Source organism: Cibotium barometz, chromosome 30 (genome assembly GCF_041138505.1).
Source record: "Cibotium barometz isolate CiBa-2024 chromosome 30, ASM4113850v1, whole genome shotgun sequence".
NCBI classification, from domain to species: Eukaryota; Viridiplantae; Streptophyta; class Polypodiopsida; order Cyatheales; family Cibotiaceae; genus Cibotium; species Cibotium barometz.
The window spans coordinates 40123479-40267657 of record NC_141075.1 but is presented as its reverse complement, the minus strand read 5'-3'; the positions used below and the strand labels follow the sequence as shown (position 1 = coordinate 40267657).

The following is a 144179-nucleotide window of genomic DNA, read 5'->3' as shown; positions in this document are numbered from 1 at the left end:
AAATTGTACCCAATTTAGCATCAAGGGGGGGTGTTGAAATGAGTGTTGCTAGAGTGCCAAGTCACCTAGCCAAGTTCTCCCACATGAGCTATCATAGCTTTGTTGTATTCTCCTCATATAAAAGAGGACCATTTCAAGTAATGCAAAATGTAGCAAGCTCTCAAGCCTCTATGAGTACAAGTCTCAATCTTGTAGCCTAATTGAGCTTGAGTCTTAAGCTAAATTAGCTTAGTTCATTCATTATGTTTGTTATTATTTATCACCCACCCATGCTTAGCTTAGCACTAATCACATGTTAATTAGATAGTTGATTGTCAGTATAGGGAGCTTGATCCATGAATTTCAACACGTCATGTTGTTGTGTAGAGGGAAGATCTTCCGTCGGGAAAAGGGAGATGGTGCTCAGAGAGGATCTTGCCCTGCCTTGGAAAAGGGAGAGGAGTGTTGACTCCATGAGTACCTTCAAAGTTGGCCATGCACGTCGTATGTGCCACTAGTAGTCGGAGGACCCAATGGGTAGGAGTGTGGTCACGAGAGGTTGGAGGTAATAGTGGGAGGAGTTGCTCTTGGTGGAGTGTGGAGGACCTAGCTTCCTTTCCATAGGTTGCCCACTACTACTCAGTTTACCATCCCGGTGAATTTCATAGAAAAAATAGGTGGTTCTCTGGCAAGCTGTTAGACCCCAAGCAAAACATCCGGCAGGTAGGCTCCAAGTATACCTCATACAACTATCTTCCCAAGAAAACCTTCTAGAGAGATGCAAATAAGAAAATTGATTCAACTGAGCTCTTGGGAAACTTCATCTAGCAAGCTAGCTTTGTTTGTATTACCACTAGAGTTGCATACATCCAGCAAGCGATCTCTATCTGTATTACAAGTGTCGTCACCCGGGCAAAGCATCCAACACCAAGGTTATACTCTTACACCAATATAAGCACAAACTAACTAAACAATAATCACTGGCCACTTCGTCCGAGGAGAAAAACTTCCAACACAAAGTCCAGGCATATAAAGATACAAAATGAAATGTGGCCATGGCTAGTACATGCATGTAGGCAAACAAAAAAATAAAAAATACTGAAGACAAAATCAACCATCCTAAGTGGTGTGGGATAAGGCCTCGGTCCCAAGCCCTGCAAAATTGGTCTCATGCTCCATACTAATTGTAAGATTCCTCCCTCTAGCTTTTGAGGTGTGCAAGTGTAAGAACCTCTCCTTCTGATCTTATAATTATTCCCCTCTCTGAAATAAAAGAAAGATCCTATTTTACCCTGTTTTGGCCTGGAGAGAGAAAATGTCTAGAGGGAGGTAATTCAAAATTGAGATATTTGGGATATAAAAATCCTCCTAGTGTCTAAAATGATTTCCCCTAAAACAGAAATTCAAAAAGAACTTTCCAATGTGCAATTGGAATTAATTGAAAATAGGTATAAAAAAAAGGACCTTAGCCTAAGGGTCCAGATTTTCATAAATTTTTGGATTATCCATGGTCCAATTAAGGTTCCTATGGACCAATAAGATTAATCCAAATGTAAGGAGGAGATAAATTGAAGAATAAAAGAAACCCCCCCCCCCCCCAAAAAAAATGAGTAAATGCTCACATAAGATGAAGAGTGGACTAAGGACCAAAGAAAACAATTAAAAACTGAATTTTGACACCTCAGTGTGGGGATCTCCCCTCATGAGGTAGGCACCTTTTTTCTCATCATTACCCCAATTTTAAATCAATAAAATGAGATATTTCATCTCTCCTCTCTCCTAGTTCAAAAGTAGATCCAAAAAGTAAGGTGAACTGACTCAAAAAAGATCAAAAATTGACCAAACTGATCTGGAAAATTCTAGAATCAGTTTGCTTAGTTAGAGACTCACTTTTTCCTATAAATAGAAGCCTCCACCTTTGTAAAAGCTTAATGGTGTTTATGCTCTGTTACTCTACTCCTGTCCTGAGCCATCTACATTGAATTTTTTAATAATTCAATTGTTTTTGGCCTAATCTCCTCTCCAAAGTGAATTGGTGGCCACTCTTGCTTCAAACAAGAGTAGAACCCTCAATCCCTCAAGCCAAAGGAGAGCTTACAAGCTCTATGTAAGTTAATTTTCTTACTTATTTATAAATTTTAAATCTATGGTTTCTTGATTTTTATGTTTTGCTGTCAATTAAATTAAATTCAAATGCTATGTCTTGATGAAAAGGCCACCCCCTTCTCTTCTTTACATTCCAACCTTTCTTAATCCTAGAAAGATTAACTAAGAGATTAATTAAACTCTTCTTATTGTTTACTCTCTTGAATTTTAGAAAATTGTGTAGATTAGAGTTCTATGAATCTAATTTGGGTTAATTTAAGTTAAAATAGAATGATAAAAATGAAAAATGGTTAGCCATACAAAGGAGGTTATGTTATTCCAAAAGAGTAATTCCCACCATTCTTGCATCTAAAAGAAATATTCTAATTACTCCATGTACATATTCACCTATGAATATGCATGGATATCACTGATATTAATTATTAAATTTGATTTTTATGCATGGAAAGATGCATAAAGGAATTTTTTTTATTACAAAAGTGTTATTCTCATTAAATTTAATTTCTATGCATAGAAAGATGCAGAATGGAAATTTTTTTATTATAAAAGTGTTATTTTCTCATTAAATTTGATATAGAAAGATGCATAAGAAAAAAAATTTATTATAAAAGTGTTATTCTCATTAAATTTGATTTTTATGCATAGAAAGATGCATAAAGGATTTTTTTTATTATAAAGGTGTTATTCTCATTAAATTTGATTTTTATGCATAGAAAGATGCATAAAGGAATTTTTTTGATTACAAAAGTGTTATTCTCATAAAATTTGATTTTTATGCATAGAAAGATGCATAAAGGAATTTTTTATTATAAAAGTGTTATTCTCATTAAATTTGATTTTTATGCATAGAAAGATGCATAAAGAAAATTTTTTATTACAAAAGTGGTATCCTCATTAAATTTGATTTTTATGCATAGAAAGATGCATAAAGGAATTTTTTTATTACAAAAGTGTTATTCTCATTAAAATTAATTTTTATGCATAGAAAGATGCATAAAGGAAATTTTTTAATTATAAAAGCGTTATTCTTATAAAAATTAGTTTTTATGCATAAAGAAATTCAGTAAAATAGTAACTGAATTATCAAACCTTTTCGAGAAAGGTACATCAGGAAAAATCTTATCCGACTCGAATCTTGAATCAGACTATGACTAAGACCAAACTCTTTTGTCAGTTTTGAGGAAAGAAGGTGTGACCAGTTTAGAAAAATACACTCAAAACTCTCGCTAAATCTGAAACTAAGTTTGAGACCCTTCAAATTGATCTCTGGATCAAGGTTATAGAATTCAAGGAATTCTAGTATGAAATTCAGAATTTCGATCAAGAAGTTTTGGTGATACTGATTCAAGAAATACTCCTTGTATTCAAAAGAAAATCAAACTGAAAACTGCATAGAAATGAGATGTGATGTGAATAGATGTGATGAGATGCGATGAGGTGCGATGTGAATCAGATAGATGTGAATGAATGGATGAGATGTAATGTGATGTGAATTGGGATGTGGCGGCATGTGAATCAGGATAGATGTGAATGAATGAATGGATGAGATGTAAAGTGATGTGAAACGAGATGTGAATGAATGAGATGTGATGTCATGGGAATCGAGATGTAAATGAATGATATGGGATGTGAAGAATGGATGTGCATGTGTATGTGAAGAGAATGGATGTAGATGTGTATGTGAAGAGAATGGATGTAGATGTGTATGTGAAGAATGGACGTGAATGTGTATGTGAAGAATGGATGTGCATGTGTATGTGAAGAATGGATGTGGATGTATATGTGAAAGAATGGATGTGGATGTGTATGTGAAAGAATGCGATGTGATGTAAAGAGATGTGATGTGACATGAATATATGTGGATGTGAAGTGATAGATATGAATGTATGGATAGATGTGAGTAGTCGTACATGTGAACGATTGGATGGATGTGGATGAATGAGATGAGATGTGTATGAATGAGATATGATGTGGATAGAAGTGATGTGATATAATGTGGGTAGAATGTATGTGATGGGATGGTTATGAGAATGAATGTGGTGGATATGAATGAATGAATGTGATGTGATGGATGTAAATGGATGTGATGTAAATGAATGTGATGGACGTGAATAGATGCGATGTGATGTGAATTGGGATGTGAATGAATGAGATGTGATGTCATGTGAATCGGGATGTGAATGAATGAGATGTGATGTAAATTGGGATAGATGTGATATGTGATGTGAATGAAAATGATGTGATGAGATGTGGATATGGGTAGATGCAAGTGGATGAGATCTGATGCGGATAAATGAGAACAGATGTGATGAGATGGAAAATGATGTGATGAGAATGAGAATACATATGAAATAAATGAGGATTGATGTGGAACAATGTGGAAAGACGAGAGTTCGTTATAGAAATTGTATTTATGACCTGTTTTTAAATGACTGTTTTATGTCAAAAATGTTGGGGAAGCATTTTGACTGTCTTATGAATGAGGTCGTAGAGACGTATCTGATAAAGTTGCAACAACTGACGGAGAGTCAACGGAGGACGTCTCGTGTAGCAAGGTCGACCGAGGTCTTGACCAATCTCAGTTCGATTTAAATGGTGAGCTTGCGGTACGGTGGATGAGGGACCAAGGAAGTGGCCTATGAGTGAAGCGCTAGGTGACCTGCGAAGGATCCTAGAGGGTGTTGACCATATGGTGCTCGGGCTCTGGGTCACTAAAGATATCCACACGTGCATCAGGGAAGATATTGGAATAAGGAGTAAGAGTTGTTTTCTGAATTCAGGCATGGATCTGGTTGATTGACCTTGCTGGTCCTCAAAACGGATGAGTCCATGGCTCTTTTATATGGATCTGTTGGTTGATCTTGCTGATCTTTAGTGGAGATTCCATTTTGATTTTTATAAGTGAAAATATTGCCAGTTACTATGAGCTAGGAACTATCGAAAATACCCCTGAGTGGACGTGGTGAGCGTTCTGGTTGCCAATGATGCCATAGGTACACCGATGAAGGAAAAATTAGAAATTAGGATTCAACCAGATATTTTGGAGGATTATGATCAGTGATACTATAGTTTCATTAAATGGTTGTTTTAAAGACAGCTTAATCTGTAAAAAAGGCAATTTCATATTGGGTGTGTAAGTGGTGTGTCTAGTTTTAAGTTTGTATGAATATCCAGCTAGGGGGCCTGGGAACTCTTTTCCCTGGTACCCGGGATAAAACCTAACCAAATTCTTAAATGGATCCCATCACTACAGTGGTTGGGGGCGGTTGGCTAACCCACGAGACTGGATGGGGATAGGCTGGACTGATGGATTCCTAAAATGAGACTCAATTCTGTTATGGTACGATAGATGAAGTAAATCTCGCATAAAAATTGTTCTATGGAAAAGAATCAATGGTTGTGCCTCTCAATGAGAAAAAAAGTGTTGGTCTCTATGATCCAAGTGCAATCTTTTCCTTGATCTGACTATGGGACTTACGGGTTCAATCAGATCAGTTCAGTTAGTTAAGGCTTTTGACTACATTAGAGTAAAAATATCCTGGAGAAATTGCCCGTGTTTTTCGGGTGAGGGAAGTTTTTCTAGGTTCGATCTTGGAAGAACCGAGGGATTAGTCTCTTGTCTGGATATACGTGGGGGCGAGGCCCCGAGTGAGGGACCCTGCCCCACGCAAGAAGTGCTGCTTCCACTGCTAGCACCCCAGAATTCGTTGCGCGGTGGGGACAGGGATCTTTTACAAATTGCCTACATCTTGGAGTCATGCTAGTGCTAGGTCTCCACCAAATGGAGAGCAGAATCAATGTAGTTTAAGGAACAGGTTCAAGAAGCAAGAAGCACACATACCCTTTTCTAAAGTGCTTTCTATGTGCCAAAACGGTCTACATAATCTACTCTGCTTGTGCCCCTAGTAGATGAAAGCAACCTAAACAAGCCTTTGCTTTCACCAATCCCATGAAGCTATACTTCTACTCCCATGGCCTTACAGTTACCTTGATTCTGCCCAAATGGAGAGCAGAATCAATGTGGTTTAAGGAACAGGTTCAAGAAGCAAGAAGCACACATACCCTTTTCTAAAGTGCTTTCTATGTGCCAAAACGGTCTACATAATCTACTCTGCTTGTGCCCCTAGTAGATGAAAGCAACCTAAACAAGCCTTTGCTTTCACCAATCCCATGAAGCTATACTTCTACTCCCATGGCCTTACAGTTACCTTGCTCAAATCCTTGTCCTTATCCTTTCCACTCTCCACTTGTTACTTGTCCTCTTCTTGACCTCCCTCCCCTTGTCGCTCTACCTCTTTGGGCCGGGCTCGTGTCAGTTGTTCAATGTTGCGGCAACAACAGAAAGGGCAAGCCGGAACAGGAGAGTTTTACATGGTTGGGTTGGGTTTATTATGATAGCACAAGGCCAATGTGCAGCCAGCACACATTTGGTGCCCACAGTCTTGCATTTTGATTGTGCAGGCATGTTCAAAACAAATGTAGCACAACTCGTTCTCCTCTTCATCATCCTCTATTTCATTTGGTGATTCCCGATAGCTAATCTGTATCAGCTACTTTTCTCTCATTAATAGAAAAGATCCACTTCTCCCAAGCATCATTAGCATAAGGCAACCTTCAATAAAACTTCCTCCCAATGTAAATTACTAACCTTGGCTTGGGTAGACCCCTCACCTACCTTTGAAGGTATGGTGGTTGGAGGAATGACCAAGGTAGGGGCCGCTTTCTTCTCCATGGGTGGTGTTTGAACGAATTCTTCCATGGCCTCCTTATAAGTTTGTTCCACAATGGATGGGTGGACTACACCATCCGAGGGAGAAGTTGGTGCCTTTGGGGCTCCTTGGGACTGGGTAACTACCGGTACTCCAATAGTGACTACCGCCACTGTTGGAGTGTCACTGGGAGATGGCACCACTACTTCAACCATATTGACCAGTGGGGTTTTAGGGCAATCCCGGGTGTAATGGTCTCGGTTCTCCCGACAATGTAGGCATGGGGGTGAGCCTTTAGTATAGTGCATTGAGCTTGCATAACCGCTCCCCCACAATGGTAGCATATAAGGGGTCGGGTGGGGTTGTTGGGAGGACGATGATTGGGGAACCTTTGGTTAAGTCATGCCCCATACATGTTGTTAGTGGCAGGAGAGGTACTAGAGGAGCTGCCGCATAGACCACCGGGGGGTGGGTTTTGATAAGCTTGGAGTGTTTGTGGGACTGGCATGAATGGAAGGTACGATAGATAGGTTGGGAGAGTGCCTGCTTGATATATGGGATTTGCATAGAGAGGGGGTTGTATGTTAGTGTTGCTCCGAGATGAGGGGTATTGGTGTATGCTACCATGGCTACTTGAGCTCCCTGCTACTACTGAGATGATGTGGCCTGGGGCAGTTGAGGGGTTGGGATACATAAGTAGCCACGGGGGACGCAAGTGTATGTGGGGAAGCTAAGTAGGAGGGGCCAATGGTGATAGGGTTAGGTTTGGTTGGTGGTTAGCGACTTGGGCAGAAGTTGAAGCACTACTGGTTGGGGTCACCATGTAGTCTTCAGTAAAGGGATTATGCGAGGTGGCACCTTGTTTAAGTTGTTGTTTCATAAGTCAAAGTCCCTCGAGGTAGTAACACTCCTTATCCTCATGGCCCGCCTTTGAGCAAAATGAGCAATATTTCTTGGTGGGACAATCACTTGGAAGATGGCCTTCAGAACTACATATCGGGCTCCATGGACTCGCGTCTTGGGATCCTTGGCCTTGAGTTGCTCGATCTCCTTCCTCAGCGCGCTGCCACGGCCACGTCCTCTTGCTATGACCTTTTGAAATCTTCAAGCTCCTTCTTGAGCTTGCTATGACCTTTTGAAATCTTCAAGCTCCTTCTTGAGCTTGGCGAGCTCGTCGAGGGAAGTGGATGTAGAAGCTACTGCCGAGGCTAGAGGAACCGTGGAGGAGCCAAAGACATGCCAGGGATAAGTGTGGAGACCAAGAGGTACTACATTCCACCATAAGGTGATCATTCTCTAGTTGTGTAGCTCTATCTTGGAAGTCTTGCAGGGTGCCTTGAGGTGGAAAGATCTCTCTGATCTTCATCGCCATTTGAATAGGGAGTGCGTGAAGCACCCACTATTGTAGCATGTAGTTTCCTAGATATTGGGGTAGCCGAGTGACCAAAACTTTAGCTCGTGTGACAAGTTGGGCCACTGACTCCCCTGCCTTCATGGAGAGTTGGTTGAGCTCTTAAGTAATGAGGTCAAAGTAGTTCCTAGGCCAAAAGGTAGCCAAGAATTGTAGCTTGAGGGTGACCCAATTTGGGAAGTGGTTGGCAGGGAAATGATTGTACCACCGGTTTGCACTTTCTTCCAACATTGTTGGGAACAAGACCAAGCACATAGTGAGGAACCACCGCACATGGTCTTCCGCATCTTCAGTGATGGTACCTTTGAAGGTTGGTAGTTTAACTTGCATGCGGTTAAGGACATTAGCCAATGGCTCCGGTCCTAGTGGAGCTACTCACATAGGGTTAGAAGAGGAAGATGATGAGGGAAGAGTAAGGGAATGAGGAAGAACCCTACAATGACTAATTCGAAGAGAAGAATGAAGGGGTGAATTGCCTCCAGAAGCTCTAGTCTTCAGGGGCATATACAACACTCCTCTTACCACTCCTCTTACCACGATCACAAATCACCAAAAAGAAAAAGGAAAATTTTTTAGACTATCCTTGACCTCTAGGAGTGTCACGTAGGCTGTAATGCCTGTGACCGACGGCAGACCGGATGGCCATGTCCGGGGTTCAGTGGGAGAGGACGCCCATGCGGAGTCATGGGCGGCCAGGCTAGTGTGGACGGCAGGCCACACACTATATAGCCTGGGGGATGAGGGGCAATCCTCATTCTTCCTCTACGGCTGGGTGGTGAGCCAGAGGCCGTCCCCTCTCGTGGTAACGCCCGTAGCGGCGTTACGGATATCTAACACTGGTATCAGAGCATGGTTTGAAGGGATCGTGAGAGTCCGCGCGTGAACGGGGGACCAGAGCCCACTCGATGGTTTTCATCCACAATCTCCTCACCCTTATCTCCACAAGGGAATGTGTGGAGGAAGGAGGGCCAAGACTTTTGAAGGGAAGAACTCTTTCTCTCTCTCTCTCATTCTCTCTCCCCGTCACACACAAGGAGCAGCATCGCAGGCATTTTCTCGTGGATCGGAGCATCCCGGAAGCGTCCTTGTAGAGGCTCGCAATGCAACAACAATTCGACAGGCGACCGTAAAGGGGGGTGACTATTATTCTCTCTCCACCATTGCTCATTTTTATTAGCGTTTTTTTTAGTAATTTCCGAGTTCTCGCATTATTTTTTTGCAAGAATTAAAAATGTCTGCTAGGCGTAGTGTGTCCCCACCGCCTTCTACTTCTCTAGGTTTTTCCAGTCTCTTGTCCTCGGTCGCGGGTTTGACCCCGACCGAATTGTCAGGCCGTACACGCCCGACCGTTGTTCGGTCCGGAGCGCGCTTATCGATCACTCGTGATCCGCCAGCGCCCTCCTCGTCTATTGACCCCGTCTTAGGACCCAGCGAGCCCGCAGCGGCCGCATTGGCTGATGACCCCTTTCTGGCCGATGAGCCAGAGGACATGAACACTGACGTCGCCGAGGGGATCGAGGAGGACCTCTTGGATTATGACGACGATGACTATGACCTATTGGACCCTGCTGATGTCCTGACAGAGACGGAGATCTCTAGTGGACTGTTTAAATATCTTAATGCCAAATTGAACACTATGGGTAAAGTCCAGGCTGATTTAGTCACGATGCTACAAAGCATCTCCACACGGTTAGATGCACTGACAGCCGCCTCGGCTAATACTCCGACTCCTCGTGGTAGCCGAGCTCCTGCGGCAAGGGTGAGCGTAGCCTCGCCAGTGGTTGCAGGAGTACAGGCCGATGCGCCTGCGGGGCCGTCCGTAGCGACAGCTTCGTCGTTGTTAAAAGACTTAAAGCCGCCTAGTTTTGGTGGCGAGGAAAAGGAGAGAAACAAGGACTCAGTCAATATGTTTCTAGCGAAGTGGTCAGATTTGCACGCGCTGCGACAGCAGCCTAGCCGTATACAGCCCGTAGAGGCTAGCCTCTCTTTAACCGGCAAAGCGTACAAGTGGTGGATGAGTCTGACAACTCGCCCTGCCACTTGGACGGAATTTGAAACAATGTTTCGAAAAGAATTTTTGCCTGTTAATGAGGCAGAGAGAAGCTGGGAGTTATGGGACAAGTGCTCGATGGAGAACAAATCCCTAACTCAGTACATCTCGAACTACAGGGAGATAGTACTCAAGTTAAAGGGAATCGATGCATTCCAGACATTGCGAGGCTTTAAGAGAGGCCTCAAAGATGATTACCTTGAGTACGTAGAACCCCTACAGCCTAAAGACTTAGCAGAGGCAATTCAATATGCACAGATATTCGATGACATCAAGCGCCGTAGTGCGCGTGGTGGTTCTAGCAGGGCCGAGGGTAGTGAAAAGAGGAGGTCAGGCCTCAAAAGAAAAGGGTTCCGCAGTGACAAACAAGGGGATAGGACGGACCAAGAAGGACAGGGTGGTCATTGGTCTAAAAAACCGCGACCATCCAGAAAAAAAAGAGACCCCGAAAACCAAAAGAAAGAGCAATATATTAAAGCGCGAAAGGAAAATCGCTGCTTTAATTGCAATGAAGTAGGACACACGAAGGCTGAGTGTCCAAAGCCTAAAGCAAGCACGAGTGGCAACGAGCCCAAAAAAGATGGTAAATCTTCTAGGCAGTTGCATACAGTGCAGAGACTCCCTCTCAGTTCCGCAGAGTTCAGAGAGGTGTTAGTGTGTCATTGTGATGAGCATCACGCTTGTTCAGTGACACCAGCGATGTGGCAGCCTACTGTAGGTCCGCATGACATGGTGCGCATGTATGGCACCATAGGTGGCCGTAGAGTCACAGTTTTTATTGATGATGGAGCTAGTCACAACTTCTTGAACTACTCGTTAGTCAAGAAATTGGGATTGACTGAGACCCAGAGTGATCATGAGTATACTATTGGCCTAGCCAACGGATATGACAAAACGGTATTCCAATACCGTAGTATTGGGGGTCCCATTATCTATGCAGGACTATGAGGCACCGCTTGACTTTCAGGTCATGCACTTAGCCAGAGCAGACGTATATCTAGGCAAGGAGTGGCTGTATGGCTTGGGCCCTAGTCTAGCTCGGAATTACTTACATAATACGCTATGTTTTGAGCATGGAGGTAGAGTCATCACCCTGCAAGGCGACCGTACTGTCCCTGCCACACCACTTATTTCCTCCATGGAGCTGTGTACAGCGGTCCGCAGAGACCAGATAGCAGAGGTATATGCTTGTTACCCTCTTTTGAATTCTGTTTTCGTAGATGAAACAATAAATGATGTTTGCGTAGACAAACAAGAAAAACAAAATAACCTTGGACGAGACCCACTGTTTGAAAACCCTGTTTGGCATGCATGTGATTCAAACAAGAAAAAATCCAAGGTGAATGAGACATTAAAGAAAAAGTACGTAGATACTTTAACGAATTGATTAGAGGAATTTCAGGATGTTTTTCCTGATGATTTACCAGATGGTTTACCACCATCTAGAGAAGTAGACCATGGCATCGAAGTTATGCCAGGATCAAAACCTATAAGCAAACCTGCTTATAGATTAAGCCACTCCGAGGCACAGGAGGTGGAAAAACAATTAATGGAATATTTGAACACAGGCTTTATTCGGCCTAGTTCAAGTCCGTGGGCATCGCCTATTCTTCTGGTAAAGAAGAAAGACGGATCTATGCGGATGTGCATAGACTATAGGGCTCTTAATCAGATAACGATTAAGAACAAGTATCCGATGCCACGCATGGATGAGTTGTTTGATCAACTCTATGGATCGAGATACTTCACAAAAATAGACCTGAGATCTGGGTATCATCAGGTTAGAATTAAACAAGAAGATGTTGCAAAGACAGCATTTAGGACCCGTTTCGGGCATTTTGAGTTTTTGGTTATGCCATTTGGGCTAACCAATGCTCCAGCAACGTTTATGACGCTGAAGGACAGTATTTTACGTCCATATCTGGGAAAATTCGTAGTAGTTTTCCTAGATGATATTCTTGTGTACAGTAAGACACAAAAAGAACACATAGAGCATTTGCGTCTAGTGTTCGAGTTGTTGCGAGAGCACAAACTATTTGCAAAGAAGAGCAAATGTGAATTTCACTATCTTGGCCATATTATATCCGCCGATGGTACGCGGATGGAGCCAGAAAAAGTAGAGGCTATTCTTAAATGGCCAGCGCCAAAGAATCTCGAGGAACTGCAGATTTTTCTTGGCATGTCGGGGTTCTACCGACAGTATGTGAAGGACTACGCGAAGATCGCAGTCCCGTTGACTGACCAGTTACGGTCAAAAACAAAAAACATTAGTTGGGGGGACGCCCAACAGAAGAGCTTTGATAAGCTCAAGGTGACCATAGCAGCTGCACCTGTTTTGACAATTGTCGATCCGAATGAGCCGTTTGTTTTGGAAACAGACGCTAGTAATGAGGCCATTGGGGCCGTACTTATGCAAAAGGGACGCCCAATTGCATTTGAGAGTAAAAAGTTAGATCGTGCGCAGCGTAACTACTCGGCTTACGAGCAAGAGTTACTAGCGATAGTTCATGCACTGAAAAAGTGGAGACACTATTTATATGGTGCCACTTTTGAGGTCCGAACGGACCATGAAAGTCTGAAATGGCTTTCAAGTCAAAATGAACTGAAGGGTAGAAAAGCTCGGTGGGCGGAGATTCTACAGGAGTTTGACCTTCAGATACGTTACCAGAAAGGTAAGTATAACGTGGTGGCAGATGCACTTAGTCGCATGCCACAGATTAATGAACTTAGTTTCACAGTCTTCAAGAATGATTTCTTGGAGTCCCTACGTGGTTTATGTGAGCACGATCCATCTTTTACAGAGGTCTGGCGCGCTATACGCGTATTAAGAAGATTGGGGACGTAGCATATAAACTTGAGTTACCGGAGAGTTCTCAAGTCCATCCTGTCTTCCATGTCAGTAAACTGAAGAAATCAGTTCACGGGTTAGAGAACGCAGTTTCTCCAGAGATTTTGGTGGACTTGATAGAGCCACCAAAGATACCACATGAACCTGAAAAGATTCTACAGTATCGTGATAGACAAACCCGACATAAAGTGTACCAGGAGGTACTTGTTAAATGGACAGATAGGGATGAGGAGGTAGCAACCTGGGAACGTCGTAGTGCAATTTCCAAAAGGTTTCCCCAGTTTGTTTTCGAGGACGAAAACTCTTCTTAAGGGGGGGTAATGTCACGTAGGCTGTAATGCCTGTGACCGACGGCGGCAGACCGGATGGCCATGTCCGGGGTTCAGTGGGAGAGGACGCCCATGCGGAGTCATGGGCGGCCAGGCTAGTGTGGATGGCAGGCCACACACTATATAGCCTGGGGGATGAGGGGCAATCCTCATTCTTCCTCTACGACTGGGTGGTGAGCCAAAGGCCGTCCCCTCTCGTGGTAATGCCCGTAGCGGCGTTACGGATATCTAACAAGGAGAGTCCTACTATGATTGCCAAATTTTGTTTTAGTTGTGGATGACTCTGCCGATTCGCTAGGAAACGCACGGACTACCTACACAAACACTATGGTTAGGGAAAAGGGAGTGTGGAGCCTCTTAGAGGGAACCAAGGATGGGTTGGCCTCTCTAGCTAGACATGTAAGACCTATTCTCCACACCATCTACCGTGCTCTCCAACCACCTCCTAGCACCACAGTATCCCCACAGGCCACTCACTCACACCACACCCACCACTGACCCCACTCACTCACCTCACACGGAGTCATTAAGGGTGTAAGAATCACAGTTTGCTCCATTGAAGTGGAAGTTGACATGTATATTGGAGGCCATGACGTATTGCCATGAATGCAAATCAAAAATGGGGAACATGAATGCTTGTCTTAAATCCAGAAGGGTTGAAGGGGTCCTCTAGCAAGAAGGTCACATATGACTTGAACAAAGGTAAGGAAATTGATTTGAGATATGAAACCATTGTAGATAAAGTGAGTAGTGAGTACTCCACCACAGAGACTGAGTAGTGAGTACTCCACCATAGAGACTGAGGAAGAAACATCAAGCACTGAGGATACAAGCTTGTTTGATGTTATGGGCCTAGTATTTTAGAACAAGGAAGCCAACGAGGAGCTAAGGACATCACACCAAACAAATATAGGGATAGAGGAGAGGTTGAGGCAAATGCTGGCTAGCAGATTTAACGCCAGAAGAATAAGAAAGCTACCTTGACATGCTCAAGAGGTATCCTAATCTTTTCATTTTTGATTACTCTCAAATCACTGGGGTAGAGATAATTGAGCATCATATTGAATTGAAGACAAAATCAAAGCCTGTTGTCCAAAAATTGAGAAGATTAGGGGTAGTACAAAGAGAGGCTTTGTTAACAAAGGTGAATAGACTTTTAAAAGCAGGGTTCATTTATCCCGTGGACAATTATGAGTGGGTGTCCCTTGTGGTAGTCACTCCCACAAAGAATGGTGAGTGGAGGGTATGTGTTGATTATAAACCCCTCAATGCAACCACAAAGAGGGATCACTTCCCTCTACCATTCTAAGATGAATTGAGATATTTTTTGATATAAAAATCCTCCTAGTGTCTAAAATGGTTTCCCCTAAAATAGAAATTCAAAAAAAACTTTCCAATGTGCATTTGAAATTAATTGAAAATGTGTATAAAGGACCTTAGCCTAAGGATCAAGATTTTCAAAAATTTCTAGATTATGGTCCAATTAAGGTTCCTATGGACCAATTGGATTAATCCAAGTGTAGGGATGAGATAAATCCAAAGAATAAAAGAAAATACCCAAAAATGAGTAAATGCTCACATAAGATGAAGAGTTGACTAAGTACAAGGTTTATTAGTTAAAAACTATGAGATATTACTAAAAAAATGAGATATTTTGGTATAATGATACATTTTTGACACCTTGGTAAGGAGGGGGGAGAGTTTAAGGAGGCGCCTATTTCACACATGTGAATGAGTTTCTAAATCAAAAATATTAAGATATTTTTCTCTCTCCTCTCTCCTAGATCAAACCAAATCAAAAAGGGAGCCAAACTGATCCAAATCTTGTCCAAATTCAGCCAAACTGAAGCTGAAAAATTCTAGAACTTAGTTGGACTCAGTCAGTGGCTTCCCTCACCTATAAATAGACCCTCATTCTTTTGTATTCTCATCTGTGAACTTTACCATGCCAGTATTACATTAAAATAATGATATTTTCTATTATCCCTTAAAAATCCTCTACTTTTGGAGAGAGTGGAGCTTCTCTCTCTCTTCAACCATCCTTGGAGCTTTCCTCTCAACACACTAACCAATTGATTGGTTGGGGGATTCTTCTAAGATAGAGAAGCAAGCAAAATCAAGAGGTAAGGTGTAATTTCATGGTTTTTCTCTACTATTCTCAATGTTTTCACTTCTCAACCCCTCTCAAGCTTGAGAAGTTCCTAATTAAGTGTTTATAATGCAAATCAAGCTTTTCTTAAGAGTTGTAATGAATAATTCAGAAAAGTTTATCTTTATGCTTAATTTAGGATGTTTTTTTTATGTTTATCTCTCTCTCCCCAAAAAAATTGGTCATTCTTATGACCAATTCTCTTTTCAAATGATGCTTCTTGTTGATAAATTCTCAATTCACAGATCAAACTCTAGGCTTGTGAAGCTAGATGTTAAGAAAGTGGCTTTTTATACTTTTATGCTTCTAAAATTATGATAATCTTATGATTTAAATCCATAAATTGGATTTAAGTTTAGAAGATAGTTATACTATCATAATTGTATTACTAAGTTTATTCTTTTCAAAAATATTAAAAATTATCAGTAATAACAGCGGAGCTATGGCAAAAAATTTAAGAAATTGATACATAATTCATTCTTATGTATAACGTGAAAAGAGGAATTCCTACCATATTCTAGGATTGGTCATCCTATGCTAAAAGAATGATTTTCATCACATTCAATGGAAAACTACTTTTTAAGATTTATGCATAATTAAATAATTAAGAAAAGAGAAAATTATGGTAATTTTATTTAAATGATAAAAGAGAAATTTCCATGACATTTGGAATTCAATAATTTAAATGGGAAAAGTGAAATTCTTAGCATATTGGAATTAATGGATATTTTATTTAAATTTAAAGATAAATTTTAGATAAATTTTATGCATGAGAAAATTTAAATGATAAAAGAGAAATTTCCATAACATTTGGAATTCAATAATTTAAATGGGAAAAGTGGAATTCTTACCATATTGGATAATGGATATTTTTATTAAAGAAATGAGGAATTTTAGATAAATTTATTTAATGATAAAAGAGGAATTCCCATGACATTTGGAATGCAATTAATTAAATGCAAAAAGAGGAATTTCCATGATAATTGAGATCCAAGAAATTAAATGAAAAAAGAGAATTTTTTAGTATAATTTAATTTGTGAATATTTATCAAAAGTAGAATTTTGAGTATTATTGGGAAATATGGGTAGAATTGATTTTTGTAAATCCCATGAATTCTTTTATTCAAAAGAAGAATATTGAACATATTTAGATTGAGAAATTTGAGAAAGAATATGAAAATAGCCGTCTCAAGAAAAAGAACCTTTACCTAGGCCAAGCAATTCAGAGAAATTTAGAAAAAGTCCCATCGTCGATATTGAAGTAAAAAAAGCTACTAAATGGGAATGAGATGTGATATGGATGTAAATGGGATGTGATAGGATGTGATGTGATGTAAATGGATGTGGATGTGGATGTGATGTGATGTGATAAGATGTGATGTGGATGTAAATGGATGTGGATGTGGATGTAAATGGATGTGGATGTGGATGTGGATGTGGATGTGGATGTGATAAGATGTGGATGTGGATGTAAATGGATGTGGATGTGGATGTGATAAGATGTGATGTGATGTGAATGGATGTGGATGTGGATGCGATAAGATGTGACGTAATGTAAATGGATGTGGATGCAGATGTGAATCGAGATGTGATGTGAAATGGATGTGATGTGATGTGATGTGAATCGAGATAGATGTGAATGGATGAGATGTGATGTGAAATGGAGATAGATGTGAATGGATGAGATGTGATGTGAAATGGATGTGATGTGAATCGAGATGTGATGTGAAATGGATGTGATATGATGTGATGTGATGTGAATCGGGATAGATGTAAAGAGATGAGATGTGATTTGAAATGGATGTGATGTGATTTGATGTAATGTGGATCGGGGTAGATATGAATCGATGAGATGTGAATGAATGTAATGTGATGAGATGTGGACATGGGTAGATACGAATGGATGTGATGTGATAAGGATAAGTGTGGATAGATGTGATGAGATGGAATATGATGTGATTGGATGTGATTGGATAAAGGACTATAGGAATACATATGATTGGACGTGGATTAAGAAATGTAGATTGATGTGAAACAATGTGGAAAGACGAGAGTTTGTTATAGAAACTGTATTTATGACCTGTTTTTAAATGACTGTTTTATGTTAAGAATGTTGAGGAAGCATTTTGACCATCTTGTGAATGAGGTCGTGGGGACCTAAGTGATAAAGTTGCAGCAGCTGACATAGAGTTAATGGAGGACGTGTTGCGTAGCAAGGTCCGCCAAGGTCTTGACCAGCCTCGGTGGACAAGGGACCAAGGAAGCGGCCTATGAGAGTGAAGCGCTAGGTGACCTGCACGAAGGATCCTAGAGGGTGCTGACCATACGGTGCTCGAGCTTTGGGTCGCCGAAGATACCCACACGTGCGTCGAGGAAGAAAATGGAACAAGGTGTTAGAGTTGTTTTCTGAACTCGGGCATGGATCTGGTTGATTGACCTTGCTAGTCTTCAACGGATGAGTCCATGGCTCTTTTATATGGATCTGTTGGTTGATCTTGCTAATCTTCAACGGAGAGTCCATCTAGATTTTTATAAGTGAATATATTTTCGGGTACTATGAGCTAGGAACTATTAAAAAGGCCCCTGAGTGAACACGTGGTGAGTGTTCTGGTTGCCAATGATGCCATAGGTACACCGATGAAGGAATGATTGGAAATTAGAATTCAGCCAGATATTTTGGAGGATTATGATCAGTGATACTATGGTTTCAATAAAAGATTGTTTTAAAGATAGCTGAATCTGTGAAACAAGCAATTTCATATTGGGTGTGTAAGTGGTGTGACTATCTTGAAGTTTGCATGAAGCACCAGCTAGGGGGCCTGGGAACTCTTTTCCCTAGTACCCGGGACAAAACATGACCAAATTTTCTAAATGGATCCTATCACTACAATGGTTGGGCGGTTGGCTAACCCATGGGGCTGGATGGGGTTAGGCTGGACTGATGGATCCCTAAAATAAGACTCAATTCTATTATGGTATGATAGATGAAGTAAATCCCGGATAGTCCTTTATCTATGGAAAAGAATCAATGGCTGTGCCTCTCGAGATGAGGAAAAAAGCGTTGGTCTCTATGATCCAAGTGCAAGTCTCTTCCTTGATCTGACCATGTGACTTACCGGTTCGGTCGGATCAGTTTGGTTAGATAAGGCTCTTGACTACGTTAGAGTAAAAATATCCTGGAGGAATCGCCCGTGCTTTCTAGGCGAGGAAAGTTTTCCCGGGTTCGATTTTGGAAGAACCGAGGGATTAGTCTCTTGTCTGAATATCCATGGACGAGGCCCCGAGTGAGAGGCTCTGCCCTACGTAAGAAGTGCTACTTCTGCTGCTAGCACCCCTGAATTCATTGCACGGAGTGGGCAGGGATCTTTCAGCTGGTATCAGAGCGAATTGGCTAAAGGGGATCAACCGAGAAGCCAAAAATGTCAAAATTTTATGAAGTAGCAGTAAAAGGTTATAATTATGTGATGAAATTCATACGAATTGATATTCAGAATGAAGATTCATAAATAGGTAATTGGGTCTTCAGATGGAAGTACCATAATTGTATGGAATCCCTGACTTGCTTGAGGCCTAGACATGATGGTATTTAGCTTATAATTCCAAGGACCGTGACTACCCTTATATACCGAGGGTATAACTGCAGCTCTTTACTGGCAGTATATACGAGTAAATCTAAGACCTTGAAATTATAAGCAAAAATGCTATCCAGATGATGAATTCGAATGCTGGTTGATGTGATTTTAGAATTCTGGTTGAGAATTGATGAGTTGATTTGGATTCTGATTGAAAGATAATGATTCTTGAATTCTAGCTGAAAGAAGATAAGTTTAACAAAGCCACAATGAGGATGAATGGGACGAATCCCAGTGAAGATGATAGTAACTGGAATGATGATTGTGACTTCAGCAAATCACTATGAGATTAGTGTATTGTACTGACAGATTGCTAATGTTGACCTTGACCCAGTGACTCTAATTAAGGGATGACAAATGAGAACATGCATAACTGAAATTTCCGTGGAGGGATGTTCAGATGGAATTTTTGGTCTAATGGACCATTATTGTGTTAAGAATATGAATGAATTATTCTCTGATAATGAGTTCTGTATGTTCTTCTATTAGAAGGGATCTTTGATTCTGGGGGGGGACTGACCAATCTAAAGAACCCCAAAATCAGTTGGATCTAAAGTCGGATTTGAATTATAAATAAAGGGACTTAACAAGAATTTTCGTATTGATAGGATCATGGAATGAGGTCATCGTGGTAGGAATGATAACCCCCAACTCGATGAGAAAGAGCTCGACTTGGATGTTCGTAAAACTTTTCATAGATCGCAGCTTGGACCTTTCAAGGCTGAAGGGAAAAACTTGGACGAGGCTGTGGAGCGAAGCAATGGAAGAGCACTTCGATGTCATCGGGTACAATGAGAAGAGTAAAATGGCTCTTGCAAGGCTTAAGATAGTAGAAACAGCCAAAGTAGCATGGAGAAACCACTGCGAGACAAACCGTCTGGATCGGAACACTCAGACATGGAATGATCTCAAAATTTACCTAAGGAAGAGATTCTGTCCTCCTGGATTTTTGGAAACCAAGATGAACGAGTTCTTAGAGTTAACCCAAGGGAGCAGAACTATTGAAGTTTATCACCAAGTGTTCGCTCTCCTCCTTAAGTACTCGTCGCCACTGCTGGATAAAGAACAGCTGATGGCCAAGTTCATTCGAGGACTGAACGAACCTTTGAATATCCTAGTGAAGAATGCCAAGCCAGTTTCCATGGCCGAAGTAGTATATTAAAATCCTCCTAGTGTCTAAAATAGTTTCCCCTAAAACAAAAATTCAAAAAGAACTTTCCAATGTGCATTTGAAATTAATTGAAAATGTGTATAAAGTACCTTAACCTAAGAGTCAAGATTTTCAAAAAATTTTGGATTATGGTCCAATTAAGATTTCTATGGACCAATTAGATTAATCCAAGTGTGGCCATGAGATTAATCCAAAGAATAAAAGAAAATACCTAAAAAAAAGTAAATGCTCACATAAGATGAAGAGTTGACTAAGTACAAGGTTTATTAGTTAAAAACTATAAGATATTACTAAAAAAATGAGATATTTTGGTATAATGATACATTTTTGATACCTTGGTAAGGAGAGGCAGAGACTTTAAGGAGGTGCTTATTTCACACATATGAATGAGTTTTTAAATAAAAAATATTAAGATATTTTTATCTTTCCTCTCTCCTAGATCAAACCAAATCCAAAAGGGAGCCAAACTGATCCAAATCTTGTCCAAATTCAGCCAAACTAAAGCTGGAAAATTCTAGAACTTAGTTGGACTCAGTTAGTGGTCTCACTCGCCTATAAATAGACCCTCATTCTTTTGTATTCTGATCTGAACTACACCATGCTAGTATTACATTAAAATAATGATATTTTCTATTATCCCTTAAAAATCCTCTACTTTTGGAGAGAGTGGAGCTTCTCTCTCTCTTCAACCATCCTTGGAGCTTTCCTCTCAACACACTAACTAATTGATTGGTTGGGGGCTTCTTCTAAGATAGAGAAGTAAGCAAAATCAAGAGGTAAGGTGTAATTTCATGGTTTTTCTCTACTATTCTCAATTTTTTCACTTTTCAACTCCTCTCAAGCTTAAGAAGTTTCTAATTAAGTGTTTACAATGCAAATCAAGCTTTTCTTAAGAGTTGTAATGAATAATTCAGAAAAGTTTATCTTTATGCTTAATTTAGGATATTTTTTTTTATGTATATCTCTCTCTCCCCAAAAGAATGGTCATTCCTATAACCAATTCTCTATTCAAATGATGCTTCTTGTTGATAAATTCTCAATTCACAAATCAAACTCCAGGCTTGTGAAGTTAGAGGTTAAGAAAGTGGCTTTTTATACTTTTATGCTTCTAAAATTATGATAATGTTATGATTTAAATCCATAAATTGGATTTAAGTTTAGAAGATAGTTATACTATCATAATTGTATTACTAAGTTTATTCTTTTCAAAAATATTAAAAATTATCAGTAATAATAGTGGAGCTATGGCAAAATTATCAGTAATAATAGCAGAGCTATGGTAAAAATTTTAAATAATTGATACATAATTTATTCTTATGTATAACATGAAAAGAGGACTTCCTACCATATTCTAGGATTGGTTATCCTATGCTAAAAGAATGATTTTTATCACATTCAATGGAAAACTAATTTTTAAGGTTTATGCATAATTAAATAATTAAGAAAAAAGAAAATTATGGTAATTTTATTTAAATAATAAAAGAGAAATTCCCATGACATTTGGAATTCAATCATTTAAATGGAAAAAGTGGAATTCTTAGCATATTGGAATTAATGGATATTTTATTTAAATTTAAAGAGAAATTTTAGATAAATTTATTTTATGCATGAGAAAATTTAAATGATAAAAGAGGAATTCCCATGACATTTGGAATTCAATCATTTAAATGGAAAAAGTGAAATTCTAAGCATATTGGATAATGGATATTTTTATTAAAGAAAAGAAGAATTTTAGATAAATTTATTTTATGATAAAAGAGGAATTCCCATGACATTTGGAATGCAATTAATTAAATGCAAAAAGAAGAATCCCCATGATAATTGAGATCCAAGAAATTAAATGAAAAAAGGAAAATTTTTAGTATAATTCAATTTATGAATATTTATCAAAAGTGGAATTTTGAGTATTATTGGGAAATATGGATAGAATTGATTTTTGTAATTCCCATGAATTCTTTTATTCAAAAGAAGAATATTGAACATATTTCACTTGAGAAATTTGAGAAAGAATATGAAAATAGCCGTCTCGAGAAAAAGAACCGTTACCTAGGCCAAGCAATTGGTAAAAATTTAGAAAAAGTCCCATCATCGGTATCGAAGTAGAAAAAGCTACTAAATGGGAATGAGATGTGATAGGATGTGAATGGATGTGATAAGATGTGAATGGGATGTGAATGGATGTGATAAGATGTGAATGGGATGTGATAGGATGTGATGTGATGTAAATGGATGTGGATGTGATAAGATGTGATGTGATGTAAATGGATGTGGATGTGGATGCGATGAGATGTGACGTAATGTAAATGGATGTGGATGCGGATGTGAATCGAGATGTGATGTGAAATGGATGTGATGTGATGTGATGTGAATCGAGATGTGATGTGAATCGGGATAGATGTGAATGGATGAGATGTGATGTGATGTGAAATGGATGTGATATGATATGATGTAATGTGGATTGGGGTAGATATGAATGGATGAGATGTGGACATGGGTAGATGTGAATGGATGTGATGTGATAAGGATAAATGTGGATAGATGTGATGAGATGGAAAGAAACTGTATTTATGACCTGTTTTTAAATGATTGTTTTATGTCAAGAATATTGAGGAAGCATTTTGACCGTCTTGCAAATGAGGTCGTGGAGACCTAAGTGATAAAGTTGCAATAGCTGTGACAGAGAGTTAATGGAGGACGTCTCGCGTAGCAAGGTCAGCCAAGGTCTTGACCAACCTCAGTTCGATTTAAATGGTGAGCTTTTGGTAGGGTGGATAAGGGACCAAGAAAGCGGCCTATGAGTGAAGCGCTAGGTGACCTGCGCGAAGGATCCTAGAGGAAGCTGACCATACAGTGCTCGGACTCTGGGTCGCTGAAGATACCCACCATGCATGCGTCGAGGAAGAAAATGGAACAAGGTGTTAGTTGTTTTTTTGAACTCGGGCATGGATCTGGTTGATTGACCTTGCTAGTCTTCAACGGATGAGTCCATGGCTCTTTTATATGGATCTGTTGGTTGATCTTACTGATCTTCAATGGAGGGATTTTTATAAGTGAATATATTTTCGGGTACTATGAGCTAGGAACTATTGAAAAGGTCCCTGAGTGAACAGGTGGTGAGCGTTCTGGTTGCCAATGATGCCATAGGTACACTGATGAAGGAATGATTGGAAATTAGAATTCAACCAGATATTTTGGAGGATTATGATTAGTGATACTATGGTTTCATTAAAAGATTGTTTTAAAGACAGCTGAATGTGTGTGTAAGTGGTGTGACTATCTTGAAGTTTGCATGAAATAGGCAATTTTATATTGGGTGTGTAAGTGGTGTGACTATCTTGAAGTTTGCATGAAGCACCGGCTAGGGGGCCTGGGAACTCTTTTTCCTGGTACCCGGGACAAAACATAACCAAATTCCTAAATGGATCCTATCCTTATAGTGGTTGGCCCATGGGACTGGATGGGGTTAGGCTGGACTGATGGATCCCTAAAATGAGACTCAATTCTGTCATGGTACGATAGATGAAGTAAATCCCCGATAGTCCTTGTTCTATGGAAAAGAATCAACGGCGGCTGTGCCTCTTGATGAGGAAAAAAGCGTTGGTCTCTATGATCCAAGTGGAAGTCTCTTCCTTGATCTGACCATGTGACTTACGGGTTCGGTCGGATCAGTTTGGTTAGATAAGGCTCTTGACTACGTTAGAGTAAAAATATCTTGGAGGAATCGCCCGTGCTTTCTGGGCAAGGGAAGTTTTTCCGGGTTCAGTTTTGGGAGAACCGAGGGATTAGTCTCTTGTCCAGATATCCGTGGTGGTGGGCGAGTGAGATGCTCTGCCCTACACAAGAAGTGCTACTTCCACTGCTAGCACCCCCGAATTCGTTGCACAGAGCAGGCAGGGATCTTTCACCTACAAAAAGAAGACCAATTTGGCAAGAGGAGGATTTATCATTTTAAATCCCAAACAAGAGGTTGTTTCCCAACATGTAAGTAAAGTTTTATCTGATGTCCACACAAACAATGAGGCAGAATATACCACACTCAAGTTGGGATTGGAAGCTTGTTTAGAGCAAGGGATTAGGGGATGCCATGCCTTTAGTTAGACAAATTCAAGGTACCTGGGCTTGTAAGAATGCTAATCTTTTGATCTGGTTGAAGCAAGTTAAGTGTTTAATGAGAGAGTTTGATGCTGTGAAAATCGAGCATGTGCCGAGGAATAAGAACAAGGGTGCAGATGCCCTAGCTAACCCCAGCAGTTAGATAATTGTGCAATAAAACCTCAAGAGCCTAAGTTTCAAGGCAAAGAGTATCTTCAGGACATCACTCAGTTCCTACTCACAGGAGAACCTCCAGGCCATCTCACCAAAGTACAAAGACACAGGTTACGGAGTGCTTTATCTTATCAATTGATTGGAGAAGATTTGTACCACAAAGGGAACGACTCGATAATGAGGAGGGTTCCCTTATCAGATGAAATAGGTCACATACTCCAATCTTGCCATGATGGAGTGTGTGGTGGGCACTTTGCACAAGAAATTACTAGCAGAAAGATCCTCTTGATAGGATACACTTGGCCTAGTTTACACAAGGATGTCACACTGGTGCAAGACTTGTAAGGCCCAGGTATGACACCAAATTTCAAATGGGATGGTCCTTTCATTATCCAGCATAAATTTGCCAATGGTAGTTATTACAGATTGCAAGATCTATCTGGAAAAGTACACAAAACTAGAGTGAATGGCAAGAGGTTGAAGCCATATTTCCAGAGGGTAGAGCCATCATTTAGAAGCCTCTCTAATTCAGCAATATCAAGAGGAAGATCTAGATGACAAGAAAGAGGATCAATTCAACACATTTGATCCAAGAGAGTATACCTCCTCATTTGATCCAAGAGAGTATACCTCCTCATTTGCCTACCTTTTCAATTCACCATTAGACGTATAAATACCTCTAATGAAGGGGGAGGGCTAAATATGAGCCAAGAGAGTATACCTCCTCATTTGATCCAAGAGAGTATACCTCCTCATTTGCCTACCTTTTCAATTCACCATTAGACGTATAAATACGGGGAGGGCTAAATATGAGCCATATTTATTTGAAACCACTATTTGTACCCACATATTTGTAAATTCACCCTTTCACACACTAGTTTGCACTTTTTCCAAAACAATCACATTCTTGCACACCCTCTAGATCACTGCTTAGCACCATCCCTAGAAATCACTTCTTAAAAAATGTTAAAAAACCTCACACATTACATGCACTAGCTCATTTACGTTATCCATTCACTTTTTTATTTTTAAAGGGCTTGAGAGTAGATGCACAACCTATCATAATATATTTCAAACCACTACCGCATTTTCATCATCTTCATGGGAGCACCTTGTCATTTTGAGGATTTATCCAAGGCAATTCTTCTTCATCATTTCTTGGACCCCATCTTGCATTTATTTAATTATATGAGCATTGTTCACATTTAAAAACTATAGCCTATTCCAAATGTAAAAATTCCTATTAATATTTTCTTATATATATATCTTGGTCATATGTAAGCCATGTAGGATTTTTTTTTAGATTTCACCATATAAGGTGAGTAATAAGCCTAGTAGAATAGGTTTGGCAATCCAAGTCAAGGAGGGTGGGAATAATGGTTTAAATTATTTTGAATTGGGATAGTATTATAATCCACAAAGAGGGCCCAAAGACTTGGCATTTATTGGAATTTTCCACATGTGCACAAGTCTTACATCACCAAAGGAGAGGAGGTGAGCATTATGCCTAAATACTTCAAGATTCAATTTGATATTATATACATATATGTACGCTTTTTCTTCCTAAGATGGCTTGGCAAAAAAAGTCTTGGAGACATGGGAGACCCACCAAAAGGACTTTTTTCAGGGTATACATTTTTAAATTCAATTTTTGACCATCTTCCACTCAAAATTTGGGGATGAGACTTTTCATTTCATACTATGTATGAACCAAAAAGTCAAATTTACAGAGCAAACGGCAAACTTCAATTTTGGTTTTGGAAGCTCCCCAATCCAAGCTACGTAGAAAAAGTTACAGTCAAAACAGTGGAGCCAAAACAGTGGGGACTGCAAAAGTTATGGACAGTTTACCCAAACCTCTTCCTCACTCATTCTCTTACCCAAAATTACATTCACCACTTTGTAATGATTTCACCCCAAACCTATTTAAAATAGCCTTTGAAAATCTTGGCTTAAAAGAAAATTATAATCATATCTTTTGAATTTTTCTCCACCATCTTGGACCTAGAAACAGTTGAGACCTAGTCCAATTACGACCTTCATTGAACCATTTTCACACCACTTAAATCCTTGCTAAGGGAGTCCCTCTCTACCTATAAAAGGGGGCATCTATCACCATCAAAGAACAAGTTTTCTCTTAGTCCTCAAGCTCATGCTAGCCTCTTCTTTCCCCATCACACATACATACCTTCACACTAGTCTTTGGTTTTCCTCTCTATGCTCACCGCATCATGTGGCTCTTGCCAACATCACCCTAGGTGTGTGAAATCCATGTGTGATTAAGCCACTCTCTCTCTCTCCATGTAATTTGAGAACTAATAAGTAATCTTTGGTCTATTCCATATGTTTCAAGCCTCAGTTTCCATTAATGGGTTATGTATTTATGACATGGATGCTTCTTTTTTTGTTCTTCCATTGAGTTTGTTTAGGATCAAGAGCTCTCTTCTTTTTTTGTTCTTCCATTGAGTTGGTTTAGGATCAAGAGCTCTCTTCTTTTTTGTTCTTCCATTGAGTTAGTTTAGGATCAAGAGATCTCTTCTTTTTTGTCTTTGTGAGTGTGTTTTTTTTGGGAGGTGATAGAGGCCACCTTTCAAGAAAATCACCCTCAACGAGAGGTTGGAGGTGATAGTGGGAGGAGTTGCTCTTGGTGGAGGAGTGTGGAGAACCTGGCTTCCTATCCCACTTTCTCCTCTCTAGCCCCCCTTTCCTCTTTCTCTCTCTCCCACTCTCTCTCTCTCACTCACTTCATCTTACTCCGATCTCTCTCTCCCCCCTTCCACCCACCCTCACCCTCTCTCTCTCTCTCTCTCTCTCTCTCTCTCTCCCCCTCCCTCCCTCCCTCTCCCACTATCCCACCCTTCCTTTCACTCTCTCTCCCCCCCTCCTTCCCTCCCATCCTCCCTACCCTTCTCTCTTTCTCCCCTTCTTTCCTCCCTCCCTTCCACCCTCCTCTCACTCTCTCTCCTATTATCTCATATTTCTCTCTCCCCTCGGTCACCTCTCTCTCTCTCTCTCTCTCCCCTCCCTCCCTCCCTCTCTCACCTCATCTTCCACCCTCCCTCCCTCCCTCCCTCTCTCACCTCATCTCCCACCCTCCCTCCCTCCCATCCATCCTCTCTCTCTCTCTCTCTCTCTCTCTCCCCCCCCATCCCCCTCCCTCTATGTCTCTCCCACTCCCATCTCTCTCTCTCTCTCTCTCTCTCTCTCTCCCCCCCCTACCCTCCCTCCCTCTCACCTCATATCTCTCTCTCTCTCTCTCTCTCTCTCTCTCCCTACCCTTTCTCTCTCTTACCTCATCTTGCACCCTACCCTCCCTCTCACCTCATCTCTCTCTCTCTCTCTCTCTCTCTCTCTCTCTCTCCCCCCCCCTACCCTCTCTCTCTCTCTCTCTCTCTCTCTCTCTCTCTCTCTCTCTCTCCCTACCCTTTCTCTCTCTTACCTCATCTTGCACCCTAACTCCTCTCTCTCTCTCTCTCTCTCTCTCTCTCTCTCTCTCTCTCTCTCTCATATCTCATCTTACTCTCTCTCTCTCTCTCCCCCCCCTCACTCCCTCTATGTATCTCTCATCTCACCTTTCTCTTGGTCTCTCTCCCCCCACCTTGTCAAGGGTGTCTCTCTCTTCCTCCCTCTCCTTGCATCTCTCTCTCTCTCTCTCTCTCTCTCTCTCTCTCTCTCTCTCTCTCTCTCTCTCTCTTACTATGTTTACTTTTCCTATCTCTAGAGTGGCCTCTTCTACCTATTTATACATTTGATTCATGTTGTTGTTGGTGCCTATGATTTCTGTTTCCAAAAAATAGCATCCACCTTGGCCTCTAGATGATAATTTGTTTGTGCCTCTACCTATATCTGAGTAAAAGGCCTACTCATTTGAATTTTCGAAGGATAAACCTCTCCCAATATTCATCAATCAGTTCCTAAAAATCAAGAAAGTTATCTTAGACTCTGATGGAGGTCTAAAACTAGTTGTATTCCTTGCCAAGACCATTCAAGGTCACTAAAACCATATTATCATCATCTACTAGTGATCCAATTGAAGCAAGGGCATTTGCAAGCCCTTTAACCTTCACCGAGTAATCATTTATACTGAGATTTCTTGTGGTCACATTATGTAGCTCCTGCTTTAGACCACATCTTCTAGCTTGGGTGTTTATGGTGTACATCTTCACCAAGGTGTCCCAAGCCTCCTTAGGCATTTGTGCATTCTGTATTACATAATCATAGAATCTCACACTGATAGACAACTAGTAAAGCTACCTTTGTGGCTTCTTTATGCCATGCTTTATATGCCTGCACTTGCTGATGCATGGGATTTTCTTCACTTATCTTTGACTCCTTTTCATCACGTAGTAAGCTCCCAATATTTTTTTTCCATAAGGAAATTGATCATTCCTAACTTCACCAATCTTTGGCTCCTTTTCATCACTTGTGATGATGAACTCCCAATTTCATAAGAAAATTGGTCATTCTGACTTGGAAGTTATTCTTGTCTAATGTTTTACTCACAATCTAGGATAGACTCTCAGACATGATTACCTGCAACAATTTACCACATGATGCTTTCCAAAAACTTTTGGATTGCAATCTCCAACACTATAGTAGTTTAAACCTATTATACAACAACTATATGTGACCTAGTTACATTCATATACATACATCCACCAATACTTGTAACACTTAGATTCTCTACATAGACTGTCATACATCCACCAATACTTGTAACACTTAGATTCTCTACATAGACTTCCTTGCAACCAAATTTCTGTTATAGCTTTGCACCGAACCAAAATTGGGCATACACAGTCAAAACCAAGTGCTTGCCTTGTGAAAAACTTATAGAGCTAAAATGAGGCCTAAATGTGCTTGAATCGCATCAAAACATTTAAAAACTTAGTTAATTGCACATAATATTGTCTTATATCTTTACCCAAGAGGATGCCTCAATATGAGATAATGACTTCCCTATCTTTCACAGTAGCTACCAAAGTTATTTCTCAAAGATCAAAGAGGGAAAGAGATGAAAATACCCTTACCCATGTACTTTGTTACTTGCCTTGTCACTTGCCTTGTTCTTGCCTCTTGCTTGTCTCCTTGGCTCTCACGTGAATAGGAGATCTAGAACCATAAAGAGAATGTAGGGAAGAGGGAGAGCTTGTGACCCTTGCAAGCATGCACACACATACACACAAGCGAGAGCAAGACACAAAAGAAATGGATAGTTGAATTTTTTTATATCTTCTTCTCTACAACTATTAACAAAAAGAGATAAGAGTACATACTATAAGGGAAAGTACTCTCCTACTATAACATACAATGGTTAATCCATAGTGTGAACCTGACTATATGAGCTAGGACTATAACTATGCCATACTCTAATAATCCAAATATGGCTATCACACAACCTGACTATAACTATGCCATACTCTAATAATCCAAATATGGCTATCACACAACCTATCATCCACTAGCATCATATCAATCATCTCGCCCACCATTATGCCAGTGTCATAAGTGTGGAAGCTATCACCCAGGTGGATCGTGAATGTCCACAACACTAGTAACTGAGCTCAATATCTCAATATCTCAATAGCTCTTAGTTGGACTGTTGTAAAAGCCATTTACAACTAAGTATGCATTTATCTTCTCATACGATACTCTTGGAGAGCCTGCTTAAGGCCATATATAGCTTTTCTTAACCTATATACTTTAGACTCTTGTCCCTTCTTAACAAGAATAGAGGTTAAGATACATAAAACACCTCATGAAAATCACCATTCAAGAAAAGGCAGTCTTGATATCCAACTTATGTAGATTCCAACCATGATATGCTTCTAATGTAATAAGGCACCTAATCGTAGTCATACGAGACGTGAGTGCAAAGATCTCATCATACTCTATGCCCTTCTCCTAAGCATAACCCTTTGCAACAAGTCGTGAGTTATAGCAGTCATGCTACCATCAGCTTTATGCTTAAGCTTATAAACCCACATTGTACTAATGACATTTTTACTATAACGTAAATCTACTAACTACCAAGTGTCATCATTTTTTTAGGATTGTTTAGTCATCCTGCATGGCTTGCATCCAATTATTATTTTTTAGGATTAAGTTTTAATCATCATTACATCCAATGATCATTTTCTTATACTTTCTCAAAAGAAATAGGTTTCTCTTCATTGCATATACTAGCAATGAGAGCATGATCGATGTAATAAAGCATAAGCTAAGGTCCAAAACATGTAAATAATGGACCATGGGCAAGGCTACTAAAAATAGGTCCTTGGGTTCATTGTAGGGATTTTTCGGTCATTCATATCTTGGAAACTTACATGTACTCTTGGCTCCTTTCTTGGAGATGGCCTTTCATGGTCTAGGGCTCATGGCAAGCTTGATAGTCATCCTCATGGTGAGAGATTAAATCACTTAGGCCTTATGCACATACCTCCTTTGCTACATGTGCATATGGATTTCTTCTATTTTCATCATAATCACATGTATTTCTCTATGTGTTTGATGCCCATCAAATGGATGCTAGATTTGGACTTTATGTGTTGATTTCTTGATCTTTGGTCTAGATCATTTCAATTGGTATCAGAGCTTTGATTTTGATCCACTTTCTTGAAATTTCTTGAAAATCTTTTGAGTTTTCTTAATTTTCTTCATTTTCTTGATGAAGAAGATAGAAGATGGTGAGATTGCATGAATTTTGCTTCATCTAGAATTTTTTCTAAGGTTTTTGGGAATGATTTGGGTACTGGACCAATTTCTTGAGCCAAATCTGAGCACAGGTCCAAATTTTAAAAGGTTGTGGACCAAATTTGAACTAAGTGGGAGTGATTAGTGATAATTTTTTTATAATCACGTTTTTACTTTCTCTTCCACTTTTCTTCAAGCTTCCCATGGCTAGGGTTCATCACACAGTACCTGTTTCCATACATAACCTTGGGCCTTTGGTCGGAGACATTTTTCATATTTTTGAAGTTTGGATTTTCTAATTTTTCTCCCTCTTCCCATGAGTCAAGAAACCCTAAAAATGGTGATCTCTAGCTTCTATAGGGGTTCAAGATCTATCATACTCCTCATATAATAGCATTAGAGCCTAATCTCGAGTCTAGTTTGTGTGATTTGCATCTCCAAGGATCCCTAGAAGCTAGCTGCAATTTTTGCCTATGGGGAAGTTTCTTTTGCTTCCATCAAATGCTTGGTGCAAGGTTTGAAGTCTACCATGGTTTAGCAATGGTATTTGGAGGTCAATAGAGGCATTCTTGGGTGAATTCCATGATGATTTTGAAGTTCTTGGAGCTTTCTTGAAGAGGGCCAAAATAGAGATTAGGCTTCACAAATCTACACAAGGAAGAGGCTTTTCTTTATCAACACACAAGTTGGAGGCTTTATGGTAATCATCGATCAATTGCTACACATTTTCTTGCATTAGTTGGTGGATTTCTTGAGTTTCTTGAATCCATTATCAAGATTTAGGGATTTCTTTGAAGAAACCTTAATCTAATGGATTAAGCCTTGATTACATGCTAATCAACTTGCCAAGAAAATCATGGAAGCCACATTATGGTTATTGGATTGGCTTGATTGAATGCATTATGGAAAAAAGTGATTTCAATGAGTAATGGATGCATTATGATGGATATGGGTCATACTTATGCTCAATTTGGATACCTTTCTTTGTATTCTGAAGCCCATGGTGAGGGGCTTTGTATCAGAATCATTTGAGAAAAGCGAACGCCTATTGGATCTATGAGTTGTAATGATTGGTATGTTTCTATAAATTCCATTGGTATGTGTCTCACACTCTCATCCATGATTTTTCCATTGATTCTTGCACTATTAGAAAGCTAGTTATGTAGTGAGGGTATCTAGACCAGCAGGGGAGAATCCGGTGTGCCATGATTACCTTAGAAAAGTGGTACATCAGAGGATTAGGTAAACAAAGTGAAGACATGGCCTCAACTCTTACCATTGGATTTCAAACTTTAGTAAGGGAATGAGAAGGCGCTCTGGGAGATCGACAAGTAAAAGCTGTCCATCGACACTCAAACTTCAACGATATATGGAATGCAAGAGGTCATATTGGTCAACACTATGTGATGCATATGCATTGGGACAATGAATTGATTTTGCAATGGAATTGATGCCAAATGCATGGTCAATGATGCCTTGATGTGATAAGTGCATTGGCAAATGCAAAGGATATTGTGGGAATGCCATTTTGATTGTTTGAGAATTTGAAAATTTTGTCCATAAAATAAAGGAGACTATGGAAAAATTTTCTCTAAAAATTTTGATGCATGGAGTGAATTGGTGGCACACAATTGATGAATAGAGTTGCTTTTGATAGTCACTACACATGGGGGAGAGCAAGAGGCAATGCATTGCAAGTTGGAGTGCAATATGAGCCCAATGGAACCACTTTTGACAATTCTTACATAGGCACTAAACCCTAATTCAGTCAAACCACATTAGGACTTAAGTTTAGGTGTTTACATAAGCTCATATTACTCCCTTAGACCTACACCACAAGACTTTAACCTCTCCATTTCAACGTCGTTTTTGGTTAGTCAAACCTAGGTAGTTGACTTTGACCAAAAAAAGTCAAAATAGAGAATACCTACACTTTGACTTTGGTCAACAAACCCTCTTAGGCATAGTTAGTACTCATCATCAAGCTCACATACCAAGTTTCATCCAAATCTGGTTAGTTTGGAGTATTTTATAGCCTAATTTCCATTTCCATCCTATATAAAGAACCCTAAAATAGAGGATATCAAGGCACCTCATATTGATTAGATCTTTGCATGATTGGATAGGGCATCTCATAAGCTTTCTATCAAGAATTATATCTCTCCAATCTGATATCCCTACCCCAAGTTATAGCCAATTTTCCAAAAATAGTAATTTTTCATGGCACCCAAGCCCAAAGGAAGGCTGAGGAAGAATGCATTGAGTTCTGAGGATATAGAGAGTTAAGAGATGGTGGAACATGGTAACATGGAGGTATCAAAGAAGACTTTTGGGCAACCTTCAAGAGAGGGTGAAGAAGAAGTGAATGTTGGAAGTACCTCCAAGCATACCCCCCAACCCTCACAATCATCTCAAATGACACTCTTATCCAAATATCGATGGAAATGAATGCAAAATTTGACAATATGGCTACAGGAATTGGATTGGTGGAAGAAAAGTTAGCCCAACCAATGGGTCAACTTAAGCTTGATGTGATGGTCATAGTGGTCATCAAAGAGATCAACAACCTTTTCATGGAGCCTCTTTTGAAGACCAAAGAGAAGGCAAGCAACATATGCAAGAGGCTTTTACAAGGGCTACCCACCATGAGAATCCTACAAAGAATTCCAAAAGTGAATTCATGGTGGTAAAGGCTAGAAGACCTCTCATAAGGGAAATGAGGCCTACATCTTTCCAAGCCGGTCCCTCTCAACTACATATGGGAAGCAACATACATCTTGGTCTACACATTTGGAACCAAACCTTAGAGAACCTAGAAGAGTATCTTCACATCCCAAGGAAAATCAATCTTCTATGTTTGAAGAGGAGTTGTATGTTGATGGTGATGTAGTTGAGCATGATTGGGAGCACATGTCATTCACCGAAAGGCAAACAAAAGCTCATGATACATGGATGGAAATGCCTAACTTTATCAAGAGGGAGTACAAGGATTTTGCACAATTCTTGGGATCATATGTGTAAATACAAGGGTACAAACCCTCTAATCATCTCATGAGAATGCATCATCTACCACTTCTAAGGATGTTAAGGATAAGGTTTCGATCCTAAAATTCAAGGGTGAAGGATCAATCCTACATGAATTGGAGGAATGGACGAACAAAATGGAGACATATTTTCAGCTATATCCAAAGAATGAGCGGGAAAAAGTGCAGTTTGTATCCTTATATTTGGAAGATTATACCCATCAATGGTAGAGGTTACATTGGATTGTGGGGTTTCTCTCTCTCTCTCTCTCTCTCTCTCTCTCTCTCTCTCTCACAAAAAAGATGATCTCACTCCACTTCCTTAGAAGCCTCCACCATGAAGTTCACCGATGTCGTTCTTTCTCCACCACTGGGTTTGCTGTAGTAGTCTCTTGCCATGTGTCCTGGCTTCCCACAGTTGTGGCAAGTGAAGGTCCTTCCTCCTACTTTGCCTCTTCCTCGTCCTCATCCTCGAGAGACTGCTTGAGTGCCAAATAATTTATTGAGTTCATCCCATGCATCTTTTGCCCATTGGATCCCTGTGATGTGATGAATGATTTCATCATTTAAATTGAGTGCAATAAGTCCTAATGCTTTCTCATTCCTACTCTTCCACTCATTTTTCCCACTCACCTCTGGGCATTCATCTCTTCCCTCAACTAGCCCCCACAGATTTTTCCTCATGAGCAAATACATGGTTTTTATTTGCCATGTATAAAACTGCTCCCCATTAAATTTGGCTATCTCTTGTGCTGTGCTCATGGTGATGATGTGAAAGGGGTCTTACCTCTTGATCCAATTTCAAGATTCAAGGGCAGTGTCTACCCTTTTACAACTCAATCTGGTATTTAGGTGATGATTACAACAGATTTATCAACATAAATTTACCACCACCAAGGGTAACAAATTTGTACTGAATGGTTGGAGTATCAAACCATCTCCGAATTGTAATCTAAAGTTATAGGAATCTATATCACATACCCAATGGTTAATTTAACCCTCAATTGCACCAAAATATGGTGATTAGTGTTGATTAATCACTGATCAGCTAAATAATCCTCTCTTTTGTGTGCAGAAAATAGAGTATGCGGGGAGTCCAGATCTGGGGCCTTAGAGTTCAAATGAGCTCAACCCCTTTCAAAGCCATCAATAGTAGTTAGTCTAGTAGAGGATTAAGCCAAGAAACACAAGATTTGACAAAACATTAAATGCTTAATCTCTGTTTTACCAAAGTCACCTGTAGATTTGATGGAGAGCTTGGATCTCACTATAGGCCTGATGAAATCAAAAACTATCTTCACCAGCTTGTAGAGCACCCTTGAAAACCTCTAGGGCCAAGACGAATTAGACCCATTATATCTGTGGAAGGCAAGATCTCAATTTTGCTTTAGAAAAAAAGGTGCCTGAGAAATCGCGGTTTGCAGTAGCAGAGCAGGCAGCCGCCGCCGCCGACGATTTGACGAATTGATTAGTTGGGCTCGTGCGTGGGTTCACTCCACTTCTTTTTCTTGATTCTCTCCACCTCTTCCCAGAATATCTCCACACATCCTAAATCTTCTCATGCTACCCTTTATTCTCTCCCAGTAGATACTTCTCACCTTTTCACAGTTTCTCTCTCATTTACAGATTCTCTTTTATAGCCTCTTGCTACTAAGGGCTTGTTCCCGCACACACCCTATTCACTTGTATATTTCAACAACATATGCATTGGAGATGAAATTTCATCTCCAACAAGGGCTACCATAACAATCCCACACAAATGCATATTGGAGATGAAGATTCATGGACTTCCTTATATTTGGAGAGCATATTTTGGGCCTTCACCACTTCCCCTTGATTTCATTTGAGGCTATGTTGAATTGTAGATATCTCGTATGATTTTGAGGATAAAATCTTTTGGAAGGGATGGTTTGTAATGAAGCATAAGCTAAGGTCCAAAACATGTAAATAATGGGCCATAGGCAAGGCTACTATAAATAGGGCCTTGGGTTCATTGTATGGATATTTTGTTCATTCATATCTTGGAAACTTACATGTACTCTTGGCTCCTTTCTTGGAGATACCATAATAATGTCTCCATTACTTTGGTCATAAATTGTACATATGTTATCAACAAATCTTACCCCTAGGCCTACCGAGCAATGGTAGAGAGACTGACATCAAGTTCTTTTTAATTCCTGGCACAAACAAGATTTTTGAGAGAGTGATTATGCCATCATTTACCAGCATGATGAGAACAATCTTACCAAATTCTTTTAGGAGATATGAGGAGTTGTGGATCAAGGTTATAGAATTCGAGGAATTTTGGTATGAAATTTAGAATGCCGATCAAGAAGTTTTGGGGATACTGATTCAAGAAATACTCCTTGTATTCAAAAGAAAATCAAACTGAAAACTTGCATAGAAACCCTATTTTCTTAGAGGACTGTCTTATGCCAGAATGCTGGAGGGAGCATTCGGTATATGTTTTTCTAAGGGAAGTTCGGTTGCAACAGCTGGCGGGGAGTGTTCAAAGGACATCTCACACGGCAAAGCCTACCTAGGTCTTGATTAGCCTCGGTATGGTTGAAAAATGGTGCACTTTCGATACGATGGATGAGGGCCGATGAAGCGGTTCCTGAGTGAAGTGCCAGGACACCTAAGGAGGATCCTGGAGGGTTCTGACCAGGCGATGCACGGGCTCGTGGTGCCTAGGACACCCATGCATATGTCGTGGAAGATATGTATGATGGACGAAATGATTATTGTAATCTGTTACTGGATCTCGTTGTTGCTGACCAGCTGGTCTCAACGGAGAGTCTAGAGTGATGCTGTTTTTTGAGAAACAAGGGACTGGATGGAATTTTTGAGTTATGACATTTGTAGCCAATAACTGTTGTCAATGGATTATTTTATATGTTAAAGTTTTAAAGAGGAGTGTGTACGTATATGTATTCGAAAGCAAAAGTTAAGAAAGGCATTCAATTATGGGTGGGTGAGTTATTGTCTGGTTCTACCGATTCCAGTGGTTGGGTGGTGACTAACCCATGGGCCGGATGGGGTTTTAATAATTAAATTGAAATAATAGGAATACGCTTAGATTTCAAGTAGTTAAATAAAAACCTGAAGAATTTCTCAAATGAGTAGATCAACAGTTGTGCCTGATTTCGGTTAGGAAAAAAGGATTGATTTCTGCAAGTTAAGTTAGTAATAGTTTTTCTTCTATCTGGTTTAATCAGGTGAAGGATAGTTTAGTCTCTTAACCCCGTTAGAAAATTCGTTAAGAAATTCAAAAAGGTGGAATCGTCCCTGTTTTCTGGGCAAGGAAAATTTTCCTGGTTTTGGTTTCGAAATGACCACCAGATTCGTCTCATGTCTGGACATTCGAGGGGGGCGAGGCCCAAGTGGGAAACCCTACCCCCCCGCGCAAGAGAAAGCTACTTTCACTACTAGCAACAACCGAGAATCCGGTGCACTCACAACAGAAATCGGTATAAAAAGGCATTGGCTCAGCGATCTTCGGCGGTAACTTTAGCTTCGCAGGTTTCCACTTTAGCTACGGTGGTAGCTTCGGTTTTGTAGGCTTCAACTTTAGCTTTGGTGGTAATTTCATCTTCGTAGGTAGCAATTGGGGTGTCTCCTGGGCTTCATACCTTTGACCTATGGTGCGAAGAGTAGCCTAGATAGTAGCACCTATGGTGTCGGGCAGGTTGCTTCTTCTTAGAGCTGCTTGCTTGCTTGCTTGCTTGCTTGCTAGCTTAATCACCACCTTCTTAGAGCTGCTTGCTTGCTAGCTAGCTTAATCACCACCATAAGTTAAGAAGTCGATAACCTATAGATAACATTTACATGCACTTAGCCAAGGTTCTCATACCATTGTCCAAGAGAGCACACTTTAAGTGTGTGTGTACACACTAAGAGTGTGTGTACACACACTATTACAGAAGGATAAAGAAAGTACGATGTGTGTGCTAAAAGCAAAGTGCTAGTGCACGGCCGTAGTGCAAGAACAACTTCCTATCTTTAAGCCACAATAGTTATTAAATACAAGTGGTCAGTAAGTGTACATGATGGATAGGTCTGGTGTGCACCAATCATGGGTTGTGTGTATACTTAGTATGGGTGATGTCTTTCAACTTGTGATCTTTAATGCATTGTAGGATGCTCTATTAGGGTCATTTTTGGACGTAGTTTCCATAGAAACATGTACACAATTGTTTTTGTTCACATTTATATTTCTTGAATGACACATGTTTGGCATCTAATAAAACCGTAAGTCCACAGTGGTGTTTTATGTGTGCGTAGTCACACGTGATAGCATCATGGATTCAAACATAAATGGAGCTCAAAAGTAGGTGGAACTCAGGAGATAGGTATTGCACCCAATAAGTGACCATGATTACTGCATCGATGGGCGAGCTCAAAAATATGTGGCATTAGCTACCATTTAATTTTCATATCTTGGTTGCTACACATGCATGTGTAGTCATGCATCAACTTGGGAGTTGAGTGGTTTTACCTCTCGTACATACCTGTCAGCATTCAAGAGGATTCAAGTGAACAATGTTGTGTTCCAACGCAGTTTGGGAACAATTTGTAGTATCCACAATAGTAGTTGGCACGTTCGAGTGGACATTGTGGCTTCAAAGTTGCTGTTGCTCTCACTTATTGATAAATCTATAACAACACCAACTTTTATGTGGGTGCACATAACACCACCAACTTTTATGTGGGTGCACATGGATGTTAGTTTTCGTTATTGTGCGTTTTGATCTCCTTTATGTTGGTTTTGATTTGTTGGGCCAAGGAAATGGCTTGCTTGAGTCTAATTTATGGTTGTTTTGACCACATTTGTTCAAAGATCATTATACAGCCGCATGTCGTATCTTTAAACATTTAATCTATCTCACTTAGTTAGTACAATTTTTAGACCAACTTAAAACTACTTGGAATGTTCAAAGACACGGCCACATGCTGTGTCTTTGAACATTCCATCTATCTCACTTAGCTAGTACAATTTTTAGACTATCACGAAATGATAAGAAAGTGTCTTTGGGTGTTTAATAGCTAGAGAGTTTTTGGCTTTGGTTCGTGGAGATGCAAACCCTCATGCATGGCTCATAGAGATGCATGCCCTTGTGCATGGGTTCTAATGCACCAATGTGAGAGAATCTTTGGTTGCAAATAGGTTTTTGTCGGGTTTTGCCTCCATTTATGAAAAGACAAAGAGGAAAAAACCTTTTTTCCTTTTAACGATATTTGTAGTAATCCCACGCTCAGAGTCAAGGGGGTTCATAGAAATCCTAATCTTGGAATCAGTAGACTTTGAGTATGTAAAACCCTACTATAAAGGATTCTTGTTTGTTGTTCACCACATTTAAGTTTGAGTATACAGTTACAATTATGTCTACACAATCTATGTTATTTGATTGAACATTGGTGGTTGTCTACTATGTCAAGTAGGATGTTGATCTGGAGTGTCAAATGGGTCTCTTTGACATGGATATTAGAGTTTTAAGGTTGAATATGATGGTTCAAAGAAAACTTCAGGTTTTGAGCTGATCCGAAGAGATTAGAGGCAATAGATTTGGTGATAATCTAGAGTGATTATACTACATAATCTATGTAGTGTGTAGCACTACATAGATTATGTCTCCACAATCTATGTTATTTGATTGACCATTGGTGGGTGGCTGTCTACTATATCAAGTAGGATGCTAATCGGGAGTGATCAGATGGGTCTCTTGTTGACATGGATATTAGATTTTGAAGGTTGAACATGATGGTTCAAAGAAAACTCCAGTTTTGGAGTTGATCTAGAGAGATTAGAGGCAAACCGCAATAGATTTAGTGATAATCTAGAGTGATTACATTATGTAGATCTTGGTCTTGATGCTAGCATGGAGTGCTCAACAGTTATCTTGATCATTTGTTATACTTAGGCATGATATCGATGTATGTGCGCACACTTTCCAACAATCATCGCCTCCCTCATTTCAAAGGTGTGCTAATCCATAGAGATTAGCTGAGGTTTCTATGAGAAGAGGAGTAAGTGTTGTTCCAGAGTGATCAGGCAAATCTCTTGGGTTATGTGCTGAGATGGAGTGCTCAGGTGTGGAGCCTTCATGCCCACTTGAACTGCAAGCGCACAATAATGTGGCAACTCTGAGCGTAGAGGGAGCAAGTAGCATCAGGGTGTAGGGTGTTGGCATCAGTAGAGTGGGAGTAGCAGAGGGGCTGCAAATGGAGCCAAAACCCTAAGAAGAAGAACCCCTAAAATTTTGGAAACCCTAAAAGGCATCAGTAGAGTGGGAGTAGCAGAGGGCGGGGCATCAGTAGAGTGGGAGTAGCAGAGGGCGAGGCGAAAACCCCAAGAAGAAGAACCCCTAAAATTTTGGATACCCTAAAATGCTCTAATAACATTTGATGCATTCTAGGTTTAAGTTGAAAACCGATAGCTATGGAGGTCCAAACTATTACATGGTGATGTGTAGTATAGAGAGAAGGGTAGAGAGAGATAAGAGAACAAAACTTAGCAGACTACATTTGCATGTAATGCTTGTATTGATTGATATGAAGTTCACAAAGTACAATGCTTCTTTTATAGGTAAAATGCCTTATCTTTCTTAACAGTCTACTCACTGGGGTGGCGACACTTAGCTATGCCAATGACTTTATTGCTTGCATACACAAATAATTAATGGACTATAAGAGGTGGTTCACATGTACTAACTCACTTACGTAAGTGAGTGCTCACATATCAATTCGAAGGGTCTCAAACCTAGTTTCAGATTTGGCGGAGTTTTGAGTGTATTTTTCTAAATTGGTCACATCTTCTTTCCTCAAAATTGACGAAAGAGTTTGGTCTTGGTCATAGTCTGATTCAAGGTTCGAGTCGGATAAGACTTTTCCTGAACTATCTTTCTCGAAAAGATTTGATAATTCAGTTACTATTTTACCAATTTTCTTTCTTTGAACATACACTTAGCTGATTTCTAAATTAGTTACGAATTCTAATAAGGAATAAATTAATCATTTATCTAAATATTTCAATCTCGATAGATTTCTTGAATTTTTCTTTTTACAAACCGTGTGAATATAAAATGATAGAAATTTCTCTCTTAGAGTATTTAATTATTCATTTATCAAATATCCATAGAATTTAAGAAAATTTTAATTTTGATATAAAAATTCTTTATGCATCTATTTATGCATAAAAATCAACTTCAATGGAAATAACACTTAAAAAATTTCCTTTATGCATCTTTTCATGCATAAAAATTAATTTTAATAAGAATAACACTTTTGTAATAAAAAAAATTCCTTTATGCATCTTTCTATGCATATAAATTAAATTTAATAAGAATAACACTTTTATAATAAAAAAATTTCCATTATGCATCTTTCTATGCATAGAAATCAAATTTAATAAGAATGACACTTTTTGTAATAAAAAAATTTCTTTATGCTTCTTTCTATGCATAGAAATTAAATTTAATAAGAATAACACTTTTATAATAAAAAAATTTCCATTATGCATCTTTCTATGCATAGAAATTAAATTTAATAAGAATAATAAAAAAATTCCATTATGCATCTTTCTATGCATAGAAATCAATTTTAATAATTAATATCAGTGATATCCATGCATATTCATAGGTGAATATGTACATGGAGTAATTAGAATATTTCTCTTAGATGCAAAAATGGTGGGAATTACTCTTTTGGAATAACATAAAAACAAACTTTCTTTTCCACAAAATTCTAGAAAATTTTGCCATAACCTCCTTTGTATGGCTGACCATTTCTCATTTTTATCATTCTTTATTTAACTTAAATTAACCCAAATTAGATTTATAGAACTCTAATCTACACAATTTTCTAATTAATCTCTTAGTTAATCTTTTTAGGATTAAGAAAGACTAGAATGTAAAGAAAAGAAGGGGGTGGCCTTTTTCTCAAAGGCATAGCAGTTGAATTTAATTCAATCAACTATAAAACATAAAAATCAACTGTAAAACATAAAAATCAAGAAAACCATAGATTTAAAATTTGTAAATAAGTATGAAAATTAGCTTACATGGAGCTTGTAAGCTCCATGTAATTCAATCAACTGTAAAACATAAAAATCAACCATAATTTAATTCAATCAACTATAAACATAAAAATCAAGAAAACCATAGATTTAAAATTTGTAAATAAGTATGAAAATTAGCTTACATGGAGCTTGTAAGCTCTCCTTTGGCTTGAGGGATTGAGGGTTTTGTTCTTGTTTGAAGCAAGAGTGGCCACCAATTCACTTTGGAGAGGATTAGGCCAAAAACAATTGAATTATTAAGAAATTCAATGTTGTTGGCTCACGACAGGAGTAGAGTAATAGTGCATAAACACCAATAAGCTTTTATAGGAAAAAGTGAGCCTCTAACCAAGCAAACTGATTCTAGAATTTTCCAAATCAATTTGGTCAATTTTTTATCATTTTTGGGTCAGTTCAGCTTACTTTTTGGATCTAGTTTTGAACAGGAGAGATGAAAATATCTCACTTTATTGATTAAAAATTGGGGGTAATGATGAGAAAAAAGGCGCCTACTTCATGAGGGGAGAGATCTAGTTTTGAACAGAAGAGAGGAGAGATGAAAATATCTCACTTTATTGATTAAAAATTGGGGATAATAATGAGAAAAAAAGGCACCTACTTCATGAGGGGAGATCCCCACTCTAAGGTGTCAAAATTCAGTTTTTTCAACTGTTTTCTTTGGTCCTTAGTCCACTCTTCATCTTATGCGAGCATTTACTCATTTTTTCAGGGGTTTTTCTTTTATTCTTCAATTTATCTCCTCCGTACATTTGGATTAATCTTATTGGTCCATAGGAACCTTAATCCAAAATTTTCAGAAATTCTTGACCCTTAGACTAAGGTCTTTTGTGCACATTATAATTTATTTCTAATGCACCTTAGGAATTTCTTTTTAAACTTATGTTTCAGGGAAATTTATTTTAATAAGAAGGGATATTTTTCCATCCAAAGATATCTAAAAATTGAATTATCTCTCTCTAGAATATTTTCTCTCTCTAGGCCAAAACAGGTAGAAACAAGATCTTTTATTATTCTGAAAAGGGGATTGATTACAAGGGAAGAAACTGGACATCTTGAGGGGCTAGGGAGGAATCTTACATCCTCTCCCACTTGAAAAACGTGAGATGTCCATACATCATCTTTATGTGCTGCTTCAATATTTTCAGACAGGGCATTAACAACATGCTGCATAACAAACAACTTTTCATTATCCTCATTGTTTATGCTCGAGGATGCATAATTGTTTTGCTGCAATTTTCCATTTTGTATGTCAGCTTGCTTCTTATAATAATCTACCTGCACATGTCGAGGCTTACCACAATAAAAGCATCCACGTGTATCATTATGCTGCCTTTGCCAATTTCCATGACCTCTTTGACTCCCCTTGCCTCTGAATTGGCCTCTTCCACCTGCGTGTTGTTGTTGTTATTGCTGTTGCTGGCCATAATTGTGATTAACTGTTCGAACACCTCCTTGGCCGCGTCCACGGCCTCCTCTACCTCGTCCTCTTCCTGAACTTGTGTAGAAGGCATGTTGCTCTGAACTGTTTTTGTTTTGTGAAGACTGTTGGTCTTCACCCAAGCTCTTCTCTTCTATAATCAACATAGACACCAAATCTGTAAAATTGGGAATGTTTTCTTGAGTCTGAATAGACGTCTTGAACGCCTTGTATTGTGGCCCGAGACCACATGGACAGACTTCCACCTTATCATCATCATCTACTGAAACACCAATAGATGCAAGGGATTCTACAGTACCCTTTATCTTCAATGCATAGTCATTCACAGACATACTCTTTTTCTCCATAATATGAAGTTTATTCTTCAACTGTATCTTTCGTGCCTTGGGATTTGTTTCATAGAGTTTTACCAAGGTGTCCCACGCCTCCTTGGGGGATTTGGCATCTTGAATGTGCCCAATCATGGTGTCCTATATACTGATAGAGAGCCAATATATAACTTTTCTGGCTCCTTGGTTCCAATCCTTGAACTCTTTCACATCTGCAGCAATTAGATTGATCTCCGGTATCTCTGGTGCCTCTTCATGCTCACCTTCTATGTAGTCCCAATAACCCTTTCCCATCAGGAAATTCATCAACCTGAACCTCCAAGCATGGAAGTTGTTCTTATCAAGCTTCTTAGCAACAATCTGGTTTATGCCATCATTTGACATCTTGCCAAACACACAAATTTACCAGAAACAGCACTCTAGTTTGTCCTACACAAACTGTTGTATTTTCTGCAGCGATACTGTAGTACACTCAAATGTCACAAAAAACTAGTGACCTCAATGTGCATACATACACCCAACGGCAACTGTTGACCTCCTTGCAGCACACACAATGTCTGCACAGCCAATCTGTCTTCCTGCAGTTCTTAAAACAGAGTTCTGCAGAGAATCGATGACTTACCCGCAGTGCTTGAAATCGCCTGCTTTCTGAAAAACGAAGGTCGTAGCACGCCTGAAACGCGTTTTCGGCCCAAAAAATGAAGTCCGATAAGATTGTATAGTTGCCCTATAGCTTTACTCCCGCAAAGAAAGCTCCTCAATTCAGAGATCGTTTGCCAGTGCCTCTCGTAGAGCTCCCGACAAGAAGAGTAGTTGAAGCTCTTACCCTCGTATCACTTCCTGTGCTTCTCTTGCTTACAGCTCAGTCCTTAGCATGAACCAGGCTCTGCTACCATGAAAAGATGGAGGGGAGAAGAGAGCTTGAGCTCTTGCAAGCACACACACACACAAAACCCTAAAAGAGAACACAAAAGGTGAGAGGCTGGAAATCTTCTTCTTCTTCACTCCACACTCAACACACCATATACAAAGATAAGAGTACACAAAATGAAAAGGTACTTAACCAAATACATACGAGGATTCTCTATAATATGAACCTAACTAAATGAGCTGACGCTATAACTATGCCAGTTTCTAGAATGGCTATCACACAGCCTATCATCCCACTGGCCGCATATCACCCATGATCTCACCAACCATGCCAGTGGTGTGAGTGTGGGGCCTATCCCCCAGGCGGGTCATCAATGTTCACTGCCTCACTAGATGAGCTCGATATCTCAACACATATTGAGGTGGGAGCTTGGGCCCTTCTTTGTTTTTTCTTTTCTTTTCATCTTTTCAATTTATCAATTAAATATCTCAGGTAAAATCTTTGCATATCGAACAAAGGTCTTGCATTTCAACAAATGACTTTTTTATTCATTGCTCTGTGATCGATCATCCTTACATTAAACTCCCCTAGGCAGCATGATCCAATCATGCATTAATCAAATTTATGAAAATACAAAATATAAATACTTCACAGCCAAACCTCCAGTCTCACGGAAATGGTAAAAACCTGCAATCTAATGGCTATGGCCAAAACACCCCATCTTACAGAGGACCTGATCCACCTTATCCCAAAAGGTGGGTATAAGACCAACCTCAGGCAATGGAGGTCAACTACATTATTAGGTTCTACATATAAAATCCTAGCTAAGGCTCTGAGCATGAGGCTATAACCAGTCCTCCAAAGGATCATTCATGACACACAGAGTGGCTTTCTCCAAGGAAGGAGTATTTTTTATAACATTTTTTCATTTTGGGAAGCTATTGAGTGGGCTAAAGAGCCACCAACCCCTTGCCATCCTTCTGTTGGATTTTGAAAAAGCATACGACAAAGTGGATTGGGGTTTTTTGGAAGGCACAATGGCACATATGGGATTCTCCCAAGATTGGATGAGAGGGATCTCTTGCCTTTATAGGGAGGCACATAACACGGTTTTGGCCTAAGGGGGACGGGATGAGTGCTTTCAAATTTCTCGCTCGGGGCAGCAGGGGGTTGTCCCCTTGCTCCCCTACTTTTTCTCATTCTGGCAGAGGCCATGAGCAAATTTCTTTGGGCCACCCTAGGTGCCACGGATCTCAGATTGCCTTTATGCACAAAGGATGAGCTTGTGGATTCAGAGTTAGCAAATGACACCGTGATGTTTCTAGAGGCTTCACATGCTTGTCTTTGTGCTTTTTGGACAACCTTGGATATGTTTTGTTTGGTTGCAGGTGCCAACATTAATTGGCACAAGCTTGTCGGATTTTGGGTCATTGACTCCCCACAGATAGATTGGGGCTTAGATGTGGGGTTTACTTGGATTGAGAGAGGATGTACTGGCAGGTACGTTGGTTGTCAGGTTGGCATTGGCAATTCCCTAGCACAACAGTTTGCACCTGTACTCATGAGCATTAAGAGTAAACTTCAGCATTGAAGCAGTAGGAAGCTTGATCTAGCATCCAAAGTGTTGGTGGGTAACCAAGTGTTGCTAGCCACGGCTTGGTTCATCACCTCATGTTGGGTTTTTCATAGACGATGCATTGGCCAAGTTCGCCACCTCATTAGAAACTTTTTGTGGTTAGGGTTGGATGGCACTACACACACCTGGGCTAGAGTTGCTTGGGAAACCATTATTAGACCTAAGCATGAAGGGGGTTGAATATCATTGACCCAGAGGTGCAGTGTAAGGCATTGCTTTGCAAGTTGATTGTCCGAGGATTTCTTCCTGGCATTGAGCCTTGGAAGGACTTTCTCATGCAACAGGTTATGAGATGCATTCCAAGGGTGGCGATTATCTCTATAGCTCACGATTCATCTTTTGTGAGGCAGATCACTGCCCCCCCTCCTCCCCTCTATGTAGGTCCCTTCTTCAGGCCTGGGAGTGCATGAGAAGTTTTCTAGTTCATATACCTCCTCGGTCAGTTGAGGAGGCTTACAGATAGCCCATTTTGTGGAATGATTTGATCATGGATGAGCATGGTAGATCTCTTGGCGCTGCCACACATATCTACTTGGTTTCTTGGGAAATGTGTTTTCCTTCTGTCTTAGAGTGGAAGAGGTTTGAGAGCCTCACGGAGGAGCAGAGGATTGGCCTTACTCAGCACTTGAGGGGAGCTAGTCGGAGGATTATGCAAATTGATGCAGCCATACCCAACCATTGGGTTACAAGGCTTTTCTGGATGGATCTCCTCACTTGTGGTTTGGGGTTTTTTTAGGGACCAGGGTTCCTCTGTAGATTATGGGTCTCCCCTCGCGCCAAGGAAGGGTGAGGTACCATTTTTCTTTTATGTTCACGATGGGTGGCATTTGGAGAAATGTGTGGTGTAGGATATGGTTGAGGGCCCGATGGTTCGGCCCATGAGAGTTGTTGTCAAAGCAAGGAAGCACTTTTATATTGACCCCCCACAGATGATCACAGATGCTTCTTGCCTTTGGTTGTTTGGTGGATGCCCTATCAGACATTTGCCTTGGGATCCCGATGAGTAGGAATGGATGGATGCCACCAATCTGATGAAAAGTTTACCTTTCTATAGCTACACTGTGAGGAATGCCAGGCAGCTTGTCTTGGGATAGATTTAGAGAGTCCCTATCCTTAGACCTCATTGGGAGTCCTATGGTAATAACTTTTGACATTCAGAGGAGTTTGTGGTGGAGGCTTTGGCACTCTTACAAGAAGGCACAAATCTCCTCATTCTTTTGGATTTCGCTACATGGTGGACTGGCCACCAACCAGTAGAGATCGGTTGTTGGTGTTAGCCCAACTTGCCCGAGATGTGCAAGAGCTTTAGAGAGAGTTTATCACTGCCTATAGGAGCTTTAGAGAGAGTTTATCACACTGCCTATGGGAATGGAGGGAAGCATAGAGGATTTGGACCGTGATAGCACACCTATTTGGCAGGATTAGGAAGGATGCCTACATATCTTTTGGTGCTATCATTTGGTTGACTCAGTCCGACCCCAGCTTAGGTATGAGGGGGACGACAGGAATCACGTCATTTTGATCAGGCAAGGAGTTGCTCTGTGGGGTTGCCTTCAGGATTTGCCAGATTCACGAGACATCCCGATGGCACAGAGATTGGACAGTGCATGGGATTGGTTGCGACTCGTGCTTGGGCTGAGACTCGGACTTCGACTACGCTTGTGATTGCTCATGGCCATGGTGTTTATCCCGATCACACCTTCCTCGGCTGCGACTGTGGCGACTGTGTCTTCATTATCACGGCCGGGATCGCCTGGGGCTTCGACGCTCGCCGCCCGCAGAACCCAAAGTCCGACAGGCTTTGCTTTTAAGGCTGCTTTGCGTGCTGTCGTGATCTACGGCCGCCCGCGATCGTCCTTGCTGAATGGGCCTGCGTGCCTCCCCCCGTAACCGGCCATGTGGCCACGCCCCTATGGGGGCTTACGTGGCAATGCATATTTTTTTCCAACGTGTTTTCCCTTTTTTGGGAAAAAAAAGTAAAGGGGTTCTTTTTTCTATGGAAGGGGATTTTTTTTTTTGGTTTAAAACATAAAGTAAGGGGGATGCTTCTTCTCGTTTTTTTTATAAAGGGGGGTTCATTTTTGGAAATTAAAAAAAGGGGGGGGGGTGATTTTTTTTTTGTATTTTGTAAGGAGGGGAGTGTTTTTTCCTAAGGTTGTGTGTGTCTGTGCACGCGCGCGTGTGTGTGTGTGTGCATGCAAGTGTAAGTGTGTACATGTTTTTTTAAAGGGGGATTAGGGGTTGTTTCCAAATGTGCATGTGTGGGGATTATGGATTCTTTCATTTTTTTGCAAGGGAGGGGGGTTAGAATTATGGGGGGTGTTTTAAAAAGGGGGGGTTGTGTGAATAAATTGGGGGGTGGGGGAGTTAGGGAGAGGGATGTTATGAGAAATTTAAAGGAGAAGAGGGGGGTGGAAATTAAGGGCCCTTGTGAAAGGTTTTCACCCCCTCTTCTCCTTTAAATTAGGGAGAGGGGTGTTACGAAAATTTTAAAGGAGAAGAGGGGGTGAAAATTACTTCTCCTTTAATTTTTCATAACACCCCTCTCTCTAAAAAAAATACCTCCCCTCCAGCTTACCTTATGAGCTCATTAAGCAAAGGTGAAAAAATCGCTTGTCCATCCTCCACGATGAAAAATTTGACAACACCACCATCGACTTTGCTAGTGTGCTTGATTGAGCTTTGTCCTTCCAGTTCTAGTTGGTGAGTTGGTGTTGCGACATAGCACACGAGTGTGTTATTGGAGCATATTAATCCCTTTGAGCCTTGTGAATGCTTACCTTTAGCGAGTGTGTGCATGGCTCTCTTTGGGGCTTGGCACCATGAGTGGCTCTAGAAGAGTAAAGGCCGCTGCACACAAGCTAGGTGATGCCTCTTGCCATGAGTTGAGGTGGTTAGCCACTGCTCTCTCCATTTTTGTTGAAACTTTAGGGATGACGTCAAAGGCATAAGTCCATTTTTGGTTGAGCTTGTGACGGTGTGGTTTATAGAGGAATGTGGTGTGGGTTTCCTTGACCTCGGTAGAACCTAAATGTAGCAGTTCCCTTTATAGAATTCTTAAGCGTCTAGTGACTTTGTTGGGACCCAATGCCTTACCCTTGGCTTCTGTGATGGCTTAATCAAGGGCTAAACATGGGTTTAACATAAGTATCAAAGACATAATCCTAATCTAGTTAAACCAAGGATGCACAAGAGACTACATCTTGAATGACTTGTATTAATCTTCATAAAAGCTAGGCATTAAATAGCCTTACAATTGAATAGCAAGTTAATGCTATAAGAACATGTGTCCACTTATGTGGCATAATACTATGTACATAAAGTGGAATCCATGCTATACTAAAGTTGTCCTCGCCTCTTATTAAGAGGGGGTTCACACCATAAATAACCACACACACACACACAAAACACTCCTTTTACATTGTATTTTTCCCAACAATCCCTCCCTCAATAGGAAAGGAGTCATGAGCTGTAGTTAACCTATATGGGCCCAAACTAGAACTCATATGTAGAGTGATGAAGCGTCTGAAATGCCAAGCCACATGGAACTAGAATGGTCTTCAACATGATCCTCCTATGCACCAAGCTTTGAATGTGCAATCAACGAGGTAAGACCATGAACGAAGCCCTCCCTAAATCTGAATCTTCATATAAGAGTGGTGAGGATGAAGCAGAAGTGGATGACTTATTTCTCACAAAGAGGGAAATTAACTGAATGTGTCAACGTAATGTGTGTGGTACAAAGTAGACATACTAGAAGATAAAACCCAAATAAACTAGAAAGCCCAAGAAACAAGATGCCCAAATGAGAAAGCCTAAACTAAAATCTCTAATGCATCACACATAAATATTGAAGTAGTGGAATGAGGACAAAATTCTCAAAACAAGACTCCATTTGATCAGTAGAATCAAGGTACAGAATGGCGTAAAATAAAAGCCACTAAAACTAGGTTACCTCCTCTCAAACACAAAATACGCAATGATAACTGGTCAGGAACTTAACTTGGCATCCTAGTGACCAGTGATGACCCTATAGAACTCTTGGTTCCCAATGACCCAATACATAGAGGTTTATGGGGGTTCACAAAGGTTTATAAAAGGCTTGGGTTCACAGGTTCTAACATTGGTTTACTTACTAAGTGTGAAAGTTTGATAGACATGGTAAAAAGGGTATCTATAGAACCGATAGGTAAATAGGGGCAAAGCTACAACAGATGATTGATCGAAATCCGACCAGATGGCAGAAATCAGAATCTGCACACCGACGGCAAAAATCAAAATTTTACCCTGTGGACTCCATCGGTAGACTTCGGGCAATGTACTTTGCCAGCCTTCAGAGGCTGCAATGCGGCGACAACCACGCCGGCTAGTGTGCACGGCAAGAGTGTGCGGTGATGCGGACCCTACACAGGTGGTCTTTGAACTGAAGGCATAGCACATAGGCTCTGTACAGCGAGGATGGATAGTCGAGTGTGAAAAAGAGAACGGACAGTTGACCGGCGGCGCCCAATGATGCATGAGCTGTAGCATATAAGGTGTAGATGGTGCAGAAGAGGCAATCGTCTCAACGCTGGCTGGTTATGCAGGACGTTGAAGAGTGCATAATAGTTTGTCTACAACCGGTAGTTGTGGTGGATTTAGATGAAGAAGACACTATGCAACATCTCTTGCCATGTCCGCTACCCTAAAATGTCAGAAACCCTAGGTTGATAGAAACCCTAACCTATGGCTCTGATACCAATGATGGCTTAATCAAGGGCTAAACATGGGTTTAACATAAGCATTAAAGAGGTAATCCTAATCTAGTTAAACCAAAGATGCACATCTTGAATGACTTGTATTAATCTTCATACAAGCTAGGCATTAAATAGCCTTACAACAGAATAGCAAGTTAATGCTACAAGGACAAGTGTCCACTTATGTGGCATAATACCATGTACATAAAGTGGAATCCACACTATACTAAAGTTGTCCTCATCTCTTATTAAGAGGGGGTTCACACCATAAATACCCACACACACAAAACACTCCTTTTACATTATATTTTTTCCAACATTCTGTCTATCTTTTTCTTACCTCGAAGCCTTGGGATTGAGAGATATTTGGTATGTGGATTACGGTACCTCTAACTGCATGACCAGTCATGGTGAGTGGTTTAGAGATATGTAGAAAATGGAAAAACCAGGTTATGGTGAGTGGTTTAGAGATATGTAGAAATGGAAAAACTAGGCTATGTAGAACCAGGTGATGATACTGCATACCCCATTGCGTATATTGGTAAAGTGGCATTGTCTATGTAGGATGCAAAATGAAGTACTTTATAAATATATTTTATATCTAAATATTACAAAGAACTTAGTTTTTGTTATACAGATGATTTCACAAGTGACGTTTAATCCTCAAGAATGTTTTGTAGAAGACTTCAAAAATCATTGCTGCTTGGTTGCAAAGGGTAATAGAAATGGCAAGATATTTAATTTGGATGTTAACATGCCTGAGGTGAAGGCATCCATGTTTATGCATAGAACAGGTGTCATTGTAGATATTGGCATATGGCACAAGCATATTGGTCATGTGAATATACAACAGGGCTGAAGTCTATGCAAGCCTAAAATATTGTTGCAGATTTACCAAAGTTTAAGGTTGATGATATACATAAAGTATATGAAGCATGCGAGCTTGGTAAACACGCCAAACATGCTTTCTCACATGAAAAGCATGCCAATAAAAGGCCATTAGATGTTATACATTCACATATATAGGGACCAACTAAAACTATAATAATTATAGGTTTCAGGTATTTAACGGTAATAGAAATGGCAAAATGTTTACTTTAGATGTTAATATGACTAAGGTGAAGGCATCCATGTTTATGCATAAGACAGGTGTCATTGTAGATATTGACATATGGCATAAGTGTATTGGCCATGTGAATATACAGCGGGACTGAAGTCTATACAAACCTAAAATATTGTTGCATATTTATCAAAGTTTAAGGTTGATGATATACATTAAGGAAGTAAAGCATGCAAGCTTGGTAAGTAGGCCAAGCATGCTTTCTCACAAGAAAACCACGTCAGTACAAGGCCATTAGATGTTATACATTCGGATATATGAGGATTAACTAACAACAATTGCACGGTTAGATATTATGCTACATTCATTCATGATCACACTAAGAAATTGTGGGTATATTTCATGAAGGAGAAAAGTAAGGTGTTTGCTCATTTTCAAAGATTTAAAGCCTTGGTCAAGAAGGAAAAAGATATGCAAATAAAATGATTGAGATCAGATGATGGGGAGAAGAGTATTTTTCCAATGAGTTCAGTGATTTCTTGAGAAAGCAAAGAATCAAGAGATAGTTTACATGTAGGTACAGTCCAAATGGTATGACAAAAAGTAAAAATAAACACATTGCAAAAGTGGCACGTGCCTTGATGTTTGAAAAGAGTATGCCAGAATTATTTTTGGGCTGAAGTAGCAACTGTTTCAGCCCAAAAATGTAGCAAATACTTCATTATAAAAACAACAGTATAGCAACTGTTGTTTTCATAATGAACAGGACCTCCCAATGCAATTGTTCTCATGGCATGACATGCCTAAATAAAAGTTTATAGGGATAAAACTAGATGTGTCTCACTTAAAAGTATTTGGATGAATTGCATATGTGCATGTTCCTGATAAAGTGAGAACAAATTTGGATCCAAAGGCAAAGAAATGCATCTTCACATTGGTTATTCTTTGGAACATAACCAATGAAAGTTTATAGGCATAAAACTAGACGTGTCTCACTTAAAAGTGATTGGATGTATTGCATATGTGCATGTTCCCAATAAAGTAAGAACAAATTTGGATCCAAAGGTAGAGAAATGCATCTTCATTAGTTATGCTTTGGAGCATAAATGTTATAACCCTACCACATGTGAGATGCGAGTAAGAAGAGATGTCTTTGATTAGATGAGTAGCTGGTGTACACCAGTAAAGGCAACTAAAGGTGTAGACATAAGACGTAATGATGCTGCCCCACATGTAGAGGAACAAGCACATTTTCTTTGTGACCCTAGAGAATCCTCTAGCAAGGGATCCAATAGTGTATCTCGTGGTGGTAGATCCAATGTTAGTCAATGGACAGGTAGGTTGAGGACAAATGTAGATACACATGTATCATGCAAAGGAAGGAAATGTACATTAACCTTTTGTGCCTAATCTATCAAGTAGGTCACTTATATCTGGATATGGTGACTCTAGTGGCTCCGAGCAAAGCCTTGATCAGGAGCTAGGCATTTAATCAGTGGGGTTACTCTTGGTGTACGGAAAACTAGGACTATTTTAAAGACACCTACCTAGTAGTGATCCAGGTATATGCAGGTCTATGAGGGTTAGATAACTTGACAGAGTGAGATATGATGACCATTATGCTTACATGGTTAAAGAAATATAGGCGATGGAGCCCACTTGTTTTGGGAATAAAAAATGGAAAGTTGCCAAGGATGAGGAGATGGTAGCATTGGATGCAAATGCAACGTATAAGTTAGTGCCATTACCTAAAGAAAAGAAGGCAATTGGATATAAGTGGGTGTATAAGGTCAAGCATAACTTAGATAGATCAATGTGTAGGTATAAGGAAAGATTGGTTGGCGAAAAGTTATACACAGACCTATGGCATTGGAGACATTTAGCCCAGTTGTGCAAGAATGGCAACCATGAGAGCTGCCATTGCTAATGGGCTGTAGCAAAGGGTTGGTCTTTACATCAAATGGATGTAAAGAATGCTTTCTTATATGGTGATTTAGAAAAGAAGAAGTATACATGATATAGCCACTAGATTATGAGAGTGATGCATACCCAGATTTTGTGTGTTACGTAAAGCCTTATATGGCTTGAAGGCAGGTACCTTGAGCATGGTTAAACAAGATCAGGGAGTATCTTGCTACCTTTGGATTTTAGATATCCAATGCAAATTTTTCACTTTATATAAAAAAGACAGATAGAGTGATCATGCTATTAGTCATTTATGTGGATGACTTGATTATCATTGGTGGTAGTGATGTTGACATACATAATAATGTCAGGATGCTTTTGAAGCAGAAGTTTGAGATGAAGGATTTAGGTGAGCTACAGTATTTCTTAGGTATAGAGGTGGTGAGATCCTCATGCAGCAGAAGTTTGAGATGAAGGATTTGGGTGAGCTACGGTATTTCTTAGGTATAGAGGTGGTGAGATCCTCATGGCATTTTATTGGTATAATGCCTTGGACATATTGTCCAAGTATGGTATGATAGGCTATAAGCCTATTTCAGTGCCATTAGAGCATAACACAAAGCTCTTGTAAATAGCTTGATTTACATGCCTGTTACTAGAATAGACTTAAGCTATGATGTTGAACTTGTGAGTTACTAGGATAAACTTAAGCTATGATGGTGAACTTGTGAGTTAGTTTATGCAGGCCCCTAGGAAGCAACACTTGGATGTGGCTACATACAGTCCATAGTTGATTATGGACTTTTCTATAAGTCTGGCACACAAATACAACTACATGGCTAGACAAATGCTAATTGGGCTAGTAGTGTCACAGACAGGAGATCTCCAATCGGCTTTACATTTTCGTTCGGGAGTGCTATTATGAGTTAGAGTAGAAAGAAACAACCTACAGTTACCTTGTTGAGTATAGAGGTAGAGTACAGGGACACTGTTATGGTAGCTTGTGAATTTAGAAGCTACTTGGTGATATAGGTAAGCCTATAGATAGTGATATTTTCATTTATTATGACAACATGAGTAGCATATAACTGGCCAATAACCTAATATACCATGCTAGGACAAAGCATATTGAGGTGCATTATCACTTTATGAACAAAGAAGGTTCTAGCAAGTGATGTAGATCTAGTATATGTCAGCATAGAGGATCACTTTACTTGGAGTGCTATGTGTGGAGTTGAGCTCGAGGGGGAGTGTTGAGATATCGAGCTCTAGTGCTACAAACATTGATGGCCCGCTTAGGTGATAGCTTCCACACTTATGCCACTAGTATGGTTGGTGAGATTATAGTTGATATGCTACTAGTTGATGATAGGTTGTGTGACAATCACATTTGAATTACTAGAATATGGCATAGTTATAATACCAACTCATATAGTTGAGTTCATACTATGGACCGACCATTGTATGTTATAGTTGGAGAGTACTATCCTTTATAGTATGCACTCTTATCTTTCTAATTTATGGTTGTAGAGAAGAGAAGAAGATATAAGAAAATTCAACCATCCATCTCTCTATTGTGTCTTAATCTCTCTTATGTGTGTTTGCTTACAAGGAACTCGAGCTCTCTATTATGTGTGTGTGTTTGCTTACAAGGAACTCAAGCTCTCTCTCTCTCCCCCCTACATTCTCTTTATGGCTGGTAAAGCTAGTGGTTACTTTAGCACTGAGAGCATGGATTGTGGTTTCAAACTCCACCCTTCTAGGTTTCCTTTAATATTAGCAATGAGCTGTGTATCACGGTTTCCATGGTACTAGCAATGAGTACACTGTTGTTATTGTCTAGGACTTAGTAAGGGTAGACACTCCGTGCTTATATGATTTCGACGTGAATTATTTCACACTAAACCATCTCTCTTCGGGGGAATAATTGTGGGTGTCCAGCATAAGGAATTGACTAGGTTTAGCCTTACCCTTAGGGTTGGTTGGCATTGAGGTTAATCACTTATAAAGATTGTCTTCTAATTTGTCCATGCTCAAGTCCTTCATTCTATCTTTGGTGCTAGTTGGGCTCCCTTAGCTCCCTTATCTTTGGTGCTGGTTGGGCTCCCTTAACTGTAGAGGCTTTGGATGATGCGTCACCTATCCCTTGGTTCGGGTGGATGACTTCTACCTTATAGAGATAGTTTACTAGTTCTATTACCTTTTTGTGGCCAAAGAGGTAGTGTCTAGACCTCTAGAGATGTTCATGAAGCCTCTCTTACACTTGAGACTGATCATAAATCAATTAATGTAATAAATCATCAATGGATGAGTGATAAATCATCTAGCTTTTCATAGGAATTGTAAGATGCGTAGTTTAAGCAATGTAGCCCTGCATGGTCTCTCCTTCCTCTTGCTTGAGGTTGAAAATTTATGCAATGAGGCTCTGTCTAGCTTCACTGGGTGAGAATCCCATAGTGAAGGTGTGTCTCAATAACCAGTAGTTGGTCTTTTCAAGTGGATTTAGTGCCATAGAACACTAGCCTATTTTATCTTCAAGACGACAAAGTCTGAATGAATAGATCTTGGTGGGATCATCAATCCTACCCATGGATTTGCAAACTTGCTTGAACTTCTCTAAGTACTGAATGGGATCTCTAGTTTGATCAAATTTGGTTATCACCCTTGAGATGTGGATTGGCTTTGTTTTGCCCAATTATGAGCCTCTAGGTTCTATGACAACCTCCCTTCCCATTTCAAACATCCTTAACATGTCTTCTTCTACATGTTTACATGGCAGTGGAACATAAGGAGAGGGTTGCACAAATCCTCTATCCATCGCTTTGGAGTTTTATGCCCCTGGCATTGGGTTGTGTGGTTTTTTCCAATGGCATAGGTTCTATGCCTGAGGGTGGAGGCTTGTGGGGTGACTAAGGATACATTATGTGATTACCCTTATGAAACACCTTGGTTAGAAGTAGTCCCTATCTCATTAGTTTTTCACCCTACCCTACGTTCCATGTTTCTCATATAAATAGAGAGGAATTATAAACATTGAAGAAGCTTCTATAATGGGCTCTTTGAGAAAGTGGAAGTCGCGCTTGCTCTGTGTTTGCTTGTTGCCAAGTTTGTGGATTGTTCACTGCCCCTGATGGTATCGCAAAAGAGACATGTCCCAATTACCATACCTATAGTTGTTGGGCTACTTGGCCATGGCCAGCTTGAGGCAAACATAACTAAGGATCAACTCTATAAGTTTTTAAAAGTGTGGTGTTTGCCATGGTTAGAGCAAACCTTGAGGTCCTTGGTCTTGCTCACTCTTTCACTAGAGCTTTGCCCAAAGATAGGTTGGTTTATTGCCCTTTTCATGAAGTTTATAGCACTATTTATTAAGCATGATTACAAATATGGGGCTGGAGAGCAATGGCAACTCTTGTTTTGAAGGGGTTCATTTGTTCCTTTGCTCATCTATGTTTAATTGGCTTATTTCTTCCCAGAGCTCCTCGCTTGAGATAGATTCAAAGGAGTATTACCTTCTTAATAGGGAAGCATTCAGCCAAGTGATGGTCGAATTCGTTGGGATCGAAGGCTAGATTAGTTTGAGGCGATGTGGTTTGATGCACTACAATCAACTGAATTATTATTTCCAACAATTAGTCTGTATCAAGGCGGTATGGTTTGATGCACTACAATCAACTGAATTATTATTTCCAACAATTAGTCTGTATTGAGTTCACATCCAAAGGGTTTATCTCAAGTAGCATGCAAGTCTAGATGAATTTAGACACGTGTTTTGCTTAAGTTACAAAAAATCAATGTTTTTTTTCCCAAGTTTTTTTTATTTTTGGAACCTTTTTTTTAACTAGCCTCACATTTGTAAGCTCACGCCTATAGGATCACATCTATATGCTCATGCCCATAGGCTCATGTCTATAGACTCACATTTGTAGGCTCGCGTCTATGGACTCGTGTCTATACGCCCATGTCTATGGGCTCATGTTTGAAGGCTTACACATTTTTTGAAATAAGCGCATACATGTCCTATGAGCTAAACTCACGTCATGCAAAGTAGAATCATGTATCTTGGAATCGCACACGTTGGCCGATGTCTTATGGGCTCATGGCTCACGTATGGCTAGGCTCACATATTTTTTAATGAAATAGGCTCACCAATTTTGATTTTTATCAAATCGGGCTTGATTGGGCATGGATTCAAGTAGGGCATGGGGCTTTGGGCATGGGGCTCACATATTTTTTAATGAAATAAGCTCACCAATTTTGATTTTTATGAAATCGATCTTACTTGGGCATGGATTCAAGTAGGGCATGAGGCTTTGGGCCTATTATAATGTTGGTGAGTAATTATTGGGCATAATTGTACTTAGTTACAAGGATAAGAATTTTCATGAAATTTTTTATTGGTACATGTTTACTACCTCTAGACTCATGGATTATGTCTCACGTCTCCAAACTTATGTCTTACGTCCCTAGACTCATGGCTTAAGTCCCTAGACTCACAACTCACGTCGCACGTCCTTTTTCATGAGACTATGGGCTCATGATTCCCAACTTAAGACATGGTTTGGCTTGGTTTTTTTGATTGGCCATTTTCTTCACTATTTTCTAGAGAGAGAAAATGTGAAGTGGGCGAGGTTTTCGAGGGATAAACTAGATTTGCATGGTTCAATTATTTGGTTTCGTTCATAGACTCGTGTCTTACGTCTCCAAGATCATGGCTCACATCTCGCATCTTTTTTTAACGGGACTATGGGCTCACAATTCCCAAATCGAGAGATGGTTTGGCTTGGTTTATTTGATTAGCCATTTTTTTCACTATTTTCTAGAGAGTGAAAATGTGAAGTGGGCGAGGTTTTCTAGGGATAAACTAGATTCGCATGGTTCAATTATTTATCTTTTCTTTACAAAAAGGATAAGGGATTACACATCCTTATGAGCAACCATTTGTGCATTTATGCCCTTGATTAATGAAGCTTCTAAGAGATTACCTCACTAGAATTTACATAGTTATTATTGTAGCTTGCTAACTAAAAATCAACTATTATAAAGCCATTCTAAGGGTCACATTCTTGTAATAGTAAACCCTTTTATTTATTTAAAAAAAGGACTACTAAGCTAAATTATACATGTGTACTAGTGCTTCTCTCTCTATAAAATTACGAATTAAACACACCTTATCCTTCTCTTAAATTAAATCCCTTATGTTGCACGTGAACACTTGCTATGGAATCTTAGAAGAAAGCAACCTTAGGAGAAATTATCTTCAAAATTGTAGCTCCTCATCTTCTCCTCCACATGGTATGAAATGTAGTAACACATCGACATATCGATCTCTCCATGGGTGGAAAGTATAGCAACGTCGTCGCTCTACACACAGCCGACAACTTCTTCAACTAGTTGCTCTTCTTCGTCATATGGCCTTGCACATGATGCTTTGCACTTGGCCGGCTCAATGAACAAATAATAACAACACACATCGACAAAAAAAAAACGCAGCACTTGGGCCTGTTTGTTTTTGCTGTCGTCAAACACAGTGTGCACAGTCACTTCTATTATGGCAGCAAAAACAGAACTCCAACAAGATGCCAATAGCAAAAAACAAGAAAAACTTCCATGAGTTGCAATAGGTCTGCACACATCAAACTCCACTTGCATTTGCAGTATCATGAGATGAACTCGAGAAGATTCTTCGCGTTAAATAGCAATAACACATGCCAAGATAACGACACTTATATAAGAGACTATTCATATGCCCATATGTGCATCCACCTCCCTGTCCCCTCTAGGAGGTACATAAGTGGAGACGACCTACATCTAATATAATTATTGTCTCTAGTAGCATAGTTGAGTAATATAATGTGGAGGTCTTCACTCTTAGGTGACGATGTGGGAATGTCTTGTAAATGTTTCTTGATATCATTCTAAGATGATGTCAAGTTGTTGCTCCCCATACACTATAGAGGACAACTTGCGTGACCAAAAACCTAAAAGAATAATGCTTAAATGTGCCATCTATGGGAGTCACTTTGGTTGCATTTGTTCTTAAGTATATAACAGCTATTGCGTCCCATATCTAATGTGGAGAGAGAGAGAGAGAGAGAGAGAGAGAGAGAGAGAGAGAGAGAGAGAGAGAGAGAGAGAGAGTTAAGTGGATTAAAGATAATTCCAAATCAGCAAATACATTGATGTTAAGTGAATTCAAGGTAATTCCAAATCTTCAATGAAGACTTGGAATTAGCTTGTTAAGATGACTTTATTCTATTTTATTTGTCTCACTCCTTGTACTTGATTCATTTTTTATGGTCTTCCTCTCTTGTTGGGTGTGGGAGAGAGATAGCATCAACATTTCAAATAATTTTCTCTGGTAGGCTATATAGGCTTGAGTTGACATGTTTTAAGGCACATAAAGAGCAAGTCATTGGTTTCATCTCCAAATATAAACTCCATGGAAATCTCATCCTCTTTCAATAAAAAACATATTCTCATCATTGCAATAAAATGTTTGACATTCACTTCATTTTCTTTAGACTTTCCCTTATTTTTTCTAGTCTTTAGTTTGAAATATCCAAAGTGTTAGCTAGACCCACCTCATGAAAGGGAATGCAATTTGGGAGACAATTTCCTCTTCGTATATTTCTCTTTAACATTTGTAAGCTTTATGAGCTCTAAATAATGACTTTCAAACACGTTTTTTATTGCTTTATATTTGTACAAAAAATCATGGTTTATCCATGCCAAAAAGGAATTGAACAAATCTATCTTCAAGACTCCAGACTTTATTTGTCTTGCCCAAGATTCATTTCTAGTGGATGGATTTAAAGAAGTTCTTCCTAGTGGCCTGAAGTGAAGTCCTATGAAAATTCTTCAAAGTTCCCGTTTAACGCACTAAGAATTCTAGAAGTAATTATTAATTAGACTCTTAAAAGAAACACTAGAATAACACTTTATTAGCATGCATGACTCCAAAGACAAGCCTGCATATCAACACATGCATGTGAGTTAATTTGAATATCAATCGTCTCTTTTGGTTTGTCATTTGCATTGTGCCATAGCATTAAGTTGTGCAAGGGAGATCTTTGAGAAATATATATTTTTTCATTACCCTTTCCATCAAGTTTGCTTTGAATGTGTATCCTTATAACAAGATGTAAAGCTAGAAGGCTACTCACAATGAAATGTGTATCCTCAAAACGTTTGCTTTGAATGTGTATCCTCAACAAGATGTAAAGCTAAAAGGCTATCCACAATGAAAAGGACAAGAAAACATGTTAATAAAGGCATATAAGCTTCAAAATTAGCAAGAAGATTATCAAAGCATTAACTATAGAGGATCTTCATAAACAAAACAATTAAATTTTGATAATTTTCTCTTTGCTTCAATGATGTAAAGAGTGCTCCAAGGATTACTAGGTGAAAATTCATACCATGTGAAAATGCATGGATGGCTTAATCAACTAGTTGTAAGCCATGTTTGAGTCATTCAAGAATGAAAGATTTTGCAATATCTTGATGGAAAGCCTTGATTTATCATGAGTTAAGAATTTGTGCATGTTTAGTTGTTTTTATATTGTATAAATAATGATATATCCAACAATAACGTTAAAAAAGTCAAATTTCAAGCAAACAATCACCTATTTTATATACCTGCTTTTAAGACACTATCTAACATGCTTTAGTGAGAGCCACTTGCCTTTCACGTGGTGCCACACATGTTATATAAACATCACATGCTTTGGTTTTTATTATTAATGAATGTAACATGTAAAGACCAAGAACAAGGCATGATTAAACATTTTTAGAAAGCACACCATATTTTTTTTGCATGTTGTGTTGTGTGATCTTTAGCAAAACATGTCCTTTCTTAGCTTGATAGAAGCCCCACTATAAAAAATTATATGACTAAAAAGCACTTTGAGTACATAATTGGCTTTGGAGCCCTTGGCTATTCCATTGTTGGTGGTGGGGTTTGATAAGTTTTGGGATCCTCAAAGAACATTAACTCAGCTAGCATCATCTTAATCCCTCTCTCCACTCTATAATTGACTCCTAGAACACTTTGCTCATTAACTTTGAGTACACATTGATGCACTACAAAGAAATCACTTCAAATGTATGTGCACTTTTATAAGGAAAATATAAAGATATGTACATGGGAGATATGCATTTGTTGAACAAATGAAAGCCATGCATCTTGAGGATCAATAAATGTAAAAATTTATCAACTGTGATCTCATTGCTTCCTTTGTAGTGTCTAGTTAAAGGTAATGGCCAAGTTGGGACCTTATAGTAGGTGATGAAGCAAACGAGTTGACATAAGGATGTTGTATCTGCGCTTGGTGTAGCTAATGTAAGGCCTCAATGCTTACACAACTCTCCCCTTAGAAGGATTTGGGACTCCCCTTTTGCCTTTGTGACACTAGTATGGTTGTTGATAAGGACTCATTGCCTACACAACTCTCCCTTAAGAGAGGATTTGAGACTTTTTGAGACGTTGGGGGCTCTAGTTTATTTGGCCTTTCACTTGTAGTGAGAGCTCTACCATCCATAGAGCGGCCCCCTCGTCTGAAACTACTAAGGAGACCCTGGACATTAAGGTTATCCCAATGGATCTCTTTAGCCAAAGGTTAATCCATGAGATTGGGCATATGCACTTGACAAAGTTTGGCGTTTGAACAGCACAAAGTCATCCTAATCAATATCATATATCATGCATCAAATACATGATATTTAAGTCATCTAACTTGGCCAGGTCTGCTAAAAATTATGAGCCCATGTCATAGTTAGATCGGAGGTGCTGAGAGTCGCTATAGTTTACTTTGCATGTGCTCAACAACACCACTTATGGATGCTATGGAGATGTCTGAGCAGTCGATCCAAATTCCAACACAAGACAAATACCCTATCAAGCCCTTATGCTGCGCCCAATTTGGGACGTTGTAAGAGAGTGCAGTTTTAGCCATAGCTCGATATTACCCACTATTGATTATGGGTTATTTTAGGCAGGATAGTGGGTGAGCAAAGTTCAAGCTAATTGTGAAGTGGGTTCTTGCACGCTCCCATGTAGTAGTTTGTGCTAGCTACAGCTTTTTGCTTTTTGCTTTAAAAAAAGGGGGGCTTTCTGGGACCTCTTGCTGGCAGAAGATGGAGGAGCTCTAGGTATGCTTTGCTTTTTGCTTTTACCGGATTGCATTGCTATATAAGAGAGAAGGCCCATGTGCAGGCTTTTGCTGTTGTTCTATATGTAATGTGTTTTTTTTTTGATTGAATGTGGGTTAGCATTCTATTTTGATTGATGATAGATTTACGTAACTCATTGGGCCTTTCTTGTTGTTGGGTCTTAGCATTACTTGGGCTATTCGCAGAAATTGTGGAAGTAAAGCATGTTGCAAAGCATGTATAGTGGAAGAGGAAGAGGTAGGGCAAGACTCACATGCCCATCAATGCCCATCTGTGCTCTTTAGCTCAACCTGCAGGTATGTGCATCCGTCTGTTTTTCCCACAGATAGGTTTTAACCTGTCGCAATTCGGGTTCTCCTTTATCTGTTAGGGTTTTTCCTACCTCAATTTGGATTCTATTGTGCCTGTCAGGGGTTTGTCTCTCTCAACTAGGTTTTGTCTTGCCCGCCGCTGCTCTTTCCTAGCGTTTATCTGCCTGCCTTTGCCATAAATATGGGTTTTTCTGCTTCAATGAGGGTTTCTTCCTGCATTTACTCCGACTGTGGTTCCTGTGGCTTGCCTCTTTTCTTGTTCTTCGTCCGCTTAAATTAGGGTTTTTTTTTGGGCTTGTAGCTCCTACCGCTTTAGGGCTTCTCTCTGTATCTTTTACCTCCGACTGCCACAAATCAGGTTTTTCTTTTTGGTGCGTACTGCTTCGGCTAGAGTTTTCTCCTGCTTCTTTTACCGCTGCCGCTGTAAAATGACGGTTTTCTGTGTACTGTCCAACTCGGTTTGTTTTCTGCTAATTTGGGTTTCTGGCTCACAGTCTCGAGCAGGATTTGTGTTAACAGAGCAGTGAATTGGAGGAAGATTTGAGCTCGATCAGGATCCATGAATCGAGGGAGAAAAGGGAAAGGCAGCAAGGCACCTGCAGAGGTAGTGCCGGATGAGTTCCGGTGCAAGCGATCGGACGGCAAGCAATGGCGGTGCAGTGCACGGGCTGCAGAGGGCAAGAGCATGTGTGAGAAGCACATTGTACAGGCCAAAAAGAGAGCAGCAGGGGCTGCTGCGAAGCTACCCGCTCCCAAGCGTCTGAAAACAGGTCCTGGAGAAGACCAGGCCAAAGGCAAGCTTTTCAAGAAGGCCACAAAAGCAGCGCCCCCCAAAAAGCAGAAAAAGGCAGATTCCAGCGACACTGAAACTGACACTGATGATGTTACCGAAACTGACTCCGACACTCTGCCACCCCCCAATGTGGCAAAGTCCCTACCTCTGCCTGCAAAACGCCTCAAGGACACTTCCAATGGCCGGGGGAGTGATCCCGGTTCTGATCCCAAAATGATCGACAATGGTGCTGCCAAGTCAAAGAAAGCCATTGCAGTGGAGCATGGGGGGAGCTCAGAAAAGAAGATAAGAGACCGAGACCACACAGATGGTTTTGAGAGAAAAAATAGAGAGAATACAGATGGTTTTGAGCGGAAAATGAGAGAGAACACAGATGGATTTGAAAGGAAAATGAGAGAGAACACAGATGGTTTTGAGAGGAAGATTAGGGACAGCTTGGACGGTTTTGAGAGGAAAATGAGAGACAAGACAGATGATTTTGAGAGGAAGGTCCGATTTAAGGAGGATTCCGAAGGGAAGGAATCAGAAAGGAAGATGAAGGTGAAAGCAGAGGATTCTGAGAAGAAAACAAGGGAGAAGGTGCAGGATTCAGATAAGAAGACAAGGGTTAAGGCAGATGACTATGTTAGAAAGATTCGAGACAAAGCAGAGGATTCAGGAAAGAAGATCCGGGATAAGCTGGAGGATCTGGTAAAGAAAATGCCAGAGGATTTTGAAAGGAAGAACAGGGTCAAACCAGAGGATTCAGAAAGGAAGGTAAAAGAGAAGGTGCAGGACTCTGCTGTGAAGGCCAGAGATCATGTGGTGGACTATCCAAATGAGACTGTCAGGGATACGAATGCAAAGGTGAGGGTATCCTCAATTGTTAGCAGTTCTGGTGACTCTTGATTTCAAAATTCCTGTTTTGAAACTTGAGGTTTCGTTTCCGCCCCCCCCCCCCCCCAATTGTCATGGCTCTGTCTGCCCTTCATCTCTAGACGTGGTTTATGTATGAAAATCTGAACACTAAGGGTGGACATAGCTTTATACATAAACCTGGATGTGCGTCAGCATGCGTAGGGATGCGCTTGTGGGTCCTGATGGCCTGTGTAGGGATGGACTTGTCTCTGCTGATTGCATGTGTAGGGATGCACCTGTCGTTGTTGATGGCACACATAGACACATGCCTGTGGTCCTGATGGCATGCGTGGAGGCTAGCCTCTTGGCCCTGATAGCATCTGTTTGTGCTGATGGCATGCATGGGGACATGCCTGCAGGTGACGATACCATAACTAGGGATGTGCCTATGGGTGCTGATGGCATGCACAGGGATGTGCTTATGGTCACTGATGGCATGAGTAAGGACGTTTATGCATAAGAGATTAAAACACAAAGGTGGGCATTTTCTTATGTGCTTGTGGGTGATGATGGCACGAGTAGGGATGTTTTTGCATGGAGATTAAAACACTAAGTTGGACATTTTCCCATGTGCTTGTGGGTTCTGATGGCATGAGTAGGGATGTTTATGCATGGAGATGCAAACACCAAGGTGGGCATTTGCTTCCATACATAAATGTGGAGTTACATGTGGTAGTGTCATAGTGCAGTTGTGGTGATGACATTGATGGTTTGATGGTTTGAAGCTTTGATAGTAGAATTTTCATATAAGATTTGATAAAAGCCTTAAGTCTGTGAAACCATGGCATCATTGCAGGATGCAGCTGTGCCTTCGGGTGAGAAGGGGCCGGAAAAGCGGAAAAGGAACAAGGACAGCAAAATGTGTCATCAGTGTCAGAGGAATGACAAAGGGGCTGTAGTCTATTGCCAGAAGTGTAAGAGCAAGCGCTACTGCTTGCCATGCATTGCAAGATGGTGAGAAAAATGCTTGCCTTAGCGGTGTAATGTGGTATTGCAGGGAGGACTCTGTAAATATCCTAAAAGCCACCCTTGGACTGTACAGGTATCCTGAAATGAGTGAAGAGGACTTTGAGGAAGCATGCCCTGTTTGTCGGGAAAATTGCAACTGCAAAGCGTGCCTTCGCATGAAAGGTGCAAGAGCGTCTTCCGTGCAAGAGGTAATTCCCTGTTCACATCGAAGGTTATTAGGCTGGCCGTTTTTCTGGGTTACGGTGCTCAAAGGTGGACTGCCCCAGCATGATGATTAACCATTTTGATGGCATGATTTGGCTCCAGGAAAAAGGAACCGTCGCGCAACGGATATCAGCTCTGCGCTACATGCTGTCTTTCATCTTGCCTCTCTTGAAGAACTTGGATAAACAGCAAAGCCAGGAAATCGAGTTGGAGGCTAAACTGAAAGGTTGGTAGGGTTAGCTCAAACAGAAAATCCTTTATTGAGACCATCTAAGTTGCTTTATTGTCTACAGGAGTATCTGATGTAGAGATCAAAAGGTCAAAGCTTAACTCAGACGAGCGTCTATTCTGGTTAGTTGTTTTTGTCCTTCTTAAGCACATTGTGTAAACACCTTGTCCTTTTTTTTGGCCTACCTTTGGACACGGTAGGTACACAATCTATCTTTTTTTGCTTAGAGACTGCTTTTCAATCTCTCTCTCTCTCTCTCTCTAGCTAGCTAGGATGGGTATGGTACAGGATGGAGCTAGCTAGGTTGCATATCATGATTGTATACTCCATGCATATAGCTTTGCATTCTCCTAGTAGTAGAGCTCCATCCCCTGCACACCCAGATTTAGCTTTTTTTGTTCAGTACTTTTTCATTTTGTTGGGATGACAGAGGATGCCCCATACAGGTACTCCGATTTGTCTCATAGGCCGAGTTCGGTCTTTTGGAAGACGTTAATAAAATCTTTCTTTCTTTTTCTCTCTCTCTCTCTCTCTCTCTCTCATGGTAGACAGTCAGTCTTTTTAGTCTTTTAGTCTTTCCATGGTTCGGTATCCCATGGACTTGTTGTACTACATTCAGTCTCATAGACCCATTGGGTCTTTTGAAGACGTTAATATTACTTTTTTTCTTTCTTTCGTGCTTTAAATAAGTAGTTGTCTTTGATTGCAGTAAGTCAAATGTCAGTCTCATAGACCCATTGGGTCTTTTGAAGATGCTAATATTACTTTTCTTTCTTTCTTTCTTTCTTTAAATAAGTAGTTGTCTTTGATTGCAGTAAGTCAAATGTCTGTCTTATCGTACATTCCACGGTCTTGATATGCTTTTAGTTAACTTAGCCAGTTTTTAATGATTTGTAACTCGTTGAAATATCTAATATTGTATTGATGAATCTTGTAGATGAATGACCTCTCTATCAAAACAAATAAAGGAAAAAACCTACATAGACATTTTTAATCGATATTCTCATTGATGAGTTTATGTTAGCTAATAAATAAAACGGTTTAATTCTGTAACTGGAATTTTAAAAATTCCATACTTTTTTATTTCAATTAAAAATATTCTAGTTAGTATAAGTAGTTAATAATAAATGAATTTTTAATTGTTCAATAATATATAAAAAGGATTCAAATTAACATTCTTTAAAATTAAAGGCAGGCATATTGAAATTTTTTTAATCTTTATTTTTGCCTTCATGAGTTTTATGTTAACCAGGCCTTCTCTTCTTTGCAGCGACAACTGCAATACCTCCATTGTGGATCTATACAGGAGCTGCCCCGATTGCAGTTACGATTTGTGCTTAGTATGCTGTCAGGAGCTTCGTGAAGGGAAACAGCCAGGTGGTGAACAGGCAGGTTCTGCAAAATACCATTCCCAAGAAAGGGCTACAGATTCGGGCCAGCTGCTGAAGTCTGCTGATGCAGATGGACATTACGAGTTACCGGTATGGAAAGTGAACGAGGATGGCAGTGTTCCGTGCCCGCCCAAAGAGCGGGGGGGCTGTGGCTCTCCACAGATTTCTTTGCGGCAAATTGCGAAGCGCGATTGGATCGCCAAGCTTGTTACAAGTGTGGAAGCCGCAGTCAGCAATGATGAGATGTTAACTCAATTCAACTCATTGGGACCATGTCAATCGTGCTCAAAGGAGAAGAATGCTAGCTCGTCTCTTCATGACGAATGCTTCCGCCAAGCTGCGCAGAGGAGTGACACACTGGACAATTTTATTTACTGTCCTTCAGCCTTAAACATGGGTCAAGATAGCCTTCAGCACTTTCAAAAGCATTGGCTTCAGGGTGAACCTGTAATTGTGAGAAATGTACTGGACAAAACAAAGGGCCTAAGCTGGGAGCCCATGGTCATGTGGCGGGCTTTTAGAGAGACGACCAAAAACAAGTTTGCTGAAGAAACCAAGTCTGTAAAGGCTATTGATTGCCTTGATTGGTGTGAGGTACGCTTCCCCCCCCCCTCCCCCCCCCCCACACACACCCAGCCAGTGACGTAGTGACCCACTCACCCATCCACCTGCCCCTAGCATGCATGCACACACATGCTTGCATCCATGCATTCAGGCAGGCACAGCCCATGCAGGCAGAACCCACAAACACACACAAAGCATGCATGCACACACACATGTGGATGTAGAGCTAGGCTTATTTGACAGTTGAAAGAAGGATATTTTGTGCTGTATTTATAATTAACTGTTTGTTACATGCTTAGGTTGAGATCAACATCCACCAATTTTTTAAAGGATATCAAGATGGTCGCATGCACAAAGATGGCTGGCCTGAAATGCTTAAGCTAAAAGACTGGCCTCCTGCTAACTTTTTTCACGAAAGGCTGCCACGCCATGGCGCAGAATTCATCAGTGCATTGCCCTTCCATGACTATACGCATCCTACACGGGGGATGCTGAACCTCGCTACCAAGATTCCCGAGAAGGTTGCAAAACCTGACCTGGGGCCTAAAACTTACATTGCTTATGGCGTCCAGGAGGAGCTCGGACGGGGGGATTCTGTAACAAAACTTCACTGTGACTTGAGCGATGCGGTAAATATCATATGAATTATCAGAGTTACAGAGCTGTTAGAGTGTTTACAGACTTGATCTCCCGCCCTTTGGATGGGCAGGGATTGGATGGGAGATCCCTGCCCGTGAGAGACGGGCGGGTGAAATCTCCTCTTTACATATGCAGGGTCTTTGTCTGTAAAGCTCTCTCATTCTTTACTTTCTTACCTCTGCAAACAGATGGTCTAAAATGTGTTCATAGGATTGCATCGCTGGCATGATTTGATATTTTTTGCCATTTGCTTGGTTTTTTAGGTCAACGTTCTCACTCACGTTGCGGAAGTCCAACCATCAAAATGGCAACATGACAGAATCAGGAAGTTCAAAGAGAAGAATAAACCACGAAGTCCAGAGCAGTCGAGTGTATTGATTCGAGGGGGAGCTAGATCTGAAGAGGGGCAGCTGGAGAAGCAAGTAGCACCCCTAGTCATTGATCAGTGTGAGCGCCCAAAGACTGAACAAACTTCTTGTTTGTCTCCACAGCCTAGTGCTGGCTCACATGAGGTTCGCATGTCTCTCCTTGCTGTTAGGCTTTATGATGGGATTAAGAAATACTTTTACCTGGATATCCCAGGGTAATCCATTTGAACCCATGTGCAGGCAACTGCCAATGTAGCTGTTGACTATGCTTCACAGATGATGGAAGCTACTGATACCAAGGTGCCTCAAGCTGGTGACGAAAACACTGAGAGTGCTTCAAGGATGGTCACGGAAGATACGGATGCTCCGCAGGCTCAGGTGCCTCAAGCTGGTGATGAAAACACTGAAAATGGTTCAAGGATGGTCATGGAAGATACAGATACTTGGCCAATTCAAGTGCCTGAAGCTAGTCACAAGAATATTGAAAATGCTTCAATGATGATGATGGAATGTACAACTGCTTCAGAAGTGCAGGTGCCTAATGTTGGTGATACCAATGCTTCTGAAGTGAAGGCACCTGAATATGCTGGTGACAGTAAGGCCGAAAGTGGGGGTTCTAGGGATGACACCATTGAAGGTTGTAGAATTGTTGGGTCTGATACAGTTCTGTCAGATCACGTAGAAGATGAAATTATCTCAGAAGCGAAGGTGCCGGAAGTTGGCAACAGTAAGATTCTAAGTAGTGTTCCTGAAGATGGTGATGTTGGCAATGTTGGAATTGATGTCAATCAAGGTGATGTTTTGGCTGTTGAAGAAGTGGGTAAGCTTGACAACAATGAAGCTAAGGGTTCTGTCACAGTTGACGCGAACATTCCAAGGGAACAACCAAATGATCAGGCCCGCCCTTCCGACACCTGGTTGACATCCTCCTGTGATAGCTTGGTTCACTCTGTGTGTGAAAAGGAAATTAATCCTAATGTCAATGTTGCTTCAAAGGAAGTGGATGTAACTGCTGGAAGGGAACAAAAATATGAACTTCCACACCCACTGTGTGAAAAGGACATGGATCATGTTGAGTTTGAGACCAAAGAATCTAATGACCATGTTGCTCCGAAGGAAACTCGGAGTGAAGGACGAAATGACCACTTTGCCTTTAAGGAAACTCAGTGTGAAGAAGGGAACAACCATATTACTTTGAAGGAAAACCAGAGCAAAGAAGGAGATGATTCAAAAGTAGTGAACGTGGACATTCCAATTGCTCACTCTTTAAGTGAAAAGGAAATTGATCATGTTGACAGCAAAGAAGGAACCGACTATGTTGCTTCAAAGGAAAACGTTGTCCGGGAAGCCAAGGCATGGGAGGGTTCCTTTGCAGTCAAAGCTGACATCAAGGATTATGACGTCAAGAATCCGGTTAGCAATGAGGGGGATGTGCTTGTGAAAAAAGAAAGCCCTTTGAGCTGTGAGGCAGAACATGTGCATCTAGCTGGCAAAAACGAGGGGAAAGAGGCAATGATTGGTGAGAGTAATACAGAGTTGATGAGTGGCGGAGCGCTTTGGGATATTTTCCGTCGCCAAGACGTGCCAAAGTTGCGAGCCTATCTGAAAAGCCATTGGAAGGAGTTTCGGCACATCAAAGAAAAGTTTCTCACCTATGTAAGTATTTGTACAAGTTTACCATGTGGCAAGACTCAAAGGCTTTTGCCCTTGCTCACACTTGAAAGAGTCGTTACAGGTTGTTGACCCCATCCATGACCAGACCATCTTCCTCAATGAGGAGCACAAAAAGAAGTTAAAGGAAGAGTATGGTATGTGCACTGTCAGCTTAAGCATTGCAAGTTGGGAAGCTTTGGCTTCTGTAACTGTGCCTCTGTTTTGTTGTAGGTGTCGAACCTTGGACATTTGAACAGTACACTGGAGAGGCTGTGTTTATACCTGCTGGCTGTCCTCATCAAGTGAGAAATATGAAGGTACGTGTAGGTGTTATGCTTGGGATTTTTCTTTCCAATGAGACAGGCTCTCCAAGAGTTAAAGGGTTGCATTGCCGTCTCTTGAATGCCCATTGATTATTAGACTAGCTCTCCTTTCACTTATTTGGCACACTAGAGAGGTCTGCATACCCTCAATAGCCTTAGTATATCTGGCTGTCCATCTGCCAGGCTTGTCTGAGACAGCGAAGGATTGTTGTGGAATGTGAGGAGAGTGAGAGTGGCCCAAGGATAGTTCAGTAATACCACTCACACACGAGCAAAGTTGTAAGAGTATTCGATGGGAACCACCCCGACCATTGCAGTGTGGAGCCAATCTGAGGTGTAATCCTTTGCTTGTTAGCATTGGGCCAAGCTTCTTGCCTATATAAATAGCACGAATAGCGAATAATGTTACCTTGCGGATGGGTTCTCGTGTATGGAAGATGCTTGCATCAAATTGTGTCCAGCATGAAACAAGAAAGGGGTGAAACTGAACAATCGATTGTTAAACACAAATGATAGGAACTTGAGTTGGTGAGCTAGACTTAATGGTTTGTTAGAAGTGCATGTTGGCCTGAGTGTCCTCACAATTTTTTTTTCCTGGACATTTCTGTGATATCTTATGTATATGATGGCGAGTGACTTTTGGAACATGGGGTTGATTCCTTCGAAAATGCACTGCTCGGTCAGAGGATCATTTTGCACGACAACAATATAGAAATGCAATGCCTTGATTCATGTGTGCAAAAGTTTTGGATTATCCTTGAGGCATTGCAGAATGGCTGCAAATGTGTTATGGATAGGATAAGCTCATGTGCATGGTTATACACAAAGCTGGAATGTTCATGTTTGATGCATGGCACATGCACCTTTCTTTCTCAAATGGCACATGCATGTACATGATCCCGCTATTAATGGGATGCTGTTTTAGACATGCAAGGTGTTACGTCCCAAGGCTAACTAGGTTTAAGACCCTCGGGTTGGGTTAACCATAGCCTGGGGTTGGACATTTTTTTTTTGAACTGGCCTTTGGCCCAAGATCCTCCCATAGTTACCAAATTTCACTGTTCGTAGACAGCCACCCGTAGGCGCTTATTTATCCATCTGTAGGTGATGCCACCGAGGAAGCACGGAGGGGGGTTTTGAACCCAAGACCTCTTGGTCCAAGGCAAACACCTTCACCACTTGAGCTATCACCTCGTTGGCGGGGTTAGGCATCTTAAGTGGAGGATTAGTAGCTTTTATGAGATGTGCTATATTTGGCTCTTGGTTTGTTGGAGGCCTATATAAGTCACTTTATGGGTCAGTTTGAGGGAGAGCTCCTCAGACCTAGACTCGAGGCCTTGAGACTACTCCGTGCTTCCAATGGGTGTGTATTGGTGGTATGGGACGCCAAGGGGTTTGCACATGTCTCGGATGCTACTGTCCCCCTGTGCTCGGGGCTGAGCCTGAATGGCTCTATGGTTGGGCGGTGAGCTAGATGCCATGTCCTTATGTTTTCCATGCTTATGCTTAATCGCAAGGTTTATCCAGATGGGGCTTTACATTGGTATCAGTAAGCTTGGAAATCTTTGAAAGGAGGAGAGGAGAAAATCCATCGCGTGGATCTTCCGGAGCTTTAGTCATCGGGTTGCTTTTTTGCTTTCCAAGGTCTGGTTTGTATGGGACGCTTGGACGGAAGGTGGGGAGTAATGGGGCTTGACGGAGAAGATCGGTGTGGTTGGATGTCTGGGAGTTTTGCAAAGAACTCCATATCCATGTGAAAAAGCAGAGGGTAAGCATTGTGCTTTTCGGTGCTTTTTCAAGTTTTGTGCGGAGGAATTGTTTGCCCTAAAACCTTATGTCTATACCTGTCGTCATGTGCTTTTGCGTCTCTAGTTTCACCCCATAGCTTTTTCTCCATGGCTGAACTATTAGGGTTTCTATGCGGGCTGGTCACCCTATCTACGAGTGGTATGTGTAGATTTGAGGTCGACCTAGAGCTGCTGTGAACAGCCCTGCTGGTCGCCATGAACAGGAGGAAAGAGGGGTGTGCAGAGATGAGCATGCGTGGGCGCTGTTCAGAGCACAGAGAGAGGGGAAAAGCACTGCTGTGAGCCGATTCAGGCTGTCCTGAGTGACTGCCCATGTGTGGTTGTGTTACCATGTGTGGGCATGCCCGGGTGTGAAGGGGATGATGCCCCATAACTGGGCTGGACGGCCAGAATATGGGCGCATATCAGTAGGGGCCGAGCACTCCATATATGGGATGTATGTGCGTGTGGTGTGTGAAAAAGCACACGTGGTGCTTTTTGCCTAAAACAGGCCGATTTGGAGCTTTTCTGGTGCTGAACTGCCTCTTCTTGTTCATCACTTCTCTTCTCTACTTTCACCTGTTTGGAAAAGTTTACACCACCACCTCAAGCTTTTACTCTCTTTACAAGTGCTTTTTCCGGACTGTTTCATGGCTGAATACATGGTTACCTCGGTTTCATCTGTGAAGGTGTCTGGATCTTTGTCGGCCTCTCCTGCAACAACTCAACCTGGAGTAACTACATTATCTGTTACTCCTATGCAAGGTGGTGATACAGCTCAACCCAGTATACCACAGGTGTTCCCAACTTCCCTCAATATGTGGGACAACCCATACCCACTTTACAGACAGGTGTGGATCCCAAATTTTTACATGCTTTTTCTTAGTTTGTTGCTCCGTATTCTCAGTATACGGGCTATGTGCAACCTCATCTACCTTCGACACAACCTTCTCCTATTCCTCAACCTCCTGCATCTCCACCATAGTCACAAGGGAACGTCGTTCCAAGCTCTTGGAACGGGGGAACGCGTTCCATAGAGATAGCCGTTCCCGTTCCCGTTCCAAAATGGCACCGCAGACCATGTAAGAAATATAAGTGAACTATGTATCATGTAGAACACATCTATGCATTATCATGGCCACTACTGAGATGGTTTGAGGTTCTTTCTTTACTATGCCTCTTTCCAAAGCATTTACAGATATATGAAGTAAATTTATAAACACATTTATGCAATGATGTGGCGTTCCCGATTCCGTTCCCTTTTATTCAAGCTTTTCGTTCCCGTTCCAAACAGTCATCCGTTCCCCAAAACGTTCCCGTTCCCTTGTGACTATGATCTCCACAAGTGGATACTTTGTATGCCACTGTACTTGATCGGCAAAACAACAACTCACGGAGCTATGCTCCCAGGCTCCCCAAGCTTCAGCTAGTAACCCTCCTCCTCTGCAAGTGCCTTTTGAATCGTTTTCTGGTGAGAAGAAAGAGTGCGAGGAGCTTTACTTGGATAGCTGGCTTGGGAAGTGCACTGCCTTTTTTGATCTGTACAAATACATTGATGCTCAGCGTATTAGTCAGATTCAAATTATGCTTCAGCATAAGGCATTTGCCTGGTGGAAGGACCTTCGTGAGAAACCGACAAGCAACGCTTTATCGATCAACAAAATTGAAAACTTTCGTAAGTTCTTCAAACTGGAGATGGGAAAGAAGGGCCTAGATAACTATTCCTAGGAGTTCGAAGTCTTGGTGAACCATTGTAAGGCCCTTGAGGAGCCTCATGTGTTGGTGTATATGCTTTATCTATTCGGACTACCTCCAGATTACTAGAATGAGGTTCTATGGAACCGTATTCATTCTTTGGATGACATCTACCGCTATGCCAAGAATTTTGATGATACTCTTGCTGTCCGAAGAGGTGGTGAGCCTGCGGGTGAGTCTGCACGCAGCAAGAACCAAAAATCCTCTAAAGGCAAGAAGCGAGGTAGTGTTGCAGCATCCTAGGATGGTTAGTTCTCACAATGCAATCCCAAAACAAGAGAAGATCCGCTTCGCAAACCGAAGAACAGGTTGCGAAGGCGAAGAAAGAGAACTTGTGCTTCGAGTGCAACCAGCCCGGTCGTCAATATCGGGATTGTCTGAGGAAGAAGTCTTCAGGGGGTAAGACCTCGGTACATATTACAGAACTACAAGGTAACTCTTTGATCTCTTCTGTAGAAATTCATCATTTGGCTTCAAGTAGTTGTTGTAGATGTCAGATAAGTGAATTTGCCTTTGGTCCGCCTGATCTCCTCCGAGTTGAGGGATCTGTAGGTGGCCAAAGGGTGCGGATTCTATTGATAATGGTTTTGAAACCGGCCTTCAGAAACTTGACAGGCGGTGGAATAAACACTCGCACACAAAACACTTCATCACCCATGAGAACCTAGAAAAGGAAAACAAACAGGGGAGCTAGAATGCTCCTGCAAATAGTACAAGGACACCGATTGGCCCCAAAACGCGGTGGCGCCCCTTGCGGTATTTCTTTACTTGATCAAATATGAGTACAAAGTACTTCTTGTCGAATCCTTTACCATTAGGATCCCTTTTAGCTTTTCACCCAGGACTTTCCAAATAAGAACTCTCGTTACTACAACAAAGCATTCCATAGAGAAGGCACGCCTGTACAACACCTCCCTGCTTGAAAAGGTCTTCTCCATCTCAATCATGGATCCCACAACCCTTTCCCAAACAGTAGTAGGGCTGTACCAAACCATATGTCCTTCCTACAGTCACAACTTGCATGTAAGCTCGAGAAAACTAGAACCTGTTCACATGAATCCAGAGACATGCTTTCCTCATGAAACCAAAGATCTGTATCTCGTAAACCATAGACTTGTATCCATAAACCAAAGTCTTGTATCCTCGATACCAAAGTCCTCTTTCTTCTCGAAAGACCAATGTCCTGTTTCCATGACAGATAAACCATCAAATCACGGTTGCCAAAACCTAGAGAGAGAAAGATAGAGGACGTGTCAAGCAATCCCTGAATACACATAAGTCCAAGTCGAAGAGCAACAACACATCTCTTTCAAGAACATCATCCTGTGCATATGCAGCTTGATCCTCTGTATCCCAATCTCGTAAACAAGGCCTGCAATCCATGATATCACACTTATGAGTTTCCTTTTCACATTCAACTGATGCCTGTCCACATTGTGCGTCCTGTGCCCGTGCCTACTTGCTTGTTGTGTAGAGGGAAAAACACAGGGTTGTAACAGGTTCTTGTCGTCATTTGGTCCCTTCACTAGTCTTGACCAGTGTTTCACACACTGAGCGAAACCAAGGTGTGAACGGGGATTTCCCACAGAAGAAAGCTACAACATTTTACTGGCATGGTTTGTCCTGAAAGATGGCCATACACCATGAGCAGCATGGGATTTTATTCATCAAAGTGACTTATAATATTTATAAGTCACATATCATTAATGACAGGCTGCACATATGATATTTTGGGCATGGAAAGGTGGACAGAAGGAGGTGCCTAGGTGAAACTTGGGCTTCAAGCTAGGAAAAGCACAAAAGTTGATATTTTTGGGCTAAAACTTGGAGTACAAGCCAAGGAAACCATAAAGTTGATATTTTTGGGCTAAAACTTGGAGTACAAGCCAAGGAAAGCATAAAGTTGATATTTTTGGGCAAAAAGGGAAAAGTTCTGCAAATATAGCAACTCGACTTTATAAAAGGAAGTTGGAGGTAGACACATCTCTCTGGAGCTTTTTCTCTCTCGTGGCGTGAGTACCTTCAGAGCCCCCCTCTCCCTGGGGCATGGTTGTTACGAGGCGCGCCTCTAAAAGTTCGAGGCGTTCGACTGCCTGATTGAAGCGTCCATAAATTTTCTTTTTATATTTATTTATTTATTTATTTTTGTTGGTTTGAGTCTTTAGACGGGGGCTTTAAGGGCCCAAGGCAGCCCCTCTCACACACACTCTCTCTACATTCTCTCCCTCCCTCCCTCAAGCCTTTCTCAAGACCCAAAGTTCAAAGTTCAAAGTTCAAACACACTAGGATGATGATGTTTTTTATACCCTCGTTTGGAGCTATCTCTATACTCTACCGGTTCATTTCATTTTACATTGTACCCTTGAATCTTGCTGATGTATCCAGATGATGAAGATGGACTATTTTGGTCTCATAGGTCATTTTGGCCTTTTGCAGACATTTAATACAGCTTTCTTTCTTTCACACACACATACACACTCTCTCCCTCTCTCATACACACCCTCTCTCTCCCTCCCTCAAGGCTCATACATACATTCTCTAGTCTCTCTCTCTCTCTCTCTCTCTCTCTCTCTCTCTCTCTCAACTTTCACTATATATATATATATATATATATATATATATATATAAAACAGACGCTTCTAACACGCCTCTAACGTCTTTAAAAAATATGAGTCTTTGGAGGCGCATACCATACCCGCCTCATACCAAACGCCATTGACGCCTCTAACAACCATGCTCCCCCCCGCCCGCCCCCCCCGGGCACCCCCCCGACCCGCGTTGGTGGTTGCCACCCTACTACGTACGCTGTTCGCGCCTCTCTCCTCTGGCGCGTTGCGCCCTGTTCGACATGCCTAGTTCTCTCCCTCTCTGCGCTCTCTGCACTGTGCCCTGTGTGACCTGCCTTGTCACGTGCATTCAGCACTTGGATGCCACGTAGACATATCTGTACAGAAGGTGAAGGACCTGGGATGGTAAACTGGTCCCATGTGAGCCCAGTTCGGGACAAGTTAGCTAGGGTTCCACCCAGTCGTCCGAGGGCAGGTGTGCAGTGTCCTACACATGAGTCCAAGGGCAGGTGTGCATTGTCCTGCACATGAAATAGTGCCAGTCCGCGCTGTGAGTCTCCCTCTGGAATGATGTCAGTGATTCTGTGTATCTGGTATGGTACAGGATGCCAGATCACTGTGTAGACAAATAGGTTTTGCATATAGCAAAGGGGCCAGCCCATAGGGCTACCCCAAGTACTTGTGTGGGCATGTTGACAATGTAAAACCACCCCCATAAGGGCCAGGAAGGCCTTGGCTGTACCCACCAGCCATGGGTAGGCCATGGGAGGGCTAGAGGACAGCCCTAGGGGCATGCCAGGGGTAGCCGACAGGTTATTCAGCCTTGAAGAGGTTATGGGGCAAGTATGGGGCAGCCTATACAGGCTGCCCAGCCTCCAAAACAGCAGGTATTCAGTGCCCAGCCCTCATGTGCCCATGCGCCTAGTGCCCAGCTAGGTATGAAAGCATGCGTAGCAATTAATAGCATTTTATGCTGTTTTATTCAGTTGTGGGCTGATTTTATGCCAGCCGACTGTAGTAGAACTAGCCGACTGGTCATCATGGGTAGTATAAATACCAAGGCCTCAGTTCAGTCCAGATATCTCATCAATCACCAAGTGCTGAAGCTAAAGCAAGGGCTAGGACAGCCCAGAACAGGCTAACACAGAAGGGGTGAAGGATTTGCAGGTCAAGGGCAGAGTTATCTCAGCCAAGAAAGGTCAAGTTTTCTGTATTTATTTTCAAATTTACATCATTCTAATAAAGCAAATACACCATTCGTGGTGGGGGCCTTACAGAGGGTATTCGGGACCCAATACTATGTCCTCTTCTCCCTCACACTCTCTATTTTTCTGCGCATCTACATTCAGTTTTGTGCGTTATTTTCGTCGCGACAAGTGTGCTGTTTTCTGAGCATTGAAGTTACCGATCTCCCCCGAAGCTTTTGCATGTTACAGTGGTATCAGAGCCTACTTCAAGTGCAAAGATTCAGCAAAAAAACCAAAATTTTTTCTTGCTCGTGTGGTTGGTTTTCAGACGCCGGTGGACTATCCCTTTCAGAGTGTCTCCTGTCCCTCAAAGGACGGTTGGTTTTCAGCCTCCGGAAGTCTCCCACACACATAGTGGATGGTCAGATTGCGCTCCGGAAAGGAAGTGCGTTTTCCTGCTATGGCGAGCTTCGACAACGAGAGAGAACAAGAACCTTGGGACCAGAGTGCACCAGGCAGCCCAGCTAGGGCACCAGCTTGAGTGTTACAAAGATGTTCCAGCAGATGATGCAAGCAATCGCAGACTAGACGACCAAGTTGGAAGAGCAAAAGGCGTAGATCCAGGCTCTGGAAGAGCGTACCCGTTCTCCAGCGTCACGTTTTTCCATCTCCTCCTCCCTCTCCTTTCGTAGCCGAGATTTCAGAACCTCAACATAGGGACCCTCTCGCAGGGTCACGGTCGCAGCCAAGCTCCTTGCTTGAGTTGCGGATGCGTGCATTGGAGATCCGACAACGTGAAGACGAAGCCATGCGACGCGTGCAACATGAGTGTTATCTTAAAGCTTTGGATGCCAGATTAACACTAGTGGTGCCCTCGCCTTTGGGCATGGGAGGCCCGGCCACTGGCCCGTTTACAGTGGGACCCAGGCGAGTGGCAGTGGAGAGACCCTTTTGCCTCGGCAGAGAGACCGCCCACGCCATTCTTTCAGTATTCGGCAGACATATTTTGCTAGCTCAACGAGACAGGCCAGTCCAGCTGCTGCAGAGCATTGGCGGCATGAGGGCATTTCAGCAGAGTTCCTGACTGCATTTTGGCAGCTCATTTGGAGTAGTAGACAGCCTAGGCGTACGGTTACCTTTCAGTGGCTGGTTGCTCATAGAGCCATTGCTGTGGGCACTTGGCTCAGTTTCGGTGGCAGACCACCAGATTGCTTCGGATGTGGACACCCACAGGAGACACAGAGGCACTGCCTCTGGGATTGCACTCTTGCACAGCAGATCTGGCGACGGATTTTGCGATTATACAGCCACCTTGGGGGTGACCAGATCTTTACATGGGGTGCCGTGGCTTGGAGCACTCTGTCAGGACCCGCGCTTGGATATGAGACGACAACAGATAGTCTTGCTCTTCAGGCTCAGCGAGGTCACCTTCTTCCACTTCAGGTTCCAGACTTCAGCACTGCTTTATGGTCGGGAGAGGGTGACCCTCGTTGGGAGCTCATTAGTAGCGTGGCACTTTGGTTTGTATGGCGGGCACGCTGCAGACGCATCTTTGAGTAGAGGGTCATTCCACCAGCTGAGACTGTTCGGGACTTTTGGCTGGAGCTTATCCACACACTTCGAGGTCAGTTTGACAGACTTCAGGGGACTTCAGACTCCATGATCCTTCGCAGGCTTGCCTTCGTTCGACTATGGAAGAGCAGCCCGTTCTTTAGTGAGCAGCAGGGCACTGTGCGCTGGAGCTATAGGCCACCTGTGTGGCTATTCCCCCCCTCCACCTCATACTTGAGATAGCTTTAGAGAGTCTGGGTGTGTGAGTGGGAGAGCCTCCCTTTGTCTATACTGCGATCCCGCCTGATCGGGAGTTTGTAGCTCTCGGGGCAGTTCTGTTGATAACTAATGGAAGGATCTTTTTGTGGGAAAAAAAAAACACCAGTGGTGCCCTCGAATCATTTTCCCGAGAAAATGAACTTCAGTAAGTATAATGGTAAACTCGACCCCACAACTCTTTATTCATGGTTGCATCAGTTTGAAGCTTACTTTGCCGTAGTTCGAAAGACAGATACTGACAGAGTGATCTTAACCAGTTGGTACTTGGAAAGTGAGGCCATTCCTTGGTGGACTCAGTGGGTTCATGCCCACACTAGATTAGGTATGGCAGCTTATGTGTGGGACGAGTTTGTCCGCGACCTTAAGTAGCGGTTTCTACCGCCCCATTGCCTTGAGCGACTTGAAGACGAGTTCAGAGGAGCGTGTCAAAACACGCAACCAGTCCTTCAGTTTGCCAATAGAATTTCGACTTTATGTTTGCAATAAGGCTTATCTGATCCGGACAAGAAAGGGCAGTTTTTGTATGGCCTTGACACGCAAATCCAGTGGGAGGTGCGTATGTTTAGGCCAGCCACCTTCGAAGACGCACTCTCGCTTGCGCAGAGTGCAGAAATGAAGCATAATGGTGGCAAGCCCAAGACTTCCTAGCCGGCTACTCCCAAGGCTATTGCGTCGGGGGAAAAAGGCCAGAACCAAACGGGGTCTTCCCCAAGACAGAGCACGGGAGCCTCTGGCTCCAAGAACTCGAACAATACGACCAAGCTTACTCCAGACCAAAAAGCGGAGGCAGGCAAATCGACATACGGGATGTAGGAGCAAATGTCTTCTCATAATCAATGCCCTTTTTCTGTGCATAGCCCTTTGCAACTAGACGGGCTTTGTACCTATCAATGGATCCATCTGCATGTCTTTTCAACTCATAGACCCATTTAGTACCAATTGCTTTCTTGCCTTTGGGTAGATCAACCAAATCCCATGTTTGATTCCTTTTAATAGAATCAAGCTCATCCTGCATAGCTTTGTTCCAATGCACATTATCTCGTGCATCCACAAATGAATCAGGCTCATCATCATCCTGTAAACTGGCTGCCATAACCAGATTCAAATCCATGATGTGTGCATGCTCATTGGTCCGTGTCTCCCTACGAGTACGACCAGCAAGAGGACCCTCTAAATGGCTGTCCTGTAATGTCCTCAAATACCATCTAGGTATGTGTCTGACTTGTGGTGCCTGCTGCCCCATATTTGGTTCAGCTTCTGGCTGATTTGGCTGCTGAATTTCTGCACCACCTACATCATTTGCTGGCTGTCCAGTACCCTCATGAGTTGGATCACCAACTGTGGAATGAAACTCCATGGGTAGTAGACCTTCAAACACATCATTTTCAGCCTGATTTGCCTCATAACCAGCCATGGATATTTCTGATTTCTCATCAAAAATCACATCCCGACTAGTGAATATCTTCCTGGATAGTGGGTCATATAACCTGTAGCCCTTGCTCTCACGGCTATACCCAACAAAAATGCATTTTGTGGCTTTATCATCCAGCTTCCTCCTCAACTCTTTGGGTATGTGTGCATATGCAAGACACCCAAAGATACGAAAATGCGATACAGAAGGCTTGCGGCCATGCCAAGCCTCAAAAGGAGTAATAGAAACCAATGCCTTTGTGGGACATCGATTCAAAATATGACAAGCACACATTACTGCTTCCACCCAAAAGATATGTGGTAGTCTTTTTGCCTTTAGCATACATCTGGCCATCTCCATGAGTGACCGATTTTTCCTTTCTGCAACCCCATTCTGCTGTGGAGTGTAAGGAGTAGTATACTGATGTTTTATACCTCTACTCCCAAGAAAGGAATTCAGCATATGTGACATATATTCCCCCCCTCGGTCAGAACGGAGAGTCTTCACCTTGCATCCTGACTCTGTCTCAGCAAGTGCTACAAAGGCCAAAAATGCATCATATACCTGTGATTTCTGTGTCAAAGGATAGACCCAGCATATACGAGAGAAGTCATCAATAAATGTTGCAAAATAGAAGCAACCACCTAATGACTTCGTCTGCATGGGACCACAAAGATCACTGTGTATAAGCTGCAACTTTGCAGTTGCTCTTAGAGCCTGATCACGTGGGAAGGAAAACCTATGCATTTTTCCCAAAATACATCCTTCACAAATGTGATCTGGAGGCTTCTCCATGAGAGGTAGATCTGTAAACATGTTATGTCGCTGCATAAGCATAAGACTACCAAAATTTACATGCCCCATGCGAGCATGCCATAACTCCGCATCAACCATAGCTGGAGTAAGAGTGAATGCATTATAAGCAGACTGATCCACTGGCTGAAATGCATCCAAGTGATAAAGTCCATGACATAATGTACCAGTAAGCATTAAGGTCAAGGCATTAGCTTTGTCTCTGACCATGCATTTATCATCATCAAAGTGGACTTGCATACCACAATGTGCTAAAGAAGAAATGGACAACAAATTCTTCTTTATCCCTGGTACATATAAGGCATCTGTAAGGCGGAGAAACAGTTTTGCCAACAGGGGCAGAGCTAACATGACTAAACAAATCCCTGCGAGATGTGATATGCTTTGAGGCACCACTATCAAAATACTAAGTACATGCATGCTCTGTCATACTGAGTGCCTGTGAAGACCAACAGGCATCATAGCTGCATGTATAAAAACAGTAATCCCTGTCCTCAACAAAAGAAGCAGTCTCTGGAGGAGCTTTAGAACCATCATTTACAGACATCCCAGCTTCCTTTTGTTGGGGTAAAGGCATTATGCCCACCCTTATAGTGTGTACTAGCCCATAAGTTATAGTACATAGTACACTTAGTAGTTTTAATGTACTAAGCACACTATGTGTACTAGTGCAATATACATGTGTGATAGGGGAGTCACACACTCAATGCTATTGAGTTGACTTATCCCCACAACTCTCTCTCTCCCTTCTTCTCTCTGTGTGTATGTCTCCCACATGAAACCCTAATTTACTCTCTCATTCAACTGGTATCAGAGCATTCTTGATCCCCTCCCTCTTCTTATGACAGCTCGGAAGACTTTCTCCTCATAGAAAGAAGCTTCTCTGTCTTCGACGATTTACAGCCTTGATAGCATCTTCGGCCAGCATAGAACAGTGGAGCTTGACGGGCGGCAGGGACAAGTGCTTGGGTCGCTTCACACACCTCCAGTGCAGGGCAGCAGCGCTCGCAGCAATCGCAGGCAGGTGAGCGGAAAGAGAAGGTGGCGGATGTCCATACTCTGGCGATGAACCAGTCGCAGGTAGTCAGGCGGATACGTAAGCAGGTGTACGCGTGCTTGCAGCTTGCAGTTCCCTCCGTCGGCGTCCCCGGTGCTTTCACGCCTACTTGCAGCTTAAAGCAAAAAGCGATCAGCGCTCGCAGAGCTATAAGCGTCTATAGCGAAAACGCCTCAACAAGCGATCAGCGCTCGCAGCTATAAGCGTCTATAATGAAAACGCCTCAACAAGCGATCAGCGCTCGCAGCACTGTGGTGTAGAGTCGCACGTCGCGTGTAGCGTTGGTGGCCACAAGGCGTCAGACTCTTGGCCCCAAGGCGTAGCAACGTACACATGCACGAACAGCAACGAACACCTGCAGCGGAAGCGTGGTGGGCCCATAACCCACAATCCCTTGAATTGTCATTCGCCTGTCATCCAATGCCCGACTACAAAGGTCTGCACGAACAGCAGCATCAGATTTCCTGCAACAACAAAATTCAGCCTGCAAATTGTAGAAAATCAGAAAATTAAGAGGTATTTGCCTTCAATTTTGGGAATTTCTTATCAATTCAATCAATTGAGCAGGTACAGGTGCCGAATCGCTCAATTTTTGAGCAAAATTGGCAAAATTGGGTGACATTGGTCACAATCAGGATCAATTTGCAGGAAATTGGATGTCAAAATTTAGGGCTTTTGATGTAATTGTGCAATTAAGCATTCATACATGCTGTATGATGTGAGAAATCGCACATTCGGGCAAAATTGCAGCAAATTGCAGTGCAAATCAAGGGGCTTTTGTGCCGATTGGATTGATTTGCATGCAGGCACTCGCATTTGATGCTTTGGGCAATGTGTTGATGCCTGACAAGCACTCAATGTGCCTGTAAATCAAGGGGCTTTCATGTATTGGATGTATATGTGGCCAGGGGGAAGCACTGTGAACACTCTGAATGCCTTCATGTGCATTAATGTACCATGTATGATCAGAGATTGATCTTAAATCAAGGGGCTTTTCAAGACTTTATGCTTGTTGAGCTTGGCAAAGCAGCAGGCAAGACTTTTATGCCTTGAATCCTCAGAAATCAGCTTGCAGTCAAGGGGCTTTTGCCCAATTTCTGTTCGGGACTGTTGTATGCAGTGTTCGGGACTGTAAAAGTCTGATTTTCACTCATTTGGACAGCCAAGAGAGCATTTATTGCTGCTGTACTTGCTGGTACAAATTTGGTACAGCTTTGTACAAGTTTTGGCATGGCTGCACATTGATTTGAGTGAGGAAAAGGTTCATTTTCAGCTGTTGTACTTGTCGGGACAGGTTTGGTACATCATTGGTGAGCACTTAGTACTGCTGTACAGTACTTTGGAAGGGCAACAGAGCACATTTAAGGTGCTGTCCTAAATCTGCAGCAACCAGATTTTGGTAATTTCATCACATACAGTGGGAGTAGAGTTGCATTCGTGCTTCCGCAGTGGGAGATAAAGCTTGGGAGAACAACTGTGAGCACTTTGTGTGCTTTTGGTGCAGTGTTTGCACATTTTGCAGGGAGTCAGGCATTGACAGGTTGCATATTGCTATGGCAACCACAGGTGAGAGCTCTTCATTGCTTCACATCAAGAAGCTTGAAGCTCACATAACTATGATATTTGGCAAACCCAGTGCTATAATGTGTTGCTCCAGAAGAAGCAGCACAAGCCCATCAAAGAAAGGGGTGTAATGCCCGCTTCTCTTACTGCTGAGGAGTGGGAAGATATGGATGAGCTGGCAAGATCTACTATCATGTTGTCTGTGTCAGACTCTTTCAGCATTCGTGAAGAGAAGACAGCTTGGGGAATGTGGCAGAGATTGCAGGACTTGTATGCCCAGCAAAGTGCCTTAAGCAAAGTGTATTGGTTGAAGAAACTCATAGGTCTTCAGATGAAGGAAGAGGCGTCTATGGCAGCCCATCTAAATGAGTTTAATGGTATTGTCAGCCAAGTTATAAATCAAAAGTTGGCAATGGACGATGAGTTCAAAGCCACTTTTCTCTTATGCACTTTGCCAGAGAGTTGGGACACATTCAAGACAGCCACTAGCAATTCGAATGCTATGCTGTCATATGCAGATGTTGAGGGTGCTCTTCTTCAAGAAGAGATGAACAGGAAAAACAACTCTGTTGGAAAGTCAAATGCAATGAATGCACGTGGGAGATCCCAGCAAAGGGGTAAAAGCCAAGAACGGGGAAGGAGCAAGTCACGCTCCAAAAAGGACTTGGAATGCCATTATTGTGGCAAAAAGGGACATATCAATGGAAAAGGCAAAGACAAAGACAAAGACAAAGATGAAGCCAAAGATGTAAAGCCAAAGAGCAAAAGTGGAGTCAAGATTGAAGAAATCAATGTGTCACATGGAGGTGACAGTGAGGATGAGGTCCTATTCACGTCTTCGCTTGATGCCCATTCACTTCTTACAGGAGATGGTCATGGTATGCACTCATGGATCATTGATTCAGGTGCCTCCTTTCATGTCACAGGTTGCAGAGACTTGTTTGTTAGGTATACTGCTGGCAATGAAGGAGTAGTTTATTTGGGTGATAACCATGCATGCAAGATTCTTGGCAGAGGTGATGTGAGGCTTGTGTTTTCAGATGGCTCACAGCTTATGCTCCATGATGTCAGGCATGTGCCTGAGATCAAGAAGAACCTGCTTTCTACTGGACAGCTTGATGATGCTGATTATGTTACCACATTTGGTAGTGGAAAGTGGAAGATTAGTAAGGGCTCACTGGTTGTTGCCAGAGGCTCTAAGGTGGACACTCTTTATTTCATGCATGCTAGTGTTTGTCACCATGCTAATGTAAATGCAACCGAGCTGCCGGAAATCTCTATGTGGCATAGCCGGTTGGGACACATGAGTGTCAAAGGAATGGAGCAATTGTCTCGTTTTGGTTACTTGCCTTCTCTAAAGTTTTCAAGTTTTCAGTTTTGTGAGCATTGTATATATGGTAGGCAACTACAGTGCCCCCATAAGAAAGCTCTTGGACAGAAAGATGCTCAGTTAGATCTTGTGCATACTGATGTATGTGAGATGCCTCAGCTTTCTTTGGGAGGGGCAAAATACTGTGTCTTTTATTGATGATGCCACACGCAAGGTGTGGGTTTATCCTCTTCGTTTGAAGAGTGATACATTCTCAGTGTTCGAGAAGTTTGTTGCTCTTGTTGAGAACCAAACTGGCAAAACACTGAAGGCTTTGCGTTCCGACAATGGTGGAGAGTATATGTCCAAACAGTTTCAGGACTTTTGTGATGCTAAAGGCATCAAGAGGGAGCTCTCTACTCCTTATGATCCTCCACAAAACGGGACAGCAGAGAGGATGAACAAGACCATTCAGGAGAAGGTCCGTTCTATGTTGTCACATGCTGCATTACCTCATGGTTTTTGGGCTGAAGCTGTGATGACAGCCGTTCATCTTATAAACAGGTCACCCAACACGAGGCTTGGTGGGAAAGTGCTAGAGGAAGTATGGACAGGGAAGCCTCCGTCCTACAAGCACTTGAGAGTGTTTGGTTGCGTTGCGTACGTGCACATACGCAGGGAAATGTGCACCAAACTTGATCCCAAGTCTCACAAATGCATATTCCTAGGATATGGTGACAGAGGTGAAATGGGCTATAGACTTTGGGATCCAGTGAATAGAAAGATTATACGCAGCAATGATGTCATTTTTGATGAAATATGCATGTATAAAGAGCCTGCAAGGCAACAGGAGCTTGGCAGAGTCATCTTTGATGATGATGGACATCATGGACAACAACCAAGGACTGTAAATCAGCCATTACAGCAGCAAAACCAGCCCTTAAATGGTGCTGAAAATGGTCCAAATGGACAGCTAGAGATGGCAGAAAATATCCCTATGGATATGCCACAGTTAGAGGAAATACCGGGCATGATATTTCAGCCTTATGGCATGGAACAGGAGCCACCAATGGGTGATATGCAGGCTGGACAGCAACCTGCAAATGATGGTCATTGGGTATGGAGGTCCACAAGACCCTCCAGAGCCCCTGACAGGTTTGTTCCAGGGGTTGACTACTTGATGCTTACTGACTGTGGGGAGCCCTCATGTTATAAGGAGGCTTTACAGAGGGTAGACACGGCTCTTTGGGAGCGTGCCATGAAGTCAGAGATGGATTCTCGGCACAAAAATGGAACATGGAAGTTAGTGCATTTGCCTGCAGCAGGCAAGAAAGTTTTGCCATGCAAGTGGGTTTACAGGCTCAAAGTTGCACTTGATGCAAAGCCAAGATACAAAGCCAGGTTAGTGGCTAAGGGCTTCAAGCAAGAATATGGTGTGGACTTTGATGAGATCTTCTCTCCAGTGGTCAAAATGACCACACTTAGAGCTGTGTTGGCTTTGGTTGCACATGATGATATGGACTTGATTCAGATGGATGTGAAGACTGCTTTTCTTCACGGTGATCTCCATGAGGAGATATATATGCAACAGCCAGAGGGTTATGCAGTGAGTGGAAAGGAGAAGCTTGTATGCAAGCTGAAAAAGAGTCTTTATGGGCTCAAATAGGCACCAAGGGAATGGTATCATAAATTTGATACATTCATGAAATCCCATAATTTCAGGAGAAGTGACATAGATCATTGCTTATACACCAAGAAAGCTTTGGATGGCAGTCTATTGATCCTCATCTTGTATGTTGATGATATGTTGATTGTCGGGAAATCTCGTAAGAGATGGATGCCTTGAAGAAGAGGCTGCATCAAACCTTTGATATGAAGGATTTGGGTGATGCAAATCACATTTTGGGTATGCGGATACTTCGGGATAGAAATCAGCATGTGTTGTATTTGTCTCAGAAGGAATACATTGGCAAAGTCTTGCAGAGGTTCAATATGGACGGGGGGAAGAAGACTAGTACTCCTTTGCCTCCATATGTGAAACTCAGTGCTATGGACAGCCCACAGTCAGATAGTGGCAGGGCTGATATGGCCAAGATTCCGTATGCTTCAGCTTGTGGCAGTCTCATGTATGCTGTGGTTGCTACTAGGCCAGACATTGCATTTGCAGTGGGAGTGGTTTCTAGATACATGGCCAACCCTGGCAAGAAGCATTGGGAAGCAGTGAAAGGTATCATGAGATACCTGAAGGGCACACAGGATATGTGCATTTGTTTTGGCAAACAGGATGCATTAGTCATGGTTACATGGATTCGGATTATGCCGGTCATCCAGATAACCGGAAGTCTACTACCGGTTATGTGTTTAGATTCACAGGAGGTACTGTGTCATGGATATCCAGGATGCAGAAGTGCACTGCCTTATCTACTACAAAGGCCGAGTATATTGTAGCCACAGAGGCTTGCAAGGAGGCATTATGGCTATCTCGGTTAGTGGTTGATTTGGGTTATACAGGGGATATTCCATTGTTGCATTGTGACAATCAGAGTGCCATCCAGTTGGCAAAGAACCCTGTCTTTCATGCAAAGACGAAGCATGTGGATGTGAAGTATCACTTCATCAGAGAGGTGATAGAGAACAAGCAAATTCAGCTTGTTAAGATTCATACGGATGACAACCCGGCTGATCTGTTGACAAAGAGTTTGCTTCCGGAGCGGTTTGCTCATTGCAGACACTTGATGGGCATTGGATGAGGCCAGTTTTAGCCTTGATATGGCCTTGTGTATTATCATGTACATGCTGATTTTTTTTTCCTTTACTTAAGGGCACTTTGCCTTTAAGTGGGAGGTTGTTGGGGTAAAGGCATTATGCCCACCCTTATAGTGTGTACTAGCCCATAAGTTATAGTACATAGTACACTTAGTAGTTTTAATGTACTAAGCACACTATGTGTACTAGTGCAATATACATGTGTGATAGGGGAGTCACACACTCAATGCTATTGAGTTGACTTATCCCCACAACTCTCTCTCTCTCTCCCTTCTTCTCTCTGTGTGTATGTCTCCCACATGAAACCCTAATTTAATGTACTAAGTGCACTATGTGTACTTCTAATGTACTAAGTGCACTATGTGTACTAGTGCAATATACATGTGTGATAGGCGAGTCACACACTCAATGCTATTGAGTTGACTTATCCCCACAACTCTCTCTCTCTCCCTTCTTCTCTCTGTGTGTATATCTCCCACATGAAACCCTAATTTACTCTCTCATTCACCTTTGCCTTCTCTTTGGCAATCCTCTTCCTACATTCAATGATGTAGTGACCTGGCTTCTTACAGTAATGACATTTGCCCTTCTTCTTGGGCTGTCCATCACCTTTCGTGGTATCCTGTGAAGAACCACCATCACCTGAATTCTGAGTTGAACTCTTTGGCTGAGTTTTTCCTTTCCCCTTTTGACATGTAGTAAATGCTTGTTCAGCATTTGTGTTCATATTCATATTCTTCCTCATTTGCTCTTCTTGTAGCAAGAGAGCAACAAGTTCCTGATACTTGAGGGGTTCAACAGCATTCCTCATGCTGAGGTTCAAAGAGGTATGAAAAGCCAAGTAAGATCTTGGCAAAGAGTGCAAGATGGTGGACACAAGCTGTGTCTCAGGAATAATCTCATCCACATTGATGAGTTTCTCTCAAATCCTGCAGCTTGTTTAAGTGGCTAGACATATCATCTCCTTCATTCATTTTCTGATTTTCCAGCTCTCTTTTCAAAAATGAGATCCTAGCCTCATTACGAGCAGCATACATCTGCTCCAAAGTCACCCATGCATTCTGTGAAGAGCCAGCTGAACGAATATGAGGTATCATAGACCTCTGTACTGACAATGCAATGAGTGACAAAGCTTGTGCATCCCTGGCATCCCATGTCTTTTGAGCATTTGTTCTTTGAACAGGCAGTGGCTGCCCTGGAGCCTGTACCTGTTGTCCTCGTCCACGAGCACCCCCTTGGGGAGGAGTCTCTGGAGCCAATGGACTTGGACGTGGTCCATCACCACTAACAAAATCCCAAAGACCTTTTGCCACAAGCACATTTTTCAGCATAAAACTCCACAAGGAGTAGTTCGTGCCGTCCAATTTGTCTTCCTTAGACAAATACATGAATGCATCACTCTGCTGTTGATTTGCCATTATGCCTACGCACAATGTTGTACCTGTGTATCAAAAAACCCAATAGCAAGAACCCTGAAAACAACTGTACTCCACTGAATACAGTTCACCCAGATATGCCTGCACTCTCAATCCTCTGAATGTGCAGCTCAATGCACCAATGACTGAGTAGAGCAACAAATGGCATACACAATGCCAAAATGCCCCAAAAATGCCCAAATTTACTGCACCCAAAACTGTGCAAAAAACCTGTAGACTTCTTTGCTAGAAAGTCTGCCTGTAGTGCCTGTAGATTTTCACAGAGAAAATAGTATTGCCCAAAAAACAAAATTTTTAATGCTTACCACAGGTTGACTGAGCAGGTTGTGGTACATATGCAGGTACAGTCCACCAAAAGAACACGTACAGTTGACTGTACTGTGCAGGTACAGTCGACTTGTACTTCACAGGACTGAAGGCGACTGCAGGCAGATACTTTGCAGGTACTGTGAAGGTACACTGCAGGTAGGTACAGTATGGGTACAGAAGCAGTCGACTGAATACAGTCGACCAGTGCAGTTCGAGGCCGGTTGACGTGCACTGACAGGTACAGTCGGCGCTGACTGTATGGAGCAGGTACAGATGTGCGGAGCAGGTACGGGCGCTGACAGGTGCAGTCGGCGTTGACAAGATGCAGTCGGCGCTGACAAGATGCAGTCGGCGCTGACTGTACAGGCTGTACGGAATGCTTCAGTACTCCTGCTCACGGCGACGAACAGGTACGACAGTTGTAGGCGAATAGGTACAGTCGGCAGCTGTACGGTTACTGCAGACGGCGCACAGAGTACGGGCAGATGTACGGATAGTGTAGTACGGACAGTAACAGAAAGCGACTGTGTATAAGCAAGGCAATGGCAGGCCAACACTGCTCTGATACCAAATGAAGGCCAAAGGAGTGTTAGGGTTAGGGTTTGGAGATGCTGCAAACAGGTGTGGAGAGCAACAGAGAGAGAACACGACTTTAGTGTATTCAGCTGATAAAAAATGTGAAGTACAATAGCCACATAATAAGTGACCTAAAGAGATGTGTTTACATGTCCGGCCATAAAATGTGCCGGGTGGACCAAAACACCTATAAACTGCATATAGGTGAAACTAAGCTAAACTGGGGGAAAAAACCTCCACTAACTGAAGTAAAAAGTGCCCCAGTAATCTACTGATGATCACTAGCACTCCTTTAGGTGCATACACAGCATAAAACCCAACAAGTGTGTGTTCATATTTTTGGACGACATATTGGTATTTTCAGCTACGGTTGAGCAGCATGACATTGATGTAGAGAAAGTCCTTAAGTTGTTGGAAAGCAATGAGCTCTACGTCAATGAAAAGAAGTCGGAATTTTATTTGTTCCAGGTGCATTACTTGGGATACATAATTAGTGCAGAAGACATTCGACTTGATCCGGCTAAAGTGGCCGAGATTGTCAATTGGGAAGTACCTCAGACAACATATGACATCAGATCCTTTGTGGGTATATGCCAGGCATACACCACCCACATAGACAAGTTTTCTGACCTCTCGGCAGATCTCACCGATCTGCTAAAGGGTGTGAAGACAAGAAGGCAACGGATTCGAATGACTTCACGAGCGTTGGAGGCATTCAAGAACCTCAAGGTGGCTTTATTAGAAGCACCTTGTTTAGCACTTGCCCCTTGGGACGAGCCATTTCAGGTGATCACCGATGCGAGTAACATCGCAATTGGTAGTGTGTTACAACAGAATAGTTATCCAGTAGCTTACATGTCTCGTAAGTTACTGCCCGAGAGAAAAATTACTCAGTCTACGATCGTGGACTCCTTGCAATTATTCAAGCCTCGAAACATTGGAAACATTTTCTTTATGGCCGTGACTTTGAGGTTCACACTGACCATCAGACATTACGTTGGATTCAAACAATGCCAAGTGCACAGTGGAGTGACCGCAACACCGCTGGAGCCAGATATTCCAGCAATTCGGTGGTATGATTGAGTACCTTCCAAGAAAGGCCAATCCAGTGGCCGATGCTTTGAGTAGGAAGGGACAAGTGACTTCGATTCAGATCACTTGACTCGACCTTGTTGGTAGAGGACTAGATGACATGAAGCACACGTACGCGGATTCCGAGGAATTCGATACATAGTGGGAACAGGCATTGGATGACATAGGACCATGCCACTTTTTGATACGTGATGGTTGGCTTTTCTACAAAGGCCGACTGTGTGTCATGAATTTGTTCAGGGCAGTTCTTCTCCATGATGCCCATGATGCCATTACTGGTGGTCATAGCGCATGAATTCAACTCTGGAGAAATTGAAACGGCAATATTATTGGCCAAAGATGAGGCGAGATGTGTTTACATATGCACAACGCTGTGATATTTGTGTAACACGCGGAAGCTCTGGGAGTCTTCTTTCAGCCCTAAACACTCTTGGAAAACCTTCTGATGCAAAAACGCAGGTATAGAGAGAGGGTAGAGAGAGAGAGAAGTGCTGGAAATTCAGACCCACGAAGCGGCATGGCTTGACAAAGAGTTTTTTGAAGACTATTCGGCATTATTAACGGATTATTTGGAGGCTATGCAGCTTCCATCAAGTTAAGCAGAAGGGGATGTCATGTGCATCCCGCACTTGGATGCCACGTAGGCATATATGTACAGAAGGTGCATGACCTGGGATGGTAAACTGGTCCCATGTGAGCCCAATCCGAGGCAAGTCAGTCAGGGTTCCACCCAGTCGTTCGAGGGCAGGTGTGCATTGTCCTGCACATGAGTCCAAGGCCACGTGTGCATTGTCTAGCACATGAAACAGTGCCAGTCCGCTCTGTGAGTCTCCCTCTGGAATGATGTCAGTGATTCTGTGTATCTGGTATGGTACTAGGGGCCAGCCAATAGGGCTACCCCAAGTACTTGTGTGGGCATGGGGATAGTGTAAAACCACTCCCATAAGGGCCACCAGGAAGGCCCTGGCTGTACCCACCAGCCATGGGTAGGCCATGGGAGGGCTACAGGACAGCTCTAGGGGCATGCCAGGGGTAGCTGACAGGTTATTATGGGGCAAGTATGGGGCAGCCTGTATAGGCTGCCCAGCTCCAAAACAGCAGGTATTCAGTGCCCAGCCCTCATGTGCTCATGCGCTTAGTGCCCAGCCAGGTATGAAAGCATGCGCAGCAATTAGTACCATTTTATGCTGTTTTATTCAGTCGTGGGCTGATTTTATGCCAGCCGACTGTAGTAGAATTGGCTGACTGGTCATCATGTGTAGTATAAATACCAAGGCCTCAGTTCAATCCAGATATCTCGTCAATCACCAAGTGCTGAAGCTAAAGCAAGGGTCTCAGCCAAGAAAGGTCAAGTTTTCTGTATTTATTTTCAGATTTGCATCATTCTAATAAAGCAAATACACCATTCGTGGTGGGGGCCCTACAGAGGGTATTCGGAACCCAATACTGTGTCCTCTTCTCCCTCCCTCTCTCTCTCTCTCTCTCTCTCTCTCTCTATTTCTCTGCACATCTACATTTAGTTTTGTGCATTGTTTTCGTCGCGACAAGTGTGCTGTTTTCTAAGCATTGAAGTTACCCATCTCCCCCGAAGCTTCCGCATGTTACATGCCTAGTTCTCTCCCTCTCTGCGTTGCGCCTTGTTCGACCTGCCTAGTTCTCTCCCTCTTTGTGCTGCTATGCACACCTGCTGCGTCTTGTTCGCTGCGTTGCTGTGTGCGCCCTCTCTCTCTCTCGAAAGATGGACAGCTTCTATGCATGAAGCTCGGCTACAAGGAAGAGCACCCTCTCTCCTTCACCAAAGCATGGAGAGCCGGGAAAGACTCAACACGCAAGCGAGCCCTCATCCTACAGTTTGCAGGAGAGACGGAGAGGGTCACCTTCATGAGGAAGAGGGTCATACTACGGGGTTTAGAGGGAGCTCCCATTTTCTTGGATGATGATCTCACGAGGATGCAGCTTGAGCATAGGAGAACTTGCATGCCACGAGTCTTACACGCGAGGAGAGAAGGCAAGAAGGCCTTCTATCGAGATGGTCGGGTCATCATTGATGGCCGGCCCATGGATTAGCGGTTTGGGGCCTATGGGACACAGATCAGGCCACTGACAGAGATACACATAGCAGTATGGAACTGTAATGGTTCACTATGGGTGCAGCCTGGACGACTGGAGCATGTTATGGTGGGGAGAGACATCATACTTCTGACAGAGACACATCAGAGCCCAGAGAGAGGGCTACCTCGAGTAGAGTGATTCCAGTGGGAGTCAGCATACAGGAGGACCACACGCCAGGGTACCTCGAGAGGGTCGGGGAGAGTAGCAGTCCTATTCAGACGGGAGCTACAGGGGAGACTGAGAGTGGTAGCACAGGATCCAGAGGCCAGATACATGTGGATCAGCTTACAGCTCTCACAGGACAGGGTTATATACATAGCTCTATGTTACTTTTCTCCATCAGGATCCTCCTATGTCATTATTCTACACTAGGGGAAGTATTTCTTACGGGCGACTTCAATGCCCACACACAGAGCAGATAGTGTGAGGTGTATGACTATGATGACATGGAGATCCTCCACCCTGTGGATCCAGAGGAGATAGGGACTAGTCGGGCATCAGAGGACACTGGACCAGACAAAGGACATTATGGGAACCACTTACTAGAGTTGGGAGCCAGGCATCATCTCGTTATTTATAACGGGATGCTACAGTGGCCGGGATCAGGAAGGCTGACATGCTTCCCACATGGGGGTCATACACGGACCGGAGGCACGGTGGTAGACTACATTATGGGGTCTTTGGAGGCATCACAGCTTGTCACCTCATTCTCCATTCCACCTCGTCCTATTGGGGCAGATCATACATACTTGGCATTTTCACTAGCCGGATCACCAGTATCACCAGCCCCCCACATACCGACGCCACACACTACCATCTACTTCACACATGACATGACAGACATATACACTGGCAGAGTAGAGGATGGGCTCCTACTCATGGATCCCCTGGCATCTATGGATACCATTACAGCCCAGCTGGCATCACTCCTACACACGGCTGCATTACAGAGCTTCCCACATCGTGTACACTCAGGAGAGCCTGCGAGACCTGGGACTATGCCCCATAAAACAGATGGTATGATGACGAGTGCAGAGCCCTATACTCACGGCTCTGCATACAGAGAGCCTTGGGAGCCATCACAGAGCAGGAGTCGAGGATCTGGTCTTTAGGTCATGAACAAATGTATCCCAGCTAAAAGCTGTGACACCTGTGGTTTGGTCTATATGAAGCCACCAAGTGATTGCTTCACCCGTAAGGTGGGGAGCCGCTACGTGGACTCTTTCTGAGGATCTGTAATCCTAGCTAATGGAAAATGAGCAGTAAATTGATGAATAAATTGATTAATTGCTAAATGATCATACTTACCATCATACTTACTAAAATTTGGTTGTTCGAATGACGGTAGTCGATGTCGTGGACTGGTGGCACCTTAGGCTAGGGAAACTGAAGAGAGGTGTTGGTATCTAAGATGCATGGCCTCCTTTTCCCTTTGGTGCTCAAGTAACATACATTCTCGATCGAGCTCTCGGTGGTGCTCTCGAACGGCAAGTTCAGCCTGACGGTGGTCTTCTTCGATCTTGCGTTGGGCTTCCTCATAGTCCCATCTATCTGCTTTTTCTTGTTGCTTTCTTGCTTCAGCTTCAGCTTTTTCTTTTCTCCGTCTAGCCTCGTCTTCTCTTCTTTGTTGTTCCATCTGAAAGAAGAGGGATTTGTAGTGGGGGTTGCTGGAGGCGGAGGAGGACGTGCTGTTGTTGCCTCCAAGAGTTGGAGACGCTCCATGACAAGCTGGTTCTGAGCTTTGAGTAGAGCTATGGTGTCTCCTGTAGTCGGAAGGGCAAGGTTTCCTTTGGGGGAGACGTCTTCCGGCTGATGGGTACTCTTCTCTATATTCGTAATTAAGGATCCTGTCACATAAATTCTCACACCGCCTTCTGTAGGCATGATACTAAAGTCGATGGTCGTGCCGGAACGCAATTTGACCATCCAAGGATGTCCTCACGCTAGGATACGGTGCGTATGGACAAGCTGAATCTGATACCAATGTAACATGCAATGGAAGTATTCGTAATTGAGGATCCTGTCACACAAATGCTCACACCGTCTTATGTATCCTGAGTTTCGCGAGTTTAGCAATCCACTTTAAGACTTCAAACTTTAAGAGATTTGAGAGAGTGAGAGATAGAAACTGTACCCCGTAGGGGGTCCCAAATTACCCACTGAAGGGCCCCTTATCCCGTTACTGGAATAGTATTTGCTTTATTACTTTGAAGAGACTGACGGTGGACTGATGATAAGCCAAATGTCACCATTTGATCCATCTCCATTTCTGGAGCCACTTCTATGGGACTGTCACTCCATAGAGTGGCCAGATTTGTATTATGTTCACATGGGGCCAGGCCAGTGTCCCATGTGAAAGGGTCTATCTTTTGGTGTCACATGGACGAGAGCCAGATTAGTGCCACCCGTGTGTGTGTATGGACGGGAGCTTGTTGGTGATTCGTGTGTGACCTGCTTCGTGCTGTATGGACGGGAGCCCATTGGTGCCACCCGTGTATGGCCAAGATGGTGTCTTATCTATGGGACTATCACTCCATAGGAAGACTAGGACATAATTTTTTTATATTTCTGTCAGGCCAGTTTTGTGCCCGATAGGAACTTCTTGTACAAGTTTCATGAAAGGATTTCGTCCATTACATGTGCACATGCATTTATGCCTGCATGCATAAACTTGTTTTTGCATGATTTGTTTGCGTGTGTTTGCCCCGTGCTAGTACACTGGACGGGGACGCCCCCAGTGTACCGTGGAGTGCTGTTTGTTGACTTGTTGGTGTGGCGTGTGAACAGGTGGTAAGTATTACCATTTTCTTCTTTTTAAAATGTAAAATTAATAAGTTATGGCCAACTTTAATATTTATAAGCCCATGTGTTCACACACATTTAAATTAGGGGCTGGACATTAGAGCATTTAAAATACCTTTTAATATTGTGTACCCTTTTGTAAACCTTTGGAAAAACTATTGCATGAGTTAATATGGTAATTAATCACACGTGGAAAGCTGGTGGCTCATTTTCCTCTCATCGCTTGCTATTCTCCCCTTGGTTTTGCTGCAATTTTCTCATCGCCTGCTTCCCATGGCTTGTATCTGCTGCTGAAAATCCACACGTGTGCTGAAAATCTGGTTGTACCAGCTGCCCATGTGCACTGTACCTGCTGAAAACCAGATTGTACTGGTTGCCTTGTTGGATTGTACCTGATGGTACTTGCTGGATTGTACCTGCTGTTGAAAACCCACGTGTGCTGAATTTGAATTGTACTTGCTGAAATCTGATGGTACCTGTACTTGTTGAAATCTGATGGTACCTGTTTTGCTGAATTTCTCACGTGTGTTACATTTGGCTTGTACCAGTTGAATCTGGATTGTACTTGTTGCATCAAAATTGTACTTGTTGTACCAGGTGTTCTCATGTTTTCTCATTTGTGTAAATCTGAAATTTGTTAATTTAAATTCAGAGAATTCTTTAAGTTTTGTGCAGAGTAGGAACAAAGCATGTTATTGCTGACCATGCTCAGGAAGTTCTTCCTGGTGTGGTTAGTATTTTTCCTTGTGTGGTGGTGCTAACCGCGCTCTCAGAGCCTCTGAGAGCTAGTGAAGGTTAGACTCACCAGGAAATTTGGGAGCAAAGCTCATTGGGGAGAACTAGGTCATGCTTCCTCCGCAGTGTACCCCTTGGCCTGCATTTGTACGGGTGTGCCTGTTTGTGCACGGTCCCGGAAGACCAGTGAAAGGCAAGTGTGCACCCGGTGAAGGTGGGAATGAGCCTGTGATTTGAGGCTACTCCGACCAACACATCTTCATCGACTTGAACTAATTTGTTTGAGTTGTTTTCACTCCCTGGTGGAGAAATCAGGCCTATTAGGCGTGTGACACTTGTACTTATAAATACTCCAAGAAATACAAAATGTATTGAGGGGGGGGGCTAGCTCTTTCCGGCCCCAGTGCTGGTGTCATGTGTATTTTGGTATTTCTAGTATTTATGTTGTTGATGTTGTTTCCATTGTTAACTTCAGTTAAGTGTTCTAAATGTGTGTATATTGTCTTCCAATTTGCAGGCCTCTTGTAGTAGGGAGCGGTCACACCAAACGCAAGATCTCGGCGGACCAAGAGTTGGGCTGAACTCTACATGGCTGTAGAAGCACCAATGATGACCAATTTTGAGCCTATACACACTTCCCAATGGATGTAGGAAGGCTGCAAATCTGAGGCTGAGAGAAGGCGTTGATTGGGACTGTGCTAGGCTATGTATAAATGCTGAAAATGAGTATGAATGTTGAGTTTTACCTTCACCAAGTGGCTGTAGCAAAACGATGCAAACAAGGATGCTGAAAATTGTATGAATGCTGAAAACGCAAGAGGATCTGTAGGCTGAATGTTGTAGATGTTGCGTTTTATTGAATGAAGGCTGAATTGCTCAAGCGTTGATGCTCCTATATGTTGATGGGAAAAACGCTGAAGGTTGATGTGCTGAATTTTGCAATCGCTTATGCTCCTTGTGCTGAAGGCTCCAAGCATTGAGGTCTTCAAGGCTAATTATGATATGATGATGGAATGAATGATATGCTCAACTATTTATATGGACAAATGATGCTGGTCGGCTGGCTACAGAGCTGGCCGATTGCATGTGTCCTGGATAAAATGGATAAATGATGTAAAAATGCCCAATAAATGCTGTAAATTATGGGAATAATAGTGGATAAATTCTAATGAATGCTAGATGTTATCTGAAGGCTTCTGTAATGGTCTAAATGCAGTGGATGAATGCTATGCATTATGCAGAGTGCTTTCTAATGCAAACCCTAAGGCTTCTACTGACTGTCCATGCATGAATGCATCTCTTCAAGTGGGTTAAGGGACTTGGATTGACTGACTGAGTGTCTAAGGCTGAGGAATGACCTACGTAGCTCGTGCCTGGATTATCCTGGATTGAGGATTACAATGGGGACATGGCATACGGCAAATATCATTCTAAAAGGCACTAATAATGTACAATGTTGCACTGATGATGATGAGCCATCTTGTCACCATGCACTACGGTGGAGAGTGCATGTGACATGAATGGATGAATCCCTAGGAAGAACTCCCAAGGACATGGCAAAACATCACCTTTCAGAAATTCTCTAGAGAAAATTTTCCAACATGGCAAACCAAAGTGAGACTTATCCTCATGAGAGATGGTCTGTGGAACATAGTCAAAGGAACAAATGAGAAGCCTGAGGGAGTTGCCACTTCTCCAGATGTCAAATCATTGGTGGACCGCAATGACAAAGCACTTGCCCGTATTGGTTTGGGTCTTGCGGATAATTTGATACATCACATCAACTTTAACAAGACTGCAAGGGAGGTATGGAACAAGCTGGAAAATTTATTGGCGATAAAATTAATAACTCCAAAGTGTTCTTCAAACAAAATTACTATACATTAAAAGTGAAGGAGCATTACTCACTTCAAGAACACTTGGGCACTATTGGTTCTTTATTACAACAACTTGGTGCCCTCGCTTCCAAAATTGATGAAGACGACAAGAAGGTTGTCCTCTTTTCTAGTCTTGAGCGTACTTTTGGCATGCATACAAGGCTGGTGCTAGGATCTATTTTGTACATGACGTGCCCAACAGGAACTCTGGCATTTGGATGTAATTTTTGAGATACAAATATAGTACATGTGTGATTCTTCCAGTACTTTGATGCATTCATGTGCATGTTTGAACTTCTCATTTTTTATTTGTATGACTTGTATTATTGCTTGGACAATGCTTGGTTTTATTGCTTGCATTTTGTCCATAGGGTCAGGGATGCTCGGACACCCCTGTGGACTGGTTTGTGCACGCCTGTTTGGGACTATAACAGGTAGCGGCATGGGTTTTGCGGGTGGTAAGTACGTTTTAATTCATTTTATTGCTTTATGTACATGTTACTAAGGTTTATGAGTGTAGGCGTACACACTTACTTAAAGAAGGCCGGACACTTAATAAAATTTTCACATAGGCCGGGCAATATTTTAAAACCGTGGCCAATCCATTAGTTGGGCACTGGACATCTGGAGGACATGCATCAAATAGGTGCCCCTTTTTACACGAGGAAAAGCACACTTATTGCTATTTGTGATGAGCATTGATAAATATACAGGAAGGCCAGCTTTTGGTGGTAGATATAGCTAGCGCTTACTAAAGAGCTGGTCTAGTGCTTGTGTGCATGCCATAGGGCTGGTCGACTTCTTGTGTGAATGCTAGAGGACATGTTGACTTCATTTGGGAGTATCAACGGGCTGGTCGGCTGGTTTTTCAAAGCATGCAGAGAGCTGAAAAGGGGCTAGCAAGGGCTTTTCATGTTGGATTCTCTCTTTGGTGTGTTCTGGGCATGGAGGCGTTAAGATATGAGGCTGTCTAGGGCTGATTTGATACAAGAGTTTTTGAGTGCACTTAGCACTTGTTCACAAGCCACAAAATAGGTCAGAATACAGGGCAATCACATGGTGTACGGGTAGGCGTTCCAAGCCCGTGAATTGAACATTCATAGCAAGCAAACACACGAAATTAGTTCATGCAAAAAGAGTTTCAAACAAGCAAACTTGTGTGCATGTGCCCTTTGTTTTATGAGCGAATCTCCCAGTTATGGAACAAGTATAGCACTGGCATTTCTGGGTACAAGTCTGGCACAACAGAAAGCATGAAACTGGGTTCCCGGGCACTCGCATACACGAACTCGCCATAAATAGGCGCGAGAAACTGGGATCCCGGACATTCGGATCACAAATTGGCCATAAACGGGCGTGAGAAATTGGGATCCCGGACACTCCGATCCACAAACTAGCCTCACATGGGCACAACAAGCTGGAGAGAACCATTTTGGTGGCCAAATGGTGACAGTACATATGCAAGAGATAACAGCTGAGAAGGGCTCCCAAGGGTTGGACAGCAGTGTAGCACTCATTTGCCGGTTGATCCAAGAGTTGGAGAAGCAAGAAACCATGCCAAAAAGTATGTGTATGGATTGGTTATGTTGAAAATTGTCTTCCTTTACCTCCTCATAAGCCTTTCCATAGGAGGATTAGGTGCCCTTTCCATAGCCGTACTTTACTGAAGTGTGGACGTGCAACACAACAATGTGAGCTGAAACTCAAATAAGCTAAAACAGAGAGTTTAGAGTCACACCTACCACCTATCTACCACCTATCTATTGCCCACAAGCGAGGTCAAAATACAGTTTCTCGCGCACGGTTTGTTATAAAATTCCTCATTGCTTTTGTTTTTCTATTGTTCATGTGTGGCATATGTAGCCTGACATTACATACATGTATGGCTTGTGGAGCTTGACATGGTGTGTTTATATGGCTCATGGAGCCTGACATGACAGTACATGTTTGGCTCATTGAGCTTGATATGATGTGATTCCCGGGAGTAGCTATCTTGGTGATTATCTATATTTATGTTTTGGGAAGATTCCGGAAGGATGATGGATCCCTGAACACTTTACTTGATACAAGTGAGCAGATGAGCGTTTCTTCTAGTCTAGTTGCACTCGTGTGTGCATGACCTTAAATTTATATTTGGATGACTTGCTTGTTTGCCTGAACAATGCTTGAGATTACTGCTTGTTGTCCATGGGGTCGGGGACGCCTGGGCACCCTGTGGACGTGTATGTGTACACTTGTTTTGGACTAACATGTGGTCTACATGTGTTTTACAAGTGGTAAGTGTCCTTGCAAACTCAATTTATAGCTTTATGATTTCACATACTCATATTTATTGATGCAGGTTCTCACTCACTCATAAGTGACCGGGCAAACTTATAAGTGTACACACTGGGCAGGACTATTTTAATACACGTGGCGGGGACAATCTTATGGGCTGATTGCTTATAGGCGCCCCTCTCTGGACCTAAAAAGTACACGCTTGGATATTTTTGGCGGAGCAAGCTCTGTTACTGGAGAGAAGTCGATTTTGGGCTGGTCGCATGCTTTACTGGTGCATGGAGGAGCTGGCTGACCTGATCTTGAGCTGTCTACTGCGAGCCATCAAGATCTGTCATCTAAGTGGATGGTACTGTTTTGGAGCTTTCCCTTGTGCTGGCCAGCTGCTAATAGGCATAAAAGCTGCTGGTCGACTTCTGCTGGCAGAAGCTATGTGCTGGTCGACTTAAGGATTAGGCCCTGTGTGCTGGCTGACTCTTCTTGGCAAGAGGGATTGGCTGGTCGAATGCTGCAGGGAGCTCTGAGGGCTGGTCAACTGCAGGTTCAGCCTCCTTGTGGCTGGTCGATTTGCTTTGTGGGCTTGGCAGGGTTGAAGATGGCTTTACAGGTGTTGTGCATGTGCGGAAGCCTTGCTGTACTGATCCACAGCCCTAAGCATGATTAAGAACATTGATGCTAATTAACATGATTAAGCCAGAGGGGAGAGAGAAGAAGAGAGAGATTAGGTGTCAGGGTTTTCTTGTATTACTATGGTACAAAAAGGTAACTTGATGCTTGTACATGATGTAGGGCTATGGTCAGCCCCATAGGGGTGACCTAGGCCCCTTCTACATGGTTCTACTGATTCTAGATGAATGAATGATGAAGAACGACTTAATGACTGAATGATCCATGCTGTAATATGATTTATGCTTATATATATGTATGAGGCAGCAGGCTGCAGTCGGCCAGCTGTCCACTGCTGTCAGCCAGTTCTTCTTGCCAAATTCAGTTGTGCTTCACATTAATGCTGCGTTTATGCTTCTTCCCTGTCCACAGTTGCTGACCTTTATGCTGAGATAGCCGATTGGCTGCCAAGAACCTTTGCTGGCTGTTGTTGCTGCTGCCAACAGGGTTCCATGCCCACATGATGATGATGATGTTGGTGCTGCTGATGGTTCTAATGCCAATGAAGATGATGGTTCTGATGTGGATGATAATGATCCTGATGGTGATGATTTTGATGCTTTGCTACTGATGCTTCTGACAGTGACTTGACTGCTGACTAATCACGGATTAAGACTGTTCATGCACAGGGTGAGCCATGGCACGGGCATGCACGTGACAACAGGGCTGTCCCAGGCTGCTGATGTGGGAATGCTGCGGCTGTCCATGGTTGTCCTGCATATGCTCTAAGCTGGAAAAGCTCTCTTGTTCTGCGAACAAACACTGAATTGAGCGTATGTTTTGCTTTTGTTTTCATCTTGTACTGGAAGAATCAGGTGCTAGCCAGTGGAGAATCCCTGGGCACTTGCAAGGTTGTATTTTAAGCAAACTTCTTTTTGGTAATCTAACCATTAAGGGGGGGGGTTGTCAATCCATATTTTGGCCCCTAGTGTGGTGTACTGTGTAGAGTTGTCATCTTCTCTCTCTTATTTGGCATGTTCATGTATTTGATTAGTATTCATGATTGATAAGATTTCCGTGTTACAGCTTCCCTTCCATTAAAGTGGTATTAGAGCTTGGCTTTCTACAAAGCTTATGACATACATGATGCTGGATATGGCTGTAAGGAGTCATTATCCGTGAAAGAAGGTTGGGATTCTGATGTAGCCCTCATTTTACTGTCACGCAAGAGGTTACCTTTGGTTTAAGTGGCAGTGAGCGTGTGGAAAGTCTTTGTGGCCCTCCTATCTATGTAGGGCACTGTTGCACCCTTGCGGTCTATTCAGTATCATTCTTGGAAAGCTGGTAGGGAGCGATTCCGGGGCTTGGAAATTCTTCTCTTTCTGAAGACTTTGGTAAATACATCATGGCTAGCCATTCATATCAATTTGTGGAGGTTTCTATCACTTGTATTCGCCGCATGCAAGCAGAGGATCGAGACAGGGACGAAGCTGGGACTTTGGCAGGTAACGATTCACAGGTAGCTGCTAGGGCTGAAGATCAGCAAGGTCTTGATGCTTGATGAATGAGCTTGAAGAGCTCCGTGCCTTGCAAAGGGACCCTGATGTATAGAGGGTTATTGATTCCAAGTCTCAGGCTAAGGAAGATGTGGTCACTCTTGATGCAATTGTTCAACAAATAGGGATTGAGAAACCTCGAGAGTTGGCTGTTGCAAGCTGTGGCGATGTTTCCGATGATGAGAGCAAGTGGGTCTTCACATGGAAACCTCATAGTCCCGTGAAGGGAATGTTATGAGAGGGCATGCAGCCCAGACAACTGAAATGAGAAGGTATGTAGCCTGAGGGAATGATGTACATGTTGGGGATAAAGGCACAATGTGCTATCCGTTGTATAAGTGGTAGCAAAAGCCAAATAAAATAGCAACCAAAATTTGTCCTCTACAGGAGAGAACTTGCAACCAATATACCTTCCACCTTTGAATGCATAAACAGTCCCAAAACTGTAATGAATTTCCTGCACCACTATGACTCCAAAACTGAGCCAAATATGCCTGCAAAACTGAGTGCAACTCACTCAAAAATCTGTCCCAACTTGTGACAGAGATAGAGGCATCCAAAACTCAGAGAAACTGTCCCAAAATGACAGTAAAAACAGTCATAAATCTGCAGTTGTTTTTCTCAACACAAAAGCATCCAAATTGGCATCCAAGACACTATTCTAGTGTCACAAAAAGTTGCTGAGCACGTGTGCACCAAAAGCCCCAATTTCTGAGGTCAAAAGTCAAACTTTGACTACCACAAATGGGCACAATCCAAGCATAAAGCAAATCAGCACCACTTTTGCAACAATGTCAATGCATCCAAGTGCTCCAAGCACTGCTTCACAAAGGCATAACCTCTAGCATCAAGCTCAAGGAATATTCTTGGAATATTATGAATTCTTTGAGATTCCCTCTTCCAGTGTGTCCCAAACTGAAAATTTCTTGCTTCAATGTGCAAGAGCAAGCCTTCCACTGCATAAAATTGCAAAATCCCCAAGTTTCTCAGCCTTATCCATTGCCACGTGTCACTTTTTGATAGACTGAACCCTAAAAGTGATGGTATCTCAGCACCACGAAGGCGAAAGTCAACCAAACTTGGCAGACAGTGTCCCTTCAAGTAGGCGACCACTTTTATGATGTCAAATCAGCAGTAGAATGTGCGAAATCCACAGATCTGCAACTTGCCCTGTGGCTGGAAACTGAAACACAGCAAGAACTTCGCAACGGGCAGGCAAAATCCAACCAAACTTGGCAGGATTCCTCTACAGGTGTAGGCGACCAGATTTAGTGCAAAAAAAACTCGAGGAAAACCCCCAAAATGACAGGTGAAATTCAGCTCCTGTGTGGTTGAAAAAATGTCGCCCAGCTTAAACTGCACCAAATCTGACGAAAAATGATGCAAATGCAGTCGCCCTGCTGTAGGAGGTGTAGCAATACCAAGAGCTCCAACTGGAAAGTGTCCTTGACCACTTTCTCACTGTATTTCGCTTGCTACATGAAGGAACTCAAGGATTAGGGTTAGGGTTTACAGAAGGCAATCAGGCGTGGAAACCAAGAGAGAGGAGTGAACACGACTTCCAGTATGCTTCAATGATAAGAAAAGTGAAGTACAATAGCCACATGATAGTGACCCTAGAAGATAAGTGTTCACATGTCCGGCCATAAATGTGCCGGGTGGACCAAAACACTTATAAACTGCATATAAGTGAAACTGACCTAAACTGGGGGAAAAAACCTCCACTAACTGAAGTAAAAAGTGCCCCAGTAATCTACTGATGATCACTAGCACTCCTCTGGGTGCATACACAGCATAAAACCCAACAAACCCCCCTGGAGTGATATGTGATCACTGTACATCATCCACCAAAAGGAAACAAATTCAAAGCATTGCGGAATGCTTCAAATTTCGGACGTGGTAATGCCTTGGTGAAGATGTCTGCCACATTCTGATCTGTAGGACAGTAGATCAGACTGATATCTCGTGCCTGGAGTCTCTCCTGAACAAAATGATAGTGAATCTCAATGTGTTTCGTGCGAGCATGAAACACAGGATTCCTGGCCACAGCAATGGCACTCTGACTATCAGTATAGATAGGTGTAGGCTCCTCCACTCAAATATCCATATTAGTCATGAGACGACGCAGCCAAACACACTCAACAGTAGTAGTGGAGGCTGCTCTGTACTCTGCCTCACAAGACGAAGTGGCCACTGTGGTCTGTTTCTTGCTTAGCCAAGAAATGCATGAAGCGCCAAGGAAGAAACAATTTCCACTAGTGGAATGTCTGGTATCAAAGTCACCAGCCCAATCTGAATCACTGTAAGCATGTAACTGCATGTCACCCCCCTCAGGATAAAGCAAACCAAGAGAGGAGGTACCCTGCAAATAACGGAATACACGCTTCACAGCTTGCCAATGTGACAATCGTGGGCTGTGCATGAATCTGCTCAACTGAGAGACTGCATACTGAATATCTGGCCTTGTATTACACAAGTAAATGAGGCACCCAACAGCCTGAGCATATGTAGTGGCATCAAAGGAAACACTGTCATCTTGTAGTGATAGTTTCATCCCAGGCTCCATAGGAGTACTAATAGGCTTGCAATCCTGAAATTTAAACTTCTCCAGAAGTTTAGCAACATAACGTGATTGCAACAACCCAATGCCTCTGTTATCTTGCACAAACTGTATGCCCAAATAGTAATGTACAAGGCCCAAGTCAGACATGTCAAATGTCTGTTGCAGTATCTCCTTAAAAGCTGCAATTTTGTCATCATTTGATCCCATGAGCAAGAGATCATCCACATAAAGACTGATGACCAGCAGATCTGTGTCTTCTTTCTTTACATACAGAGTGGCCTCTGATGGACTGTTCACAAATCCCTGAGTGAGTAGAAAAGCATCTATTTTTGCGTACCAAGCTCGTGGAGCTTGTTTCAAACCATACAAGGCCTTTTTCAGCCTGCAAACTTTCCCCTCATGACCATGTTCTGCAAATCCCATGGGCTGAAATACATAAACTTCCTCCTCGAGGTCCCCATGTAGGAATGCAGTCTTTATGTCCAACTGGTGAACAACCCAACCACGATGTGCAGCCAATGCAATGACACACCTAAGTGTCGACATACGGGATGTAGGAGCAAATGTCTCCTCATAATCAATGCCCTTCTTCTGTGCATAGCCCTTTGCAACTAGACGGGCTTTGTACCTGTCAATGGATCCATCTGCATGTCTTTTCAACTTATAGACCCATTTAGTACCAATGGCTTTCTTGCCTTTGGGCAGATCAACCAAATCCCATGTTTGATTCTTTTTAATAGAATCAATCTCATCCTGCATGGCTTTGTTCCAATGCACATTATCTCGTGCATCCACAAATGAATCAGGCTCATCATCATCCTGTAAAGTGGCTGCCATAACCAGATTCAAATCCATGATGTGTGCATGCTCATTGGTCCGTGTCTCCCTACGAGTACGACCAGCAAGAGGACCCTCTAAATGGCTGTCCTGTAATGTCCTCAAATACCATCTAGGTATATGTCTGACCTGTGGTGCCTGCTGTCCCATATTTGGTTCAGCTTCTGGCTGATTTGGCTGCTGAATTTCTGCACCACCTACATCATTTGCTGGCTGTCCAGTACTCATGAGTTGGATCACCAACTGTGGAATGAAACTCCATGGGTAGTAGACCTTCAAACACATCATTTTCAGCCTGATCTGCCTCATAACCAGCCATGGATATTTCTGATTTTTCATCAAAAATCACATCCCGACTGATGAATATCTTCCTGGATAGTGGGTCATATAACCTGTAGCCCTTGCTCTCACGGCTATACCCAACAAAAATGCATTTTGTGGCTTTATCATCCAGCTTCCTCCTCAACTCTTTGGGTATGTGTGCATATGCAAGACACCCAAAGATACGAAAATGCGATACAGAAGGCTTGTGGCCATGCCAAGCCTCAAAAGGAGTAATAGAAACCAATGCCTTTGTGGGACATCGATTCAAAATATGACAAGCACACATTACTGCTTCCACCCAAAAGATATGTGGTAGTCTTTTTGCCTTTAGCATACATCTGGCCATCTCCATGAGTGACCGATTTTTCCTTTCTGCAACCCCATTCTGCTGTGGAGTGTAAGGAGTAGTATACTGATGTTTTATACCTCTACTCCCAAGAAAGGAATTCAGCATATGTGACATATATTCCCCCCCTCGGTCAGAACGGAGAGTCTTCACCTTGCATCCTGACTCTGTCTCAGCAAGTGCTACAAAGGCCAAAAATGCATCATATACCTGTGATTTCTGTGTCAAAGGATAGACCCAGCATATACGAGAGAAGTCATCAATAAATGTTGCAAAATAAAAGCAACCACCTAATGACTTCGTCTGCATGGGACCACAAAGATCACTGTGTATAAGTTGCAACTTTGCAGTTGCTCTTAGAGCCTGATCACGTGGGAAGGAAAACCTGTGCATTTTTCCCAAAATACATCCTTCACAAATGTGATCTGGAGGCTTCTCCATGAGAGGTAGATCTGTAAACATATTATGTCGCTGCATAAGCATAAGACTACCAAAATTTACATGCCCCATGCGAGCATGCCATAACTCCGCATCAACCATAGCTGGAGTAAGAGTGAATGCATGATAAGCAGACTGATCCACTGGCTGAAATGCATCCAACTCATAAAGTCCATGACATAATGTACCAGTAAGCATTAAGGTCAAGGCATTTGCTTTGTCTCTGACCATGCATTTATCATCATCAAAGTAGACCTGCATTCCACAATGTGCTAAAGAAGAAATGGACAACAAATTCTTTTTTATCCCTGGTACATATAAGGCATCTGTAAGGCGGAGAATGGAGCCATCAATGGCTGTAAGCTGAATCTCCCCAATGCCACAAACTGGATATGAAGCATTGTTGGCACACTGAACAGTTTTGCCAACAGGGGCAGGGCCAACATGACTAAACAAATCCCTGCGAGATGTGATATGCTTTGAGGCACCACTATCAAAATACCAAGTACATGCATGCTCTGTCAAACTGAGTGCCTGTGAAGACCAAGAGGCATCATAGCTGCATGTATAAAAACAGTAATCCCTGTCCTCAACAAAAGAAGCAGTCTCTGGAGGAGCTTTAGGAGCATCATTAACAGACATCCCAGCTTCCTTTGCCTTCTCTTTGGCAATCCTCTTCCTACATTCCGTGATGTAGTGACCTGGCTTCTTACAGTAATGACATTTGCCCTTCTTCTTGGGCTGTCCATCACCTTTCTTGGTATCCTGTGAAGAACCACCATCACCTGAGTTTTGATTTGCACTCTTTGGCTGAGTTTTTCCTTTCCCCTTTTGACCTGTAGTAAATGCTTGTTCAGCATTTGTGTTCATATTCATATTCTTCCTCATTTGCTCCTCTTGTAGTAAGAGAGCAACAAGTTCCTGATACTTGAGGGGTTCAACAGCATTCCTCATGCTGAGGTTCAAAGAGGTATGGAAAGCCAAGTAAGACCTTGGCAAAGAGTGCAAGATGGTGGACACAAGCTGTGTCTCAGGAATAATCTCATCCACATTGATGAGTTGCTCTCTCAAATCCTGCAGCTTGTTTAAGTGGCTAGACATATCATCTCCTTCATCCATCTTCTGATTTTCCAGTTCTCTTTTAAAAAATGAGATCCTAGCCTCATTACGAGCAGCATACATCTGCTCCAAAGTCACCCGTGCATTCTGTGAAGAGCCAGCTGAACGAATATGAGGTATAATGGACCTCTGAACTGACAATGCAATGAGTGACAAAGCTTGTGCATCCCTGGCATCCCATGTCTTTTGAGCATTTGTTCTCTGAACAGGCAATGGCTGTCCTGGAGCCTGTACCTGTTGTCCTCGTCCACGAGCACCCCCTTGGGGAGGAGTCTCTGGAGCCAATGGACCTGGACGTGGTTCATCACCACTAACAAAATCCCAAAGACCTTTTGCCACAAGCGCATTTTTCAGCATAAAACTCCACAAGGAGTAGTTCGTGCCATCCAATTTGTCTTCCTTAGACAAATATGTGAATACATCACTTTGCTGTTGATTTGCCATTATGCTTTACGCACAATGTTGTACCTGTTTACCAAAAAACCCAATAGCAGAAACCCTGATAATAACTGTACTCCACTGAATATAGTTCACCCAAATCTGCCTGCACTCTCAATCCTCTGAATGTGCAGCTCAATGCACCATTGACTGAGTAGAGCAGCATATGGCGTACACAATGCCAAAATGCCCCAAAAATGCCCAAATTTGCTGCACCCAAACTGTGCAAAAAAACCTGTATTGTTCTTTGCTAGAAAATCTGCCTGTTGTGCCTGTATATTTTCACAGAGAAAATAAAAATGCCCAAAAACTGAATTTTAATGCTTACCACTGAATGACTGTGTAGTTTGTGGTATTTCTGCAGGTGCAGTTGACTGTACTATGCTTGTACAGTCTACTGGTTCTGTACGGAAACCAGGTACGAAAGCATACAAACGTATCTCTGCAGGTACAGTCGCCAGGTACGCAACACTGAATGCTGCACTGTTCTCTGTGCAGATGAGGGTTGGCGCTGACTGTACGGAAGCAAGTCGCCTGTTGCAGTAGTCGACAGAGTACTCAAGACGACCAGCGTTGACAAGAGCTGGTACGTATGCTGACAGGCGCAGTCATTCGAAGCAGGTACAGTAAACACGTGCGCTGCAGGTACAGTACGGATACTGAAGTAGGCTATTTGCAGGCGGCGCAGACTGGCTGGTACACGAGCTCTGACTGAACAGAATGCTGTACGGCGCACGACTGTAGCTTAAGGGTGTTCGGGCAGCAGGCGCACAGCTGTAGCTGAAGGCGGCGCACAGTGGGTGTACGGGCAGCAGGTTCTGAGACCTCAATATGGCACACAACAATGGCAAAGTACGGGCAGTGCAAGGCAGAGCTTCAATGGCTCTGATACCAATTGAAGGAACTCAAGGATTAGGGTTAGGGTTTACAGAAGGCAATCAGTCGTGGAAACCAAGAGAGAGGAGTGAACACGACTTCCAGTATGCTTCAATGATAAGAAAAGTGAAGTACAATAGCCACATGATAGTGACCCTAAAAGATAAGTGTTCACATGTCCGGCCATAAATGTGCCGGGTGGACCAAAACACTTATAAACTGCATATAAGTGAAACTGACCTAAACTGGGGGGAAAAAACCTCCACTAACTGAAAAAAACAGTCAAAAAATGCTGAAAAACAGCAAGTACACTCATCCAAAAGGTGTCTCCAGCTAGGAGCATGAGAATAGAAGTGATTCCCGCGATGAAACTCCACGAAACTGCTGGGGGCAGCGAGGGAGAGTGGCTGGACTGCGTGGGCAGCAAGAACAAGTAACTTCCCGCGATGGAAAGGTCACACAGTGCGAGGGGAGGCTAGGGAACGAGGAGGAGCTGGTGGGTAGGGAGGCTCTGATACCAATTGATGGGAGCAAGGAGCGGAAGCAAGAGGGAGAGGGAGAAGGGTGAGAGCAAAAGAGAGCACGAGTTTTGTGGGAAGCAAAAGTCTTAGAGTGTGACTTCCCTTATTGCCTTTTATACAAAGAATAGATAAGGTGATGACTTGGCATTATAAGTGTTTTTTATTTGCTCAGACATGGCTTCAAGTGGGAGTGAAGGTGGTTCACTTCTTAACATCAAGAAGTTGGAAGGAGCACACAACTTTGCCATTTGGCAAAAGCAGTGCTATAATGTGCTTCTTCAAAAGCACCAAGCCCGTCCTATCAAGGAAAAGGGGGTGAAGCCAAATAATATATGAGATGGTGATTGGGAAAGTGTTGATGAATTGGCACGTTCCACAATTATGCTTTCTATTTCAGATGTGCTCTTGTTCAATGTTGAGAATGAGGACACTACATGGGATATGTGGAGAAGGTTGGAAGATTTGTATGGTCAACAAAGTGCAGCAAGCAAGGTTTATTGGCTCAAGAAGCTCATGGATCTCAGGATGGAGGGGGGCATGACTATGAGTGTGCACCTAAATGAGTTTAACTCTATCATCAAGCAGTTGGCAAATCAGAAATTCAACATTGATGATGAGTTTAAAGCAACATTTTTGCTTTGTACTCTTCCTGAGAGTTGGGATATTTTCAGGACAGCTTTGAGCAATTCAAATCCTATTCTTGTGTATGCAGATGTTGAGAGCCAGCTCCTCATGGAGGAGATGAATAGGAAGAACAATGCTTCAAGTAAGTCTTCCACTGCCCTTAACACAAGGGGAAGACCTCAGTATAGAGGTAATGACAGCCAAAGGAACAATTCCCGGAGTTAGTCATGTCCTAAGAAGGACATTGAATGCTTTCATTGTGGAAAGAAGGGGCACATGAAGAAAGATTGCTTCAAGTGGAAAAAGGAGCAAAAGAAGGGCAGCAACAACAATCAAGATGCCAAAAATGACAAAGGCAAGCAACGTGCAGAGAGCAGTAACAGTGGTTGAAGAGATAAATGCAGTCACTCATGAGAGTGAGGATGACATTGTTTTTGTTTCATCACTTGATGCACATGCTTTGATCACTGATGATGATAGTGATATGACCACTTGGATCATTGATTCGGGTGCTTCTTTCCATGTGACACCACACAGGGAGTGGTTTTGCTCATATAATGGTGGTTCACGAATCACAGGGTGTTATGCATCTTGGAAACAATTATGTATGCTCTATTGAAGGGATTGGAGATGTGAAACTTGTATTTGCTGATGGCACACATTTTCTGCGTCATGATTACAAAGCTGAATTTTTCATCAGTCTATCATCCTCAAACGGATGGTCAGAGTGAAATCGCAAATTCAGCCGTACTTGATTTGCTCAAATGTTATGTATCTGAGCAGAAAACAGATTGGGAGAAATACTTGCCCTTGGTTGAGTTTGCATACGACAATACTGGGCATTCTTCAACTAACAAGGCTTCGTTTGAGATAGTTTATGGCAAGGTGGTGCGAGCACCTATCTTATGAACAAAAGATGAAATCTTTGCAATAGATGAGTATGTTCGAGATTTGGATACTGCATTTGCATAGGTTGTTCGAACAGCATAGAAAGATCTCAAGGCAAGCATAAAAAGGTAGTTGACAAGCACATTGAGAGGTTGTTTGCAAGGAAGGTGATTGGGTGCTACTTAAGTTCGAGAAAGCATGTCTTTGAAAGCAGCCAAGTAAAGAAGGCCAGTATCCTAAGCTTTTGAATAGGTATTTTGGGCTATTCTAGATCTTACAGAAGATAAATGAAGTGGCTTAAAGATTGGTATTACCTGATCACTGGAAAATACATAATGCATTTCATGTCAGCTTGAGGCCTTATGTGGGATCACCTCCTGCTTGAAGATCGAGCAGAGGTGGATGAGCTTGAGGAGGTATTGCAACTTGAGCAGATAGTTTTTCACAAGGAGCGTAAGCATGCATGAGGCAAGCTAGTATGTAGGTATCTTTTGAAATTCAAAAACTATTCACCTATGGACGTAAAATGGGTGGACGAGGATTATTTTCAAGATTATTCAGAACTTTTGACGGTCTATCTAGAAGCTTTTCTGTTGCGGTCAACTGCTTAGAAGCCGGGGGGGGGGGGGGGGGGGTGGGGGAATGTCATAAAATTCCTCATTGCTTCTATTTTTCTACTATTCACGTGTGGCATATGTAGCCTAACATGACATACATGTATGGCTTGTGGAGCCTAACATGGTGTGTTTGTATGGCTCCTGGAGCCTGACATGACAGTACATGTATGGCTCATGGAGCCTGACATGATGTGATTTCTCGGGACTACCTATCTTGGTGATTATTTGTATTTATGTTTTGCGAAGATTCCGGAAGGATAATGGATCCCTGAACACTTTACTTGATACAAGTGAGCAGATGAGTGTTTCTTCCAGTCTAGTTGCGCTTGTGTGTGCGTGACCTTAAATTTATATTTGGATGACTTGTCTTGTTTGCTTGGACAATGCTTGAGATTACTGCTTGTGTTGGCCATGGGGCTGGGGATGCCTAGGCACCCTGTGGACGTGTATGTGTACACTTGTTTTGGACTAACAGGTGGTTTACATGTGTTTTATAGGTGGTAAGTGTCCTTGCAAACTCAATTTACAGCTTTATGGTTTCAAATACTAATATTTATTGATGCAGGTTCACACTCACTCATAAGTGACCGGGCAAACTTATAAGTGTACACACTGGTCAGGACTATTTTAATACACGTGGCGGCCAAAGGATGGGCAGTGGATAAACTTATGGGCTGATTGCTTATAGGCGCCCCTCACTGGACCTAAAAAGCACACGCTTGGATATTTTGGCGGAACAAGTTCTATTATTGGAGAGAAGTCGATTTGGGCTGGTCGCATGCTTTACTGGTGCATGGAGGAGCTGGCCGACCTAATCTTGAGCTGTCTACTGCTAGTAGCCGTCAAGATTTGTGTCATCCAAGTGGCTGGTGGGAGCTGGCCGACTGTTCTGGAGCTTTCCCTTGTGCTGGCCGGCTGCTAACAGGCATTAAAGCTGCGGGTTGACTTCTTCTGGCAGAAGCTATGTGCTGGATGATTCTTTCTGGCAAGAGGGATTGGCTGGTCGACGGCTGCAGGGAGCTCTGAGGGCCGGTCGTCTGCTGGTTCAGCCTCCTTGTGGCTGGTCGATTTGCTCTGTGGTGTCCATGGTTGTCTTGCATATGCTCTAAGCTGGGAAAGCTCTTTTGTTCTGTGAACGAACCTCGAATTCAGCATATGTTTTGCTTTTGTTTTCATCTTGTACTGGAAGAATCAGGTGCTGGCCAATGGAGAATCCCTAGGCACCCGCAAGGTTGTATCTGAAGCAGACTCCTTTTTGGTAATCTAACCATAAAGAAGGGGAGGGGGGGGGGGGTGGGGGCAGCCCATCTTCTGGCCCCTATTGTGGTGTAGTGTGCAGAGTTGTCTTCTTCTCTCTCTCTCTTATCAGGCATGTTCATGTATTTGATCAGTATTCATGATAGATAAGATTTCCGTGTTACAGGTGCCCTTCCGTTACATGGTTCACGAGAGGGTGCCCCTTGCTTGTAAACTAGACGCATGGATCTTGCAGAACATTTCGCGTGAAAACAATTCTAGGCATGCAAGTATGCCATGCATAAGAATGTGTTGGACAATCTGCTTTTCATTTAGCTTGTAGTAGGCGGTCTTTCCGGGCATAGACATTATGTCCTGAGGCCAATTGGAATGCCGTATTATAGATATGGGCACGGGGCAAAACCCCCAACCTCTCATATCTAGCCTACTGGTTCTTGGTGTAGACGTTAGTCCCAATGAGGTGCCAGTCCACATGACCCTTGGCGTAGACATAAGTCCCTTGCCATGAGGTGTCATGTCCACACTATGGAGCCCATCCATAGGTCTGGAAGCATAGAGAATGCCCAACTAGTGATAGTTAGGGACATGTGCATATATTCCAGCACTGTTTATGCTGGCCAACCAGCCCATAGGGGTGCTATATGAGTTTGCCTTATTCCCCCTCTTTATGCCGGCCGACTAGCTGATAGGTGTTGGAAGCAAGGCCATATCTCTGGTTGTATGTGTCTACTGGATCTAGGTGTGTGTGAACCACCTCTTAGAGGGGTCACAATAATATCTAGATATTTGTGTGTGATGACATAAGCAATGTGTGAGGAGACGAACCTTTTGGCCTATAAAGGCATTGTACTTATTCAATGAATCTAATTCAACACATCATTGAGTTGTGTACTCTTTCACTCTCTAGCATTGTACTTTCTCTTCTCACTGTCTCTCTTATCTCTGTCATATGCATATCCATAGCCATGGCACCTGTGTATGAGCCTCCATAGGTGCCTAACTCTAACCCTAGCAGCTCTGCACCAACAATAGGGGTGCTATGTAAGCTTGCCTTAGCCCCCTCTTTCCCCATCTGAGAACTCTCAAGCATTTGTGTGTCAGCCTAGCAAGCAAACACAAGCATATGGGGATTCCACAGGCATCAAGTGTGAACCTTTGAGCCGTGTTGGAGGAAAGCGCAGGTCATCTTCAAGTCAAGGGAAGAAGGGTGATTCTCTATGGGAAACCCTGATTTCAAGGTCTGTGACAAGTTAGGGCAGATTCATCCCATTCTTTGTACTCATTCAGTTGCAGCAATCAAATCAAATACTCTCTTCAGAGGGGGGGGCCCTTAAGTGGGTAGTTGGAACCCAATTGGGTGTACTATGTATGCTGCATATCTCTGTCTATCTCTCTCTTGCTCTCACCATACTCAGCAATAAATATATCTCTAATCACGACAAGCTACGCCACATGTTACAGGACGTTTGGCTTGCAGTAGTAAAGAGTGCCCTTGGAGTCGTCGTGGCTCTGGTGTAAAGCTGCCTGGTCCATCTAGGTGATTCATCCAAATACGGTCCCACATGAGGCTGTCACATGACATTTTCCTCCTGAGTCCTGTGTCACAAGAAGGAAGAAGCTGGTAATAGGCAGCTGTGAAGGGTCTGTGTCCCAAGCCCTGTCCTCTCCAAAGAGTAACTCTCTATGTGTTCATAGCTCCATCAAGTAGAGACCTACGCAACACTGATCTGGAACATCCATGATCCTGGATAGTGGGCCAAATCCCTCCCTAAAAAGAGGAAAAGAGGGTGGAATCTCCCCCGTATCTTATAATACACTTTGCATTTGCAGATATAGTGCACCTCTCTCTCGATCTACAAGGACCTGAGACTACATATCCTGTCCTCCCTTACAATACTTCATGCTCTGCCAGTCTCCACTCTTAAGACTGTGGTGAAACTCGGATCTTCACAAGCTGCATGTAACATAGGTCTGTGGAGATGGCCAGGCTTCTGAATGAAGCCATCCTACATCTTCAGAGTAACTGTGGTGGTTGCAAGCTATGTAGTATTGAGTGTGCATGAGAAATAAGTCGGAAAGGACGAGCTTGTTTTATCTTGGTGGGTGAGTCGTAGTAGGGGTGCTTCCAAACTAAAACGAAATGATGGCAGGGCTATATGAATCCCATGTGAAGGAAACCATTGGGAAACCCCGTCAGCCACGTGTGTGTGTGTGTGTGAGAGAGAGAGAGAGAGAGAGAGAGAAATGAAATGAAATGAAATGAAATGTTATATTAACGTCTTCAAAAGGCCATAATGACCTATGAGACCAAAAGTTACATCATGGTGGATCTGATACAATGTCTGGATAAAAAAACCCAGAAAATGAAAAATAAAGATGATACTACTGGCACCTAGAAAATGAAACTGGAACTGAACTGTGTGTGTGTGTGTGTGAGAGAGAGAGAGAGAGAGAGAGAGAGCTACTAATTCTCTTATGGTTTTTTTGTTGATGATAATTGGTGCAGTCTTGCATTAAGGTTGCATTAGACTTTGTAGCCCCTGAGAACGTTCAAGAATGTGTTCGTTTAACCGAGGAGTACAGAATGCTTCCGAAAGATCATCGTGCTAAAGAGGACAAGTTGGAGGTTCTCTCTCTCTCTCTCTCTTTCTCTCTCTCTCTCTCTCTCTCTCTCTCTCTCTCCATGTATGTGCATGCATGCCCACACCAAAAATGGCCCCCTTTGATTTGGATATGCATTTTAACAAGAATGTTTAGTAATAAATGTTAACTGTGGAGTATGGCCAGGTTAAGAAAATGGCAATATATGCTGCTGATGCTGCAGTTAAACAGTTGAACCATCTCTTGGCACTACGGTAAGATTCCACTTTGACACAGATAATCACAAACCTTAAGATGGTGTATTTGTGTCTTTGCAAACCTATTGACGAGATGGTTTATGTTGTTTCTTTGCAGTCAGAAACCAGTTAATGGTCCTACAGAACCCAAACAATAAGTGTGCAAGGATCAAAAGAAAGAGAGGCTGAAGTCTTTTGATTTAAAGCAAATCACCTAGGCAGAGTTTGTCTGGAAGCATCCTGGAAAAAGATGTGCTATCCTTCTCTCCTGTGCCATTGTTTTCATCATCTCGTGTGTAGCCGGTTGAGCTCTTTCAGACCAGCAGTTTTTTTATATGCTTATTATACACATTCCATATATACAGTTTCAATATTAGTTTTTTTTTGCCATGATAATTCAACCAAACAAGCACTTCAAAAAAAGATTGGCTCGCAGGTAAGGTGCACAGTATCTAGCTCTGCTAATATGGAAACCATCACCAAACATGAGAGAACTGCATTATCCATTTGTGATATCCGTTCTCATTACCATGTCTGTCGGCGTGGAAATTAAACACACCATTACTCTTGTACATGTAATTGAAAGGTAATTAGATTGTGTATGAAAATAAAAAGCCCACTACCTGCTCGTAAGCACAAGTGGGAACACATGCATACGTAGAGGTGCAGCACATGCACTAAGTTTTTGATACTTTCTTTTTGAAGCTTGTTGTTTGTGCGATGGCATCAAAAACTATATACATGCATACAATACTTGTAGTATGGAATGGGTGTAAAACAGCAGCAATAACATTCACAACACCCCCCCCCCCCCCCCCCCCCGCGCCCCCCCCCAGTGGGCGAGAAAAAGATCCTTCTGTTAGTTATATGAAAAAAAACTAGCCAACAGGCTGAAGTACATGCTCATAGCTTCTAAAAGAGGGAAAACATTGGGGAGAGTAGTCGCCTCGCTCGTCAAGGGAACTACGTTATACCTCACGTGCTGCCCGGGGGGGGGGGGGTGCCAAATGGGGTCACCATCTTTGTCCAAGAGGAAGCGGGGAAGTCGCACTGGTGGTCTCTAATGCCGAATGAGGTCACTGTCTTTGTCCAAGAGGAAGGGATCCTACTACCAACATAATCTCCTCGAAGCTTCCCCCACTGACTGCGGAGGGTATGAATGAGACTTGACCATATGGCACGGATGTACTTTGGGGGGGGGGTGACCTATAATAATGCCAAGTGAGGTCACTGTCTTTGTCCAAGAGGAAGGGACCCTACTGCCAATGTCTTTGCATTCCAAATCTCCTTGAATGATAATAATGCCGAATGAGGTCACTGTCTTTGTCCAAGAGGAAGGGATCCTACTACCAACATAATCTCCTCGAAGCTTCCCCCATTGACCACGGAGGGTATGAATGATATGTGACCATACGGCACGGATGGATTCCACTTTTTTTTTTTGGGGGGGGGGGGGGTCGGAGCCCTTAGTGGCTTGCTGTATCGTGCCTACGAGATGTGCCATCGTGCAGTGCTACAAATGATCTCCCATGTAACTTTTTGGCCCTCCTAGCTCTTTTTCACATGATGGAACCCTTGCTCGGACACCAGACAGGTGCAAGAAGGCATGGGGACAGGGACCATAACGTTTCCTCAAGAAAAAGCACTAGTCTTGGTTAAAAAGTAGGAAAAAGCAAAAAGTCAAATTGAGTGGACCGCAAGCCACGGATACATTGGCAAGAGGGGAGCGAGTGAGATCAAAATGCTAAAAACCGCTTTCTCAAAAAGTAGCTCCAGGGCCAAAAAGCAAGGCCTTAAAGGCAGAAAAAGCAAAGCTCAAGAACTTTGGAAAAGGTGGTCAAATGTAAGTAATAATCAATTATGAAAAGCTAAAAGAGGAAAAGCAAAGTAAAGCAAAGCAAAAGCCAAAGCCTTACTAGCTTTTGGCAAAAAGCAGGATCTCCCTTGGGTATAAAAGAACCATGAGGCTCTCTTGCTCATCATCAAGGGCGTGGCCATCATTATTGAAGTGAGCGTGAGAAGGTCATCATCATCATCATCATCGTAAGGGCTGAAACTCCATCGCCACCTATGTAGGAGTTGTTGCCAGCGATTGAAGCTGTTGCCCTTGTGTCGCTTGTCTTAGCCAGCTTCGCCTGCAGTCAATAGTGTTGTTTGCCCCGGTTTCTTTCGCCTGCGCAAGTAGCCAACATTGCCTGCTTCAGCTCCACTTGTAGGCTATGTTGTCAGCATCGGTCTTGCCTATGTTTTTGGTCCTGTCGCCACCTCAAAGCGCTCGCGTCCGTGCCACTCCTTTAGCGCGGTCATTTAGTTTTTGGACAATTTTCTTGGGGGCTATTTTCTATACAGCGAATCGACATCTTTCATACATCTGGGCATTGAAGACATCGTCGATTACATACATCCATTGTGTGCCTTGCTTATGAGCTTACGAGCTTACGAGCTTACGAGCCTGGAGATCGTTGGACACTTGGACTTGGACTTGGATTTGGACTTGGATATTAGATTTGGTACTAGCTCGGTGAGAGATTCTTGTGGGTCATCCCCGTGGTGTGCTCGGCATCAGAGATCTCGTGCTTCGACATCGACTTGGGTTTCTACATCGGCATCTTTGTATTCATTGTTGTATTGGACATGGCCAACGTGCCCGTGGATTGTTTGTGAATAAATTGCTGAAAGGGAGCGGGGCTTGTTCTCCGCTCAGTGTGGTATACTGTGCAAAGTTTCCTAGTCCCTTCTCTCTCTTCCTCTCTCTCTATATCTTTATCTCTTGGATACATGGTTGAGTTTGTTAGAAGGATCTAGAGTTAAACGTTCCATTTCTCGTGGAGAAAACAGGGAGGCTATCCCTAGGTTTGCTCTCTCAGATGCAATATCTTCGGGTCAAGTAAGGGAAAGGAAGGCAAAGGAGCCTTCATCAACCGACAAGATGGACTTCAAGCCGGGAGAAAAAAGCATCAAGTTTGATGCTTATTATATGGCTCCAGCATTGCAGCCAGCCTGCTTTAGGATAGCCGACAGGTGCATGAACTCCACGACCACACCCAGTTGGCCATTTGTGAACAGTCGGCCTGCATGGAAACAAGTCCACGACTTGTGCAAGTACAGTCGGCAACCTCCAGTAGGCATACAGCTGCAGTCGGCCAACAACTAAGACCTCCTGCCACCATAGGGCTGCCACCCAAGCCACAGAAAAATGGGAAAAAATACGGAGAGTGGGGAAAAATGAGAAAGCACCTAATAAGGGCGGGCACACCCACAACAGAGGCTTTGGTGTATATGTATAGACATGAGATGACTTCTAACACTCCCTCTCAGCTCCTGGCTATGAAGCCAACCACAGGGAGCTGGGGTGCCGCCTGAGCAAAGCCTGAGATAGCGACTTCGTGTGAAGAGGTCCACCCTACTGTCCTCCGTCGAAGAGAACTCTAGCAAGATGTCATCAGCAACGAACTATTCAACGAACAAAGTGCCTCTGGATGACTGTGGGTTGCTCCAGTGAAAGCCCAATCCTGCCATGCAACCTCTGCAACCTTACCACCTCACAAGCAGCATCACAAGCAGCCCGGTACTCTGCCTCTGTCAAAATAAGGCAAAAGATGACTGCCTCTTACTGCTCCATAAAACTGAAACGAGACCCAAGCAGGGGTCACCCCTTCCTAGACTCACTTCTCCAATTAGCACTTTAGTATACACTCTTAAAAGACAATAGCACAAGACAAAATAGCAAAAGAAAGTAATTAACAACTCTGAGCATAGATAGATGACACCACACTGAGGCCGGAACGGCCCCCCCCCCAAGGAATGATATTATTACTTGGGAGAATTTGTTACAAGTACACGGGCCCAAGGCCAGATTTCCAATAAGCAATGCACAATGAAAACAAAGTATCAAACCCGAATATGTTTGTTGATGCCGAGTCTGCAGTCACCAAGGGCTGCCCCGTCCATAGCACCTTGCAGAGTCACACTCCGCGTGCAATCCACCCGTCCCTGGCACTACGGATCACGCCGTGCCAGTCCTAGCGATGAGGCACCCTCACGGAGTTGACTCGGTGAATGGAAGAGGAGTCCAGACATAGGAGAGCAGGAGAATTCCTCGTTCTTCGCGATGAAAATCTTCTGGAGCCACCGTACAGCCAATAGGAAGAGTGAAACAACCCTGGCCACTTGTAGGGAATGCGTATGACCTAAATCCACGCAGATAACCCCACTGGCCCGACCTGAATCACACGTGGGAGTGAAGAGACCTGTTGCTGGTCTGGATCACACGTGAATGCCTGTACTGACCTGAATCACACGGGGAAGTGAAGAGGGCTCCTGCTAGCTGTTTTGGGTACACACGTGAGAGAAAAAGAGAGCTGTCCAGACCTGAATCCATGCGTGGAAGTGAAAGGAGAGAAGCTGTACCATTCAGTCCATGGGAAAAGGGTTCCAAAGATGTTGTACGGCCAGAATCAACAGGTAATGATGATATTGTACTTCCTGTACCTGCTGTACCTACTGTACGACCACAATCAGCAAGAAATGAGGATAATATACCTGCTGTACCTATTGTACCTGCTGTGTGGTTCAGTCCTCAAACAATAGTTGGAATAGGAGCTGTACGACCTGTTTCATGAGAATAATGAGTGCTCCAGCTGCTGTACGGCCTGTTTTCTCAAAATCCCAGCAAGCTGTTGTGTTTTTCTCCTCACGAATGCAAGGGAGAGGGCTGGAAGTGAGGCACCTTCTTCCCATGCAAAGGATTGGGTGTGGTAGGTGGGGTAGGTGGCCAACCCCCACCCCACATGCTATAAAAGGGTGCCCAGGCCAAAAGAGGGTGCCCACACTTATAAAGTGTCCACCTACTTTTAATGAAGTATGAAACCTGTAAGTTATAAGGCTTATAACTTAAAACTCTTATTAAAATAAGGATTTCCCACCTGTTCACACGCCACAAAACCTGTCAGAAGACAAGGCATTCCACGGCTCACGGGAGGGCGTCCCCGACCCCTGAGCTAGACACACATGTCAGGCATGCAAACGAAACCAGTTCACGTGAAAACATTTCAAAGGCAGGCAAACATGAGTGCACAATGCAACATTGTTAAAGGATAATCTCCGTTCATATACTTACACAATACTTGACATTTCCGGGCACAAGCAGGCCCACCGGAAAGTCAATTCCAGGTACACACACAGTGTACAATCCACCCGTCCCTGACACTACGGATCACGCCGTGCCAATCCTAGCGGTGGTAATCCAGAAACATACACCGTGTGCAATCCACCCGTCTCCCTGGCACTACGAATCACGCCGCGCCAGTCCTAGCGATGGAGCACCACTACGGAGTATGCTCATCCAGAGCCCAAAGCTCACACAAGAAGATAAGAGGACCATTAGATAGCTCAATGGTGACAAAAACTGCTCCTGGGCCTGAAGTAGATCTCGTCGTGTCTGGATCTCCTCCCCAATCTGAGTTACTCCAACCGTGGAGTCGGACTCCATCCATCAATTCCCCTCCTGTGTAAAAGAGTCCATGATCCTTCGCATAATGCAGAAACCACAAGATACGCAATCCTACCTCCCAAAGAGTCATCTGCAACCATGAGCTCAACTGCCTCATCAAGAAGCTCACGTCCAATCTGGTGTCCATCAACCAAATTAATGAACCATTCTGCTTCTGAGTCAAAGAGGCTTCACATTGCTCACAAGGATCTACACCTATTACGGCGGAAAGCCAAGTCCTGGAAACCTGCTGAACACCACACACGGCCTTCTGAAACCTGTCAACCGCCCCCTCTGAAATCGGGAACCACAAAGCATGGAGAATTCACCTCCTTCTGCAAGTAATCAACTGCCACCTGCCCGGCTTTTCGAGAGGTTCCCGTGGAAAGAACATCCTCATCTACAGGAGTTTCTTTGTCCCAAATACTACGAGACATCAGAGCATAAGTTACCTGTTCAATTTTCTCTGACTGACGAACACAAAACCACCAGCATCAGTACTGGAAAGTTCCTGCCAACTGCTGCCATCAATTGGCAAGCTATCCACCATCTGGTCCCGGAAAGCTTGCACCTGTAGCGTATCCACACTTAAGTGGCCATTACCAGACTGCCACTCATCACAAACCTGAGGACCAAGGAGAGAGAGTGTTGAAAGCTTGTAAACTCCATTCTCCACTCTGCCTTCCCAAACCACTTGGCATGTTGCTTTGTCTCGGAGAGCAACAACCAGAGAGCAACAAAATGCTCATCAAACTCCACCCGTAAGCCAGTCTTGCAAACGTGATGCACTAGCAAAGATGAAAACCAAGTGACGGAACATACTGCCATCGGGAACTATCTCCAACCTGCCGTCACTGTGAACTGGGATAGTGGATGTATCCCCAGTAAGAATGTGACCAGAATACCTGCAGAGATCTTGTAAATCTGAACGGGAAGGAGTCATGTGTCTGGAAGCACCACTGTCTAGAATCCACTCCCGAGTATCCGTAGTGGCTAGTCCTCCAACCTCCTTCCTACTTGAAGAAAATGAAACATCGGTGTCCATCACCTCCAAGTGCACAAAAGCCGGAGTCTTCATGATTGCTGCTGAGGAATCTTCACCCTTCTCGGTCTTCCGCTTGGGACACTGTCTCCAATAGTGGCCTTTCTCGCCACAATCATTACAGGTCCTCTTTCCTTTAGTTTCTCGCGGTCAGTATAAGGGACTTCTTCTCAGAAGACTTCTCCGATGAAGCCTTCCTTTTGCCCGTGTCACGGCCTTTCGACCGTTCACTAGTTAAGGCCTCTGAACGTCCACCCTGAGGAGGGTTCGTGAATCGTTCCTCTGTGGGCACAAGCTCCTCCCACGTGATGGTGCTGAGCTTGCCATTGGTAATCAAAGATGAGGTAAATACTGTGAGTACGGAGAGGGAAAATGCGACAGCAACGTTATGGCCCTGTCCTCTGACGATATCTCCTTCCTAGCCTGAAGAACTTCCTGCTGAAGAGCCTGCAGCTTGTTAATATGCTCCCGCATCGTCACAACTTTGCAGGGCTCATAACCCGCATCTGTACTTCCAAGGAAATCCTCTTCATGGGCGATACCCTGTTGTAAAGAGAAGCCAAAAGCTGCCATATACCTCTGGCTAGGGTCATATTACTTGCGGTGTCCAGTTGAGAAAGATAAACGAACGGACCTTGGCGTTGACATGATCCCACATCTGTGCTTGTGCCTCCCGGTCCCTTCGGATCGACAGTAACTCCCCTTCCTCTACTTCCGGCCATGGAACTCCAACAACGATGAAATCAGCAAGGTCGTAAGACTCTAGAGGAGATTCCATCATAACCTTCCATATGCCGTAGTTGTTCCCATCCAACTGACGGTCCACCGGGAACGTGGGGAGTGTAGGGATCTTCACATGTCTCTCGGCCATCTCTAACAGATCTGCCATTGCGGGGATGTACTCTGAAAAAGGGTGGGTCTCTGAAAAAGGATGGGATATACTTGGAATATATGGATGTAATGGGAACATATGGATGTACTTGGAACATATGGATGCACCTGGAACATATGGAACACTTAGAGTCCGCAGTTCAGAAAAACTGCGATATAAGAGGGAGGGAATGTAACTATTTGGTTCTCCCAGCTCTATTTCACATGTTGGAACCCTTTCTCGAATACTAGACAGGTGGAAGAAGGCATGGGGATAGGGACCATAAGGTTTGCTCAAGAGAAAGCACCAGTCTTGGTCAAAGAGCAAGAAAAAGCACAAAAGTCAAATTGAGTTGACTGTGAGCTAGGGATATCTTTTGCAAGAGGAGACTGAACCAGACCAAAAAGCTAAAAGCCGCTTTGTCATAAAGAAGCTCCAAGGCCAAAAAGCAAGATCCTAAAGTCAGAAAAAGCAAAGCTTAAGAACTTTGGAAAAGTGGATAGAATTTAAGTAATAATTAATTATAAAAAGGTAAAAGAGAAAAAGCAAAGTAAAGAAAAGCAAAAGCCAAAGCCTTACTAGCTTTTGGTAAAAAGTAGGACCTCACTAGGAAGCTCTCTTGCTCATCATCAAGGGCATGGCTATCATTATTGAAGTGAGTGCGAGAATATCATTATCATCATCTTAATCATCGTAGGGGCCTGAAACTCCATCGCCACCTATCTGGGAGCTGCTGCCCTTGTGCCGCCTATCCTAGCCACATGCATAGCCAGCTCCGCCTACAACCAATAGCGCCACCAGCGCCCAGTCTCAGCCAGCACGTCACCGCCTGCCTGAGCTTCTGCTGCTTGTGCCGCCCTTGCTTCCCTACACTTCTGTTGCGAGCCAGCAGTCAGCGCTACTAGCCAGCCAGTCAGTGCAGCCAGCGTTGCCAGTTTGCCAGCAGCACCTGCTTGAGCTCGACCAGCAAGCTATACCTTCAACATCGGTCGTCCCGCCTACGTTTGTGGGCCAGTTGCCACTTGAAAGCGCCTGCGCCACTCCATCAACGTTGTCATCTAGTTTTTGGACAATTTTCTATACATAGATTCGACATCTTCCATACATCTGGGCATCGAAGACATCATCGATTACACACCTCCACTCTGTGCCTTGCTTTTGAACCTGGAGATCGTTGGACTTGGACTTGGACTTGGACTGGACTTGGATCTGGATTTGGTAATAGCTCGGTGAGAGATTCTTGTGGGTTATCCGTGTGGTGTGCTCGGAATCAGAGATCTCGTGCCCCAACATCGACAAAACGACTTAGGTTTATACATTGGCATATTTGTTTGCTTTTGTATTCATTGTTGTATTGATCCTGGCCAGCGTGCCCATGGATTGTTCCTGAATAAATTCTTGAAAGGGAGTGGGGCCTTTTCCCCGCTCAATGTGGTGTACTGTATAAAGTTCCCTAATCCTTCTCTCTCCCTCTCTCTCTATATCTTTAATCTCTTGGATATGTGGTTGAGTCTGTCTCACGGCATGCCTTGCTGGGCTTAGAGCCCACCACCACTGATAAGTGCCAGAGGACTGGGCTACTATTGGAGAGTTGGGAGTGACAATAGACTCTATCTTGCAATGGGTGATCCTGAGAGCTTGACTGTCATCTGTCTCCTCATAGTGAAGGGTGGGTCGTGACTGTCAACCAAGTAACTGCCCCCCAAGTGATGCCGCGGGAGGAAGTTCGGGAGGTGGTGAGAAGACAAAGAATCCTCATCCAAACCTGTTGTTTTTTGGGACAATCCCGAAGGTAATGGTGCTCTGACTCTTGCGGGTGGTTGCATCTCGTGCACTGTGATGGATGACCACCAACGACCAACCACGTGCTCTTGTGAGCTACGTGCCAAAGGGAAAGAGTGACCTTCTAAGTGGTTGTCCAATTGTCACTTCTAGTAGTTTCTGAGGAAGCTAGGTGAGTTGTCATGGGCGAAGCAGTAGTTTGCTAAAGTGGGAGTTACTGTCAATCTCGTGTAATATGGATCTGGCGGCCTAGCCTTGGCCTCCGTGAAGATCCATCTTACACTAGGAGTCAAGGGGCTGCTAAGTGGGGTTTCAGGCCGAGATTCCATTCATCAAGAAGGCCTTCCATGGCTCACCACCATGTAGCAGGCCTTTGATGATCAACTTGCCTACTAGCACAGCTCTTCTCTGCATCGTTGGGTCTATGATGCCGAATCCTGCACATGTCCATGGTGGATGAATAATCACTGTCCAAGCTACCTTGGCAAGAGCGGGTCGGCCAGAAAAAATTCTGGATCACCTGCCTCCACACCTAACCCAGGCAAGCTCTAGAGAATTCCCAACAAGGCCATGAGCACATGGTTGGCCCACGATCACGTGGCCGGAACTGCTCCAATACAAAATCTTCTTCCGAATGCTCAGAAGAAGGGGGGCAAGTTGCTGCCTGGATGATATGTCAATCCCTACTTGACACTTCAGGTATGTGACCAAGGTCCATTATTGAAAGTGAAAAGATGCAGGGGAGAAGAGAGCTTGAGCTCTTGCAACAAGCACACACACACACTCACAAAACCCTAAAAGAGAACACACAAGGTGAGAGACTGAAAATCTTCTTTTTCTTCACTCAACACTCAACACACCATATACAAAGATACGAGTACACACAATATGAAAGGTACTCAACCAAATACATACCAGGGTTCTCTATAGTGTGAACCCAACTAAATGAGCTGGCGCTATAACTATGCCAGTCTCTAGAATGGCTGTCACACAGCCTGTCATCCCACTGGTCGCATATTACCCATGATCTCACCAACCATGCCAGTGGTGTAAGTGTGGGGCCTATCCCCCCCAGGCGGGTCATCAGTGTCCACCACCTCACTAGATGAGCTCGATATCTCAACACCCCCCCTCGAGCTCAACTCCATCTCATGTACACGAAGCGAAGCCCTGAATCTGCGGAGCTTCTCTGTACCCAATGCTTTGGTGAAGATGTCAGCTACGTGATCCTGTGTGCTGACATAAACAAGGTCAACGTCTCCTGCCACCAAGACCTTCACTCTGACAAAATGGTAGTGGACCTCTATATGCTTCGTGCGAGCATGAAAAACTGGGTTCCTGGCCAACTGTATACTGCTAATGTTGTCACAGAAAATGACAACTTGTCTATCCACCCCCACTGATAGACCCAAATCTGCATGTAGCTTTCTCAACCAAGCTACCTCACGTGCTGCCATAGCAGCACCTCTGTACTCGGCCTCTGTACTAGATAGAGCAACAGTAGGTTGTTTCTTACTACACCAAGTCACAGGAGCACTGTCCAAAGAAAACATGAAGCCACTAGTAGTAGATCTTCTATCTAAGATACTATCAGCCCAATCAGCATCTGTGTATCCATGTCTCGGGGGGTGCACCTCAAAAAATGTAAGTCTACCACGTGCGATCATTAGGTGGGGTTAAGAGGGGTATTTTAATTGTACTTTGGAAAAAAACCCGTAAGTCTATAAAGAAAAAGGGGTAGTTTTACTAGCTCAAAATTCACAGATAAGGGGTTTTTTAAATACCCCTTGAATGCACGTCGTAGGAGGGGCTTCCATATAGTGCACCCCCCGAGATCCATGTACACATATCTGTGTGTCCCAGTTTCATAAAATAGTCCACAATGCAAAGTAGACCTCACATACCTCAGTATGCGTTTCAATACATCCAAATGCGGCTTCTGAGGAACCTGCATAAACTGACTCACCAATCCAACAGCATAACTTAAATTTGGCCTGGTGATCATTATGTAGATCAAGCTTCCTACTATGCGCCTATACGTAGTAGGATCCTCCAAAATCTCTCCTGAATCTGCACTCAACTTGCCATTCTGATCCAATGGCACTGAGATAGGTTTACAGCCTGTCATACCATACTTGGATAACATGTCCAAGCCATACTGTCTCTGCAGTAATCCAATACCATGTGGTGACCTAATCACCTTAATGCCCAAGAAATATCTAAGCTCCCCTAGATCCTTCATCTCAAACTTCTGTCGAAGTAAGATTTTTACATCAAAGATCTCTGCATCATGGTCCCCCGTAATAATCAAGTCATTTACATAGATGATAACAAGCACAACCTCTCACATACAACGAGAAATCTGCATTGGCTACATGAAAGCCAATAGTGACAAGATATTCAGAAATCTTGTCAGCCCATGCTCTTGGTGCTTGTTTTAAGCCATACGAGGCTTTCTTTAACTTGCAAACATGCTCGGGGTGACTTACATCCTCACAACCAGGTGGCTGCAACATATACACCTCTTCCTGCAAATCCCCATGCAAGAATGCATTCTTTACATCCATCTGATGTAAAGACCATTTCTTTGACGTAGCCACTGCTATCACAACTCTCCCTGTTGCCATCTTGGAAACTGGGCTGAATGTTTCCTTATAATCAATGCCATATGTCTGCGCATATCCTTTGGCTACCAATCTAGCCTTGTACCTGCTTATGCTTCCATCATTGTTATGTTTTACTTTGTACACCCACTTGCATCCAATGGCTTTCTTGCCTTTAGGCAATTGCACTAAATCCCAAGTTTCATTTTCGTATAGTGCATCCATCTCCTCATCCATAGCTTTCTCCCAACACACACTTCCAACAGCTTCATCAATGCATGTGGGCTCTACAACCTGCACAACCTTTGCCATGTATGCATAGTGATGTGCCACATAACCATCATAGGTAAACCTCTGCACAAGATTCTTCACTCTCCCAGATCTTTGCAACTTTGCATTCATGGCTTTCATAGCCTTCTTTACATCGGGTATTCTCATAGCTGGTATCCCAAGCTCCTCAGCAAGGCTCATCTCTGAGCCACTAGACTCTCCATCAACATGAGAATGCCCTGCAGAAATGTCAGGCATACTAAGGGGCTCAATCTGTTTCTCTTTTCCTTTACGTGATGTACTAATCACATTTGCAGGACTGGTATTATGACGCAGCCTGCCACTGCATGGCCTATCACTAGATGAGGACTCTCCTGGTTCACTCAAAGACTGTGATTGTTGACTTGTATTTTGTGCAACCACATTTCCACTCACATCAGTCCTAATAGCTTCTTTTTCAGCAGCATACCAGCTGCTCATCTCATTAAAGACAACATCCCTGCTTACCCTCAACTCACGTGTAGCAGGGTTATAACACCTGTATCCCTTTTGCTCAAGGGAGTATCCAATAAATACACATTTTTTTGCTTTTGGATCCAGCTTAATTCTCAGCTTATCTGGCATATGCAATGCATCTAAAGACTTTCAGAAGAGACAAATCAGGTTTTCTGCCCAGTAAACCTCTCCTCTGGAGTTACATCATGTATGGCTGCAATTGGAGTCCTGTTCATGATGTAAACTATTGTAGAAACAGCCTCAGTCCAATAGATATGCGGCATATTCTTCTCTTTCATCAATGCTCGCGCAATCTCAGCAATGTGTCTATTTTTTTGCTCAGCAACTCCATTTTGCTGCGGAGTGTACTTGCAAGTAAACTGTCTTTGAATACCATTCTTCTTAAAAAATTCAAAGAACTCATTGGAGAAGTACTCTTCTCCTCCATCTGACCTTAGGCACTTTACATATTTTCCTGATTGCTTTTCAACCATAACTCTGAAATTCTGAAAATGAGTGAACACCTCACTCTTCTTCTTCGTGAAGTATACCCACACTTTCTTTGTGTGGTCATCAATAAATGTCACATAATACTTGCAGCCTCCCATAGACATGGTCTTCGTAGGATCCCATACATCTGAATGCACAATATCTAGTGCATTTCTACTCACATTTCTGTTACGTGGAAATACATGCTTTGTTTGCTTTCCAAATTGGCATGCTTCACATATTCTGTGCAAACCTTCAACTTTAAACTTTGGCAGTCCTATCACAATTCCTTTAGTCTCCATAGACTTCATTCTCTGCACATTCACATGTCCAATTCTTTTATGCCAAATGTTTGTGTCTGCAAAAATTTCTGAACCATTTGCAAACATGGCAGCACTCACTTCAGGCATGTTTACATTCAATGTAAATATTCTGCCCACTCTGTTGCCTTTTGCAACCAACCTGCACTTGTCTTTAAAGTCTTCAACATAACAACCGTCAGGGTTAAACCGAACTTATAAATCTTGCTCAGTCATGTGGCCAACTGATGAAACCAGATTCTTTGTTATGTTCGGAACATGAAGTACATCTCAGGTACTTCACTTTGCTATCCTGCATAGACAATGGCACATCTCCAACATGGGCAATTGGATGAGTAGTGTCATTCCCTCTTTCCACAAAACTTGGTCTTTCAAGGTTTTTTATCTCCTTGAACCACTCCCCATGACTTGTCATGTGGTTCTAAGCACCTGAATCAACATACCATATATCATCTTTATATGCTGCTTCAACATTTTCAGACATGGCATTCACGACATGCTGCATAACAAACAACCTTTCATTATCCTCATTGTTTCTGCTCGAGGATGCATAGTTGTTTTACTGCAGTTTTTCATTTTGCATGTCAGCCTGTTTCTTATAATAACAATCTGCCTGCACTGTCCAGACTTACCCACAATAAAAGCATCCACATGTATCATTATGCTGCCTTTGCCAATTTCCACGACCTCTTTGACTCCCCCTGCCTCTGAATTGGCCTCTTCCACCTACGTGTTGTTGTAAATCTTGGGACTGTTGTTGCTGAAGCTGGCTATAATTCTGATTACCTGTTCGGCCACCTCCTTGACCGCGTCCACGACCTCCTCTACCTTGTCCTCTTCCCGAACTTGTGTAGAAGGCCTCTTGCTTTGAACTGTTTTTGTTTTGTGAAGCCTCTTGGTCTTCACCCAAGAACTTCTCTTCTATAATCAACATAGACACCAAATCTGTGAAATTGGGAATGTTTTCCCAAGTCTGAATAGATGTCTTGAACGCCTTGTATTGTGGCCGTAGACAGACTTCCACCTTGTCATCATCATCTACTGAAACACCTATAGATGCAAGGGATTCCACAATATCCTTTATCTTCAATGCATAGTCATTCACAAACATACTCTTTTTCTCCACAGTATGAAGTTCATTCTTCAACTGTATCTTTTATGCCTTGGTATTTGTTTCATAGAGTTTTACCAAGGTGTCCCACGCCTCCTTGGGGGACTTGGCATTCTAAATTTGCCTAATCATGGTGTCCTTTATACTGATAGAGAGCCAATACATAACTTTTCTGGCTCCTTGGTTCCAATCCTTGAACTCTTTCACATCTGCAGCAGTCGGATTGATCTCCGGTATCTCCGGTGCCTCTTCATCAAGCTCACCTTCTATGTAGTCCCAATACCCCTTTCCCATTAAAAAATTCGTCAACCTGAACCTCCAAGTATGGAAGTTGTTCTTATCAAGTAACTGGTATGTTCCACCTAGTACTTCCTTAAGTCTACTGACATGAAATACAGGATGAACTTTCACATGAGAAGGCAAATCCAATTCATATGCAATTGAATCAATTTTTCATGTAATACGAAATGGTCCACAGTATATAGGGGATAATTTCGGAGATCGACCTGTCCGTAAAGTCTCGGAATCTTTTGGAACTCGCAAATACACCATCGTTTCTTTAGAGAACTCTCTGGGTGAACGATGTCTATTAGAATAAAATCTTTCTTGGTCTTGAGCACTTCTAATAGATTCCTTTCGTAACTTGTAGCATTTCTTGCATATCTTGCAAAAATTTACGTGCTGCATCATGCTGAAGTCGTGAGAATCTTACTGTAACAGGTGATCTGGGTTGAAAACCATACATAAGCATGAAAGGACTAAAACTTGTACTCGTATGCTTAGTATTGTTATATGCAAATTCTAACATAGGAAGATAATCCTCCCATGAACTCTGTCTTTTGGATACATATGCTCGAAGCATATCCTCCAAAATCTGATTCACTCTTTCAGTCTGGCCATCATCTGAGGATGATCTGAGGAACTCAAAATCTTCTACATACCCTTTCATCTTTGGCCAATAAAATCTTCTACATACCCTTTCATCTTTGGCCAATAAAAAGTGTGTTTCACTAATGATAGCGTCCTGTGTATCCAAGGGTATCTAGTAGAAGAGGCGTCGTGACACTCCTTAAGAATCTTGGACCTAATGTCCGGGATCTGTGGTACACAAATTTTGTCATTATACGGAATAGTAAACCATTCCGAATCATCGCGACTGGCCTCGCTCCCGTCCTGGATGTTCTGCCAAAATGGACCAAAATAACTATCAGTCCTGCAAAGTCCTCGTAATGACTGAAATAAGTCAGTAGAAATCTCGGTGAACGACAAAATATTCACCTCTTTAATTCGACTAAGTGCATCTGCAACACTATTCATGGACCCTTTCCGATAACGGATCTCAAAATCAAAATCTTGCATTAACTCAGCCCAATGAGCTGAGAGTACTCTCGCACAGATTTTCGAAGAAAAACAACAAAATCGAGAAAAGAACAAAGTTGTTTCACTGTTCACGGTATAGGCCAGTCCAGAACCTTCTGAACTCGATCATAGTCAATGCTCAATCCATCTCTAGTGTCCCAAGTAAATGATGTCTGTCATAAAAAAGTCACATTTACTTAACTTAGCATATAGTCGATTCTGTCTTAAAATAGATAAGATAATCATGAGGTGTCTAACATGATCCTCAAGAGTACAGCTATATATCAAAATATCATCCAGGAACACCACCACAAATTTTCCCAAATGGCCACACGAAAAAGATCGTTCTTCATTTGCTGGAAAGTGGCTGGAGCATTGGTTAACCCAATAATACGAGAAACTCGTAATGGCCATACCTAGTCCGAAATGCGGTTCTTTCGACATGCCTTTCATGAATACGTATTTGGTGATAGCCATTACGTAAATCTATCTTCGTGAAATATTTCGCTCCTGCTAACCGGTCAATCAGGACATCTGATCTAGGGAGAGGATAACGGTTCTTAATTGTCAGCTTGTTCAATCTCTTGTAATCTATACACATTCTCTAGGTGTTGTCATTCAACACAAGTGCACCCCAAGGTGATTTACTTGGACGGATCTGGCCCATCCTCAAATAATCTTCAAGTTGTTTAGCCAACTCATCTTCCTCAGCTTGGCTCATCCTGTAAGGTGGAATACTGACAGGATGGGCACTAGGGATCAAGTCAATACAATGATCTACTGCCCTTTCAGGTGGTAAACCCGATGGCAGTTCCGTAGGAAATACATCTTGAAATGAATCAAGTATCTTCTATAATTCTTTGCTTTCAAACACACTTAATTTATTTACATCCATGGAAGGGATGAGAAAGGAAGAAAGTGGAATCAATACACAATGGAAAGCGGTAGCCAAAGAAGAATCCATTATATTTTCAAAATCAACTGTATTTACAAGAGGTCCCTAAGAGGGATGAATACAATCACCTAAAATACTATACTGGATGTCCTTATGCTAAAAAGAAAAAATATGACTAGACCAATCTATCTGGACTTGAAGAGTCTTAAACCACTCAATCCCTCATAACAACTCTACATTTTCTAGGTGCATAACATAGCATTCCAGAGTATCTTTGTAGTCTTGAATTTGGATTGGAAGCATCTCCACCTTTCGATCCCATACTTGCCTTCCCGCAGGTAGGTGTACCTCATAGGTATGATCGCTGGGTGTCGTATCAAGACTCAATTTTTGCACAAGTTTGTAGTTAACAAAGTTGAGTGAGTTATCAAGGTCTAGAAGAATGTGAATTTTATGGCCATTCACTTCTCCATAAGCTCGGAGAAGATCATGCAAGCCAAATACTTTAGAGTTGAACAGACAATCAGAACATGCACTAGGGTGAGAAAGTACAGTAATTGACATACCTGTCAAAGACAACTGGTTAGCTGCCTTTGGCTTGGGTCTTGCGTTGGTCTTTGCACTCTTTTACTTTGGGCACTCGTTACGCATGTGTCCTTTTTCTTCGCAGATAAAACAACACCCTTCCTTCTTGAGCTTTAAAGCCTTCAGGAGTCGTTTCTTCTTCTTGGTGTCGAACTTGAATTCTTTGAAGGTTGGTCTGAAGACTTTCCTTCAGTTGTGTTAGAAGCCATAGGTGCAGAGAACTTTCTTTTATGCGTGTTCCCCTGCTCGGTAACGGGTTTCGACTTGGAAGAGACCATTGTATCATCATAGATACAAGCTGAATGAATGGCCTCATCCAATGTTTTGCATTTGTTATTTTTAACTTGTAAACGGTATGAGTCTGGTAAACCAGCTACGAAGAACTCCAAAAGAGTAGTGGGATCCATCTTTGTAGCTTTCATTTGCAAGTCCCTAAACTTCTGGAGGTAGACCTCATAAGTGAGGTGCTGCGAGGTCATGGTCAAAGCTATAAAACGGGCAACAACATCATAATCATCCTCTTTCTTCTTGAGGAATTCCTTCTTGAAGACGTCTTCGAATTGTGCCCAAGTTGTTGGCTTAGGGTTGAGTTTCTTCCACTAAAGCAAAGCTTTGCCTGAGAGGAAACCTGCTGCTAACTGGATCTTTTTTCCATCATCATATGGATGAAATTGAAAATGGACCTGTCACTTATGTAGCCAAGTGTCCACGATCTCCTTGGTACGCTGCTTTTGCTCACCCCCGAATGGTTTCAGAGTAATATTAGGGCCTGAAGCAGAGGCCAAGGTATCCATACCCGAAAGAGTAGAGAGGGTAGTGGTCAAGCGAGAGATGGAGTTCTGCAAGGCTTGCATTTGGGCGGCAATTTGTGCCTGACGTTCCGAAGAAGAAGCTTCGAGAGTAACTTTAAACTCTTGGAAATCTGATTTTGACAATCGTCAAAAAGATCGACAGCATCGGTATCTTTCGTTAGCCGGCAAGCCTTCGCGTTCGACAAGGGGCTCTAACTCTGATTCTTGGGTCGACATCATGAAGAGGGAAAGTGGAGAGAAAGTTTGATCTTTGCACAATAAAAGTGCAAGAGAACTTGAGAGCTTGAGAGATGTGTGGCAAGAAACCCACTTAAGGGGTTTATATAACTGTCCCCAAAAGCTACTTGAGCTTTTGCTTTTGTGTTTTTTTAATATATACATATATATATATATATATCTATATATATATGGATATATATATTCATCTTTCTTTAAAAAAAACAAACACCTTTAAACCTTGGAGGGGCCTTTAACTCTTTAAAAAAAAAGTTTAATCTAAAAAAAAACGAAAGCAAGCCCAAATCGGCGAATGCTTTCATTGTTTTTTTTTAGCGCCGCCGACTGTCAGCGTGAGCCTGAAGTCGCCCACCTTGCCTATTTTGTCGCCTCACGTGTTGCCAGTGCCGCCTTCATGCGGGTGTGCATGGCTGTCTGTGCCAGCCAGCCTGCGTAGGTGTGGCCCCTGCGTAGGCCTGGCCACAAGCCGACGTAGGCCTGGGCGCGTGCCGACCTGGCCTAGGCGCTTGCTTGCGTAGGCCTTGACGCCTGCCGGCCTTGGGCCTGCCGGCCTTGGGCGCCTACTGCCCGCGTAGGCCTGGCCACAAGCTGGCGTAGGCCTGGGTGCCTGTCGGCCTGGCCTAGGCGCCTGCTACACAAGGTGTGGCCGACGTAGGCCTTGGTGCCTATCGGCCTGGCCTGGGCGCCTGCTTGCGTAGGCCTGGGTGCCTGTCTACGTAGGCTTGGCCGCCCGTCCAAACTTACGCCTACAACAACACGTGATCTCAGCACACAACCAGCACCGCCACGATCGCGTCTCGCTCTCTCTCTCTCTCTCGTTCAACGAAAACAAACAAACATGCTTTTTTTTTCCTGTTTTCGCTCACCTGAAACTGTTTACACAGTTCAAAAACATCTTTCCTCTTCTTTGCAAAGAAAACAACCCTTTCTAGACCACAATCGCCATCATCACACGGGTTCCTATGATGAAAAAGCAACATACTGAATCTGAAAAACAACAGTATGCACATAAAAAACAACAAGCTTTTTGAACACATACCTTACTTCGACCTCATCTTCTCTACCTACCGACTTGCTTGTTCACGAGGCACGCTCTGATACCACTGTCAAATCCCGACCGGATCTCCTCGTTGAACGCTCCTGGTATGAGACTCAAAACCTGCAAACAAACAAACAAACAAGGGGGGTGCAGGCCTGACTCACCTCCCAACCATGACAGCTATGGGCAAGCCCACAGTCTTGGCTGTCCCCACTGAGCCACGAGCTGAGCTAACTATGTTGACGTACCGACCAATCTCCACCTCGCGACGTCCCATACCGCCACGAAGCTACCCTCGAAGCTACCCTCGCGAGGCGGGCCTCGAGATTACTGCCGGCCTCGGTTGCGCGTGAAGCAGGTGCACGTCTGCACTAGATCGAGGCTCCAAACTATAGAGCTCTCACAAATCACGCGAGGCTCTATATGACTAATGATTAACCTTGGCCGCCCTTTTATAGGCTCTTGGTCGCTCATCGGCATCCACACTTGGGCGCCCGCCCGTCCATACTTGGGTGCCCGCTCGTTAGTCTATCCCAAACTCAGCTCGCCATTCAGCCTACCTAGCTCTAAGCTTCCCCAAACCTCGAAGCTAGTCTTGTGTGCGTGTAGCACACGACACTGTGCACATGACATTGAGACCCTGGTGTCCTGTCTCCTGTGCGCAGAGAGAAAGCTAGTACACGAAGAGGAAGAGGAAGAGGAAGGGGCTAGGGAGCATCCCTGTCTCACTGATCTGGATATTGGAAACTTGTCCCCCAAGGCCCCTTGGATGAGGACCTGGCTGTGAGCTACCGAGTATAGAGCGGTGACGCCTCTAATCCATCTCATCGGAAATCCCATTCTGAGCATGGTGTCCTCGAGAAAAGCCCCATCAACCTTGTCATAGGCCTTTTTAAAATCTAGAAGAAGTACACCCATGTCCTCCCTGCGAAGTCTAGCTCCATCAGTCACCTCCCAAAAAGTTAAAATGTTATCCAGGATGCTCCTATCCTGGATGAAGCTGGTTTGGGTTCCATGTACAGATTGGGGAGGTGAGGCTGCAGGCGATGAGACTGATGGCTTTGGTGAGGATTTTGTAAGCGTTCCTAAGAGGATGATGGTGTGCCACTGCTGAATCTCCAAATGTTCACCACCCTCCTTTGGAATCAAGTAAACTAGTCCCTCAAAAAGTCTCTTCGGCTTGTGACTTGAGGTCATGATCTCATTGAAGGTAGCCATGAAACGGTGATGGTATTCCCACTGTCCTGGCCACTACTAATGCGGCTGTCTACGGTAGTAACATAAAAACACGTTCTGCCCTGTCAAAATGCCGTGAAACGTTTATGTCTCACTAAACGTTTCGAAACAGGATGAAATGTGGGCATCAAAATTGTGTTTTGCCCAAATGTAAATCCAGGTCAGAAAACGCAAGTGAGTTTTTTTTTTCACAAATTGGATTTCGCTTTGATTCTTCATGCATCCTGACTGTCCGTCAATTTTGCCTTCACCCCTGTTTGTTTTTGTTCGCACATCTCCTTGAGTCCTTTGCTTCTTTTCCTCCACGCCTCTTCTTCCCTCCTCCTCTTTCTTGCCTTCTCACCTCCTTCCCTTTTCTCCTCTTCCCTTTTCTTGCCTTCTCACCTCCTTCCCTTTTCTCCTCTTCCCTTCCAAGTTGTTTCTTTCCTCCTCTCTCTCTCTCTCTCTGTCTCCTATTCTTACCCAAATTTTGAAAATACCAAAAAATTTACTCCCAAAATCATGAATTTCATACCCAATCTCCCAAAATCATGAATTTCACATTATCTCCCCCAATCTCTCATTAATTTGGCCATTTTCATGCTCAAATTCTGAAATTTTCAGAAATTTCAGATTTACTCTCAAAATTTCAGTCTTCAATTGCAAGTCCCAACCCTTCCCCATCATGGCTTCTCACAAATCCCTTAATACACATGACATTTGGGGGGGATTCACAAGTAGGGAACATCCAACACAAAATGTGTGGTTTGCAAGATTTGTGGAGAAGTTCAACGAGGAGCCCCAACCATGTGAAGGCAAACTACACATGGGAAAAGTCACAAGGAACAGATGGGTGCACTCATGTTCCGGAACATGTCTTTCTTGCCTACGGCAGTTCACTGTCAAAGTTTGTGGAATACGAGCATTTCTCCATTTGCCTTTGCCTCCGGAGGCCATCAATGCAAAAGTGGAAGAAGCCAAGCAAAAGGAGGCATCAAGAAGACCGAGTGTGGGAGCAACAACATTGACACAAACCTCTCAACAAGGGCTCCTTCATCCCAATTATGCATCTTCGTCTCAAGGTCCCATCACTCCCACTTCTTCTAACATTGGTGAGTCCTTGCCTAATGTAAACTCAAGTGATGTGTCACCCATTGCCATGCCTTCTCCAAGTTCATCGGGCTTTGTTAGTGGTGCTAGTGGGTATGAATGGATGTCAATGCCCTCCCAAAGTGCACTCTAGGGCTATCACAAGGAAAAGGGAAAAGATCCTCCAAGACGCTCGATGTTAGCTATGCTCCAAAGTTGAAGCAAGAGGCCTAAATTGCTAAGCATCATTTCTTTTATCAATGCTACCTTGCCTTTGACATAGTTCGTTGCCCAGCATACCACAAGTTTTATAATGCACTTGTGGTGGCAGTGGAGGCAGGAGCTACAGGCCTACATCCAGTGAATGCCAAGTCTTTGAGGACTACTCACTTGACAGATCAAGTGAGGCACATTGAGGATGAGCTCATCGGATTGAGAGCTTATTGGTAGTGTACCACAGAAGACTGAGGGAAGGAATCATGTCCGTGGCTCACGAAGGATTACAAAGATGGCCCGACGAGATGAGGCCCTTTATGAGGAGATACAGCTTCACATAAGGACAGAGATGAACACCATGCGACATGAGCTTGAAAAGGAATGGACCGAGCAGATGCATGCCCAAAGGAAAGTGATATACGAAATGTTGAAGGAAGAGATATATGTCCAATTGAAGGGAGAAATGCAAGCCCAAGTACGGGTTGAGATGGAATTGGCCCAAGCCTTGATGCACACGAAAATGAAAAAAGAGATGCAGAAATGGAAGGGTGACATGCTCTGAGAGATTGGCACAACAGTTGCATCGTACGAAGGCACTTTGAAGACATGTATGGCTGACCGTGAAAACGACATCACAGAAATGCAAAACGCTTTGGAATCATGTAAGGCAAAAGTGGCTACAGGTGAGAAGGAAATGTATTCATGGGCTGAAATTGCTAGTGCCACGAAGAAACAAATTGAGGAAGTCAACCCATGGATTGAAGTAGTAAAAAAACAAAAGGATACACCAGTCAATAAAGTAGAAGTGATGAATGCTACATTGGAAGAGGAAGCCAAGAGACGGGCACGTGCCTTACATGTACGTGTAGTTGGGTGGGAAGATAAGGGAAATCCCCAAGAGGATGCAAAAGCTCTTGCAACAAAAATTGGAGCCACTGATGTACCCATTACCAGAGTATGGCAAGTAGGCAGAGATGAAACCAAGGCGAAGATATTGATCATTAGGTTTGGTGACTTGGAGAAGAAGAAGGCCTTCCTCTCCAAAAGGATGCCCTTAAGGGGAAAAAATTTTATTTGGATGAGGACCTTACACCGGCACAGATAGCACACCGGAAGGAACACATGCCACGTGTGCTTGAGGCAAGGAAAGAGGGGAAATGGGTGGTATACAGAGATGACCAAGTCATCATTACAGAGAGGAGGCCCACTTGACGGTGCGCGGCCTATGAGACCTTGCGATTCACGGTGTGGAATTGCAACGGAGCCCTTAGAACATATGCAGGATACTTTGAGGATACTTTCAGACACAGTGATATTGCTATGTATACGGAGACCCATCAGTGCACAAACAAGAGGATTCCTGACATACGGGGTTATAGATGGGAATCAGTTTTCCGCCCTCAGCCACGCATAGTGGGAGGTACCAGAGGATCTGGAGGAGTGGCAATACTTTACAAGGAGGAGATTCATGACAAAATACATGTGGTACATAGAGATGCAAATGCGAGGTACATGTGGGTTCGAATATGCAGAGAGGGGCTACGCAAGCTATATGTGGCAGTATGCTACTTTCCCCCAGCCCACTCCAAGTTTGCACCATCAGGAGAGTCGCCCTATATACCACTATATGATGATATCATGAGGTTTGCTAGCATGGGAGACATATTACTATTGGGAGATTTTAATGCACGTACAGGCACAGAGTAGACAGGGCTGTATGATACTTAAGAGGCTATTACCGGGAGATCACGACAGAGGATGTAGGGTTGCAGAGAGATCAGCACAGGATGAGGGGGAGATTACAGATTATGGTAGGCATTTTCTCACACTCGGGAGTGCACATGGGTTGGTCATATACAATGGCTTATCGAGATGGCAAGGATCAGATGCTCTCACACAACACTGGAACTACATGCATCCGCCTCATATGCATTTCCCTGCACTATGGTCCCTTCCACCCACCCCCACAGCACTACCCCACATAACAGTTGGTATGATGATGAGTGTCGTGAGACACGAGCACAGCTACAGCATGAGATTTCCATTGGGTCTCACACACATACACAGGCCAGGATGATCTTTCGACCCCTTGTGCACGGAGGAAGAAACGAGTCTATCTGGATAAGCTAGAGGAGGAGATCTACCAACTCTTCCTGGGGAAGGACAACAAGAGGGCATGGATGATGTTTCAGGAGAGACAGCCTGGTACTCTGATTATTGCACCTGAGGCATGGCATACTTATGCTAGAGAGCTATATGATGCACCAGGACAACCCCCACCCCCCCTCCATTGGGAGCTAGACCAGCTAGCAGCACCTTTTTTACTATGCAGATGGTGCTAGATACGATAAACAGGTTACAGAATGGAAAGGCACAAGATCATGATGGGCTAGTTGGAGAGCACTTCTTATATGCACGAGACACTTTGGCTCCGCTCATCGTACATGTGTTTAATCGTGCCATTTGTGAGGGTTTCTCGACAAGTTGGGCAGAGCATATCATTGTACCACTCTTTAAGAGAGGGGACCCCATTGTTAAAACCCTAAGATCTCTCTAGATAATCAACATGCATAAACATGCATAAATCAGGCATAAACTCTACCACCAACCACCCCCAAGCACTCAGTTCTATTGTGAAATGGCAAGAATGTAGATACAATCCTCTACACAAGAGAACATCCCTTGAGTATGCCCCATGCCCCTAAAGTGACTCTTGACTCTCCATTTCCCATGTATGACCCTTGGATGCCTGACCCTAACCTTAACCCTTAAGGTTAGTCCCCTAACCCATGCTCCACTAGAGCTTGTTCCCATGCTCCCATGCTCACAAGCCTAATGTGGGTTAGCCTCCTAGTATATGCACATAACATACTTCCCCTCTCTCCAAACATTGCACTCTTGCAATGAAAAGAAGGAAATCTGCGCTGAACATTCTCAACCGACTCCCAAGTCAAATCCTCTATTTCCCTATCTTTCCACTTAATTTTAACCTCAGGGATTAGTCGACTATGAAGTTTCCTTTCCCTGAATTCAAGTACCTTTTCAGGTTCGTATAGAACATAAGATAAATCTTCAATTTCAACGAGTTCTTGAGGAGTAACTGTGTTATCCTTACCTCCCAGCTTCTCTTTCAATCTACTGACATGAAAGACTGGATGAACTCTAACACGTGGAGGCAGTTTTAGTTCATACGCAACCATGCCAACTCGATGTATAA

The 144179-nt window shown here is 42.9% G+C and overlaps 1 protein-coding gene across 3 annotated transcripts; it reads left to right on the top strand.

Moving 5' to 3' along the window:
• Positions 1-63431: 63431 nt before the first annotated feature.
• LOC147621481 (uncharacterized) lies at positions 63432-119655 on the top strand. 3 transcript variants are annotated; one of them, XM_086824224.1, is made up of 16 exons: positions 63432-63571; positions 63757-63888; positions 64398-65542; positions 66390-66547; positions 66636-66750; positions 66869-66992; positions 67060-67117; positions 68266-68980; positions 69250-69579; positions 69853-70101; positions 70198-71613; positions 71693-71765; positions 71842-71927; positions 118711-118830; positions 118992-119059; positions 119160-119655. In XM_086824224.1, exons 3-16 carry the CDS (start codon positions 64463-64465, stop codon positions 119197-119199), a joined length of 4632 nt encoding a protein of 1543 aa, XP_086680350.1. In that variant the 5' UTR covers positions 63432-63571; positions 63757-63888; positions 64398-64462; the 3' UTR covers positions 119200-119655. The 3 variants fall into 3 exon arrangements, with proteins under 3 accessions (XP_086680350.1, XP_086680351.1, XP_086680352.1); XM_086824225.1 differs by lacking the exon at positions 63432-63571 and adding an exon at positions 63581-63656; XM_086824226.1 differs by lacking the exons at positions 63432-63571; positions 118711-118830; positions 118992-119059; positions 119160-119655 and adding an exon at positions 99558-100197 and having other exon boundaries at positions 63635-63888.
• The last annotated feature ends 24524 nt before the right edge of the window (positions 119656-144179 follow it).

Excerpts from the sequence above, each read along its gene's own strand:
- LOC147621481 (XM_086824224.1), top strand. The coding sequence starts at position 64,463 with ATGAATCGAGGGAGAAAAGGGAAAGGCAGCAAGGCACCTGCAGAGGTA. Across the intron at positions 66,993-67,059 it reads GTTGGAGGCTAAACTGAAAG|GAGTATCTGATGTAGAGATC; the intron begins GTTGGTAGGGTT and ends TATTGTCTACAG. Across the intron at positions 71,928-118,710 it reads ATCAAGTGAGAAATATGAAG|TCTTGCATTAAGGTTGCATT; the intron begins GTACGTGTAGGT and ends TAATTGGTGCAG.